This window comes from Stegodyphus dumicola, chromosome 7, assembly GCF_044657685.1.
Source record: "Stegodyphus dumicola isolate Sdum_Otavi_A_Nest chromosome 7, ASM4465768v1".
In the NCBI taxonomy this organism is placed as follows: Eukaryota; Metazoa; Arthropoda; class Arachnida; order Araneae; family Eresidae; genus Stegodyphus; species Stegodyphus dumicola.
In genome coordinates this window covers 116,588,682-116,731,418 of record NC_140774.1, presented here as the reverse complement: position 1 = coordinate 116,731,418, position 142,737 = coordinate 116,588,682, and the positions used below count along the sequence as shown (strand labels likewise).

The 142,737-nt window shown below is 33.3% G+C and overlaps 1 protein-coding gene across 1 annotated transcript; it reads left to right on the top strand.

Annotated features, from left to right (window-relative positions):
- The first annotated feature begins 22,851 nt into the window (after positions 1-22,851).
- LOC118186222 (uncharacterized) lies at positions 22,852-126,766 on the top strand. The gene is made up of 3 exons (XM_035356297.2): positions 22,852-22,985; positions 83,860-83,975; positions 115,031-126,766. The coding sequence occupies exons 2-3, from the start codon at positions 83,903-83,905 to the stop codon at positions 116,605-116,607; spliced, it is 1,650 nt and encodes a 549-aa protein (XP_035212188.2). The 5' UTR covers positions 22,852-22,985; positions 83,860-83,902; the 3' UTR covers positions 116,608-126,766.
- The last annotated feature ends 15,971 nt before the right edge of the window (positions 126,767-142,737 follow it).

Here is a 142,737-nt window from a genome sequence, read left to right as displayed (position 1 = left end):
TTATGGTTTTCTTTCACGGTCATATTTTTTATCCGAGTGTATACTTTGCAAAAGATTTGGATCATTTATTAAAATATCGTGGAATTTCACACATGAATTAATTGGTCAAATTATATTTTACGCTTAATACATATTTTTAAGTTTTAATGTTCAACTGCGTTTTTTCAATTGTCAAATTTTATTGACACTAAAAAGAACACAAAAACATTCCTGCAGTTGTTCTATTGCTGCATTTGTTCCTGGAAAGGAGAGCGCATGTCCAATATTTTCATAAGGAATATTATTCTGTTTAAAATGAAGGAATAACTCCGTCCATTTTTTTGTCTGTTTCCACATTTGCAGACAACTAACATTTAAATTTTTTCTTCAGTAACGTATATTTTTAAAAATGACACCTCATCAAAAAGATCATTTTCGCAAATATTATTTTTCGGAAAATGGTTACTAATATAGTATTAAAAAGATTTTTCCACATATTCCCATAAAATCTCCTTTTCTAATATCACCCAATGAAAATTTTTAATATCCTCGAATTGAACTGTTCGTTGTTCAAGATATTCCAAGCAGTTATAAAAATTTCTGACTTCTTTCAGAAAATCAGGTCGTTTAATTGGACCTTGTTCTTCCAACCTAGTGATGTCCTTTAAAATAACTAAACGAACGTAATCGTTATCAATTCTTTCTCGCAGTTTTGTTTTTAAATTATTGATTTCATTTGAGACTTCCGTAATTGAAATTTTGTACACTTCAATAATTTTCACAGCATTGTGAAATAATGTAGCTTGGTTGTGGATGAACTGATGCCAAATTTGTGATGTGTCAATAAAGAACTGCAATATTCTTGGACATTTATCTTGTGATAAAAAGTATGATTTTAATGGTTCGTTTATTTTAAAAATATTTTCTACAGCTGGTAAAAGAGCTAGCCATCGTGGTTTGCTGAGTAATTCTTTTATATTCGATTTCTGCGCTTTCACAAAAATCCTTCAAACTTTCAACATATATATGTAAAAATACGAATATATACGAATATAATGTAAAAATACACATATATGTAAAAATACGAATAAATTTTTGCATTAATACTTTCAACATCAACTGGAAGTAAGTCAGATGCTGTTTGAATAGTATTGTGTAGAATATGCGCTGCACAACCTACCCCAATAATTTATTGGTTCAAATGTTCGTTAAGTTTCGTAAAAACGTTATTGATGCCTCTTCTAGCTTTTCCACCAAAATTTGCGTTAGTGTTATGCTCACAAATAGGCAATAATTTTATTGTTAAAATTATTCTTTTTTAAAATAGTACTTATTGAATAAAAATTATTTGTGAAGTTTCACCCGGCAATGAAACAAAATCTATTATTCTAATTTTAATTCCTATTTCTGGATCTATTTCTGGATAAAGTCTAACAATTGTGGGAAATAATATTAAATCTTTGTGGTTGGAAGCATTCAAATATATGGATATAAATGTGCATTTATCTAATTCTTTCTGCAATTGTGAAAACGAATATAGTGAAAAAAAAAATTACAAATAATTGCTTCGGTTTTTGTCCTTGCACATGCAAATTTTTTGTCGCACAATGTTTTGATCATTTGTGACGTACAATCTGAACTTTGATTGTGGTTTGTGGTGTGGAAAGCAAATAGCCTTTTAGCAAATGTTCCTCCGTTAACAATACATATTCCTTGACAAGAAGTAACGTTAATGATTGAACATCACCGAGTAAATCTAACTCGTTACATCGCCTAATTTAGTTTACTGTGCATGCATTTTATATGCTTTTATGTATGTATTTTTAATTTCTTTATATTTACTATAATAATTAATAAATAATAGGTAATATATTTTTAGAGTACATTTAAAATAAGAAATGCAGATGTTTTCTAATAGCGGGACATTTTTAAAAATCGGCGGAACGCGGGACAGTCCTCCAAAAAGCGGGACTGTTGTCACTTTATACAAGAGTCACTGCAGAGTTTCTGTTGCATTTAAAATCTAGAATTTATAAGCTGGAATGATTGGTTAAATTAGTGAAATCAGACAGCATTATTTTTTGGTTTTATTAAATGTCGTTATCTATTTTTATGAAATTTCTCTAGCAAGGCTCATTAAAAGCATTGTATAGTTTTTCTAGTAGGTTGAAACACGTAGGAATTAATAATTATATTACTTATTTCACTGAAATTTTGATCAATATATTCCCAATAAAATCTTAACATTCCTATAATTAATTCAACACGTTCTTCATCTTTACAGCAAAATGTGGAACCTCTTCAGCAACCACATGTCATCATATTTACCATAAATTATTTGAGTGCATAGGCGGAAGAAGATCCATCACTTGATGAATGTTGTCGAGATAAGTAGATGACATAAATTTTGTACTTTCAAGCTGTCAGTCTTTGAAAATATATTACATTCTCTTTTTTTTATGCGAGAGTCAGATGTAAAGAGGAATTTTCTTGCTCTGTCCTTATAAAAAAGAAGCTTCACCAGGCAGATAGATATTTTTGAATTTATATAATGTTAGGACTCTATATGCTGTGTTCCGTATGCGACGCTATCTGACTTGGCCATCGACCGTAAACATCTTAGACCGATTGCACATTAATGGACTGTTGTTTGATCCTTTGGGCGAGGTGTTCTCACACCTTTAAATTAAACTCACTACCGCGAATGCCCTTGCAAGGCAAATGCAGTGGTTAAAATTCTAAGAAATTGACACCAGCAGTGAAAAAGAGGTTTAGGTTTCAAGCAAATATTTTATACACGTTTGAACTCGTCAATAGTAGTAACGGATTCTAGGTCCATCATTCTGTTTGTATGTGATCAATATGTTATGTTAGAACAGCGTTTCTTAAACTGTGGGTAGTGACCCCAAAATTACCAAATATTTTTACATAATTATATCTGAAAACAGATAAAGATAAGACAATACAGAGAAATCAAAAACGAAAACGTTTTGACGAATTATTTTATAATAGAAACGTTCATTTTACTTTAAAAATTAAAGTTGAAGACTTAAAACTGCAATAATATATTACATTACAAGTGAAGAAACTGATAGCTTCACCCACGCGTGTGTCACGTGGTAGCTGCGAAATGCTTATGGGGTTCCCACAAAATTTTCGTAAGTATTATGGTGTCACAACCCCAAAAAGTTTAAGAAACCCTGTGTTAGAGTAGGAGGCTTGCAACAACTTACGCTGTAGATCAGAGATTTTAACTATTGTTATTCCATCTAGATTTATTCTAGACTAAAAAATCTGTTTGGAGTTAAGTGTCTCTCTTAACCTTCAACTCATGTAAAGAATTTATAAAAGCGTAAATTCAAGTGCAGTGAGCGGGTTGTTAACACTATCTAAAAATGGATCAACATATCAACAGCCAATAGAACGTTTTTCTGAAATTAAAAACTTTCTTGGCGTTTGAACGAGTGCATTGCAACGGTATGCGACTACTTAGAAAAATAGTGTATTTAATTTAATTCACATAAAAAGTTTTAGCTGTTAAAATTCTTGTTTATTCTTTAACGTCCCTCGTATTTAATTATCTTATGAGAGAAAACAGTTTAAGGCTCTATATAACAGCGATTTTCAACCGACTGCCGGGAGAATTAACTGTCTGTTTCGTAGAAAGAGTTTATCTTTGCTCTAGCACTTTCGACATGCTAAGCGATTAATAAAGTTGGCCTCCATATTGATTAACATATTAATAATTCAAATATTAATACAGTGCAACCTTCAATTACAAACACTTTACCTGAATAAAAGATGTCTCGGATGACGACCGGTGTCTCGAGATGCTGACACTAAAGTTAACAGCAGATGATTTTTAAACGGATTTTGAGGTAATCTCTGTTACAGAATTAACACTCAGGGAGTTTTAGAAAATCAGTTTAATGTTTCCGTTGCTTAACTCTCATTAACAAAACATTACAACAAGTAACTTCCAGGAACACGATTTCGGCCTGGAGAAAATTGTGACCAGTTTGAACTCCAGTCATAGATTTCGAGGACTTTGAGGATGTTTTTATTATTTAAGATATTGTATTTATAGACAAAATCATGGGCTTTATAATTCACGATGAGGACGTGGAGGAGTTACTAGAGGATTATAAAATCGAGTTCAACGAGAAAGAATAAAAACGAGTTCAACAAAGAAAATCTCTTTCAGGAGCAGCAATAAAAGGCAACTGTAGAGGGAATGGCTTTAGAGAAACAAGGTCGAAGAGAAGATAAACTTAGTTCTTTAAAGAGCGAAATTTGTGCAAAATGGTGTAAGGAGCAAAGTTTCATATAATGATATCACCCTTATAAAACGGTTGTATAGCAATTTAAGTGTCAATGACATGTCTTTCTTTAGAAATTTTAAACCGTGGATAACAATAAATAGTATTAGACAAATTTTGATCGAAGCAGAAGATCAGTTTGTCTGAATAATAGGGGCTGTGAGAGAAAGAGCAAAGATGACAGAAGAGGCCTCAGAAAGACTATTTGATGATTTCATGATAGGAGACTTTTCATGCGGACAATATTTTCCCTTCCCAATCACTTTAATTTATGCCATCAATTCTCCGTTAAGCATATACGCTGAGATTAAATTAAATTTTCATATATTTTATTTGTTTAATTTTTTTATCTTAGATTTAAAGCTTTTCATTACATTTTTAAGTTATGAACTTATACAGAGAGTACTGCTGCAAGTTTTAAATAAATGATCCTTTGTGATATAGGAATGGATTAATCCATTTTATATTAATTGCCATGGGAAAAAATAGTTTTTGTTTACTAGCAATTCGAATTACGAACAGCTTTCAGAAACAAATTAAATTCGTGAACCGTGTACGTTTATTAGGGTCTAGGATATTTGGCCGTCGCTATTTTACCGTCATCGTTTCGCCGACAGGAAAAACCTACTTGTAATCATTACTTATAACCAAATACAAATACATTAAAGATCATCTGAAAGGCATAAATAGCAATTTCTTTCGGAAAACAAGTATCAGTGACTTTTCAGCTTTCTTCAAGTCTCTAACTATGAGATCCTTCAGGAGTATTCCTCAAACCATTTGGAACACATCAAATCAGGAACTATAATTTACTCTAAATTAATTCCTTGTTAAACATTAATAGCTACCCAGCTTTAGTTAACAAGATGCAATAATCCTAAAGTTTTATGACCTTCCTTTGCTATTCGACACTAATTTTAAGAATTTCTCATGATGCTTACTAAATAGCATTTCTTGCCTCTTGGATTTGACCCTGCATTTACATAACCTCGACGCATTTCGAAGCCACATCTCCAATATCAGAAGAAAGACTCGAAACCATTCCCTTCATTTTGGATGTCGCCTCAAACAGCGTTCACTTACTATTAATATGAATTCTTCTCAGCTACTCCGAACATACCCTAATTTAGACTCTCGGAAGATATTCAGCCAGGAAACTTTCATTTCAATCTTCTACTTGGGATTATTTCACCACGGTTACATGAAAAATCTGCATGCTAGTGCGTCTGAGTGCCTGTATACAAACGAATAGCCGAATACACTGAGGGAGTTGGAGTACACTGGGAGTAACTGCTTTGAAACAGATAATAAGTTAGTGATATCACTCTCAAACATTTCTGATCGAGAAGAGCAAACTTTGCCAGGAAGTATCATCCTTGAAAAGGAATGAAACGTCAAGTAAAATCGAATCTAAGAAAATCAACAATAGTTGGTGTAGATCTTATTTTAGAAGAAGCCCTTTCAGACAATCGAACCCCATCTCCTTGTTTAATCTTGTAGGATTCCCCACTGTGTAATTCTAAGTTACTGTTGAATGTGAAGAATCTTAAGAACTAGTAAGCGAATCATCGCTTGAGTTCGTGAGGTAGAAAACAACAAGTGAGAAGGTGAAATTTTTTTATTATTCTAGCAACAGAACTCCGTCTTTGGAGTTTTACAATAAAGACGACACTCGGGCTTGAACTTAGGAAACTAAGAATTAAAACTTAACTAATATTAACTAAAAAGATATAGTCGAAGTTATCAAGATTCTAACGGAGTTGGCCCCTTAACGCTAATTGACTGCGAAGCTATCAAGGGCCGAAAGTACGGCCGAGCGTAATGATAGCTTAAGAGAGAGTAACCTAAAAAAGCGGACACGTGCTAACCAGAATCTCTGGTTCTTTCTGACTAAGAACGTTGCGGTTAAATACCGTTCTTCCTTAATTTAATTCAGACGTGATTCTTAAACTACGTTCTGGCCGGAAGTGGTAAGTTGAAATTCAGAAGCGATAGGAAGTTTAACTCAAAATGTAACTGTTAATAAAATTAACATAATCCTTACAATCTTTCAGACTGAAACTGATAAATAGTCACTCAGAGAGCTTTTAGTTTATTGCCGCGGGATATCTACACTCGATAGTTTAAAGTAAATATCCCATTTTCTATTCCTTATGATGATACACAGTTTCAGCCTTTGATTGTAATAATGATGATTTACTTTAAGGTATCTCAGGGAATGCCACCAAACAGTTCAGTTTTGAATTTGTAATACTCAAATCCTTCTCTTTCGTGACATCTTAGTCCTACGAAACAATTTTAGTTTGGATACCACAGTATATCAAAATATTTTCTGAATTGTCACCCACCTACTTGCCAAATCCTGTCATTCTGCTAACCAAAAGTTTGTTTCTTTCTATACTTTTCTCACGATTGCTTTTGAGTCAGCTCTAGATTTAAAACAATTAACAATATAAGAGCCATTGCAATGGATAGTTATTTCTTGTGTCAGATTACTGAGAAAACAAGCTAAGCATTTTCCAGCCTAATGAGAAAAATCATTTTCCTGTCCAAATCAAAAATATTAACTTATTTGTTATTCAGTTATTCCCATATTTGTGCTTTTTCAGGCAACTTATCCTAGTGTGAAAATCTCTGTTTTACAGATCTGCATGAGCACACTCCGAAGTTATTTGTTTGGGTGGTCTAGAATTAATAACTGCAAGCACGGCTGCAACACTCACAAGTCTTTTCAGGGTTGCTGCTTCAAAGACAGCAGGTGTTATTATAGCTGTAGAACTAATTAAGATCTTTCAGTAGCTTTGTTATTTAAAATATTACAGAATTGGAATCTAATTTTAACAGAGTAAATAGAATCTGACTATGATCTATTTACTCTGTTAACAATACAATATATTAAGACTGCTGTCTTACAGGAGAGAACCATTATATTAATATCGTATTTGTACACGGCATTAGAAGAGGTGCTGGGTCATTAAGAGAGATGGCATTAGAAGAGGTTTCAATTATGTTTTGTTATTGCTTGGATCAAACATTGAATCATTCATATTAATAGTATAAAAATATTATGGGAATTCTTCCAATAAGAATAAAAATCAAACGGGTTTTAAATGCTTTCTACTTTCGCGATAACTGAAACTAATGTGAGAAAGAGAGTAAATGCTAAAATAGATGGAGTTCCCAAAAAACCTTTCAGCAATAATTTACGGGATTTATACAAGCAGAAATATCTTTATTTGAGAAAAACTCCAATCAAACGCTCCTTGAAGCCAAATTAGAGTCTTGGAGAATTTTTCTTTGGGATAGAAATAATGAGAACATGGGAAAAGTATATAGTTTCGGTATTAAAGAAATTTCATGCGGAAGATTGAGATCTCAGGCCACGACTTCCAAGTCCAAGTACCCAGCATCCACGAGCAAATCAGTAAGACGAAAATGACCACTACGTGTATGAATTTATTTTAAAATTCAGAGAAGCTTTCTTTCTGAACGTCTTGCGAAAGGAGAAAATTACGTGAATATTTTAAAATATTTCAGAACTTTGGGCTAAAACGTTAAAGGAAAAAATACGCGAGCTCATTTTAAGGTATGGCCGTCTACTGGAAGTTTTTGCCCTGAGAAGTTTTATTATATGCATATAAGTAGTAGTAAATAAACCGAAATTTAAGATAGTTTATAAAATGAATATACATGAACTTATATCAGTGCGAAACAAATACTTATGAATATTAACACATTATGAATATTAACACACCTTATGATAATGTAGATATATACATATATACATATGTACACGTTTATTTTAAATAAAACAGTTATAAATGCAAAATGAGCATTATCATTGCATCAATAATTATAACAAATAAACAGAAATTTAAGATGGTATTAAAATGAATATACATAAACTTATATAAGTGCAAAACAAAATGTACGTTTATTTCGATTATTTTTCATCACTAATAATAAATGTATAAAAATAAAACGATTGCTTGCTTCTTTTTATTTTTATACATTTGAAAATATATTAAATGTCATAAAGATCTAAATGAAAAATGGAATCATTATAACAGGTTATATTTTAATTTTAGTTACTTAAGATGAGAATTTATGTTTAGCTCAAATAAACAAATAGCTTCGCAAAAAGCTTTAAACGAATGTAATTTAAATAAATTAGTATTTTTCGTGCTCTATCTTCTAAAATGTATATTATGAGCAAATCTATTTAGAAGATTATTACTAATAATTCTTCAAATTTTGAGACCCTATATTTTCGAAATTATGAAACCCGACATGTTCCTGATATTCGCGTAACAGAAGATATATCTTAAATTTTAAGTTCGCTTCTACAAAGACTTTTTGCGATACCTCATGTGACCGCATAAGCACTTTTTCCAAAATACGGCATTTACTGCAAAAAGCTATCTTTTTTGGGGGGGCGTGTGTTTGTGTGTGTATATATACATATATTGGAAGATGCAAAGTTTATACATATCTTTGGGGAAAAATAACTTTATTTAGTTCAATTGTAAGCAAATTAAGAAGTTGAAAGCAACAGTTAGCACAAGTAAGCAAAACTTTATCCCTGACTACAGTTTCATTAAATTTGAATCCAACTTAATCAAAGCGTTGCTCTAAAGATGATGGACGCTGACTGTTCCTTAGATCATAACATCAATCCTTTAATAAAATTGGACTGAGGTGCAACTATGTGATAAATTTTTGCTTACTTGGTTGTAGTCATTACATTGAACTTATTCATCTGTTTACTGCTTATCCATTAGTATTATGCAGAGTGCGTCTCGGCGATCTATGTCCTCAAGTCACGAAAACGTTCAAAGATCTTATTGAATATTTAAGAACATTGATTGCTTACTCAAAAACCAAGGTCCGCGCTGGTTTTCCTCGTATTTAATGCCAATACTAGCTGTTGCCCTTAGAAAATCATCAAAGAAAACAAGCTTCTCTTATTTTAGGCAGACGATCCTAGCGCCGTTTATGATAATCAAATAATTCATTTACAATTGTTTTTAATGAGAAAATGTAGCACGCGTGTGAGCAGAATTCGAACAACGTTTGAAAAATGAGTCGTATAACAAGAGAAGCACACATCAAACATTTATGCTCTGTTTAAACACTATTTAAAACCTTGTTCTACACATTATGTTTAAAACACTGTTAACCAAAATTTGAGAGATATTTTTCTTCATTTCATGGGGAATATACTTTTGTTATTTATAACACATATAAGAAATACAGCATTTTGTATCACAATTAATAATTTCTAAAAATCTTGCATAATGCACAATTCAAACGCTTACTTACGTATAAAACAATAACGTAAGAACGTGATCTGAAATCCACAGAGAGAAATAAAATACAATATCTGTTTCCTCGGGAATACAATGATGTGACATTCTTGAAAGAAGCAAAAAAGGAAAAGAGGAAGGACATTAAAACATAAAGAGAAGGAGATATTTTGGAAGCTCAATAGAGTTTAGCAGAAAATATTGGTATCAATGTAGTTGCATCTATCATGAAGAAAATGTGCAACTCTTGTTTTAAAATATAAAAGCACATTGTTTTTTAGTAAGAAGGGTGAACCTGATGTGATTATATGAGATTATTTACGTCCTATACTCTATGTTGAGTAACATTCGAAAGTCTCTACTATGAGCACTAATTCCTTGTAGGAATTTTTTAATTCTTTTTTTTTAAATTTGTTTCCTGCAGAGGCTCATAGCTGCACTAAATCCATTATCTACTAGGTAAGAAAATACGGCAAAGCATTCAACAGCTTCATTATAGTGACCCAAAAAACAGGATATCAAATTCATCTTGAATATTCTTCTGTTTTGTCTGTTTCGTCTTGAACAGATGAATCATCTTGATATGAAATTCATCTGTTTTATATCTTGAATTTGTGGTATCCTTGTTCCAAATATTGGTTTCAGCACCTTATTTCTAGACAATTCAATAAATTCCGCGGCTATTTGTATGGATTCATTTGAGTTTGTGGGACTTCTTGCAAAAGTGTCCAACACCCAATTAAACATAACCAAGTGAGGAATATCTTCACATCTTTGGCTAAGATCAGAATGATGAGCCGGTAAGTACCGAGAAAAAGAAAGTAAATCTTCATCTCGTTTTTGCAATTTTACAAGATCCAGAACCTGAGAGCATTCTCATCTTCCGAAGTTTTGTTTGTATAGAAACAAATAAGTATAATACCTATGTTTTGCAATAAAACATAGGTACTATACTTTTAGTTTTGACTAAATTTAATTAATACAATTTACTTTAAATGGGTTTCGTTGAATTTGGAAAATAAGTTTGTCATATAAGCTGTGTCATTTTTTAAATTAATTAAACTGTGCCTTAAGTCATAGTCTTTAATTTCTAGGAATTCCCTCACTTAATCAAAGAGGGCATAAAATAGATCCAAAGATACACTTTTAGATAACCAAACGAACTCCTGTGTTAAGTATTGAACGATTGTAGTCTTCATCATTTTCCAAATAAATTTGAATAAATAATTCTCGTTTAAGGCATTCCTTTTTTATTAATTTTAATTACATACGAGTTTTAGAATTTTTTGATTATCTCATAATATATTTTTTAACGAAAATCTATTCAGGGCTGTAAAGTATCACTTCCAGTTTATCAGTTTAAGCCAAAATTTAAAAGTTTTAAAAATTACAACTGGAAAGTTTTGAATTATATTTAAATATAGTGTTTCATTAAATATTATTATGGACTTCAAGTAAAATACCTCTTTCGAGTGACCATTAAAAACAGTTTTACTCTTCATGTAAAATACGTTCCCTGCTGTTCACATTTCACCAAAATCTAGTTAACTTTTTATATGAATTCAAAATGCTTCAATACCCAAAATGTAAATTTTTGGAGATTTCATATAAGAGTTATTGACACAAAGCAAACTCTTTACACACAGCAGAGAGATATTTTTTTTTCATTGTAAAAATAGTTAAAGTGAGTTACGGAGAGCCTAATTAGTGCTTATTCACCAAAATATCATCATCAAATTTTAGATTCGAAGCATTACTTCCCTTACCAACGCATCTAGATTGGCAGGAGGTGAAACATAATCCCCGATATGCAACAAATAAGGTAACAAAACTATGAGTGAATAATATTACTATGTGCGGTGGAAAGGCCAATTTGATTCAGTTAGAATTCCTGGAAGCCCTGAGATTGAACAAGAATTCAACGGGAAACCGATAAACGCATGCTGGTTCTCGATCAATAATTTGCTCAACTCTACTCGTTACTTCTGCAGTAAAACACAATCTGACTCGCTGTTACCCTTGTTAGGAAGTCTGAATACACCACTAAATTAGAAGGATAAAGGATTTTCTGATGCGAAAGAGCTGTTCTAGAATATCTAGAACTTGATGAGATTTCTGCAAATGTATCCTACTTCGAACACCTTTGGGAAATCTCTAATTTAGCGAATTTTCGGCAAAACCTCTAAGCATTGTAACTCCTAATCTAATCCGGATATATGCGATTAACTGAAAGAAGAACTGTTAACTACGTAAGCGAATATATTGAATAAGCTTATTGGATTATCATTTATACCATTTTTCCTCGAGTCCAAAATGGCAATGATCAGGGAGGCGAAATGTTGTTCCCATACGATCCCCTGAAAATACCTTTTGATTCAAAGAAAATAAATTAAGTAAAATTTCGAAATACAAATTTAATAGGTTAATAGGTTAAGTTATTCGAATATGGTCAAGACTTAGGGCTATCTGCCTTAGGGAAGAGATGGTTTCATAGAGAACATTTTAAAAGAAACTGCTTGTATTCACTTTACACATGGGGGAAGTACACGAAGACCAACCATGCAACAAATTCGTTTGTCTGGAATGGAACCTAAGCCAAATTCCCTGTATTAAGCGGTCTTAATCACTTCGCTATTGGTGTGAGATTTTAGTATATAAATTTATATATTTAATATGTATCCTCTTGGAGTGACTGCATCCCGTAAGTATTCTGAGAAAATAAATATAAGCATTATTGAGAATCGAAATCTGAAATCATGATTGGTCGTTGTAATGCTACATTTTTTACATAAATCTGCAAATAAATTTGTCACAAAAATGCAGTATATTTACAATATATTTTGGCTGAAGAAGCTCACACATTTCATTATTGAAGTTGTAAGATTCTCACTACTGTATTTCTCAGTTATTGTAGAAAGTGCCGAATCTTAAGAACTAGTTAGCGAATAATCGATTAAGTTCGTGTAACAAGAAACAACAAGATGGAAGAGTAACTAACCCTTTATTATTCCAATAAGATTTAACAAACTTCGTCTTGGAGTGCACAATCAAAGCCGACATCTGGGCTTGAACTTAAGAGACTAAAAATTAAACTAAAACTAATATTCACTAAAGAAATATAGCCAAAGCTATCAAAATTCTAATCGAGTTGTCCCCTTAACTCTATTTGACTACGAAGCTTATCAAGGGCCTGAGTACGGCCTAGCGTAATAACAGCTTTGAGAGAGAGAGTAGCCAAAAGGCAGACGCGCGCAAATCAGAAACTCTGATTCTCTCTAACTCTGCAAGTAACTTCGCGGTTTAAATAACGCTCCTCCTCATTAAGTATTCAGAATGATTCCAAAACTACGTTCTGGCCGGAAGTAGTAAGTTGAAGTTAAGAATTTGACAGAAAAGGAACTTTAACTTAAAATTTAACTGTTAATAAAATTAACATAATCCTTACAAAGTTATTTCGATTTTTCAAAGAATGCGTTAGCGCTCTTTCAGAAAAAGGCTCATGAGATGGCAAATTGTTCGTTTTAGATATTTTTAATTTAAAGTGTAAATCCAGTTCTCTTTTAAAATTGAAACTCGGTTTATTTGAATAATTTAAGGAATAACAAGGAATTTATCGTTAGCTTGTAGAGTTCTCCACTTTGTAAATGCTAAGTTACTGTTGAACGTGAAGAATCTTAAGAACTGATAAGCGAATAATCGCTTGAGTTCGTGTGAAAAGAAACAACAAGATGGAAGGGTAAATAACCCTTTATTATTCAGATAACATTTAACAGAACTCCGTCTTGAAGTGTAAAATAAAAGCCGACGCTTGGGCTTGAACTTAAAAGGCTAAGAAGTAAACTAAAACTAATCTAAACTAAAGAGATATATCCGAGGCTATCAAAGTTTTAATGGAGTTGGCCCCTTAAACACGAGATGACTGCGAAGTTATCAAGGGCATGAGTACGGCCGAGTGTACTAACAGCTTTGAGAGAGAGTAGCCAAAAAAGCGGACGCACGCTAATCAGAAATTCTGATTCTCTCTAACTTAGCATGTAGAACTTCGCGGTTAAATACCGCTCCTCCTCACTATGTATTCAGACGTGATTATAAAACTACGTTCTGGTCGGAAGAAGTAAGTTGAAGTTAAGAATTTGACAGGAAAGAAGTTTAATTAAAAATTTAATTGTTAATAAAATTAACATAATCCTTACAAACTGTCATTAGCTTTTCAGATATTACGTTCCAATTTAAATTTACATCATATTTAGTTAGTGCATATTCTCCGCAAAGAGCTAGCTTGTAAAATATGGGGCAAAGGAAATAGATAGATTCTTAATAAAATACAATTATAAATCATTTTTCAAAAAATAAGCTCAAATGGACGTGATAGTTGATAGACTAACAGGAGAAATGTAGTTTATCATAGAGTTTAAGGAGCGTAATAAATCAAATAACTCTATTTAAAAAATTCATCTACACTTTTATATCGCAAATAATAAAACTGTAGGGCTTCCCATGATAAATTAAAAAAGTTAAGGGGATTATACATTGTTACGAAATGCATAGCTGAAATAGCTTCCCCGCAAAGCGGATTTAGGGTTACCAGAAAGTAGCAAGGAAAGACAAGTTTGCCATATTTGGCACAAAATTGCTCATTTGGAGAACATTTGGCGAAAAATTGGAGATATGTCATAAACGGAGCAAAAACATTTTAAAACTAATTCTTACCGGCTTTCCTGACATTGTTCTCGAAGGCAGGTCAAGAGCTATATATCCCTGCCTGTACGCGGAGTTGAGTATCTTGAGTAGTAGTAGAGTAGGTTGAGTTCGGTAGGAGTGTCTTGAGTTCACAGATTAGTTCGAAAGCGATCGACCGAGTCGGGAGCTGTACTTCGGTGCTTTGCCGTGAAACTGTCTTCGCCGTTAGAACTTGCTAGCCTGAAGGCTGTGTTGCTGATTGTTTCATCATGTTTATCGTAGTTTTTCGGCGACTGTAACGCACCTTTGGAACTGTTCTGTGTAATACTGATGATTAAATTGTGTTTTGCTTCTTCATCAAGTGTTGTCATCAATCACTCGAAATCCACAAACCCGTGGAGCGCAACAATATTTTACAATGCAATTAAATTAATACAAAATTGAAAAAGATAATTGTTTATTACATCTTATAATGCAATTAAATTAACAGGTTTCGCTACTTATGCGCCCCACGCTTTTATTATTTGCAATATAAAATTTTGGATAAATTCCGCAAAAAAATGGATAAATAATTTATAATCCACAATTTATCCATTATCCGCAAATAATGGATAAATTCAGCTCATTATTTCGATTGGACAGTATGATAAATTATTTTTCTTCTTATAGTGCATTAACTACCATATCCATTTTCTTAAAAAAATTAATCTTATATTAAAAAACCTATTTTTAAATGTATTTTATTTCTTCCTTTTCAATCACAACTACACATTATTAATGATAAAATCTTTAAAATCCTTATTAAAAATAGGCGAGTTTCAGATATGCATGCCATCTTTATACTTTTCTGCAATCTCCTTTTTCACCTCCATGGTGATCTTCACAATTTTCTTCTTTGGATGACTCTTCTCGTTAGCTTTCCTACAACTCGTTGTAAATGCATCTACAAAATCTTTGGGCAAAAGAAACCAAAATTACTTGAAAACTTCAAGTAATATATTATGTATTACTCGCAAGCTCTACTGCGAGTTATTTGCTGAACAGTAATTAGTTTTAAAAGAGGTGGACAAGCGTAGTTCGTGCAGTACCGACTCGTTAAATTCGAGTAGTCATATACTAAAGAAAAGAAAGAAAGTCATACACCAAACAAAGTCCAAAGAAATTTCGTATACCAAACAAAAATTTGAGTCCAAAGAGAACGCATACCAAGTTGGACATATTTCAGAACGGTCATACACCGAAGTAATGCTGTATATTCAGTTGAATAAAAATGAAACCTAAGATGTAATTGTTTTTATATTCTTCTTTTTCAATGGTCAGACAGCTCAGTATAGGCCCTTGCCTTTCGCATAATCCAAGATGTTATTCCAAGCTGTCCTATTCCTGGTCCTGGACATGCAATTGGTTATTTCTAAAATTCATAAGTCTGTTTCCAAACAGTCGAGCCACTAAGTTTAGGTCTCCCTCTTTTTCGAGTGCCGAATGGTCTGGCCGAGAAGATCTTTTTAGTTACACGATTTTCATCCGTTCTGCACAGGTGCCCTGCCCATTTAATTCTCTGAATCATTATATATTTTACTATATCTATGTCTTTAAAAGTTTTAGAGTTAAGAGTTAGTTTTTCTTCTCAGATATTGTTACATTTTATGCCACCAAAAATACTTCTCAAAATTTTTCTTTCAAAGACAGAAAGGATACTTTTAGCTTTTTCTGTCATTGCCCAGGTCTCAGCAGAGTATGTAAGAATGGGTCTGATTAAACTTTTATAAATTAAAATCTTCGTTTTTCTGCTAGCGAAGTTAGACTTCAAGTATTTTTTGAGACCGAAAAAACATCGGTTAGCATCTGTGACTCTACTACGGATCTCGGGCATTAAATCATTGAGAGTATTAACTTCTGATCCTAAATATTTAAATTTGCTAACAGTTTCAAATTTGTAATTCCCAATTTCAAAATAGGGACTGCTGTTATTACCACATGGCATGTATTTAGTTTTATTTTGGTTGATTGCTAGATGCATTTTGCTGGCTGCAGCCTCTATAGATGTAAAAGCCTCTCTAAGTGAATCGAGAGTGCTTGCGACTATGTCAGTATCGTCAAAGGTTTTTATATTACCTATATGAAAAAGAAAAAAAAAATACTGAACTGTGGACTGGAACCAGTCTTGCATATTTTCATAGACACTATTATGCTTACATGGAATTTTTTGCGATTTCTGTTTTAAATGTATCTACTACACAAAGTTAACCTTGAGTGCATTTGATAAAGAGAGTTTGGGGCAAGAATACCTGAAAATATTTTAAATGGAATAATGAAATGTGTATTAAGAAAGAACATTTTTATTCAAGTTATACCTTTACAGTTTATTATACGCCATTATAGTAATAATGGGCAAAATAAAAATTACGCCAATATTAAGTTATGAAAATGACTCCTTATAAATACCATCCTTCTCGGTCCATCTATCAAAAAACGAAATTTTCTTAAGCTTCATTAATATTTTCTTAACTTGTAGTGAGTGAGCTGCAGTGTGGAGTGGAATTTCAACGTTTCGGATGATCGGCTTTGAATTTCTTTGAATAAGATTATCAGACAGTAACGGTGAATGCAGAACAATACAGTCAATTACTCCAGAACTTCGCAGATAGTGCCTAAAACGAAGTGATCTAAGATTTCAGCAAGATGGAGTAAGCATCCACATGCTAGGGATCAGATTTAAACGTATCTACTATCTTGAGGAGGATATTACAGAAAAGTTTGATTTCCTAACTTGGACATATTGCGCAGCTATTTCATTTACTTGATTTTTACCTTTCAACTTATTCCTATGAGGTAATTTAAAATCGAGAGTTAAGTAACCAAATTTAGATTTGATGAGCAACGGTGATGATTTACGAGTTGTAACTTGATTTCTAGAATAAAATGTATGAGAATGAAAAAGGGTTATCATCTATTAAAAAAAGGTATCTGATCGAGTATTTTATGTCTTATCTCACCAGCTGCTCTTCAGAATCTGGTCTATTGTTTATTTGTGGAACATCTAGCTCAGGCATCAATTCCTTGTAAGTTTCTGCCTGAATATAAATTATGATTCATAATTTCATTAAATCATTCATTAAATATCTATTAGAGATAGGCTATGCATTCGCAAACTCATCGAAAGAGCCTATTAATTTGAATGAGCAAGCGAATCGTGATTCGAAAAAGAAGAGCGGTAGCTCTTTTAGAGTCATTTAACGGCAGCTCTTGTTGGAAGCATTCCAGGAAAGTTCGACTCCTTTTTAGGGGAGAAAGGAGTATTTCTTTTCTCGTGTCAAAAATGTGTTTAATTTTTATCATTTCCTAACTTTCTGAACATTTTTTATTCCAGAATTTTATGGTTAGTTCTATGGAGAAAGAACATTTTAAGGAATTTCAAAATTACAGTTGAAAGAAATCAGTCCGGGCAATTAGTCGGGTCCCCTCGATTCCAGTATTCATTTGTTTCTTTACGCTGTTCGTTCCATTCTTGCATATCGCTTTTGAATGAACTCCTCATTCTGGGTGGTGAGTCAGAACGGATTCAGTTCAATAAACAAACGATTCTGATCTTATTTCGAGGAAAAAAAAAAGGTTTTGACAAAATCTCATACATATTATGAGACACATATTTTATCACTTAATTCCGTATTTATCCAGAAAATCAACCAATAAACTATTTATAAGCGGTTTTATTTCCTTCATGGCCGTCGCCTTACAAAATATATTAAATTGCTAGCAATTGTTTGCTTTAGCAGTTTTTAATTAAAATGCTATGTTTCAAACAAAACATATTTCAGTAATTTAAAATACATATTTTAATTACTAGTTAAGATTCACATGATACATTAAAAAATGAAACATATATTTTGCGAAATCCTTATGTATTCTTTTTATACCGTTCTTCTCACTATGTTTGCAGCATCGATTTTCTCTTTAAAATCATCGTAGAACTGCACAAACTCGTCATCTCGCCTCCCCCCAGCTGTATACCAATTGCAAGTCATCAAGGTTCCTTTTAGCGATTCTGCGGCAAAATACTGTACAACTACAGAAATGTTACCGCAGGTTCTTACATTGCTGATATATTTCTCAAGTGCATATTTTAAAATTGATTTAAAGCAAAAAAATATCCTCATTTTTGTATAAAAACCGTTGGAACTGGGAATAAAGCAAAAAGAACGCACACGAAAATCGCCACGTTGGCTTGACTGAAGAATGTTTATGACCACGGTTGCTTAAGGAACGGTTATGCGCATGGCTGTCAGAGTTTGTCACATTTTGAAAATCTGGCGACTGCTACTAAGATGGTTGCGATAATACGCAAGTATAGAAAATTCTCACCAGCATATATTTTAAAATTGAGTTTAACACAAAAAATATCACACTTTGTCTATAAAAAGAAATCAGAACTTGGACTATAACAAAAAAAATTCATGTAAGAATGCGATGTTGTTCATTAAACCTGAAGATTTGTTGTGGGCATGGTTACTACAGTTCGGCGCATTTTGAAATTCGTGAGAAAACAAAAATTATATAGAAAATATTTTGAGGTTGCGATATACATAAGAATAAAAAAGAAGCTAAGCTTTTTTTGCTTTTTTTTAACAGTGTGACATGATTTGACATAGGGGGAAACCAAATAGAAAAACCTTTGGTTAAAAAGCAATGCTGCTGAAATCAAACAATAAACTAAAGCTGCTATTTCCCCTATTTTAATTTTTAGTTAATTTGATCGTGCCGAATTAAAACCTAGCAATGGCGAATTATTATGCCATGTTTAGTTGAGGAATGAAAACTTTTCGTTATTTTGAAATGCAAAACTTTTACTGAAATATTGTTTTATTTTATTTACATATTACTATATTTATATAATTATTTATGTATCACTCTTAAAAAATTAATTATATAATTTCAAAATCAACAGTTTAACTGACAAACGCCCAAGATCTCATCCAACTGTATCGTTTTCAAACGCATTAATGTACTATGCTTTAGTTACATAGAATGCTCATCGTGACAGTTTTCTAAATTAATTTTACAAGAACTTACAATATCAAACCTCTATTCTTTACTTTCAATTTATGACAAAAGCTCAGGCTAACATATTGGCTCTGGCATTTGATAAAAAATGGACTTTTTTAATTAATTTTAAGCGAGGAATTTAATCAATTATCTGAAAACGCAATAAAAGCACTAGATATTTTTAATAAACGCGAAATATTCTTCCTCACATAACGCTGGCACGACTACTTTAAAGCTGCTTTTGTTTGCAGAGGGGGAAAAGTTATTTTAATGCTCTTAGAGCCTCAAATTTCATGAGAACGATCTAGATTTCGGTTTGAAGATTATATTATTTTAGCTGAAGATTTTCTACTCTTATGGAGGCAAATTCAAGATATTAATATCTTAGACAATAAAGAAATTATATTAGACTTTTTCTTAGTGAAAGAGTAAAGTACAAAATTCTCTTTCAAGATTTAACTAAGAGAATTTTTATAGAACGCATTATTTACATTAAGGATACTCATTTCTTTTATTGGTGATAGTTAATTCGTTAAATATCCCAGTGATTAACTTATCTTCTTCTTTTAAAACTGTGAAAAGATCGACGCATTAGGTCGATATTTTTCCACGTAAGAGAAGGTATGCTCACATCCGGAACCATCAAATAGAAATTATTGAAAGTTAGCTATAAGATACAAGACGCTATGGTAGTTGACCTGATTTCTGTAAAGAGATGTTGGACTCGAATCCCAGTGTAGGCCTAGCTGTATAGTTTGGTTTAATTATCACTTTATTTCTCCTATTAAAGATTTTCTACTGTTTTGTCACACAGAGATGAGAAAATCGTGTGTTCGGTCACCGCAAATCACTGTTTAAAAGCTTTTACGATGTGCCAGGGGACACAGTCCGCCATCGCAGAAGCAATAATTTGTTCCAAATATAACAAATCAGAGGATGTGAAATACTATTGAAAAGTTAAGGAGGCGTAGCTAATTCAGACTGCAGTTAGTTTCCATCGGAACAACACGCCAGACTGCTCTTGCCCTCTCGACTAGAGATACCCTCGTTAGCAGGTTCCTCACGTCACGAGAACTATACTTCACTACATTAATTATTCTATACTATCCATGAATTATATATATATGTGTGATGTACCAGCTTTAGTCGTAGCTTAAATTATCAGACGATAAGTTTAAAAAAACATGATCCATTTATTATTATTCAGTAGAAATAGCAGTTACAAAATCAGATCTGGAGTAAATAAAAAGAATTACTAATAACTTTTTGTATGAAGTTTACTGCATCGTGACCTTTAAGGAAAAGCCCCCGATATTCTTTTGCGAGTCCTTTTATAGCCTCTGGAAAGGCGGAGCTTCCAAGAAATGACGTCAGCCAATCCAGTTCGCTTTAAATATTTCCAGAATATTCTATAACTGTACGCGTAGAAAAAGGCCGGAAAAACAACTTGACTACGGGGCTGTGGATTTAATTCCACGTACTTTCAAATAAGAGAACGTCGCCATTAAAAAATGAAAAGAACATGCAGTTAGAATTTTAATTGCATTCTTGACTATGGAATTTTATTATTACATATATATATGCAAAGAGCTTCTCGTAATAGTAATAAATACGTTTTTGAGTTCAGAAATGCAGGAAGTATTATGCAACCTCACAAGTCATGGAGTCAGAAGCGCTACTTGCCACCGGTACCCGCATGTCTACTAAACCAGAAAATGCAGTTTAAATGAGTTGAAATACCGAATCTAAAGAGAGAGAACTTTGACAACCTCAGAATACGTCTCAGAATATATCTGCTGGTTTCAGAGTAGTATGCTTACTTGAAGGGAATTAATTTTGCACTTGTAGTTACAGGTACAAGTAGTAGCTAAGCCAGCACTTCTATAGTACCGTACGTAATTAAGGTATTGTTAACTAACTGTTAAACTCCTGCTCCGGTTTGAAATTCCGAGACGCTTTTATCATATTTTTACTTGATATAAAATTTACATGTTTTATTTAAAATGAAATTTTAATATTAAGCAAACACTAACTCTTAATTAAATAAAGTTAAAATTTAGGGTAGAGCAGTCACTCTTTCTTTAATAGGAAACCTCCTTCTTTAATGTTTATATTTTGGAAAATTTCAATATTTATCAAACTCGGTATAAAAACTAAAATGCTGGCAAAACTGACGTTCAAAACACATCAGAGAGACTTGTCAGCTCAGGGTCTATTTAAATAACTTAAATAGAATATCAAGTCCGAAATTTAAAAAAACTCTCAGTGACTCCAAATCCAAGTAGTGGGAATCGAAGGATCTGCTAAATTTTAATTGTTGAATTTCAACTTCCTGTTTATCTTAAAAGCATATTTTGACGGAAACTTCTTGAAGAAATATGTTTAATTTGATCTTGGAGATTTATAATCAAATAATCAAATTAATTCTAATGAAACATAAATGCATGCATTTAAATTGTAAAAATCGGTTTGTCCTTTTATCAATATCTGTCCTGCGTCTCCAGAAAGGAAATAATTTTGACCCTATTATAAATATATTTTGATAAACGTGAATAATTTATGGTGTGTGGTGGTGTGGTGTATTTTAATTATGGCAAAGCACACTAGGGCTATCTGCCTAAGGGGAGGGAAGCCTTTGTGAAGGACTTTCTAAGGGAAACTGGCTCGTATACACGTTACACATGGGGAAAACCACGAAAACACCCATGTTCGCGGGATTCGAACCTCGGATCGAACTACCAATGTTCAGCGACTTTACCGCTCGGCCGCTGGTGGGCCGTGAATAATTTATGAAAGAAAGCTTAAAATCTTCAAAAAAATTTTGATATATTTCTTCTTTTCTATACATTTTATACTTTACTTGAAAAACATTTCTACGAAATATTCACTTTTCAAAGTCCGATGATTAGAATTATATAGAAAATAATATCTGTAAAAGCACATTTTTTTTGTCGGTAATTTTAAGGAATTGGTAGAATAAGTTTGCATCAGTGTAGAAAACCATAAATATATAGATATGCCTAGGATAAATAACTTACTTATATATAGTTTATAATATTAAAATGTATCATTGCGAATGCGAATGATAGAATCTTATTTAATAAATTATTATTATTTAACTCTGAATCGATGTTTATGAATTATGTTTATGTTAAGAATAATATAATATATTATTTTATTAAACGCATTTTATATTTCACTTTAAAAACACAATTAAATTCCTTTTTTTATGACTTATCAATTTTAAAATTTGAAGAATTATTAAAGAAAAAATCCGTAGTTCTAAGGCGAAGCTTCTTTGAAATCATATAAGCATGAAAACAACCACTATTATATGTCGCGGATTTACTTTTCTATATTAAGATCATCATTCACTCATTCATGGATATTTCAAGATGTCGCCACCACTGAAGAACAACAGAGGAGGGGGGAATATCCCACGCAACGTAACCACCAACTTTTCCAGCAGATGGCGCGGATCGCAATGAATCGAAGCGGTGGTAGTAGTAACGCCGGTGCGGCGTGGGATGTGCTAGCGGTACGGCCAAGCACACGCTCTTCTCAATGCAGATCATCCCCAACAACCGACCACGTCCATTTTGAGACCCGCAGAAATGGTTTACGGCTCTCTCGTAAATCACTACCTGTCCCATTTCGGGTAAGTTAAGATTTCACAATAGTCATTGTCCGTCGCCTCTTTTTCTTATATGCTATTGTAAATAATGATATCTGTAAAACAATGGGATGGAAAAGTAGTATTAAAAGTTTCATCTGCGTGTTCTTTTGGGATGTCTTGTTGCTATGGTTACAGTCCATGCGGGGGAGTTTCTGAATCAATAATTGTGACATTTAAAAGAGGAAATTTTCGTATATTTGTGTATGAAAACTACAAGATATTTTATACCATATTTATTCCTTTAACAGATCATCCCAGAGAATATTATTTTTACCCAAGATGGCCTTTTACAATATATTTGAAATTTCATTAAATCATGAAGATGAGCCGACTTTGCCACAGTTGTCTTTCGAAAAAGCCAGACTACGATATGTAAAATATTTTAATAAATTAAATTTGTTTCAGTTATTTCATAAATGTGAATTAATTTTAGGAAAATAAAAGTTTCAGTTGTTTAATAAATATGAATTAATTTTAGGAAATTAAAATACAGTTTTCTTCTATGTCTTTTCCAAAATTAAATTTTAATCTTGGGAACAGCATTAGCTAAATAGCGAATGACTGTTTTTCAAGATTTCAAGATATCATAACAGGTTATATATAGAAAAGAAAAGAAAAGAAAAGAAAACTAAAACTTAGACAGCTTGGGAAATGTTAGACGGCTATATAGACGACAGATTAATTTGATGAAAAAAGTATGTCATATATATAAAATGTATTGCAAATCTACAGAGAGTTTAAAGAAGACTCGAGTGCGCTGGCTTCATGGGCGTTTTCGTGGTTTTCCCCATGTATAATAACGTGTATACGAGCCAGTTTTCCTTAAAAGGTCCTCCACGAAGGCATCCCTCCCTTAAGGCAGATAGCCCTCGAGTGCTTTGCCGTAATCTAATAAACCGAAACCAAGAATTGGAAAAATGTAAATTTAAAGGATTTGTAACATCTTTGTTCATACTCACCTAAACAGAATACAACTGAGTAGTTACAAAAGGCGGTTTAGAATTTTCCAATTAATGCGTTACTCAGAACATTTAACAACAGAGTAAAAGTAAAAGTTTTCATTCTTTTGCCAGTTTTCAAAAAGTTTGAAATCTTTATATTGAAATAAGTATTGGCAATATTTTTTTAAGGTTAGATCACATTTACTTTCTAAGTACCTTTGATTACAAGCATTACTCTACAGTACGTTCTACATTTCCTTAATAAAATAATACGGAGTATTCCAGAATTTTGTTCTTGTAATGGTCATAAGTAATCCCAATGATGTCGCGAGTAAGTAATACAGTCATGTGCTAACAGACATACTGTTTCATTGCTAATATAAATAATGGTCTTTGATTCTTTAACCATATCATGACATCTATGGTTAGAACTTTCAAAAGAATCAGTAAAATTATAACGATATAATAGCAGGAAACTGAGAAACAGAAAGTCTTCTGTTAATGAAATAATTGACTCTGAGGTGCACTTTCCTTATTTTAGATCCGCTGTTAATTTAAGTTTAAAACACGTTATTTAAGAAATTGGTTTTGTGCTTCATGTAAGTCCCAGTTCGGAGAAAAAGGTTATTATATTAAACAATCAATACTCAAAGGACGATAAATCTTTTATTACGTTAAATTAGTTTTAATTTTTGCTTTATTTTTGAATAATATATAAATGTGTTATTCTTTACGTTGTCAGTGTTATACGAAAATAAAGTCCCAGTGGGCAATCTATTTATTAATACTGTATTACTGTGTTTGACAGAGATTACAGATACTTCTATGTTAAGTTTTTCATCTGTTCATTTTTAACTAAATATAAATTAATCTAACAGCATTTCTCTAAGACACAATTTCAGGCATATAAATGTGAATCATTTTAATGCACAAATTGAAAATTAGAATTTGCAAGAATGAAAAATACATTTTAAGAAATGTATAACAAAACAATGTACTTCTCTTTAAAATAACACAAGAATACTTTTGAGGATTATGTTAAATTATGAGGGTACATTCATGAATTTTTAATTTCCTTTTTAAATTTATATTCAGTTTAATTTCAGCTCAAAAAACAATAAGAAATTGTAGTCAAAATTTTAAAAAATGTCAAACTGAATACTTTTAATTTTTAAATTTTAAATAATTTGAAATTATTTTCTTTATTATCTTGTAATGTTAAAAACTTGTGCAGTACGTTTTTACAGGTAACTATCATTAAAGCATTTATCCATAACTTATCATTATTTTGAATTTAATTCTAATTCACAACATTTTACGCTTTCTTTTTTTATTATTACTAAATTCATATCGCGTTTTATACGTTTTGAAGTAGTCTAAAATTTGCAAAATATTTCTATAATTCTGCAACAAATAATGATTTTAACGTTTATTACAAATACCTAACACAACAAATTTTAACGTATATCATAAATTACTTGTTAACTTATGCATGTGAAGTGGTTAATAATTTAAAACTATGAAAAATGCAAAATATGTATCTTAATTATAACACCGAAAAGGGATTGACAGAACACATTGTTAACATAAAAACAACATGATCATGTTATGAAAATTATTGAAACTTTGTTTTGAATGCTTAAAGAATTAATTTTATTGTTATTCAAAAGTGATGTTAAATTAAGCTATTTAAAGTAAATATGCAGCACCAAACCATATGGATATTATGCGTTGCTACTTTAATTTCTTTTTCAGATAGAAATTCTTTTGTCATTCTTGAAATATTTCTGTGTGTTACTTAATATAGTTTTCAGAATGAAAAGACCTTTTTTCTTCAAAATGCTTTAAACTTTTATGTCCGAGGACATTACCTGCCTGGAGAAATTTCTCTCTTTTCTCTCAACAGCAGGGCTAAAGTCGGAGGAGAAAAATCTTCCGCATCAAGTATTCAAAGCAATAAAAAAGAATCGTTCTCAGAAATGTTATGAAAAAAATCGCTACTTTATGAATAAAATCATAAAAAAGATAATACCAGTGTTTTTCAGCATAATTAATTAACTTCTGTGCTATTAATTAATAATCTTAGCTTGATGAGGAATCGATTGATTCGGGATGCGTTATAACTCCTCAAATCACAAAAGTTCATAAAAAAATCCTAAAAATAAAATACAGGAATCTCTTGATTTTTATTTATATTCTACCCATAAAATCACTAATTATGCAGAACTGCCATAGTGATGAATACGAAGTCACAAACTTCTTTGCCCTAATTTATTGTTCTGATCTCTTAATATATCATTTTTTTGTCTGTTTTCAGAAGAAATCTAACGGTTTTCGTATAAGATAGCCTGATTTACGTTAGCGTGGAAATATTGAAAATATTATTCAAGAAGGATGATTAAATAATCTGAATAATCGCACCTTGAGGAAAAACTTTCTCTTCATTAATCGACTTAATGTTTCTCCTTTATATTTTCTTTTAACTTAAAAGTTAAACGTAACTGATAAATTACATTGGCATTAATAATCTGACCACAATAAAATAAGGTTTGAAAATTTTAAGCTTGCATATATTCGGGGAACAAAAGTGTGTTTTAAAAGAATTGATAATTTATTTAAATTAACAATTAATAATTAACTTAATTAAGATTTCTCTTTATCTCATACTCAGTTTAAAATGGGAATTTATTTTACAAGTGATAACTGATAACTCTAAAATTCACGTTTATCGTTTCAAAGTTATAGGTTTGTGATGAGTGATATGTTTTGCTTTTTAAGTAACAGTTTGTAGAAAAAAAAAAAAACAAATACTTAGAAGACTAAATTTCGTTCCATGTAGGTCTGTCGCTTCAGTTCATTTATCATTGCGTCTTTATCAAGCAACTATGATCAGGACAAGGTTTAAACAAACAGTTTTCGTAAAACGTACAAAATGCACAGGTCGTATGTACAAACTTCTCTGCTTGTGAGGTTTAGACTAACATAAAAGTATTAAAGTTGTAGGATTCTGCTATATCTGGAAGCTTGTATCAATATCCTGGAAACTCTTCTAGATTGGAAACAGGTTATCGCTTAAGACCGAAACAAATTATTAAGTCATAAGAAGGTTAAACTAACCTTTTTATTTAACTCTTACATGAATAGAAGGCACTAACACTTGTGCGACAGATGAAGCTCCCCTACTTGCGGGTATCTAAATTAATATGAGAAGCTGTTAAATTGAAATATTGTTAAGGTAGTCTGAGACTACACATAGAATAGACTACTTAAGCTGGCTCAAGATAATTTTCTGAGCGTATTTAAACTCGGCTAGAAAATTGCTAAAGGCAGAATAACTTTGGCATAGTTGATGTAGTACGTAGCTGCAATGCGAGGCTGCCAGGAACTCTAGCATATTGTTATGTTTTTTTTTTTTTTCCTGACACCAGTTGCTACGTTATTTATCTGACATCAGTTGTTACGTTATTTATCTGACACCAGTTGTTACGTTATTTATCTGACACCAGTTGTTACGTTATTTATCTGACACCAGCTATTGCGTTTTCTTCTGTTACCAGTTGTTACGTTATTTTCTTCCTTCCCGTTCGTACGGGGTTTTTAGATTTGGAGTGAATAACGACGACGACACTTGATGATAAAGTATCGAAACACACTTTATTTACCAATATTAATCAGGACAGCCAAAATCATTTTTACAGTCGTCGAACTGTTGTAAAAAAACGCTGACACATTCAGCGACACCCTTTACACTGTCAGGCAATAACGGTGGAGACAGCTTCACTGCAAAGCACAGAATATAGCTCCCGACTCTGCTCGGTCGTTCTCGGAACTCCACGTACTCTCAACATTCTCCACGCTACAATTCGCGATGCACTCGACGATACACAGAGCACAGATCCCGACTCTTCGGTTCAGTCGTTCTCGGAGCTCAACGCACGCTCTCGACGATGCACTAACCGCGATACACTAAGAGACTCTTCGATGCACTCGACGAGCCACTCGGCACTCTCTGCCGCCTGTCAACTCGATCGTTTCCGCACGGACTACCTAGATGAGACACACTCTAGACGAGGCACTCTGACTCGCCCTCTCGACGAGGCACACTCTCTGACTGCGGACCAGCAGGGTTTATGTAGCTTTCGGCTGGTGTTCGAGAACATTCGGGCCAAACCGGTAAGAATTCGCTCCAGAAGGTTCTCCATGCGTCCATCGCGTACCGCCAATTTTGTCGCCAAACGGGCGATTTCTCGCTAAATGTGGCAACCCTGCCTTATCTTACCATTTTATGGCAACCCTCAAACTGCTTTGCGGGGAAGCCATATTACCGCGCCTGTACATTTCGTAACAATATTAAAACCATCTGCTTAAGTACGCAACAACTAATCTGCATTTTAGTGAGAACTACGGAAGGAAGACGTTAAAGTAAAGTTCAAAGTTCAAATCATAATAATTGGTTAATTAACATAAATCCTACAAAGTATAGGAATTTAACTCGTGCAACTGACAAGGCAAATTCCTCTCAGTCTTCAGATCAGTATTCTAAATGTGCGAGCAACACGGCTAACAGAACGTTTAAGTCTAAATAAGTTATCCAAACAGCTGAGCGATAAAATATCATAAAAGTCTGCTTCGTTGGCACAAGCTTTCACATTCACTTCAAGAATTCCATAGATACGTTAATTAATTTGCAGTCGAGTGGAAGCCAACGAAAATGACATTGCAAAGAAAATATTGAGATAATGGGTTAATTAATATAAAATCTTGCACGTTTTCTCATGCCTACTTAATTGTTAATTTTCTATGCTATATACAGGGTGTCCACAAAGTTCCTGAACAAATTTTAACACCTTGTTATGTGGGTATGGAACAACTTATACCTTTCCTAATAGTCATGCAAAAAAAGGTTCAAAATTTTTGTAACTAGGAGAACAAATTATATAACCTAGAGATGCGACAAAATGACCTCTGGTAGACCCTATAAGGTATTTCTCCTGCCTTCATAGTGTTGTGGTCAGCACAGTGGGTGCGTATTCCAGAAGTCCGTGGTTCGATTCCCAGCGAAGGCGCTGCTCGTTTTTCATCTCTGCTGCTTTCAAAACTATCCTAATGACTCTACTGTGACGCCCGAACTAAAAGACTGGTGGATGATGATTCTCCACACCCGGGATTTGGCGATTGGGTCCCCTAAACCCCAGTCGCCCTTTAAAAGGGGGAGTATATAAGGTATTTCATTCGCCTTCTTAGCATGCCTTCGTAGTGTAGTGGTCAGCACGCTGGGCGCGTATTCTAGAAGTCTGGTTCGATTCCCGGCGAAGGCGTTGCTCATTTTTCATCTTTCATGCTTCAAATAAAATCCTAATGTCTCTACAGCTCTTCTCCAAATGTTGGAAAATTTAGTGAATCAGTGCATCGATATAAACTTCGGCTGCTATTGTGTCTTCATGAAAAAAAATTGTAATATCTTGTCATGCGGCATTATAAATGTATTATTTCCGCTTAGCTCATATATTATTATTTCTTAAGTTTTAATTTTTTACTCATCAAACTGTGCAAGTAAACAATAGCTTCTCAATATGAGAATAATTCGACTCCGTAAACTTTAAAATCAGAAGAATACTGAACGATTTGCAAATGAAATTTCAAATTATGGCACTCTATTTCAATGGTTTATGATCTAATGGGACTTATTCAGATTAATGGAATGAAGATTGATTGTGAGTAATCAACAGCTTTCTTGTCATATATCCTTGTGGTATAGGGGTTAATACGTCCAGCTAGTTTTCTTCTAGTTGGTGCGACACCGCTGCACCCGGTCAGAAAAACCAATCCCCTTCGAAGAATGAATGCTGTCTGCGGAGTTGGTATCAATTCCGAAGTTAAGTTCCTGAACCAATTATCAGGATACATAAAATATCATACTTGAACTGTTTATCTCCTTTCCGCAAGGTAGATCTAAAATAGCTCCGCTAAAAACGAGCTTTTTGCTTTAGATCAGGTAACCTGCGGAATTCAGATACATCAGATGCATACATCAGAGGAAGAACGAAGATAATTAAAGCACAAACCCAATTTATAAATATGAACATCGAAGGTATAAATATGAACTATGAAGAAACCAGAAAATAAGCTAGTAAACCGGATATGCATGGTTTGGTTTCTGGCGAGGGCCGACGGCACAAGAGATTTTTCATGCTTAATTCTCTCAAATTCGAACAGTCTCTATAAAGGCGAAGCAACTAAGATGTAATAGACTTATCATCACTCAGATTTGACTGATTAAGGTTTCGTTCCTTTTCCCCTTTGCTCAAAGGGATTCAAATTAATTAAAAGCATTTCGTCTGTGGGTCTTTGACGTGTAAAGTTAAGCACAATTACATGGCTGTTAGAAACTTACTGGTGCTTCAAAATTCAATTAGAATACAGTTCACTTTTCATGTTTGCACGGCTTCCCCCCCCCCGAAAAAAAAGGAGAAAGAAAGAAGGAAAAAAAGAAAATTGCAAAATCTGAAAGACTTCAAATTTTAACGGTCGCCCAAAAGGGATTGTTAAGGATTTTTTTCGCTTTCGCTGAGCTCGCAGTCTAGTAGTCTGCTGTTGCATTTACTCCTGCTACCCCACTTCTTTTTCTATTCCTTTTAGCTTTATTATTAAGCATCATTTTCTTCGCTCTTATGCATATACAATTCAACAATAGAACTGGAAAAATTTTAAAAGTAGAATAGCAGCATATGTTTAGAATTATGTTCTTAGAGTTATGGCTTACAAAACTCTTTTTTGCTTTTTTATTATTAACTTTTTGTTTGTTTACTTTATTAGTCCTAAAAGGGTGTCCGTATAGGATATAAGTTCCGAAATAGCATTTTGCTTTGAATCACTATGAACGGCTTATAATGTTTCAAATTTTTGCCACCAAACATTACTGCCTTGTATTATATTTAAAGAAATTAAAAAGTAAAGAATCTGCATGAATGCATGCATGTTTCTCGCATTGTGGGAAAACGACAATACCTATAGCCATCAAATTTTGAATAATGTAGTCGCACCCGAAGATAGGCATCTGAAAACCCGAATTTTGAAATTGCGTTATTATTTATTTCATACTTTGTAAAACTTTAACGAATTTTTTATTAACAAACTCAATGATTTGAAGGCGAGCAATGATAACACCGTACGGAATAAAACATTTTTATCTCCAGCGAGCTGGACTGTTCATCGGAAATTTTTAACGTTATGCTGTTTTTAAATATTTTAGGATTTTCCTTTTTAATCGAATTTTATGTATCGTAAGCTCTCAGTGCTCCGTCTCGAATTAAAATTCAAGGTTTTCTTAACATGTAATTTTTCTTCTTTTTCAAAGCCTTTCAAAATTTCTATTTTTACATTTAACGAAAGAAAATATTCCGTGATGGATACTTTAAAAAAAATATCTTCTGTCATAATAATTCAAAACTGCAGTTTAATTAAGAAAAAAATGAAAAGCATCTTCACTAAAAGGCTCATTAATATTTAATATATAATGTTAAAAAATGTTTAACAATTAGAAAGTGAAAATTTCGATGAATATTGAAATGTGTAGCTTGTTTCGCGCCGAGCGAAGATTCTCCCCAGATTCGATGTTACAGAAAGTAACTCTAATTTCCTAGACGAAAACCTATTTTTTTAGACGAACGAAACCGCGTTTTAAGCGTGTACTGCTATACGAAAAATTTCTGTGTTTAGTGACGTATGCTATATTTAATTATAAAACACAAGAAACATCATTTTATCCGGACGAAGTCTAAAATGGCTCGTGCATAAAAGTATACATAGAAAAATATAAGCACATTAAATTACGGTTTTACATAGTAAATAGTCTGTCCTCCATCTCACAAAAAAGAAACAAGCTGATACTAAAACCTAGCAGGAAATTTTTAAAAACTTTAAAATTTTGTATGTGCACCAAGCTCTCCCAATCTATTTATTGTTTTTTCGTGCAATTAATGCTGTTCATCGGCTTTTATGAAATCTTCGTTTTCTAAATTTATACCACTCTGCTTTGTCCTTTTGCGGCAGTCGGATGTCATACGTAAAAAGAAACTTGCTTTTGTTAAACGTCAATAATTCCTGTTGCGCCGCTTTCCCTCTGCCCTGCAATGGATGCGGCGAAATGATTACGAGCTGAGAATGTTTGCTCATCAATTATTTGTACACACCATATGTTAGGCCGTGTAATGGAGCTCTTTACATTTTCAAGTCTCGAGGAATGTCTTTATTTGTATAAATGTCTTATGTTGCTTCAGTGGAGTGAAGAGCGGAGAAATCTAAATTATGAAGTAATGTTGCAGTAAATTCTCATTCGTCGTGGGGGTGATACGACGACGCGTTTGAAGGAGGAGTGTACTAGGCGAATCTAATATGGTAGGGGGCTTCATGTGAGGACGATGTAATCCCCTGCTCTCGTTAAGCACTCCGATTTACCGTCGTAGTTCAATCTATCTTTATTCACTAGGGCTGTCACGTTATAAACTTGTAGTTTGATTTGTCTTTAGTATTTAGACTCCGATTTTCGAAAACGGGCGGTTGTACTTGAATAATAAAGATTTTCACTAAAAATACAAGACAAAAACGTCAAAATCATACTACTTAAAAATATCTGGACAATAGAAAAATCTGGTAAAATTAAGTACAAAAGAATTCTGTGAATTTTTTTTAAACTATTTTAAAATAATAAATGCATACAGAATACTTATTATTAACAGAATTTTTTTTATAAATTGAGGAAAGAGTGCGATTTCAGCAACCGACTTACTCAATCGTATTTGTATGATTTAATTAAGAACAAATAAATAAAATCTAAAAACTTTCAGATTCTATATTATATTTTTTAACTTTTTGTGTGTTACCTTCATTTATTAAATACCATGTTCTTCCCACTTAAAACACATAAAATTCAATTCAACAACAATATCACAAAATATTTAAAAACAGCAAATCTTTAGTATTTTCTATACACAGTCTCGCGCGCTTTAGATAGAAATTGTTATTTTCCGTAAAGTGTGGCAACTGCTGGCTTTGAAATCGTTGAGTTTGTTAATCTCAAAGTTTGTTGTTGAGTTTGTTAATTCTTCAAAGTTTTACAAAATATGAAATAAGTAATAAAACAAATTAGGGTGTCCATGTGCCCTTGTTCGGATGGAGGATTACGTTATTCAAAATCTGATGGCTCTAGGTACCGTCGTTTTTTCACAATGCGAGAAACATTTATGCCTATTCTTCCTCATTTAACTTCTTTAAATGTAATACAAGCGATAATACTTTGTGGCAACAATTTAAAAAGCGAAACGGGCATTTATAGTGAAAGAACACAAAATATCGTTTTGAAACTAATAGCCTTTCTGGGTTACCGTTCTTTTGGGCTAATAATATCATTGTAAAAGGCGGTTGAGATGGACTCTTTTAAAAAAAAACGAAAGCTGGCAAAAGACTACACCTCAATTAAATAATTCATTTGCAAAATTAAAATTATGTTTTTAACTGCCGTATACATTTAGAGCAGTAATAAACTTTATCGCTTTCTAATAAACTTCCAGAGTGTTTAAGCTCTCATATTGTGTATATGTTACCGTGAAAGACCGAAATTCGACTTTCACCGGAGAATGTCAACATTCACCAAATACGTCGGTGAAAGATCGAATATTTCTTTACATTCTTGCACATTCGGACCCTCACCGGTGTATGTCGACAATCACAGATATGCTCTGGTGTAGGTCGAAAAGAGAGGAGTATATTTACACGCTGCCATTCCGAAAGGAAGTGTTCCACAAATAAATGCAGTTGTAAAAGCAAGGGCCTCATGTGCAATTCAAAGTGTCGTAATAGTTTAAGTTGTTGCAATAAATAAGATTTGAATCACATAATTTGGTAAGTTTATAACTTCTATTATTTTAATATTCTTATATGTTCAACATTCACCATTAGTACATGGTGAATGTCGACATTCACCGGTGTAAGTCAGAAATAAGAGTATTTGGAAAATATTTCGGACATACACCAATCGACTATGTGAATGTTGACATTCACCGGTGAAAGTCAACATTCTCCAGATTTCGGTGTTTCACTGTAACATATACAAGGCACTGAATCGCATTTTGAAGCTAGATTTCGTCGCACAGGAAACTAAATTTGATTACAATTTTTAATTGCACGATTTTTTAAAGTAATACATTACGGCTAATGATATAATATGTAATTTACCGCTTTTAAAAATATCCTTAAATCTAAGCGTTACTTGTAAAATGCTTTCAAAATAGTTTTACAGTGAACTTTTAATTTATTTTAAATGGTTCAAACACTCTTTTCGGAACATTAGGCATTTTTATCTTTCGCCAACCTATATATATCAGGAAGGTAACGCTTTCAGTTAAAATATTCGGTAGTGAGTTTTCACTTAACAAGCCCGAATTAGAACTCTCACAAAAAGTTTTTACCATTTTTATAATGATGTTTGCTTGTCTGTATGTGTCTGAAGATTTTTTAAAATAACTTTTTTATAAAACTTCCGAAATTTTCCATTTTCCGTATTTAAGCTTTCTACATTCATACAAAGAGTTATTTAGATTTGAATAAAATTGGACAACCAGAAGTGTAACTATACGTGAGGTCCATAACAATCTTTAATGGATATTTGGAAGTGGTTATTTACTTGAAGCCCTTAATATTAAAATATAATCCAAAACTTTTCCATTTGAGTATTTACGGCTTTCATATCAATGAAACAAATTAAATTTTGTCTAAAACTGATAAACCGAAAGTGATACTTTACTACAAGATCCGAACATACTTTCGTAAAAAAGTTATGAGATTATCTCAAATTTGGTATTTAAAATAGATATGTGATTGCGAACAATATATTACATTTAAAAGGATTAAATGTGCTCTTGTGAATTATGCTAAATGCAACGAGAAAAGGCTCATTATGAAAAGGAGCTTTGGTTATGAAACAATTAATTGTATTAGCCTCAATCCTGAGTTTTGCTACCACCAAATTTTAGTTCTGTGCGTTATTTTACAAGAAATAATACAAATACAAATAATATAGAGTATATAAAAATAATGTATGGAAGCAATTAACACTATGTTGGGAATTCTAAAAATATGCTGATTTTAAAAATTATTAGTCCAAAGGACGTTAGCTTAAAAGGGCTATTAGTTTCGTTTTGGCATTTTGCGTTGAAACCTTTAAATATTCTTTCACGTTTATTATTCAAGTGTTGCCACCAAATATTACAGCCCTGTATTATATTTAAAGAAGTTAAATAATGAAGAATCTGCATAAATGCATGTATGTTTCTCGCATTGTGATAACACAACATTATCTAGAACCATCAAAATTTGAATAACGTAATCATCCATAGAATATGGATATGTGGAAGCCCAAATTTGGAATTAGGAATTCGTTTTATCTATTCCATATTTTGTATAACTTTAACGAAATTTTAATTAACAAACTCAGCGATTTCAAAGCGAGCAATGGCAACACTGTACGGAGGAAAGAAAAACATTTTTATATCTCCAGCGCACGAGACTATATGTACCGGAAAATCTTAAGATATGCTCATTTTCAAATTATTTTGCGATATTGCTGTTGAACTCAATTTTTTGGTTTAAGTGCGTAGAACGCGATATTTAATTAAAAAAAAGGTAACCCACAAAACGTTAAAAAAACGACTCTTTTGAAGTACTGTAAAATCTGAACTTTTTTTGTTTGTTTTTTGTAGTTGTTGTTGAATTTTATAGGGTGTAAGTGCAGGGAAACTGATGTTCGATAAAATAGAAAGCTAAAATGACAAATAAATAAATTGGCCATCTTATTAACAGAAACTGAACTGGTATCATAAACTGAGAAAAGACTGAAAGAAATGTAAAAATGTTTGGGAACTGTTAACAGTCTGCTGGGAGTTCTAAACGTACGCTGTTGTCAAAATTTTTGTGTCTGTGAAGTCATTGATTTGCGAAACCGAAATACTATATAATCAGAGGATTATTTTACTGATCAATGCGATATTTTCAAATAAAAGCATGAGAATGCATGTGTTATCGTTGTCCATTGTATAAGAGAACAGAGTAATAAAAATTTAGCCCTGTTTATAATTAACACTGAGCTATAAAGTTTATAAATAAATTAAATTTTACTTTCGAATGGTCCACCGAAAATGATAGTTTATTTAAAATTCGTTGCTATTCCGCGGGAGATAGTGAGCTGGCCATGTTAGATTTTTTTTTTTAATAGTATTCGTCATAAATGAACCTAAATCCAGTCTCTTTTGGTTGTTCATACTAAGTTAATAAATGTTATGGCTAAATGATTATTCAAGGTAATTAAATTTAAAATCATTAAATTATAAAAATTAATTTTAACTACATTTTTAAAAGATTTTAAAATGATCTCTCAGGTCTCTATAGCTTTTAGGTCTCGAACAATTTCTAAAATATGCTTTTATTTTCTCCTCTGGATTTCTTGCGAGATTTTTGAGAAATTTTAGGTAAAATTAGCAACAGTGATGGTTTTATATTTGCATAATTTTAAATAGACACTGTCTAACAAGCAAAAAAGGATAAAAAGTTGCATTTCCATATTTGCAGTTAAAGTAAATTTAATGAAACAATAATGCAAGATTAACTATTTAAAAAAAAGCATAAGTAATTTTAAAGAAACTGTCTTTTCTATTTTCGTTAATAACTTAAATAATGACAATGCCAGTGTGTAAGGATTATGTTTATTAACCCTTTATCTTATTTATTTTTATCTCTTCTATCACTTTGCCGGCTCCCACCAGAATGCAAATTAGCTAGCATATATATTTAAGAACAGGGCTCTTGAAGTTAAGAAGTTCTAAGCTTTTGGCAGCGACCCTGACCTTCGTACTGTTCCTCACGCAGTTCTTAGAATTCTCTAAGTTTGGTTTAGACTTTTGGTAACCGCGTTACTCACATATTGAGCCTCAGCGTCAGCCGGAGCGAATTAAGGCTTTGCTCTGTGAATTCCAACGTTACTTACTTTAATCTTTTATACTAGCTGAAAACGCTCAAGCAGTGGTGATTAATTTTCTAAGACCCGAACTGTGTGTTTGTTAAGCTATAGCAAAAAAGTTTAGTTTAAACCATCATTTCAGTTGTAGTTGGTTTTTTCGTATATTAAAACGGAACGATAAGTCGCCTGATGGTCTTTATGGAATCCGATTTTAGTTGTGTAATCCCTAGGTTTCGTACATATATTTATCACTAATGTTAATTCTTAGTTTTCTAATGAGCCGCGCTGCCGGTATAGTGGTTAGTGAAGCTGACTCCTGTAGCATTGCGCTCGGGTTCGAATCCCACAGAAGGCATGGTTGTAACTGGCCCCCTTCATAGGAAGCAACGATGGCCACTTATTACGTGCTTCCATATTGAAATGGTCAGTATTTCCGGCATTTGTAGTGGGGTAAGGCTAATGGCTATTAAGTAAAGAGTCTGAGCATTAAAAATTTTATTTTAATGAATACCACGATAGCCGCAAATATCTCTTTCTTCTTAAACGTAGATTACTGGAGCAAGTTAAGGAAAAAAATATTGTGCGGATAATTTTGGAAGCTCTATCCCCGTTCCTGTCTCAAATAACGAAAAGTTATTTTTTTCAAAAATATGCCCAATCTGCGTTATGTATTTTGAAGAAATGATTAACTAAATGTTTGCCTTAAAATACCACTTGCGAGAAGTCGGCCAGAATCATTAATCTCAGAGTTCCTCAAGTGCTATCTTTAAATAAAAATTATTTTTATGGTGTGAAATTAACTAAAGTTGAATATTCAATGTAACTGCTAATTGCAGTTGACGAGATATTGCTCCTAACAACTAATTGGCTCTCAACACAAATCATAAGTAAATTCACAGTTCAGATAGAAATTTCTTAGCCACTAAGGTGTTGGTGTGGTGTATTTAATTATGGCAAAGCACACGAGGGCTATCTGCCTAAAGGGAGGGATGCCTTTCGTGGAGGACTTTCTAAGGGAAACTGGCTCGTATACACGTTACACATGGGGAAAACCACGAAAACGCCCATGCAGCCAGCCCGTTCGCGGGATTCGAACCTCAGACCGAACTACCAGTGTTCAGCGTCTTTACCGCTCGGCCGCTGGTGGGCCCTAGCCACTAAGGATGGGTTATGACTGAAATACAAAAGCAAACTGAAACGAGAACTTATCATATAAACAATATTACAAGAAAAGGCTACTTACACTATCGCTAAATCTGAGTCTGAGTGACTTATAAACAAGGTTCTAAATTCAAAAGTAAAAGAACTGGTCGTTTGTACTACTATTAACTTTGTAAAGCACTTATCAACGCGACTAATTAAGGTCCCTTTACGGAATGAGCAGGAATTGGTTCTTGGCAGATCGGCGACTGCTGAAACACTATTCGAACTTTTAGTTAAGATTAATCTTCTACTTTTAATTTATGCGGCAAGCTCTTAAATTTGCATACTTTTTAATCTGAGTGAGTAGTGTGACATGATCCAAGAAGGGCAGGAAGAGTTTAATTGAAATCCAAGTATTGGTAAAACTTAAAAATAATTGTCCCGTGCTTTATCATCGTTTACTATTTGCAGTGAGCAAGCAATGAATGAAGTTTTGTCGGCATTAAGAAGGCTGATCAGTACTTTCTTAGAAAGTTCAAAATGCACATATTCATTAATGTTAGCTAACTAATAGTCAAATTAGAATTACCATAATTTTCGCCTTTATTTAAACACTGAAAGTAATAAACACATACTCCTTTACTTCACGCAGATTCCCGTCCGTGGATTGTGATGAGAGTAAAACTGGTACATGGCCTTGTAATAACTGAATTATAGGAAATTTTTCTACACCCCAATTTGAAGTAATGGGAAATGAAAATTCTCCAAGGAATATAAAAGCAGTAAAACAAATTTCATTTCATGGGAAACGAGACCCAGGGGGAAAAATTAGTTTAATCAAGTTTACCATCTAGTACCTCTTTAGGAGTAAAATACAGAAGAACGAAAATCCCACTGGTTTGGTATATGAATATGGCAAAGCTCACTAAAGCTATCTGCCTAAAGAAAGGGATGCCTTCGTGGAAAACGTTCTTAGGAAAACTGGCTGGTATATACCTTAAACATGGGGAAAACCAAGAAGAAGCCCATGCAGCCGGCCCGTTCGCCTGAAATCGAGCCCAGGTCGGAACTACCAGCGTTCAGCGATTTTACCGCTCTGCCGCTGATGGACTGGATATCATACTGACTGATACAACTACTCTGTCTGTATCAAATCATGACATTAGTTATTACGTTGTCTACACAAAATATTTAGCTTAAAATGGTAGGAAAAGAAAACGGGAGAGTTATTGATATACATTCAGTTTTTAATGTAGCTTTCAAATTAAAGGAAAACATTTCTTGAAATAAATTCGTGAAATTTCTTGAAATAAATAATATAAATAAATTTTCTTTCTTATGATTTAAAACAGACATTAAAATTTACCTGCAGTCTCTTAAGCGAAATAAAATGCTTTTCTTAATTTACTTTTTATTAAAACTGAGAATATCGTTTGAAAATTAAAATTATTATTTAAAATTATTTCCCTTCCATTTACCAAAATCAAAAAGTCTTGAGCACCTCCCTTTGAATAAAAGCTTATTAAAACAAATTTTGATTTTATTCCTGCGCTTCGGGGAAATTCATACAATACATTTAAAGAAGCATGCATTTTTTTAATTTTAATCATGTCAAAAGAAGGATAATTTGGAAAACAATAATATAAGCCCTAATGAGGATTCTTAAGAGATCTTTATTTGATTTCTACCCGAAACTGGATTCTTCTTTAAACATCTTTGTTTTCTTATGAAACGTTAAGAAATAATCCTGTCGTGTTGAGATTAAATACATGTGAATTATTATCTAGAAGAAAACTTCACGTCATCTATTGACCCATTCTTCACGCACACCTCAGGCACGTATTTTACCTCTTCGAAAGATTGTCAGAATGATAAGTTGCGGGAAATATTTAAATTAATCCTAGTATTCATTTGTGGCACCAGATCTTTCCTTTGCGTTAGGTTTTCAAAATCTAAATGAATCCCTCAATGTTTTGTTTGACTAAATTAATATTAAAATTTTGCGGTAAAAACTGATATAGATTTTGTAACTAATTAAAGTTTTTCTAATTTCTGTACAGCCGTATTTTTTTATTTCATTTTACAGTAAGTTATATGGACTCATAATATAATCAAAAATGTTTTCTTTTCTCGATGTAATTTTAGAAGTTACATAAGATAAAGTTATATTCTTTCAACACTGATTTTTTTCTTTTTGTCTTAAGGTTACTTTCACGAATTTTATACTTTTTTTTCCTTTAACAGTTAAAATATTATCTTTCTTGGAATACAATAGGATATTTTTTAGTATGCAATAGAAACATGAAAACCCACAAAGTAACTAAACGTGATATGAAGATACACGATGAAACATCTGCTTTGCATAACGACTAAAAATATAATTCGTGGTCATAAATGATTTCCTTATTGGTATTTTGTGGTCATAAATTATCCTTCTTTCCTTATATCGGCTACTATGGTATACATGCATAGTAGATTTCACCTTCTATTCGAAAATACAACGCTCTTGTGAAGCCTTTCCTTCACCCAAAGAGTGTAAAGCGAAGAACAATATGCCAGTGTATTATTATGTGAAAAATTCTTTAACTTTCTCAAACCTCGGGTATATGCCAAATCATGCGATGTAACATATAAAGCATGCAATATCACTATTGGAACAAAAGATGGAATAACGTGTTTATAGCATATGTATAAATCAATAATGAGATACGGCAATGTGATTTCACTTTCTGCATTCAAAAGGACAAGATATAAAATGTCATCAGAGGTGGTAAAAGTGAAGATGGTATAATAGATTACTTAGGCCTTAATAAGCAGACAAGGTTATACTTTTTCAAAGTCAAGCCTTTCTTTTTCTAATGCCCTAGAAAGTGATGCTTCTCATCCATCTGCTCAGATTTAGGAATCAAAGTTGTCGACGTCTCTATGATCTTGGTCGAGAAGAGCAAACCTTGTAATATAATAATCTTGGATCAACTGGATATCTGGATACAGAACTGTGCAAGAGACTATAGCTTAGAAGCGAGAAAAAAAGAACGATCTGCTTACATTTCATTGCCCCTTTAAATCCATCAAAGCGGCCAGACCGCGGCCAACTTCTTATAGTTGCGCATCTGCTTGCCTCACTGTCGAAAATCCAAATGTATCATCTGCCAAGCTTGATATCGAATATTTAAAATATGCCAGTATACATCACTACTTAGACGCATAAAATACAGGTACTTATAATTTATCTAATACTGTTGCATTTTGTACGGTTTGTGGATGTGGGGCCCACCAGCGGCCGAGCGGTAAAGTCGCTGAACACTGGTAGTTCGGTCCGAGGTTCGAATCCCGCGAACGGGTTGGCTGCATGGGTGTTTTCGTGGTTTTCCCCATGTGTAACGTGTATATGAGTGTTGTAATATATATTAGTGGTACATGTAGTAAAAAAATTAGATATGTAGTAAAAATATTCTGGAGAATAGATATGCAGTATAAAATAATTATGGCACCATATGTGGTGAAAATATTTGTATGTAGTAAAAATATTTATATTTTTTTATTTCTTATGTAATTATCAGCGAAGAAATTATAACAATGATTAAGAGTACATCACGTTGTTTCCGCAATAACCCGAATGACAGGGATAAAATATGTGACCCACAGAGGACAGCAAAATAAAGTACTTACCCCAAAGTATGACAACTGTATGTTACCAAATCAATTATATTTTATTCTTCATCTTTGATATTGAATTAAGTATTAATATAAATAAAGACGAATAAATTTGAACATCAAGCACGAGTGATGCGCATCACTAGAGTTAACACTGCACGGAGAATAAAGTCAATCTATCTGGATCCGCTCGAAACAAAGTCTTGGTGTAAAAGGAACAATCAAAATTTGTTGGCAGTCATTAAGCATACTTGATCAATCCTGGTATTTCTGCATTTTCTTCTTTAAATCAGGAAATTTGAAATCTCACAAACACGTGCGCGCGAAGAGTTCTGGAAAGGAGGAAGAAGCTCAAAAAAATTATTTTCTGCAATGATGTACAGGAAACAGGAGTAATTATTTTCTTGAATCTTCATGTAAAAATCTCACTAAAAGGATTTTCATCTATGGCAGACAGCATTGAAGGAGCAGCAAAAAGCAGCAGGAAAAAAATGGCACATCATATTTCGGCCGGAGAGGACAGACCGAAGCCCGTCCTACACCCTCGAACGCCAGCAGCCGAAGAGGAAAAAAACCGGTCCAACAACTGCCACCAAAGGCTTGGACGATACGATGACAATTCTTGAAGCGATATCGTCTGATGGTAGATGCCGGCTTGCTAGCACATTCCCTCCGGCCAAAGAAAAAGCACAGATCACTGCATGAACACTGCACTTCACTGATGCTGAGCACTGTATGATAAATTTCACCGAAACACAGTTCATTGCACGATAAATTTACTGACGCACAACACTCATTACAAGTATGATCTGGTATAATAGTTAAATCAAATGAAAAATAGTCAAAAATTATTTTATCATAATTTCACTGTCTGGGATAAGTGCTACACATATGAAGTACAATCAAAAATTAATAACTAATACATATCATACAAGTTACTCATATAATTACAGCAAACACTTTCATTACAATTTGTAGTCAAGTTACAATTTTCTCTTTGTAAATGGAAATTGTAAGCTAATGCCTATTTTTACATTCATACATTTTCACTGTTAAACACAACTCTGCATTAATGATCATTTTCTTGACAAGTTTCTAATTATACAGATTCTATAAATTCTTCTGGATGACATCAATTTGCCCTTGAAATTACTAAATTCATCTAGACCAATTACTCTACAATTTCATTTTTTTAACACGTTAATTTTCTTCTTCCTCTTTTTATTATTGTTATATATGTATATATATTTTACTACTCAAGCTTGTTTTAGTAGCACAATTTTCATGTCTAGCTCGTTACTTGTAATGATCACTAAGTGTACTGCACACTTTTTTTTTTTTTTTTTTTTTTTTTTGTAAATTCCATGACATTAGTCAACCCGGACCAGCCTGCAGCCAACCAAACGTGTGAGTGAAGGTGGCCAACCGACACCCACACTGATCAAGAATTCTCAAAAAAAATTCTTTTGTTGGAAATAAATCCACTAATTTCCTAACACTTACAAATGTGTGTATGTTTTCTATTTATTTATTTTTTCTAACTTAGTGAACAAGAAACACAAGCTCGATGAAATAAATGTTTTTAATTAATCAAATTGAACCTTGGATCAACTCTTTTAAATAATTTGCTACAATGAATTTTTGTAGTTTTGTTGTCTTCGATGTTTTGAATTAAGTAGTTTTTATTTCGAAAAATTTTTATTATTTTGAAAGGTCCATTGAATTTTGGCTGAAAAGCATGAGGTGGTTGTAAAGCCTTTAAAAATACCTCATCTCCAATATTAAATTTTGGTGGTTCTCTGCCTTTAACGACTTTATTTTGAGACTGAAAATATTTTTCTTCGTTTTGTTTCACTAATTCTCTAGTTGCTTTAATGTGTTCTCTCTGACGTAACAAGTATTGTGAAGGATTATCTACCGTTGCCGGTTCATTATTTGTATCTAGAGGTGTATTGAGTTCTCGCCCAAAAAATAACTGTGCGGGAGTAAAACCTGTCACTATGTGTTTAGAATTGTTGTAATATAATTTGAAAAAAGCTAATCTATCTGACCATTCGATTACCTTATTGGATAAAGAAGCTATGCTTTCTTTCATAGTTCGATGAACTCTTTCTATGATTCCATTAGACTGTGGATAATAAATGGAGCTTTTTCGGTGTTCAATATTGAGATCTTTTAGAAATTTTTCAAATTCAGCTGAACAAAAATTTGAAGCATTATCAGATAAAATTACTTTTGGAATACCAAATTTTGAAAAATAAAGATTCATACACCTTATTATTGTAGCAGATGTAATATTTGACAGAGGAATAGCTTCTAAATATCTCGAATAATGATCAATAATAGTTAGAATGAAAAATTTCCCATCATGTGATCTGGGCAATTTACCTACAATGTCAATTGCTAACATTTCTCCAGGTGCTAAATCAGATTTTTTTATATTGCTTGTAATTGTTTTACATGACCTTGGTTTATTCTCCAAACACTGTTGACATTTTTCACAAAAGTTTTTTGTATCTAAAAACATGCCCTTCCAGAAATACTTTTTCTTAATGAATTCATAAGTTTTACTAGTACCAAAATGCGGAGCATGAGCAATCTCTAAACAAGGTTTTACTAAAGAATTTGGAAGTAGAATTTTATTTTCTAAATGCCTTGTCTTTAAATGATGCGCTCTCGGTCTTAATTTTATCATTACTACACCATTTTTTTTATCAATAAAATATTTTCCACAAATATCAGCTTTATTATTGTTAATTTGGCTTAAGATATCCTTAATATTTTTGTCATTTCTTTGGTGATTAACTATATTTTGGATGCTTAACTGAGTATTATCTGAATGAAATAAGTTGATATTGTTTACACTATGAGATGCTTCAGGAACTCTAGAAAGAAAATCTGCAGGATTGGAAAAACCAGGTATATGTTTTAGAGAGTAATCAAAATCTTGTAAATACAACAACCATCTGGCAACAATGTCAGGCTGCTTATCCAGCTGCATATGAAAAGTGAGGGGTCTAGCATCAGTTAAAATAGTAAATTTTTTGCCATATAAATGTTCATAAAAATGCTTGACAGAAGAAAAAATAGCATAAAGCTCACGCCTGATCGATGGGTATCTAGACTCAGCAGGAGTGAGAAGTTTCGAATAAAATTCTACAGGAAAGAATTTATCATCAATCTTTTGTAACAGAATACCACACATAGCTACTTTAGAAGCATCAGTGATCAAAAATATCTCATGATTATCATCAATGTTCCTTATAGTTGGTTTGTCCAACATTATTGATTGTAATTTATCAAAAGCATCTTGGCAATCTTGATTCCAAACAAAGGGAACATGTCTTTTGGTTAAGTGTACTATTGGCTGAGTGATCTCAGCAAAATTATGGATTAAATGTCTAAAATAGTTCATCATGCCAAGAAAAGCCTGAACTTGTTTTACATCCTTTGGAATAGGAAATCTTGTAACCTTTGAAATATTTTCTTCAGAAGGAGAAAAACCTGCTTGTGAAATATTGAAACCCAAATAAGTTATTTCAGATTTACAGAGCTGCACTTTAGCTGGATCTAGAGTTAAATTAAATGATTTTAATCTGTCAAACACTTTTTGAAGAATTATTTTTAACTCACTCATACTATCAGCTGCAATAATAATGTCATCTAGAAAAAATTGAACATTACTACCTTTAATGTCGTTTAAACATTTTGAAATTAATGTATGGAAATAAGAAGTGCTATTGCGAGCTCCAAAGGGAAGTCTACAAGGATGAAAATTACCCAGTTCGGTGCAAAATGCCAACTTTTCTTTATCAGAGGCCTGCAAATTGATCTGGAAAAAGGCTGATTTCAAATCCAATACACAATACAATTTCCTACCAGCAATGTTATGCAAAATCTCAGATATTTTTGGTAAACAAATTTTGTATGATTCTGTGATACAGTTTAATAGACGATAATCTACAACCATACGAAATTTTGGTGCATTTTTATCTTCACCAGGTAAATTCTTTTTCCTAACAAATATTACAGGAAAACTATAACTTGAAGAAGAGGGTTCTATTATGCCTGCTTCTAATAATTTTGCAATTTCTTGTTGAGCATACTGTTTTGCAATTTTAGGAATAGGGTAAGGTCTAGTTTGAATTGGGAAATTGTGAAGAAGTTTAAATTCTGGTACAACTTTATCAGTAGATCCTAAAGTATTATATGATTTTGAAAACACAGCATAGTTATTCATTAGCAATTCTATCATTTCATTTTTTTTCTTGTTCATTTAAATGATCTAGTTTAAAGTCTGATACATTTAATTCCTCTTTTCTAAGTTTAATTACTTCTTGCAGATTTAGTGTGTTGATTTGTAAAGTCTCATGATTTTTGGGACTAACAATCTCCTCAAAGTGAAATGGCACAGCAGTTCCAATAACAGAATTCTTCCTAAGAATCAATTTCTCATTGGTGTTGTTTTCAACAATAGTTTGAATGTGGTTGTGACAATCAACTATATGTAAAGATTCATTGATATGGAACTTATTTTTTGATGGCTTTGGAGAAAGCAAAATTTCTTTAAATTGTTTTAAAGCTTCAGGAACAGCTAAAGAAATGATTTGAGATTGACCTGGCTGGACAGTTATATTAGAAACCATTCTTAATGAGTTTAAATTACAATTTTTTCTTCTTGCATTAACTGAGTTGCTTAATTTTTTATTGGGATAATTTTCTTCAAAGTCCAAATGAGTATTATCTACTATGAGTTTCTTATTTATGGAATCTAACAAAATTTTGTTACTTTGAATGAAGTCATAACCTAGGATTATCTGATAAGTAGAATTCCAATTGTTTTGGGTGACATAAAATAAATTAGTGAACCATTTACTTTGAATTTTGAATTTTAAATTAACTGCAGACATGTAAGGGATGCATGAATCTTCAATAGTTTTTATTCTTACCATCCGAGAAACAAATTCAACTTTAGTGAATTGTTTAATTTCCTCAATAACATCTGGTTGGACTAAAGATAAATTAGCACCAGTATCAAGAAGAGCTTCATAAGTCTGAGAACCAATTTTAAGTTTGATTATTGGCAGATAATTAGAATTTTCTGAGTTACAAGACATCAACAATTTGATTGAGTTTCTATTATTACATCTTTTATTTTTTGCAAACTTGTATTGGACATTATTGCTGTTACTTTGGATCTTTCTTGGATTATGATATCTATACGGGTGTTCTTTATAACCCCAGTCTCTGCGGATTCTTGCAAGGGGTCTAAAATTTTTGTTGTAATATATCTGGCAAGAATCCTTAGCTAGTTTAAATGCTTATTCTGACCTTTTTTGTATTAACTATTATTTCTGTAAGGATGATAGTCCCTCCGCCAAGTGTTTCAAAATTGTCTGTGTCCCCTGAATGTGTTGTTTCTAAAATTATGCTGGTCTTGCCTAGGAAAATACCAACAATCTGTTGTTAAGTGTCTTTTGCTACATATATGACAAGATACACTATTAAAGTTGCTAGAATTTTGAGATGTAGAAGCATTATGATTTATTCCTGTATAAGATGTGTTTATAGGCTTATTTTGAGAAAGTTGATTTACTTTATCTGTTAGCTCCTGAATAATTTTATTCTGTTCAAGTCTTTCTTTGAGAAGGTTAGTAATCTCTAAATTTTGCTCAACATTTATACTGTTCAAATATGTTTTCTCATCATTCAATGCATTTTCTATATTACTTGCCAATTCTACAGCCTTATCAAAGGAAGATGGACCCAATTTCTTAACTTCAATCCTAATGTCTGTTCTGAGGGCCTCAAGAAATTTAGTGAGCTTCATTTTCTCTTTTAATTTATGTAAACTAGAATCCTCAACCGAATCTTCATTTATGTATTTTGTCGCTATTGTAGTAATCTCGTCAGCTAATTCCCTAACAGATTGGTTACACTTTTGAGAAATGTTTGAGAATTGCTGTAGAATGTCCTGAAAGGATTCAACTCGTGCAAATTTATTCTTTAATAATTTTTCTAAATTTTCAAATTTATTTTCCTTAGCCACTCTTGGATCATTAATTAGGAAATCTAGAGCTTTATCCCTACAGTTTATTTTCAGAATGATTATTTTGTTTTCATCTGACCATTTTTCTAATTTAGCAACACTATTTATTTGATCAAGAAAGAAATTTACATTTTCAGATAAGTTGCCACTAAATGTGGGCAGAGCAGAAGCTAGAGAAGTTGCCATACCAATGTTAGATTTACCTTTAAGTTTTGACATGAATGAAGAAATATAGTTACTTATGTTGCATTACCTTACAATCTGCTATTTCTATTTTAATGTTATTGAGATCTACATTATTTTACACAAACACTTAGCACTCTCTCTGATAATTTACATATACATTTACCAAACATGCATATAAGAGTAGATAGCAAAGTTAAGGTAATTTTTTTTTCTTTTTTTAGTAATTAATTAGGATCTCCTGTAACTTTAACCATGCATATATCAAATTAGTGATGCAATATAAGTACATTGATCATTAACACTTCTGGATTCTAATACTGCTGAACATTATTTTATCATTACATACCACAATCCAATGAAATTACTGAAATCAGCTTTTGATTCAAATATCTTAAAACTTTCTTTAAATATGCACATATATATAACAATACATATGAAATTGAATTTTTGAATTATCCAAAATAGAATTACTCTTTCATGGCATATAACCTATCATTTATCATAAATTTTCAACAATATAAATCATATGTGTAGCAAATATACTATAGGTCACACATTTTATTTGAATTCTCAACCTGAACTAAATGATTTTAAGTTATTTCTTTTGTCACGGCACCATATGTAGTAAAAATATTATTAATATATGTAGTAAAAAATAATTATTGGGGCACCCTATATGTTGTAAAAAATATTATTGAGAATAGATATGCAGTAAAAAATAATTATGGCACCATATGTGGTGAAAATATTTGTATGTAGTAAAAATATTTATATTTTTTTATTTCTTATGTAATTATCAGCGAAGAAATTATAACAATGATTAAGAGTACATCACGTTGTTTCCGCAATAACCCGAATGACAGGGATAAAATATGTGACCCACAGAGGACAGCAAAATAAAGTACTTACCCCAAAGTATGACAACTGTATGTTACCAAATCAATTATATTTTATTCTTCATCTTTGATATTGAATTAAGTATTAATATAAATAAAGACGAATAAATTTGAACATCAAGCACGAGTGATGCGCATCACTAGAGTTAACACTGCACGGAGAATAAAGTCAATCTATCTGGATCCGCTCGAAACAAAGTCTTGGTGTAAAAGGAACAATCAAAATTTGTTGGCAGTCATTAAGCATACTTGATCAATCCTGGTATTTCTGCATTTTCTTCTTTAAATCAGGAAATTTGAAATCTCACAAACACGTGCGCGCGAAGAGTTCTGGAAAGGAGGAAGAAGCTCAAAAAAATTATTTTCTGCAATGATGTACAGGAAACAGGAGTAATTATTTTCTTGAATCTTCATGTAAAAATCTCACTAAAAGGATTTTCATCTATGGCAGACAGCATTGAAGGAGCAGCAAAAAGCAGCAGGAAAAAAATGGCACATCATATTTCGGCCAGGGAGAGGACAGACCGAAGCCCGTCCTACACCCTCGAACGCCAGCAGCCGAAGAGGAAAAAACCGGTCCAACAACTGCCACCAAAGGCTTGGACGATACGATGACAATTCTTGAAGCGATATCGTCTGATGGTAGATGCCGGGTTGCTAGCACATTCAGCCAGTTTCCCTTAGAAAGTCCTCCACGAAGGCATCCCTCCCCTTAGGCAGATAGCCCTAGTGTGCTTTGCCATAATTAAATACACCACCTTTGTGGATGTGGAGCGATTGACGACAACACTTGTGAAAGAATCAAAACAAAATTTATTCGCCAGTATTATACAGGAGAGTTCTAAATTCACGTTTACATTCGTCGAGAAACTACGATGAAGACACTGGAACAATCAGCAACACAGTCTCCTGGCTACAACGGTGAAGAGCACTAAAATACAGCTCCCGAAATTGGTTCGGTCGCTTCCGGGACTCAAGATGTTACTACTAAACTCGGCGTACTCTGCGTACTCTTACGATGAGCTCAAGATACGCTCGACGACACACTCGATACACTCAACGATGCACACTCTCGATGCACCAACTCGCGAATGACTCGATAGCCTCAACGATGCACACTCTCGAAGAAACCAACTTGCGATACAGTCGACGACCAACTCGACGCTAGACTGGACTCCTCGTACAGACAGAGTTTATAAAGCTTTTGGCCTGTCTTCGAGAACATTCTGGGCCAAACTGGCAAGAATTCGTTCTAGAAGGTTCTCCATCCGTCTATAGCATATCGCCAATTTTGACGCCAAATAGGCGATTTCGCGCCAAATCTGGCAACACTGACTCTTTTTGCCATTTTATGGCATTTCTGCTGTAAACAGCGAAGCAAACTTTGACTTCTAATTCTGTGTTTTGCTTTCTTTCACAAAAGCGAGATACTCTTCAGACTTTTTTTTCTGTAAGTGAAACCAAATAATAAAATATCTCTTCTAAACCTATTTTTTAAATTGTCTGCGATGAATTGACAGATTGTAGAGGATTTACAGAACCTAACTACATAAAAATAAAATTCTGGCTTCTTCCAGATAGCCAAACGACTTGGTAAACCGTCCAGTGAAATAACAGAAATTAGGGAGAAGATTCAAGCGAGCCTTTTTATTTGAACTTCAGCTTAACAGCTTTACGCAACTCGTGTAATTACAGAACGATAACCCACTTCTTGCGGAACTTAAAAAACGCAAATATTAAAGCAAAGCTTAAGTAACTTGAGCATGAAATTCACAACTCAATTCCGCCTATAAGGTTTTCATCTATTCCAAACACGGCTAGCAAAGGCTAAAGCCAGTTCAATTAAACTCAGAGCTGGACGAAAATAGTACTAAGACGACTAAACCGCATCCTGGCGACAGCCAATGAAAGTAACTGCAAAGGAAAAATAATACATTAATAAACATAAAACCTTACAAGAAAAGGATAACTACAGTTACCTTCTTTATTCAGAAGACGAAAAGTGAGGTCATGTCAATTCGTCATTGCAGAAGTATCAAGCGAAAAATATAATTAGAAAAGAACTTCGTAATAAAAATAAAGACGAAGTACGAACAGAATATTCAACAATTTTAACCTCGTACTCCAGATATTTAGAATACACAAACAATACATTTTAGGATACACAATTCAGTTTACACGAATGAAATAAATTAATAGAAACATGCAAATAACCAGTAAGCGTTGAAGCAAGACAACATATCACTCTGACCATTTTGATGATCAGTGCGAAGCCACAGGTCAAGAAACCTGAAGAAAATGCAAGTACATAGGCTGAGAGAAATTTGAAATAGTTTAAGTAGAAATATCGGTGGAAAACTAAAGCGAGCAAAGAAAAACACATTTAGTTATATAATGAAGAAATTCCCCCTGGAGGGCTGAAAAACTGTGCGAAATTTACAGTAGGCTCTGGTTAATGTGATCACGTTTGTCCACTGTTGTTTGGACAACCTTAACCGATTGATAACATTAAAAGACGAGATAAAATATTCTTCAAAACAGCGATGGAATTTAAATTAATTTAACATCACTAGAAAATATAAATAGGTACTTTCGAAATATTTGAATTAAGAAACTGCAAAAGTTTGTTAATGAATCGTTTACGATGCCTTTACTGCAAAAATTTTAGTTACGAATAGTTTATAACGTTTTGGGAATAATTTGACCGTTGCTGTACTGCTAATTTTAATATTTTTAATACTTGAAGGGTAACGCTCATTGGAAGAGAACATGCCAATGGAAAATTTAAAATTAGTCGAAAATACAATCTTAGTTTGGCATAGATGCTTTCAGGAAATTTTTGTTTTTCAGAAAATCAGAAAAAAGGACGCCAATATTTTTTTATTGCTATTTCTGAAAAAGAATGACCAGTCGTTAAAAATCGACAGAGTTATTCAAAATCTATATAAAAAAAGGGGGCCGCTCAAATGGTGTAGTGGTTAGGGTAGCCGACTACGATACAAAAAGGCCCGGGTTCGAATGCCGGAGAAGGCATAGAAGGCAAAGGTGGCCCACATGTTACGTGTCCCAAAAATGAAAAAGTGACCACTTTTGGCCTTAGTTGTGGCCACGTAGTGAGAAACTATGAGCCATTTTAGATTAAAACTTAATAACATTTTATGTACCCGCTCCTGGTGAAACACAGTTAAAACATAGGATTAGTTAGATTATGGCAAAGGACTCGAGAGCCATCTACATGAAATTAGGAAGGTTTTCATCCAGGACATCTTAAGGGAAACTGGCTCGATTTCATGTTTACAGTTGAAGATAACCACACAAGCTCACCCGTAACCAGCCTGTTTGTCGGGGATTCGAAACCCAAGTCCAACTACTAGTATTTAGCGGTTTTAACCCTCGGGCACTGGTGGACCCCCTACAAAACTGAAAATAAACAAAACACGGTCGATATCCTTTCGACGTTGATTTATAAAATGAGATAGGTTTGCTGTGTTGGAGATAATAATATACCAAATCAGATTAGGGGTTAAGTCTCGCCCATCTGGTTGTTTAACTCCAATCAAGCACTTGAAGTTACTTTACAACTCGCAGATCAAGCCGAAATATTAAGGCAATACAACTGGAGCTAAGCTTTTCGGACGTAGCACGCGAGTCTCTGTGGGGTTGTTTCTGGAAGTTGGAGCTTTTTAAAATCGCTTTCGCGTATTCTTAACGCGGCGTTATTTGCGCAGGGAATGAGATACCAACCACTTCGAATTTTTTAATACTTTTTCCTAATCACCTTTGGGAAATGGATGTGTCCTCGTAAAGCTGACTGTAATGTCATAACCTTGGAAAGGAGGAACCTGTTGCCGAATTCTAAAAATAGTTCTTTGGATATCGGCCTGCGCGAAAATCTATGTTATAGTTCTGAATACACGAATATGCTGCACTGAGAATTTTAAACATATGCTGCCGTTAAAATGTTTGTGATTTTGCTATTTAATTGTATATATCGTAGGTGTGAAGAAAATGTTGCTTAATGATAAAACTAAAACGATAAAAAAGCGACAGTATAAGAAACCTTAACAAACCCTTTTGGGCGACAGTTAAAATCTGAAACCTTTCAGATTTTTTTAAGAGTTCATAGAAACGCTAAACACTGACATTTTCGAAATCCATCTAATACTGATAACGTAAAAATGCCACTGAATATACAACTATTGAATTCTTTTTTAGTGAACGCTTCTATTGGAGGAAAACGTAACTAATTTTTCCAAACAGTGTAGTAGCTAGACGGGGAGGTACGCCTTCGACGGAGTATATTTGGGAGAGGCATTTTCTGCGTAAAATTTATTTTACAGGGATTAATTGTGTGGAACGGCGAACAGGTGAACAATAACAAGATTCTGAATTGCCATACGGAATTGAATTTGAAAGCATAATTATATTTACTTGGAGTAGTCAAAGAAAGCAGTACAAGATTTCAACAACATATTCTTAGCAAATGAAAAGTTTTTATGTGTAAATACGAATCAACTAAATTATGATCGCTTTGACATTGGTAAGAAGGAATTCCTCGTTACGACAGAAATATATCGAAATTTCTTTTCAGTTAAGAAAATGAAACAGGGACGAACATGGAAGGAAGCGCCTTTTGGATTTTTTGCAGTCTTTTCTAATATAGTCTCAAAAACAAAGTTCCAAATATTATAATATTACCAGGAATTTTCCTCATAACTGCCAGTTGTGAGAAGATTTTTTCTGAATTAAAGTCATTATCACTTTCTGCTTAACAGCATGTAGAGCCAATCATGTAGTTCCTCTATATTCGATGGATACTATCATCGATGGATTAACGAAAAATAATATCAACAATACTGTAATTTTAAATTTTGGAATTAAAAATTTTACTTCAAAAATAAACTTTTAAATTTCACCTTATTTCCCTATGCGTCATTCTGTCTTTTAATGTTGTTTGTTATTTCTAATCGACTCTACACCCCATGAGAACAGGAGGCCTGCTATTACGCTTAAGCTGTTATTTCGCTTCCTATGGAGTAAAATGAATTAAAAAAAAAAAAAAAACTGCTATTGGTGTACGAGGACTAAGGGCCAGGAGGTCATTCCTTGAGTACTTAGAGGCAGCACACCGGACGGGAAAAGCTCTAACAATTGCCAATCCAAAGCTTTGGGTGAAAATGTTAGTTTGTAGGTTAGTATTCGAAATATCTGAATGATGAAAAACACGGATTCGAGATTTCGAACTTCGACCGTTTTTCAGTACTCATAAAATTCGCGGATTTTCACACTTTAAAGGAGTCTTTTGTGTCATTTTTATCTGCCACATTTATTTATTTATTAAATTTTTAAAAACTGAGGTGCCAAGACGCAGAATCCAATATATTAATAAAAACCAATTCAAGAGTTATTTTTATTAATTCATTTCAGCGTGGACATATAAAAATATCTTTAAAAATAATCGCTTTTAAACCACGTCCTACAATTGAATAAGGTTAGGTTATACGAAGACATTGCGATGAGTACAAATAAACCAGAAGGCTAAAAATCATTTTATAAAATGATTTGTTGCTAAGCAGACAGAAATATAAAGTGTAACAAATAAATACATGCACAATTTTTTTATGATCTCCACCCTCCCGTTTCTTTTTAAACTTAATTTACTATTCCTAAAATACACTTCAAAGTAAAAACATCATTCGAATATAAAAGCTCCAAATTCTTTTTGTACAGTCTATGCTTTCAGCTGTCTGGTTTTGAAGTGACAACATCACTCAAGAAATTGACGACTGTCTGGTTTTGAAATGGCTTTACTGAAGAAAAAAACTACCACTCGAACCCGAAAAAATATAAAGAGTACTTCTGTCATCGTAAAGAGAAAAGCTATTTGCTGTAAGTAATGCGGTTCTTATTGTATTGAGTTGTCTGGGTCTATCTTTACTGCGATATCTATAAAAATAAGGAATGTTGACTTGGGAGTTAATATTACTGTAAATTCGAATTAGTGCGAGCTGGTTCGAGGTTACTGCAATAAAATAAATATCGTAACAAAACCAGCTGCCTAAGAATTTTACTTCCTTGCTGCATCGTAATATATATGTACATATACACACTGCAACCGATGAAGTGCTAAGATATTTTCGTTTCCATTTGACTGTTCACAATCAGCTAAAACATTTGTAATATCTCCTGTGGATACAGGTAATTTAACTAGCTTAAATTTCAATAACAATAAGATGCTATATGAATTTCAAAGAGGATTATCGGTACAAGAATTTCTAACACTAGACACGGAAGTAAAATCACTTTAAATTTATTCTACCTCACCACTTGTGAGGAGTTAAATTAAACTATACAAACATAAAGTTGTCAGCTAACTGGACCTGTTTAAAATACAAAGCTTCCTTTAACAAACATTTAACAGTTTAAATCTAACTTGATGAGAGGCTACGAGCTTGCTTAGCCCGCGACAGAAACTCTCACGTACCACTTGCCAAAAATACTTGTTCAATCTTGTACCAATGTTCAATCTTGTACTTGTTCAATCTTGTACCAATGTTCAATCTTGTACTTGTTCAATCTTGTACCAATGTTCAATCTTGTACTTGTTCAATCTTGTACCAATGTTCAATCTTGTACTTGTTCAATCTTGTACCTTGCCAAAAATACTTGTTCAATCTATAATATTCTAATCAAGACGAGCATTGGAGTCGCCAACAAAGCTTACTTTAATTGGCAAGACAGCAATGGATCGCAATCCAAAATTTTTACGCAATTATTCGTATTTCTTCTCAAATGCATAGCAAAAGCACTTACAACTCAAAACTACATAAATTTTGAAATGAGCGAAACTCGCGACGAAAAGAGGCAGAAAGGTAGGAAGTGTAATTAAATAGCATTTTATCTGTAAAACTTAATACATAAATATCAGACACTGACGTAAGAAGCCTAGGTCCACGAGCAGCCTAGGCAATAAAACACTAAACGCTAGCAGATGTACTTGGGTCTCAAACACAGCAAACCAGTTGGCAATATATAGGCGTTTTTATCGTTTTTCCTATAAGTAATATGAGCCGGTTTTCTTTAAAAGTCCCCCACGAAAACACCCCTTCATTTCGTTTAGCGGAAAAATTTGAAATACTACGTAAATAAACATTTTATTTATTAAAATTACGCATAGAACTGTTATAATGCTCTGGTGAGTAAAGAAATAGACAAAATTAAATGTCTTTTGAAGACTATAATAATGTCATAGAGTTTGCTCCGAGCAGGTAGAAGCACCATAAGATTATTATTTGGTTTAATTTCTATTCATAGCAATAAAAATTTGCGAACTTCTTATAAAATTGCGAATGCTACCTAAAGACAAGAAGAAATAAAATATAGTCTGCAAACTAAAGTTCAAAGAATAGACAAAAGAGCAGTATTTTTACAACCTCCGATTTGAGAGAAAGCGGAATATTTGCGAAACGCAGTAAAACGTGGCATACTTGTGCAACGAAATAGCAGTTGCTTCTTACAATATAGCAAAGCTAACTGCCATAGTGTTACATCAAGAAAAAGTATGGGCATTAAGGGAATACTGTCTTTATGTCAGTGAGATAATTCAAATTGGTCGAACCTAAATTCCTCAGGAGAATTTTGTTGTAGAAGGAGAAAGATACTCATATTTCATCTCTTGGGAGTTTTGACTCAAACTGGGATAGTACTAGTAAAATCATTTTAGCATCCCACGTACCCGAAGTCTTTGCCAATAATACGCTCATAGATACGGCATCTATTATGAGCACTTACATACTGGCCGGAATACCTGGCCAGAAGTCGCCAGATTTTCGGAATAAGGCAAAATATCCCAACTATAATGCACAACGGTTTTTCAGTTTCGACAGCTTCGTCATTTTTTATACGTGTTCTTTTTGTGGTGTTCGAACGGTTTTTATAGCTGTATATATATATACGTCCAGTTGCTGTATTTGAATGATTTTCATAGCCGTATATATATTCTAAAATATTTAACATGAAACATTTAAATACACAGATAAGGCTCCTGAAATGGATCGAAACAAAGCTAATATAAATTTTGCGAGATCAAGATTCAAGGTATAATGTAGGAAAGTACTTTTGGAATTAACTCGTAGTGTTTGTTTGAGAAATTTAAAGTTAGGTATTCAAGCACTTGATCGCTACGAGGTTAATAAAAGCGGGGTAATTCTTTGTCTTAAAACTCAGTTTTAAAATGTGAGGCTTTGGGATTTGCCAGCAGTGGAAGAAAGCGTTGCGAAATTTCTTCAGAAACACGGTATATTCCTACACAATGATTAAAGGGAACAATCGCTTTGAATCTATTCTTAGAGAACTTTTTTCCGGAACAAAAGGAAAAAATTTCGTCTAAATACATTTAATGACCTATTTTTGAGATAAATACCTAATTAAAATGTATAATGTGCATACATATAATCATTATTTTTTTATTCTATAAAAAATCGCCTAACTGCGCCAAGTTTGTTCCAGTAATACGTAAGTGGCCATTATTCCAGAGTCCATTCTGATGATAACACTTTCGAACTTGAAGATAAACAACTCAAAAGAAACAGAACGGTATGTGCGTCATGATGTTTTATCCATGTGTAACGGGAATGCAAGCCAGTTTCCCTTAGAATTTTCTCAGCGTAGACATCACTACCCTTAGGCAGATAGCCCCGGTGTGCTACGCTTCGTTCAGTTAACCTTGTGTACTATGCTTCGTTCAGTTAACCTCGTGTGCTATGCTTCGTTCAGTTAACCTCGTGTACTGTGCTGTATGTATATTCAGATAAGATAGCTCCTGTGTGCTATGTTAACCGATCATAAATTATTCCAATAAGAACATAGTTTTTTGGTTTCCTTAATTAGTATTTCACCTCTCAGTTTAGCTTAATCTATGAAAATAATTAAACTGTCTCTACAGATGATTATTTTTTCCTCAGTAAGCTGAAATCCGAGATTGGATGATGGCGCACTAATCCTAAAATTTTTTAAATGAAGACATCCCTTCTGGATATCATTGTTTTCCATTGATTTTATACCAACCACCTACGCCTGCCTACGCGGACAAATCTCTGCTAATGCAGGAAAATGGGGCCATTGGCTTATCTGACTACTGCAACTCCCACACGGTCCCCAAGCGGCGCATGTGCTCCCTGAATGACGCATTTCTATCTTGAAGGGAAAAAATACACTGGAATCTAATGGATCTAAAATCCGAAACCAATTATTAAATCCGGCTCAGATTTGATAACATACTACTAATGGCATTTGTAAATCTAAGGAATAGAAATAAATCCCATTTAATGCCAATGGTAATTTTCTTGAAATTCTCCATAAACGGAAGTGGGTGTTTCGAAAAATGGAATATTTTGTTACTTATTTGTACTATTTTTAGACTTATAAGTCTTTTGACAGTTTTTCTTTATTGGTTAAATTAAAGTTTTATATCATTCTGACGATTCTTTTAAAATTCAGCCCGTATTTCTCGATTTCGAAATGCATTACCAAAAAGGAATTAGGTCTTCAATAAGCAAACTGTATGTATGTACAATGTAAGATATCTATAATAAACAAATTGTATGTGTCTGCAATATAAAATATCAGTAAAATATTTATTTAAATCTATTGAGATGAAAAATATAATCCAAACTTCACTATTTTTCTTTGAATGTTTCAAATAAACTTTTAGAAATCAAATTATTTATCGCAAATATTTCTTTTAATAAAGGGATTTTTTTTATCTTTACATGTAAGGATCAGATTTTATTCCTGCGATGAAAATAGTTACATAAAAGTAAAGAAAATTATATTAATAATAAAAAAATTATTATATCTCTGATGAACGTTTTTTCGAACGGTAATCTTGTTTCTTGAGTGAAATATTTATGGCAAAACGCGCATGTGTCATCTCTAAATTTTCATATTATTAAGAATATTAGTATAGTTTTCAGTGTTGCTACTACACTGAAAACATGTCTGAGCTACATGAATACTCATATGTAGAGACATGTTTCCTATCGGTAGTCATGTAATGATTTTAATTTTTACTATATTTTATTTTAAAATTTTGCTATCATCTCTTATTTTCCGTTTTCGGTCAGAATAAGCATGAGAAGGAATTCCAAACTGTAATATGTATTTAAGAAGAGGCTTTTAACCAATAGAAGAGAGAACCTTCTTGATGCTCTGCCACGCGTGTGCTTTTCAGTCAATTTATGTCTGCCTTTAAGGCCAGAACTTAGTTTCTGCTGATAATTTTGAAGACGTATTGTAGTATTTGCATTTGCTCACTACATACTTAGTGTCAGAAGGCCAATCGTCTCGTTAATAGTCTCTGTAAAGCATTTACGTTTAGTTCTTATTAAGTTAGTTTATTTCTTATTTTCTACGTTTTACATCAAAATTGCTGGTCTCTGTATCCCGAAGTGCGGGAGCGGCTGTACGCTATGAGAAATAAAGGGTAAAGTTAACTCTTCCTACTGGTGTTGTTCGTCCTACACATACATGAGCATAGTTTGAGTAAGCTTTCTGATCCCATTCAGGATTACTAAATGTTCCCAAATGCAATTAGAAGGAATAGCAGTCCTGCTAGTCAAAGACCCTAGGTTCCTTCTTACTCTACCAACAACCCATCGAAAGGGTTTTCGGATGGACATATTTTAAGTGCATTCATTCCACAAGCACGCAAACATTCACATTCACGCAAACGTTCACGCATTTATAAAGTTCTCGAAACTCATCCCGGCTCTTTGTCAGCCACGTTTGCTAGGTATTCAACACCACATTGACTGATTCGATAGCTTTCAATATAATTAATACCTTGGCTCCTGTTTATCTTAACTTTTTGTTCAAATGCAGAATGCTTTTAATGAAATATTGCAATAAATAGCAAAATTCGTGGAGTTCTAGAGGGTATGTTAGTTTCCTTGTGAAATAATAATTTACACTGTCGTAAAAAGTGTTTTTGAGATGTTACATGAACTTAAATAAAAATGAATAGTCTTTGTGCTTCAGCATATACAATTATTATTTTTTTAAATATCCGAAAGTGCCGGTTTATATATAACAATGCAATAAATATTAGCTCAAATGTTACAAAGTTGTTAAAAACGATTTAGGACTGATGTTGTAAAAAGTTGCTTTGAGTTTACCATAGCCCTGGCCTTGTCACCATAGTCCCCTCGTCTATCGCTGAATAGCTGCCAGAATTTCTAGAAGTTTCAGAAGCAAGCAAGGAAATTATCTCCTGAGATGCTTCTCAGCATATCTGTCATATCTTTCTAATTCGTTGCCTACATGTCACTTCCCTGTCAATGACGCCCGTGCAAATAAAAAGACATCGCATGGCAACAGATGGCAGAATGTGGTGGTCATGGAAGAGTAAGAATGCAATGTTTATCTAAATATTTTTTTATCCGTACAAAATCAGTCATTTTCCGGATGCCCATAAATCAAATCAGCAGATTCTAATTGCCTGATACAAAGGTTTACATATCAGTGTAAATGCTGTGGTCCATAGTCAGTCTTTGAAGTGGAAATTTATGGCTCATCGTTCTATAAATCAACGTTTCCTTTCTTTTCTGTAGTTGATGTTTCAGATTCATTAATTTTTAAAGGCAGGTAAATCATGCTCTTATTCAGTATTTGACTGGTTCATTTGAGGATCATAACAGTAACTGTCATTGCAGTAATGTTGAACAAGAATTGGAATATTTATGACCTTTTCCAACAGTTCGACGCCAGTTGTTTTTCTAGTTACTTTAATTCATCTTGAATTTATGCGAGATACGAGTTTTGCTGTTGTAAGCTTGAAATCTGGTGACAAACATTCCTGTTCGAATTTAGTATACCTGATATGATAAGAACATGAATACGATCATCTTTCCGGAGAACGTTTCTCATACCTTCTTCATTTTCAGCTAGTGCAGTTGAAGACAAATATGATCCACTCGCATGCCTGATTTTCAATAAAATCCTGCTCTTCCGAAATCTATTGTATCATACTTCTCGATCATGTCTGGTTAGCAAAGGCTTGCGATATCATGTTCCATGTTCGTGTAGATAATTTTTATTAGATTAATGCGGAATATAATTCTGTACTTCAGTTCTGCATCCATCATGCCAGTGTAGCTCCAAATAAATTTGCGAACATATGATCAGCAGTATGTTGTTGGGCTGAACCTTGCTATCTGGTGAGTGTAAGTGGAACCACTTCCAAAACCATATATATTTACCATGCATATCAGTTGACTAAATAACATTCTTTTTCCCATGTTTCGGTATCATAATTTGAAAATTAAGAGAGTGATATTGAAACTTTTCTTATAAAGATTATATTTATCCAAATTATATCTTATGTGTGATGATGTAATTCTAATCAGCAAATCTTCTCCTCATATATATATTAAGCGTCATTACACTGGACTTCAAACATAATTATATACTTTAGACAAGTATTTGTTTCAGTTAAAAAAACATTGCTTCTCAGTAGAAGAGTTGCTAATATAGATTTTTCTTAATATATAGCTCAACGTGCAGATAGTTGTCAATGCCATTCAAAAGAAAGTGCGTTGAATCATGTAATTATCATATTTAATGAAGCGGAAGCTCAAAATGTAGTATTTCTAGTCTGGCATGTGAAATTATAACCGATGGCTTTGGAATAGATATACTACATTGTAGGGGAAGGGTAGAAAAGTGGTAAACAGAAAAACCATATTTAATGTTTTCTTAAAATGTGAGAACTTGAAAGATCAGGAAGCAAAACAATATTTCAAATGACATAAAGCTTACTAAATAAGGATAGAAAGTCATATCAAAATTCTTCGCAGATGATGGTGAATTGTGAGAAACTACATAAAACTTTCGACTGTCTGGGGGGGAGGGGAATTTCGCATTGCTAAGCGCATTCAAAAGCAGCGTAATACTAAAGTCAATTTTCAAGGTTTAATTTACGAAACGACGCACGCATTGGCCAAACCGTATTTATAATTACTTACTCATCATTTTGCAACCATTTGTCAACTGATTCAAAACAACGATCAAGTGATAATTACCCTTTAGCTATGATTGAACGCCTAACGACTTCTTTATACGTATATGATTGTGTCGAATTGCGGAGCATTTGCACAGATCCATTTCGAGCCATATGATTATCTCAAGTAAGAGTATCACCACTAGTTCTATACGCAACACAAACACAATCATTAAAAAGAATCCAAACGTTTAGTTGTTTATTGTAATATAGAGTTGATAGCTTGGAAATATTTCCATTATCTTGGATATCAGGATAAATTTTACACATCTGGATAAACCATATATTTTTTATTTTATAATTTTGCTACAATTATTTTCGTGTCTACTCACAGTAAAGCTTTAAGCTGCACAGTGTCCTGTCTGTTTTTTCTTATCATTATATTCATTATTCCCTCAGACATTATTCATTATTATTCATTACATTATTCCCTCAGACAAGAAGATTATGCAAATTTACGTCACGCGCAACTGTATTAAAGCAGTGTAATAGTTAGAGCTTTTGCCGCTTTCTCAACGCGCACCAAAAAAATCAATCAGAAGTCAAATCTATAAGGCGTCAAAACAGCATACAGGAAGAAAAATTAAAGCACTGTGTTAATTTTTTTAACTTCTATTATGCTTGCTTATCTAATAGCAAAATTGGTCTATAATAATATTCAAGAACTTTGTTTTATTATTATTCCATTTGCTTCTCTAGATAGGATAGCACGTATTAAATACAAGATACTCACTTAGGTTCTTCTTAAACGATTTGTATTTAAAAGGATTCCGCTCACAACACGTAATAGTTACAGCAAATGTGGGGGAAATTCGAAACAGAATTAAAATATTCGAAATTTCGTTTTGAAACTTATTTTAGAATAAGTTGTAAAAGTTCAAAGTGACTGCCCTTTCATACTTTGGTTTCGTATTCCCACGCAGTAACATAAATAACACTCTGAAATATTCCTCTTCTCGGTGAGAAATTTTTCTTTCTTGTTTATGTCACTAAAATCATAATTTAACTCTCATTCGTATTTTCCATTCGAAATGACTAACTTCTATAATGGGAGTGGCCATAGTACAGCGTACGAGCCTCGTGCAACTCTCGCAGACGAGTGATACGGCTTTTATGGGAATAAAATACATTTATGAAATATTGTAAAATAAAAACTATTCAATATCCGAAAAAAAGCAGTTAGTTTATTTCAGTCCTATTTTAGATAGTTCACTTAAACTGATCAATGTCCAAACATAGTTGTTTAATTTACATCTTGTTAGTTAAGAAACTGAATAATGTCATTCAAAATGATCAAAATAAATTAAAAAAATAAAAATAGAAAAACAAAAATAAAAAAATAAATTAAAAAAATCTGAAAGGTTTCAGATTTTAAATTACGTCCGAATGGGCGTTTTTTAAATATTTTGTGTGTTGCCTTTTTCATGTTTTTCGCACTTAAACCATAAAATTCAGTTCAAGAGCAATATCGAAAAATAATTTTAAAATGAGCATATCTTTAGAATTTCCGATACACAGTCTCGTGCGCTGGAGGTAAAAATGCTTTTTTTTTCGTACAGTGTTGCCATTGCTCGCTTTGAAATCGTTGATTTTGGTAATCAAAATTCTTTAATGTTTGACAAAATATGAAATAGGTAATAAAACAAATTCCAAAGTCCAAATTTGGGCTTCTAGATGTCCATATTCGAATGGAGGACTATGTTATTCAAAATTTGATGTTTCTAGGTATCGTAGTTTTTTCAGAATTTCAGTTTTAAATTTAGAATCGCTGTGGCCCAGATTTAAGAAGAATCCGAAGTTTCATAAGCATTGCAAAGCTGTGGTAAATCAACATTTACAAGATGGTATCGCGGGTGAATCGGAGTATTTAAAAATTAGGAAAGATTTACTTTTCACTGCAACAAACTGTAATTACGGAAAGCAAAGACACTACAAAACTTAGCGTTGTCTTCGAGACATCAATACCTGTTGAAGGCAAATTGTCATTGAATGATTTTGCTTAGAATGAGACATTTCTTCAAATTTAAAATTTATTTCACTATGTTTAAAGTGATGTAAATATGGACCTTGTAGCCTTCGGAAATCTAGTTGCGGCTGTCGAACTTTTCTGAATTCCAGCATGCGACTCTTACTGACATGCGGGAGGACCTCCCCCTTCAGCTATACTACTGAATTAAATAGAGAATGTTTTCTTTGAAGTTTGTTCCTCTATGGAACAGAAACTCTCGGCGTCCATGCCTAATGCACTTAGTTACTAGGTAAACTTTATTGAAATGCTCTGGATTTGTGAGCTTCTTATTGAGATGCTGAGCTAACATACAAGTGGTAACTGACAGAGTGTCGATAATTTAATCACTGGATAATAAAATTAAACCGAAACGTAGTTTTTCGAAGTAACCGGAAATTAATTTATATCGATATAACCTTTAGTTCAAGAAGTTTCATTTATTCTATCTTTTGTGAAGGACAACAGGAAACTTGTTTGTGTACACACAAAATGGTATCGTTCAGTGAAAAAGCATTGTCCCTTTTCTGGTTATGGGAAATGAAATCTATGAAAACAGTTCAGAGACGATTCGGACGTGAAAGTAATAAATCTCCACCAATAGAGCAATCAATTAAAAGATGGCTATAACAGTTTCGAGAGACCAACTGACGGTTGAAACTGACTGCATATGCATTGCAGATTTGTCAACAGATCAAACCTAATGATCGAGTCCTTTGTAAAGCATTTTCTGTAGACATTCTTGACCATATATGTAATAATGATCAATTTCTTCAGAAAACTGTACCCCTGTCATTGGGATGCATATGTGTATGACGTCCTTGATGAAACATTCCAGATCTTTGGGTTGGTAGGTCTTCATGGCCACCCCATTCGCCGAACGTCACACCACTCGACTTCTCTTTCTGAGGACACTTGAAGAATCACGTTCATGCTACAGAAACAGCTACAATGATTCTACCAATGCTTAACATTCGGAGGGACGTCGAGAACAAATTTGATGTTCTCCGAGCAATTAATGGTGCTCGTGTTGAAGTGTATTAATATAAAATTCTTTGAAGTGCTAAATAGAATTCAATTAATTTTTTCCATACCCCTTATTCTGTAGTGTTTCAAACATATGTTTATCTCGTGAATAAATTACCGATACCCTGTATTCTATAGCCGTTTATACTAGATGGCGGTTCAAATCTCCAAATTTGATTTCATAAACTTTGGAGCCTAAATGTAAATTCAGTGTCGCCAGGAATAGGCTTGTAATTTTTTCAGTGCATTTTAAATTCTATATTAGAAGTTGCTACTGAATAAAATGTAAGCTTGTTGTTAAGTTGCCTGTTGTTTACCAGAAGTCTTGAGCCTGTTCAGAACGATAACCGTTCGACATAGTTTGGTTTCTTATCCACCAGATACTAGCACAGAAATTCAATGAAGTCCAACAAGGAGCTACAATTCCATTAGATAATTTCGCAATCAAAAAAAAAAATAAATAAATAAAATAAAATTGCTTTTTGTTAATTCTGTCCGATTTTAATTATTTGATTTCGCATACCAAAATACGTATTTCAGTCTAAAATCAAACTGAATATAAATTAGATGATGATGCTTATTTGAAAAACTTTTTTATTTGATTTCATTTGTATTTCTCAGTTATTTACAGTAAGAAAAATAATAAAAAACTAGCCGTTGCTAAGGAATTTTTATTCACTATTTCAGAATATTTTCAGTTCGATTATTATAATATTCGATTATTCTGAACGGAATGTGCAGATGCTGTTTTCAAAATTCACCCAAAAAATTAATATGCAAGGCTAGACAATATTAGGAAAGGGATGTAGCTATAAAAAATACTGCATCTGAAAAAATGATGCTATTTGTTTTTTTTTAAAAACGGGAGAAAAAAAGAAACTTTTCAACAAGAGTTTAAAAGGTTTATTCTAAAAAAATGAGCACTGAAAAGCAACCTCCTTTCTTATCGTCATAAATAGAATACTATGAAGCTTTCATTCTTCATGATATCATTTCTTGTTTTGAGAGAATAAAATAAAAATAAATACTATAAAAGAAATAGAAAGATGTGTTGAGAAAAAGAATTTTTTGCCTGAGTGTCAAAGCAAAATAAAATTACAGTTTTCAGACATTGTTGGTTCATTCGTTTGATGATAAATTCTTTCAAAATTTTGCCCTACATAACCAAAATTTATTTAGCATCATATATTTAGATAGAAATATAATTCATATTTATCTAGCATCAATTATTATACGTTAATTCAGTACATTATGTGGCACGTTTTAAAATATTTTACTTCAATTCATGTTTTCCCTGTTCGCACCTTGGAAAAGAATTTTTCACCTTTCAAACAATAATTGTTTTGTTTTTTAATAGAAAAGAATTGTGATTGCACGTTTTTTTTTACACCTTTCTCACTCGAAAAGAAGAAAAGAATGATCTGGATAACGGGAAAGTTCCGTTTCATATTTGTTTTCCATGTACTCTATATGTACTCTATGTGTACAAAATTTAAAGGCAGTACAGGTTTTTCAATGTAACATCGTGCAATAATCATTCAAATTGGTAGAAAGAATACTATAAAGTCGTCGAGATGTAAGACTATGGTAAAGGGGAAGTACACTGGCCAAGAAAGGAATTCAAAGGAAACAAAGGGTCTGCGTCTAAAAGTGGACTACGAGTACAGCAGGACAGAAGACAAAAATTTCCATTTAATAAGTTATAGGCAGAAAAGTTGCAATCCTTAGTAAGGAATATAATCGCCCGAACTGCGGGATGTGCCCCATCTCTTCATACTCAGTACATAGTCTAAACAAGCTCTTGAGGCACTATTTTCAATTCCCCTTATTCCCAAGATCAAGTGCAATATCGTTGCTTACGACTGGCAATCTGCTGCTCCGTGCGTAATATGCTTACCCAAACTAGAATCATACCATCTCCTAATTGGTTTCTTCGACGCTGTTAGATTGGTGACTGTGTATGCTCCACTCTCTCCAGACATCGCTATTGAGACTAAATTCGTTCAACTCATAAAGAGCAGTAAAGTCTATTGTTGAGTTCCTCAGGCCTAGTATCAATGGCACCAGAGAAAATGTTGTGTTCGATGGAATCATCAATGGCACACATCGAACTGGTCGTCGAATCAACAAATCGTCTGTGCACAATCTCTTAGCAACCTTAACACGCGATATCAGTTATTGAATAGTGCGTATGTCTTCCGATTTCAAACCGTTGTTTGCTATCAGCCTGTTCCGCGCGTGTGAGATGAGCTACCGAGCCAGTATAGTCCTAGTTGCACGTGAGTGACACTGCTACACTTCTTCACAGCATTTCTTCTCGTACGAAATGCTATCCAAATTCATGAACTGATACTGTTTCCGATCTCGGCTAAGTTGTTTCCAGTTTCCTAACGATTCAACATCGGGTCAAATAGTTCAGATGTTATCTGCAGGACCAACAATTAGATTTATCAGACTAAAACAGCAAATTCATGGGCACCGTTCAATAGCTTCTGGTAAAATTCTGAGCGGATATGTTAAGGATTTGCAAGCCTATGGCTTTGGGATGTCCCTCATTTAACAAATATTGCCTTAATAGGTTTTAACTTCGAAGTTCTATCAGATAAATGTTTCACAAAAAGTATAGAAGGTGAAAGAAAATTAAAGACCTTTATCCCTATTCAACGAGGAATTTGAGAGATACTGTGGAATATGCACCATCCCGTACATAACATCCGACTCACAAGCTGTATTTTACCACATCCCAGGCAATCTCCTGACCAGTCTTCTAGTATGGTCAGCTTCTGGGCATTGCTCATTCCGTCGATTAACCCTTTCCGGCACGCTACCTTTTAAAACCGGAGTTTTCATAAAAAAAAGGTAGGCAGTCTAATTAGGCCTAGAGGAGTACACAAGCAAAATTTTGTGAAGATAGCAGTTATCGTTTTAATTCTGTGGGTGTGCCCAAAGTGGGCACACTGATTGAATAGAGCTTCGAAACGAGTGCTGAAACGAGCATGATGAACTGACCGATAAGATGCGGAGAAACAAAGAATATAGATAGTACAAATCCTTTCCTTATTTCAATATAATGGATATTGAATCTTGTAGGAAGAACAAAGCTAAATTTTGAACAAAATACTTCAGAATACAGAATGAACAAAATACTTTTATTTGAATTTTAAAACAGAACCCCCCCCAAAAAAAATACTGCAGCTCTTAACTATCAAAATTTTAAACTCTTAACTACTACAGTTAAAACTCTTACAACTATTAAAATATTAAAATCTTAAACTCTCTAAACAAAATATATAAAAATCTTCCGAATCCTCTTCTTGTTGCCACACCGTAAAATGCAAGTTCTTGTCCTATTATTTATATTTCACGTTCTCTTTAAGTCACGATCTTTACAAGTAATGATCTTTACAAGTCACGATCTTTACGAGTCATGATCTTTACAAGTCACGATCTTTATAAGTCTCCCCACAAGAAGCACATTCGTCACCGTAGAGACAATGCTGCTCAGAGTTCATTGAGAGAGAAAGAGTTAACTGCTAACCTTGACAAAGCATCAGCATTCCCATGTGAACTTCCCTTGCGGTATGTCACAGTCATGTTATACCGTTGTAACGCTAAGGCCCAACGAGACAGTTTAGCACCATGAGGGGCGCTTTGGGTGAAGTAGGTGAGGGGATTGTGATCAGACACAATCTGCACTTTGGCACCGAAAATCCATGTATCAAATTTTTTCAAGGCTTCGATGACACAAAATGCTTCTCGTTCGATGGTTGACCATCGTTGCTGACAGGGCGTTAGTTTCTTGCTGAAAAATGCTATGGGCATTTCTTTTGTAAATGGCTTATCTTCATTATCATTCTCACCTATGGCAGGCAATCCTAGTAGCTGTTGTTCCTTATCATCTTTCTTCTCTTCTATCTTTTCAATGGCTTTGTCAAGTAGCTCATACCATTCATCAATTGTTTCAGCTTTATCAATTTCTTCAAATATGGGATTTCCGTGCTTGGTGAAAGTCCTATAAACTGAAAAAAACCTCAGCAATTTTTTCTTCTGCCTTTTTCTAATAATTCTTCATCAACATGATGTAGATTGTCTACCTCGGGCTCGGGCTCTTCTATTAATTCAGCAATTCCTTCCGTTTCTTTCTCGTCTTCCAGTTCTTCGCTGTCATCCGAATAACTTTCTGTTCAATCTTCCATGTGTTCACCCTTGAACTTGAAAGGTTTCTGTGGTTTTCAGTTTCATTGTGGCTGACATTTTCCTTTTCAGATTCAACTTTTGTTGTATAATCCACACTTTCTTTTTCATCCTCCAGTTCAACAGTATCTATGCTGTCCTTATTGTACTTTTTGTTTGTATTATTACCCAGAATTTCTTTTTCAGTAAATTGTAATAGTTCACTGTTATCTGCAAGTTTATTTTCAGCAATATATTCTTTCTCTTCTATGTTCTCATCATCAAGATTTACTTGAGTTTTATTGTCATCTGCAATTATTTCTTTTTCAGCTGCAGTTTCAGCATCATCTGTATTTTCTGTTTTGGTTACTGGCTTCACTTTTTCACTTTCATTCACAGTTTCTTTTTCAACTGGGATTTCAGTCTCACCCATAAATTCGTTTTTACTTTCAGGTGGAATAATTTCTACATCTGTTATTTTGCTGTTAATTAACTTTTCCTCTTTGAGTTCATCTTCTGTTTCAGCCCTCTTAGTTTCTTCAGTTATAATTTCTTCCTTCTGTGCTTCCTGTTCAACAATTTTATCTTCTATCATTTCTGTTTTCTCTATTTCTGTAAAGGGCAGTTCTTTATAACTTTCACAGAAATTTTTAACATCTTGCTTAATAGTAGGCCAAAAGAATGAGTACTTGATTCGTTGAATTGTCTTTTTCTCACCGAGGTGGCCGGCAAGAGGGATTTCATGTGACATTCTTAGGACTTGCCTTCTTTTTTCTAAAGGTAACATACTTGGATCTACTTGAATTTCTAATTCAGCAGCTAAAACCAGCAAATCCTCTTTTTTCCCACGTCCCACAAAAGCCATTTCTCGATTTTATTCAGTCAATAGACTCTCAGTTTTATAAAAAGCAATTCTCTTTTCTTTTTCTATTTAAATATAATTCACAATGAATTTAATTTTATGCGGCACGAAAATCAATCAGTGAAATCAATACTTAATGTGTTGTTCACCTACTCTGGCGAGTCAAACGAAATTACATTTGAACACTGGCGTATTCATTACTTTGACAAGTAAATAAACTAAGATTCCATGACGGAAACAATAATTAATTATTTTACGTTTACAAGGTAAATTGAGCTCTCACCTGAGTTATTTTGGTTCGTAATTATATGCGGGGAAACCCCGATCCTGTCGACTGCGCCAGTAAAAATCCTTTCCTTATTTCAATATAATGGATATTGAATCTTGTAGGAAGAATAAAGCTAAATTTTCAGAATGAACAAAATACTTTTATTTGAATTTTAAAACAGAACCAAAAAAAAAAAAATAATAATAATAAATACTGCAGCTCTTAACTATCAAAATTTTAAATTCTTAACTACTACAGTTAAAACTCTTACAACTATTAAAATATTAAAATCTTAAACTCTCTAAATAAAATATATAAAAATCTTCCGAATCCTCTTCTTGTTGCCACACCGTAAAATGCAAGTTCTTGTCCTATTATTTATATTTCACGTTCTCTTTAAGTCACGATCTTTACAAGTAATGATCTTTACAAGTCACGATCTTTACAAGTAATGATCTTTACAAGTCACGATCTTTACGAGTCATGATCTTTACAAGTAACGATCTTTACACAGACTCTCAGTTGTCCTAGATTATCGGTGAGCCCGGTCTGGGCACACCTAGGGTTTGCCGTTTGATTTTAGGCAAGGATAAGGAGACTAATATAAAATAAGGAGATTAGCATACAGCCAAAAAAAAAGCATAAAAATTTCTTTTCAAACAATTCCTTTTATACCCTAAAAAAATCTGGAAGATTTCTTTGAAAAATGAGGGTGTTAAAAACTAAACATGGCTAAAATATATAGACTGGTTTGAGCTGCCATCTACTATAAATAAAGAAGGTTCAGAGTAGCCTATACTAACCTATAAATCCTTTTTCATTGAATTTTTTCTGTGCATGCAGAAGGAAATTTTTAGGTGTGTCCAGACCAGACACAGTGTGCCGCAAAGAATTAAACGACACTAAGAGTTTTCTCGCCCTGTCGATTTAGGCACAGGGGTTCAACCCCGGCCCTGGCACCTTGAAGAGACAAGATGAACATCGTTTTCGCGACATTGGTCGTTATGATTTGTTACGCGCAAGTCACACGGGCTGCCTGTCGCCCAATGTCATTACCCAAGAAAAGCCAGGGCGCCACCCCCAGGCAGTACTCGGGATGCCACCTCGGGCGACTAGAGCTTTGAGCTCTAGTCTCAGACCACCGCGTCAACCAATAAGTGATCTTTGAGAGGCCTTTAGAACCACTATGTTCATGATTTGTATACCCCATGGCCGACACTACCTAAGTACAGATCCTAGCCAGTAACTTCGCAGAGTTCTCTACCATCGGGGGGGGGGTAGTGTGGTCAGCAATTTTGATGGTTTGTTACATTTATTTCCTCATTTCGCTTTTCATTTATATACATTAAAGTGTTCTTCCGATTACTGAGTTCTAAATAAGGTAGAGAAATTTATGTGAACAGTTTAATTAATAATTGTAGAACAATCGTGTAAATGTAAAATTTAATTTTTACGTAGCCTGTGTGGAGCAAGAAATTCTGACAAAATGTTTATTGCGTACTAATAATTTACATGAAAAACATGTCAGGAATAAAATATTACAGTTACCAAAAAACGAATGTATGAAAGATGGTATCACAATCATGTTTATGCTTTAAAAAATTATGATGAATCATAAAAATTCATCCTCACCATCACAGCAGCCGAGTGGCAAAGTCTCTGAACACTAGTAATTCGGTCCGAGGCTAAAATCCCGCCAATGGGCTGGCTGCATGGACGTTTTCGTCATTTTCCCATAAGTGATGCGTTACGAGACAGTTTCCCTTAGAAAGTCCTCCATGAAGACATCCCTTCCTTCCGTGCAGTGTCTAAGGGTGGAGCACGTAAATAAATAAATAAATAATCATAACAATTCGTTCTGCTTTTGGGGAACGCATTTCGAATTTTCAGTGTTTTCAAAGCTAAAAACATGAACTGCAAGTAATTTTTTTAATTAATTACTTTAAGAGTGTAGGGGTATCATTCATTATACAATTTGCCATTAATGTTCATTTGGGATTTTTTACAATTATTGAAAAGTTCAAGTACCCATTTTTGCATTAGCTTATGTAAGGAAATGTACGACATTAATTATGCTCAGAGTATTGGACATTTTAAATTTTTTTTAAATTTTCATTTTAATCGCTATTCTAAAAAGAATCATAAAAAATAATTTCGCAATAATCGCGACGAATAATGTTTTATTACTGTATTATCCCATTCTGCTTCCGAAGCTACGCATCTCGAAAATTGATTTGTCTTAATTGTGGGCATACATCAAAAGAATGAAAGAAATAATTCTGAACAAGCACGCAAAGATTACGCACATGCTGCTGCCATGGTAACACAATGTATAAAAATAGCAATCATTCAGAGCATAAAAGGTTTTTAGCAGCTCTTTTTAAAGAATGAATTATTTCTAAAAATAGACGTCTTCGTCTTGTTAGGGATTGAAATCTCAAATAAAAGGATTTTTAACCGCACGGGTCACAGATTCTCTTTGTTGGAAAGGAAAGCTTATTATTGGTTTTAAGTACATTATAAATGTCGCTAACATCAAATACAAATCGGAATACGTTTCATGAAAGTTGATTATTTTCTCTTTGCTTTTCGGCTTTTATAATTTTATTTTAGCTTTGGAAAAATATAGCGATACTAAGCCTCTTGTTAAAACATATATATAGATAAATTTAATCCGTTTAGTTTATTTTGTTTTGAACATTTTAATTAAAAGCATTACGTTACCAAAATGTTCTTAATCTCAATGCCTTTCTTAGTTTATTTCTTGAACTTCGAATAGATACATTTCAAAGATGCTCACAAGCTTAAAAACCTAAGTATATGACACCCTTTAAAACTTTGATATATTTAAAAAAATCATACAAAATCAACAAATTGCCGAATCAGAGTGCTGTTTGTATCTAAAGATTTATTACAGAAGCAGATTGTTTCCTTCGACAGAAGGTTTATTTTAATTCAAAATTTGAGTGATAAATGGTATTGTACCGCTCACATCACAAACTTTGCAAATTTAATTGTTTTAAAAAATAAAACATGCAGCTGAATGCTCATGGGGAATTTGTATACTGTTAATAGTATAATAACATGCTCCCAAGTGTAAAGAATAAATGTCATGCAAAATTTTAATTTTTCTCATTCAAATATTTTAATGCGGTAGAAATTTTCAAGTGATAGTGTACATAATGACAAGAGAAAACAATTCGACTCTAATACGACAATTCATTCATATTATGCGATTTTTAAATGAAGTCAAAACTGATGGAACATCCTGTATATTGTAGTGAAGTAATGAATTTAAACGTTATATACGTACTGTATCATTTTTCTTTGTAGAGCACTGTGAACCTATCTGCGCTTATTAGTTTCGCGATGCACTTTGTTGCTATAGGTAACAAAAATGTTTTAATCGTTCTCCGCAAAATCAGGCATTACAACGACCGGTCTCATCTGTATATATCCTCCACATTAGACATTAACACCACGAGTGGAGCATCCATTCCCTGGTTTGCTTCTATGAGCTGCCTTACATGCTAATAGTTCTCCACACTCAGAGCCTGTACGGAGTGGCTCCACAACCACCGATCAGCCCGTGGGGACTTCTCATGTTCATAGCCACCATCCATCAACCAGGACTGAGCGGAGACCCAAGGAATCGAAGCTGTCAAGACACATGTCCAGGCAGTAATCTGGAAGAACCCCGGGTGTCCTCCTAAAAATGATCGGTTCTTACCAGTCGATCCCAAGGGATGGTTTATCCAGCATCATTAGCCTATGCCAGCCAAGGCCGAAACCCCAGCTGACATAGTTACCAGCGGGCAGCACGAGGATGCTGATGCTGAACTGAGGGAGACGAGAGCAGGTTTTCCCATCTCCATTCGCTCAACCCCGGCCCTTCGGTCGAACACCAGGTCTCCTGCCTTCCCTTCCCCCGCACGGGCAGTTCCAGCCGGTTTCGGACATTAAACCTCCAGGTCAGGTGTCGACGTCCGCTCTTACGATCAAATGCTAGGTCTCCTCCCGCAAGCCGTCGATTCTGGACATTTTTCCTCGGGGTGCGAACGCCACCCGCCACTCCACATTAGACAGAAAGTAGGTTGCCAGTCAGAAATTCTCAGGGAAGGTGAAGTATGCCAATCCTGCCGCAAGCCAAAGGTCCCAGTCCGAGACGGCGGTCTTTAAGTAAGTTTCACTGACCAGTCGGTGTTACCGCTGCTGGCTGCCAGAGTTCACGGTGGCGGGAACAGAAGACCGTGGAGATATCACTGGTCGTCAGTTTGCTACTCATCAGTGCTATGCGTGCTACCCGAGAGCTTGCACACTTAACACAGGAATTACGCCCTCACCCCCAGACTGGGCTAGTGAACTTTCGACTCAAGGTAACTCCCAGCTGGACATGTGAAAATTTTAGAATCTTGTTTTTATCCCCCGATGCCGAGACTGCGAGATCCCTGCCAGTACAATAAATGAATGCCGAGGAGGGGGGATTGAGTAGGTAAGGTGAACGCGAAAAAGTGCAAATTTTTGACCAAAAAAATTGGCACAATATTTCTTCACGTAACAAAATAATTTAATAGAAATCGGTGCTTGTCTTCAGTAGCGGCCTTAGCGAGATGGTGCATTTAGCGCGTTTCTGAATTGGCAACAAACGGGTACCGATCTACGCAAGTGCGAGAAACAAAAGTTACCGAGCTGCAGATGTGCAACAAACAATCGATTAATGACCTAACTGTTTTTGTAATTGCATTGTATCAACATAACGGTTTTTCATTGTATTTTTATTGTGTTTGCATTGTATCAATATAATTTTTCTTCAAATAAATTATTAACAAATTTGTATTAGATGAAATAATTTATAAGATTTTGGGACATGTTTATATATATTGTTATTTAAACTATATTGCTCACATAATTGTATTAAATACGATAATGAATGAATATATTAAATAAAGTCTTCTTAAATATAGTTGTTATTTCGAATTAACTGCAGACAAAATAGTATTAAATACTATCATAATTACAAATTTATATTTAATTCCTTTTATATGTATATATTAAATAACTGTTGTATAGATATTGAATGAATAGTCTATTTATCGTTTACTGTAGTCAATTTCGTTTTCTTGGATGTTTATAACATTTGGCTACAAACTGCTTTGACTGAATTGCACTAACTCCGCTTTCTTTCGTCAAGACTACTGCAGAAGACAAATACCCAGGAACTTGCTTCTTGATGAGACTAAGACTAAATGGACAACTAATTTAACATAATGTTAAATGGTTGGCAGTCATTGTAATACTAGCCGTGCTAATGTCATTCGACTGAAAACTACTTGACAAAATGTACCAGGCTGAAGACATAAGAATTGACGTGCGAGAGATTTTTATTTTGCTGTGCAACTAAATATTAATCCTGTTCTGCGAACGTGATCAAACGCATAAGATGTGTTTTTTATGCTTACTGTACGAACATGAAATGGCAGAAATCACATTGCAGTAATAAATGCTTATGAAATATTATCCATTTTGAATATGAATAAATATGATCTTTGCGGATGTCTGATGGCTGGGAATAAGACCACTGGGTTAATGACAAAGAAAATATTTATCTTTTTCCAAATAATGTGGACGGACAAGTGATGTGATAATCACGGTAAGTGGATGGAAACTGTGGTGTGACGTTCAGACATATGCACCCCTCGAACTTCCAGGTGCTTAATGAGAGATATCTGTTTGTCAGAGACAGAATGGACAGCAGACCTTTGGAAGAAAGGTGCAGCGGAAACGCCCCTGGTGTGGTTTCTGGATATGAGGGACTAATTAAGTTTCTTTCCCAAGTTGTAACAAAAACGAAGAGAGGGCTTTGTGTAAAAGTTTTTGATGCTGTAAACGAGTGAAAACAGACGCATCTCAGCGTCGTCGTCGCCTCAGCGGCCTTTGTATGTATTATGGCTGAAATGATTTGATTATTTTTAATAACTAATCAAGAATTTCTTATTAAGTTTTTAAAATAAATATTTTAAAAGACAACCGGTCTTTTCTTTCACCCACCACGGGTGTTCTGATGTTACAGTGGTAAATTTAATTTCTCGAAACAGTGTACTTTCAATAGATAACAATTTGCTTATTTATAAAACTGTATTGCGTCCCATACTATGTTATGCCTGCCCGGTTTGGGCATATTCATTCAAATCATACAAGAAAAAGTTACAGCAGGCCCAAAATTGTGTCCTAAGCCAGATCACCAACTCGCCCTGGTACGTTCGAAATCAAAAACTTCATGATGAATTAGGCATTGAAGAGCTGAAATATTTTTATTGGCGGTTTACCCGGAATTTTTATGCTAACCTCGCAAGTATCAACAACCCTGCTATAAGGGTCTACGATTATGACGTAAATGACCCAAATAATTGTAAACATCCTATGGCCATACTTAGTACTCATATTGTTTGACTTACTTTACCTGTACATTATGACTTATGCTGTGATTTAAGTACACCAGTTGACTCACTATCTGTATTGTATGTATGTATTATATATATCTCTAGACTCAGGTTAAAGCTAACTCTTTTCCCCTTTCCTCAGCTCTCCCAGATGGCATTTTTAGGTCTTTATTGGAATTCGGCGCACGCTTTATTTCTGCTAGAATATCTTATTATCCCATTACTCAAAAATATGATCAACTTTAAATATATATATATATTATTATTATATCTTATTTTAGTTACTCATAACAGCATTCGAAACAACCTACATGTTCGACAAGGGGTAGGGTCCTTGACCCACGCACCCTGGTGTTACACCGCTTCTAAGTGCGATCTTTATGGCAAATTCAAGAATATCTTCTATCGATGTACCAAATATCCAGACGACGTTTTTAAAACATATTGTATTTTAAACTGAATGCATTCAATGAAATTATTGTCTTGAAAAGGATACTCATTCTGTGCATAAGAAGTTATCAATTAACTTGAAAGATAATTCATTGTTTAGGCTGTTTTATAATTACTGTTGTAGAATCAGTCTGTATGTTCAACTGATGTGCGCTGTTTCGTAAAATAACCTGCATATAATGCTGAAGATCCATTTCAGTTTCAATATTTTACTGATTAGAAACGTTCCAAATTTCTTATTCTCAAACATAGCCAATGGTTAATGAAAAAACTCTAATATGTTGTTACTAAACTGCGAGGTTAGACTTCTTTCAAATAGTAAAACTGTAGTAAAATGTAAAAAATTTTGTGAAAATGCAACTGGAGTCGATATGCAGTTAAGGAAACTGCTTTGTACTTTTAACTTTTCAAAATATTATAAAATTGTCCGGTAACTGTGTATTTAGATTTAACTGTTTTATTTCTTTTCTTAATGGTTTGCAGTAACTGGTCTTTTGTTAGTGTATAATACTCTGTGTTAAACGAAACTAAAGGAAACTTTGTGTTACTGTCTATTATTTTATTCTCTCTATTAGAAAATAACAGAAATTGCTTCAACCATTCAACGGTCTAGTGTATGGAACTCTCGAAACTATTTCGTATTTCACCTATACATGGAAGAATGTGTAACTGAAATACGAACTAATTTCATTTAGAAAATTTTTCCTGTCAGGACACTCTTTTTCTCCTAAGATCTAGTTGTCATTTCCTTTGCTATCTTTGCATAACCAAGCGAACCTTTTCCTTTCGTCAAGAGTTCTAAAATACAATTCATATGAGAAGTTTATGTAACTATCAGGACTAGAAATATTTGAGCATCATGCTTTCATATAAAATAGAAAATGTATCTAATGAAATGTTTTCAAAATATTTTAAATTAAATTAAATATTGCAGTAACTATGCAAATGAAAATGATATTTCTTGTACTCTGAAATCAATATTATTTGTGGCTACTCTTCAACAGTACATGATTTTATTTCTTATTGAACATCTAAATGAATATCTAAACATACTTATCATTCACATTATAGTTAGCGAAGTAGTTCATTCCAAAATTACTGTTTGGACATTTGAAGAGGGGAAAAAAAGGTACGTTGTCTGGAAAGTAATGCTGAAATTACTGAAACGAACTTCTGCCTTCATTGTTATTTTAACTGTAACGTAATATTCACATCAGATACAAAGTTTTCAAAATTTTCATAATTGCTGCATTACCTTTTCCTGCAGGAAGTATGAAGTTCTTGAATGACAGAAAAGGAAAGAAAATTACTAATGAAGCAAATATTGAAATTCCTTGCACAAATGATGTTACTGAATCGGATCCCAGATGGAATAACAATTATTTAAAATTTCTTTCACGTTTATGGGCCCTCATTTTACTAGGTCTGATTTATGACCATCAGTTTAGAGTCTCTAAATTTAAACTCCAAATGTTGAGTTCGTAGTTTGCAACAGGAAGTTAACAACATAACATCAAATGCGTGCAAACTAATCCCGAACGCCTTTGGACTCGCTGATGAATCATAACGGCGTGGCTGGCGTATCGAATTTGCGTCCGCCAACGAAGTACGTATAATATGGATTTCCATTTGACCTTTGGCTTTCTTAATCCCCGTGCAGTTTATTCCTGCACGCACGTGCTTTTCAAATGCAGTTCCAGACGTCTTTTCGGTTTGACTGATATCCTTTGAGAAGGGGATGTCAGAATTGCTTTTAATTATGCAGCTTTACACGTTTGTTATTTTGTTAGAATGTTAAGTGACTGGAGTGTTTTAAAACAATGGCTATCGAATTTTTAAGTTACTTATATATTTGTGACAAATGTTGAAACCGGAATGGGTCGTAAATACATCACAGCAATATATTTTCCTTTCCACTTTAGGTTTGTCAGTTGCCTTGAAACTGAACTGAAAAAAAGATGTAATAAGTTATTCTAAAATTTAAAGCCTGACGACTTGACACGAAAGAAATAACAGCATTAGTGAATTACTGTAAAAATTTTCGTAATCGACAGTATGGCCTCGTAACGGCACTTTTGTAGATCAAAATTTAAATCCGAAATTTAGGTTTATGAGATAAAAATGTACGTAATGAGCTAGCAACATGAGACTTAAATGTGGACGAGTTTTATGTTTTATTTTCCGCCGCCTAATATAACAAAGCCATCATCCAGAATATAAAGATGAACTCTTTTTATACGTCCGTTGATGTGTGAACTTTGAAGAAAGCCTTCATGACCTTTCAAAAGCAATTCGTATTCAGCTTCGTATTGCTATCTTTACTTTAGCTCTCGCCTGGAAAAATATAAAAAACATTACTTTGCTATTGAAGTAAATTGTGGCCTATTATTATATTCGTAGATGACGAGTCGAGTGACAAAATTACGTTTAAGGCAAAAAATATAACGATTTGTGTATAAAAACTGTATAAAAATCTAAAATATACAACAAGAAGAAGGCAAACAAAAATGGCGATGTTGTTTAAGAATTGTTATTGAAGTAACTTTCCTATCGCTCTTGCTTTGAATTCACACTTTCTTGCCAGAATGTAAATTATCTAACGCGTGTGTATTCAAATGAGTTAGAAAGAACTTAAAATTTAAGAGAAGGTTTTGGAAGGTGAATTCAGAGCGGGTTCTGCCTGCCTGAAGGCCGCTTTACTATGATTACTTTATTATGATTTTACTTTGATTTTCTAGAGCTCTATGACGTTGAGCTATTCTTACCACAACTTGTTTATGCCGACTTCCAAGTCACAGCCTGCCTGCATGATAGTTAACCTGTGAAGCTGTTGGGCTAAACTTTTATTTAATTTTAAGTTAGACATTACCTTTTGAGTTAAGCCATAAGTGTGGCTTTTGTAGCACGAGTTGGTGCCATCTATGAACTTGAGTTAATAAAGTGTTCTTTACATCCTTCTCCCGAGTTGTCGTATCTTAAGACCTTAGCGAGTGTTCCCTAAACAGTCTTCGAACGTGGAGCTTGGTTTATGATAGCAAAGCGCACAAGACGTTATAATAAAATCGGGAAGATACTTTTAGCTTATCATGAATTTTGGCCATATGGAAAGTAGGACACTATGAAGCGAAATTAATTGCCCATTTCAGATATTTTTATTATTATTTAAAATTAAAGAACGGATTAGCATCTTAAGAAAAATGGCTGCAGATGCTTCTGGAAAATGAAAAGTGACCTAACAAAGCAAAGTACACTGCAGGTTATTAAGAATAACAAATGATTTCTGAATTCCAAAATCCAAGTCTTTCAGATTAGAATTTATATTCATAAGTTTCATAAACTCTCTTTTCAAGCTAACAGTTTCAGGCCCATCACAGGCACTCTGGTATAATTATAACTACATAATAAAGCTTGCTTCTTTACTTACTCGGACGGAATATGAAAAGCAGTGACCCACATTTCGATCGAAACCTGTACTTGAGCCTATTGTGACTCCACAATTTTAATTAACAGACCGAAGAACAGAGATGCATACTCAGAATTCCAGAGCACTTTCAGCTGGGTCGCTTAATTGCCGTTTCACGTATTTAATCATGCTCTTGACTGCCTGAATCCCCAATTCTAACTTGATTGTTGTCCCCGTCGGAATTCGGTTTGCTGACGAAGAGAAATAATCATATTTTACAGCTCACTGCTCATATTCAAAGACTGCGAATTCCTCAGCCTCAGACCGTATGTATTTTTTTAATTAGAAGGTGGCGAGAAAGATAGGTATTCAAAATGGCTGGAAAGAAAAAATAGAGTTTAAAACTCGGTTTCTGAAATGCTAAGCACTTTGATTTGAATTCTAAAATCCTCAAAAATATAATAAACAATTTACAATCTTATTTAAACGAAACAGGAGTTCTTGGTGACAAAGAGGAAAACACAAATTAAAAGTACAATGGTATTTTGGTACACGTTATTAATCCATTCAGGATCCTTGTACGAATACCAAATGAACATTTACAGTAAGAGAAGTAAAGGGAAAATAATTAATCTCTTCTTATAAAAAAATCCTACTATAATCACTATATCGCTGATTAATACTAAAATTCAAATACAGTGGGTGGAATATATGTTGTACATAAATGAAGCAATTTTACATGATGATACTGTACATAAATGTTTTTGTGCCATCTTGATCAACAATTTTCTGCGTTGCTTCTCATAATTTTCCTAAAACTCGATGATGAATTTATAAAAAAATTAAGTGAAAAAAATGGAAAATGACTTGAAAATTCAGAGTTATAATTCGGCTTGTTTACGAAATAGCAGCAACAAGATACTGACGTTTACTGACAGTCTTACCGAAAGAGGTAAACAGGTGTAGCGTGTGCGCTCGTGATTCATCGAACTCGAGTCATATTTCAAACAAATATCGTATAGCAGAAAAAAATTTTCTCTTCCAAATAGAACGTATTTCAAAGCAGACGTATACAGTTGTACCTCTATAACTATTCTATAACTGCTTTGCGCATGATTAGTAAATACCTAAATTTTTAAATTAAACATAAATGGTTATAATTCTGAGAGCAGTCATTGCTGTCTGGTTCAAAATAAGAAGAAAAGAATATTTTGTTATCCTTTCATAATTGTATCAAAACAGGCCTTTTTCATCAAAATCCTCTTACTTAAAACAAATTAAAAAGAACCAAGAGTTATTTAACTTAATCTTTAGTTGGTATGTTTAAACTTATATTCTATTTAAAATGTCCCATAAATAAAATTACTCTTTTTTGTGGACACATTTCAAATATATCACGCTTTATTCATATAAATTATTAATAATTTCACCTAAATATTATATATATTTGGCATCTTTGAAAATTAAAGCAACCGCGCGCACATTTCCAAACGAAACAAACTTTTGAGTGAAATATGATGCACAGAACTCTGTTAGTCTTTCCCCAACCAGTGGTCGAATGGTTAAAAAAGAATGCATACTAGTAGTTCGACCTGGTTTGGGTTCGAACCCAGGCTAGTGGTTTGGCTGCATGGTTTCCGTGGATTTTTCCAAGTGTAACACGAATACGAGCTAGTTTTCCCCAGAACGTCCTGTTGTGACTTATCTTACTTGTCTGACAGTAACTTCAGAATAAGCCCACGAAATTCATTGTCGCAAGGACACCAAGATTGCGCATGTCGTCTTGAGCACCATACAGGTGGCAGTATGACTCTCCTCAGTTCCCAATTTTGATGGAAACCCTGGGGAGACGGGTCCAAGGGTTTTCCATCTTTCTCTTCCCATACCAACAACCTCTCGAGAGGACTTTCGGCTCTCTGTGTATTAAGAGTGCCGCCATACCACACCGATAATATACATTTACAAACTTCAATGCCTTCACCTGGCTTCGAACCAGGCCGGTATCGCAGTAGGCTCCTTTAACCACTATTCTATTTGAGCCGCTCAGAAAGTCCTCCGCAGGTACGCCTTCTCTTAGATAGATAGCTTTAGTGGCTTTGCCATATTCGTAGTAATTTAGCGTAACTTCTATGAGCCGTACTACACAAACTGAAGGTTAAATCCACTTCAAAATTTTATTATTCCCTTTCTTTTAGCCTTATGAGATAGTATGAAAATTAAAGCAGAAGCCTTTTTTGAACTTTTCCTAGTTGAGTCATTTTTATTTCTATTTGTCCATATTCCGATTTAATAGTTAACCCTTAAACGCTGTTAAAATGTTATGTAACCCTTAAACACGGAAACGCAACCGAAGTCTTAACCTGGGTATTTTTATATCTAGCGAATTAATCATGTTATTACTATACCCAGCAAATTAAAATGGGTTAACTTTTGAACATTTTACATATTTTCTTAACTTGCCTTATGCCAGTTTTTCACTTAGTTCTTCTTTCGAAATGAGAAGCTTGCACAGATTTATCTTCACTCTGTCAAATCTTGTTAAAGCATAACATAATCCTAATGCCATACGTTCGTCAGCATTACGTATTTAAGGAAAAGTGTATAGTCCCCGAACAGGAATTTTTCGAAGGAAAAATATAAATAACTTTCGCTGTTATGTGTTTCTCCAAAACTGCATAAATTCCGAAATTGTTTTGAGATCATTTTGTAAACAGGAAATGAATAAAAATGACAGCGTGTGGGCATTAAAGACATTGCCAACTATGATATAATTACAAAACAATAGAAACGAAAGAAACCTGCGTAAAATGGGTTATAATAATTCGAACATTTTCTTCCGATTCATAAGTAGATGTTTAAATTCTACCTATTAAAATCTAATTTGGATCTTCAATGAAGCATTCAGTGTTAGATTTGGCAGTAGTCGGAGAGAAAAGATGTTTAGTAATCTGAAAAACAGCGTATATTGTTGCCATTTTGTAGAACAACTGAATATCTTACTGAATAGCTGCTCCATTTTATCCGCAGCCCCATATATAAAATATGCGTTGATGTGTAGTGATTTCTACCCCCCTTCCCGAAGGCGTCATTTCTGCCCCCGTGCCCCATTATAAAATCTACTTAGTTCGATCTCCTCTATCTAATTGCCTCTATAGTTTTCCCAAATATATTTTAATCAAAGAATTCTCAAGTATGTTTCCTGAAATCCTTTTTAAAAATATATCATATGTTGTAAAGTTATTAAATGAATCATAATATTTATTTAGTTTCTGTATTGTTTTATTTTTTTAGGTTCAATATTTCGCCCAAAATGTGAAGATCCTGATCCCACAAAATGTTGTTTTTTGTCTTCTGGCAGAACATTTACGGAGCAGTTGCATTTTTCTGCTCTTTGCATTTCGTTCAAGGTATTGTTCATTTATTTCCCTTCCATATGTTCATTTATAATGCTTTATAATTATCCAATCTAATAGCGAGAAACTTATTGTGCTCAATCATAGGAGTTCTTTCTATTTGGGAAATTTCATCTCTATCTTGTACCACACAAATGTTTTTAAAGGGTACTTAAGTATTAACCAACGCAACAAGTTGGCGAGGTAAAAGTTACTTATAGGGGGCAAGTTGGTGGTTTTAGGGAATATTTTTTAGAAATCTGTTTTTATTTGAAAATGTATTAGGAAACTGCAGAGACTTGACATTGCGCAACACCGGTTATCTAACCAAACGCAGCTCTTTTTTGTTCCTTTAGAGATTTTGTAGCAAAATTCTCTATTCCTGCAAAAGTTTTATCGCGTGCTCTTCCTTTGCTGGTAAATTCCGCAAGCGCATATTTTAAAATTAAATTTAAAGCAAAAAATTTGATGTGTACACCACATGACTTCCTTGTATGTAATATTAAATTATATGCATTTTTCCTTCATTTCATTAAACTTATTGAATTGAATTAAATCTACTTCGTCGATAGTGCATAAACCACTATAGTATAAATGCACTCTTAAAATTCGTTACACTTATTTATCGTTATATCCTATGAATCGTTTCAGAGCTGCAATACTTGCCTGAGCACTAAAATCACTAACAAGTTCTAAATGGACGGCTTTCGTTGCAAAGCATACAAACACACACACGTACATTCTCAGTGGTTTGACTCCTCTACCACGTCTAGGGCTGATCAAGAATGGTTCTGAAAAGTCAGTTCCTGATCTAAGAAATGGTCTTCCGGGATTCACTCTCGCAGAAGGTAAATCAGCCATCATTTGTTTCGAAACCTCAGAGCAAAATCTGGCACTGATAACGCACTTTCTTATTCCTCTGCGTATTGCAGTTTTTGCTCCTATAATCCAATACTTTTGTTTCATCGCAAAAATAACTAATTGTACTCCTCCGTGCATATAATTAAGGTGATAAAATGTCACTAACAATTTTGTAACAGGATGATTCTTAGGCAATATTATTTGATGTTTCACAGAGTCTGGTAAGCTGGCATTTCTTAAACTTCCTCCTACACGTAGTATGCCACTGTTGTCTAAGACCGGATTTAGAGAAATTAAAGAACTTTTCTTTAACACTCTCGCTTTCTCTAAAGTAGCTATTTCCTTTGTATACACAGTTCTTTGGACTAGTTTGATTATAATATCATGCGCTTCTTTTAGTTCACTTATTTCTAAGAAAGGAGTCAAAATCCTATTCCCCCTCACATTTCTTATAAACCTTAAACACCAAGCAACAACTCTCTGCAACTTACTCCAAACTGAAAATTTGTTCCAAAGCTGCTCAACTAATTCCAACTGAACTACAAAACATTTGACAAAATTTTTTCTTTGCTCTTTTAGTATTTCCTCATTGTCTACATTTGGTAACCCACTGTTTAGTCCAACGCTCAAAACTTTTTCGAAGCCAAATTGGACCTGACCACCATTTTTCATTAAGTACCAACTTCTCAGCCGAGATTCCTCTAGTAAGCAAATCTGCGGGGACGATGATCCCAATCACTTGGACTCGATCTTTCCTGAATTTCCACAACCCGGTTGGCAAAGAACTGTTTCCATCTCTTCGCACTTTCCTTCACCCAATGCAACGCAATACAAGAATCACCCCAAAACACTATTCTTCCAATTTTATCCTTGGAAACACTACTAATTAATAAATAATTTCCCACTCTAGCACCTACTACCATGGCGGCCATTAGCACCAACAGTGCGTTAGTTTCTTTAACGGTGATACTCTACATTATAAAAGATACTCTGTAATTCCCGTTATTCTCACAATATCTAAAATAAACAACAGTTCCGTAAGCAGTTGGTGAAGCATCGCAAAACACATATACTTCCGATTGCTCATTCTCACAATCCAGAAAACAATATCTCGGAATAGTAACGTCTATTAATTTTTCAATTTCGTTACACCACGTTATCCGCTTTTCCTACAAGTCCTCCGGCAACTCTCATCCCAATCACACGCTCTCTCCCAAATTTCCTGTAACAATAACTTTTTACGTATCACAAACGGCGCAATCAAACCAATGGGATCAAAGATTCTTTCAGCTGTCTGTAAAACACATCTTTTAGTTCGTCGCAACGTTTTCCACGAATCCACCAAACTCTTCACCTCCAGCGACAACTCATCTCTATCAGGATTCCAATTCACCCTTAGGACTTTCAGCTGCTGAATTCCCTTTATCTCACTGTCACTAAGTCCATTTTCTATCCACAATTTTTCTTATTCTTTACTGTTCTAACTCAATTTCCTCAAATTAAATCCACAACTCTTTAATATTGATACAGCATCCGACGACAACTGAAATGATTCTCTCACACTGTCTCCACCATAATATAAATCGTCTACGTAAAGTGATGAATTTAGCATTTCAAATGACTTCGGTTTACTTTTTATATGATATTTTTATATGATGCTTTATCGTAGCACTCAAAACGAAAGGGGAACTTTTACATCCAAAGGGTAGTCTTTTCGTTCTCATAATTTTATATTCTTCACTAGAGTTATCTGAATACTAAAAAAACTTTAAACATTTTCTATCTCTTTCAGAAATTTTTATCATTAAGAAAGCCTTCTCTATATCACCATTAAACGCTATTTTGTAATTACGAAATTTTAGAATCACATCAAGAATATTTGGGCCAATTTCCAAACAATCGTTTAAAGAAAGATTACCTTTAGATTTTGAACTACAGTTAAAGACTATACGAACTTTGGTTGTTTCATTATCTTCCCTAACAACTGCTCTATGAGGCATAAAATACTCATGCTCATCTCTCTTACATTCCTCAATAACTCCATTTTGTTTTTGGTCATTTATTATATTCCTATACTCATTAGCAACCCAATCATTTTTAGAAAAATCCTGTCCTAACTCATCAAACCTCTTTTTAGCTAAAAAATAATTATTTCCTAATTCATCGTAACTAAACTTCCATACTAAATCAGTTTCATATTTCTCATTCACGAATTTTAAATTTTTCTCAAATTCATCTATCAGCGCTTTATCAACTACATTTAACTCTTCTTTTTCTTTAATTCCTAAAGCATCAAGTTCCCACAATATCTGAACATCTGAAGCGGCTACACAAAAATTTGCTGAAACTGCTGTCTTAACATTTGGTTTGACTTCCCTGTAAAGCAAACTCGAAAATCGTTGGCACGCAAGTAATTTCCCGGTTTATTTTTTCGAAAGCTGAGGCTTCAATAATCTGCCAAAGCACATCTGCTCCAATTTATATCACTGTCATAGCAGTCGGCTAAGACTAGTACCCGGGACTGCATAATATTTTGTACTTCTTCATTTGGAACAGAAACACATGCCGCTGTAATAGTATCGGCCACTAGCACTTCAATTTGAATACACTGATTAGGGTTGTATCTGCTAGATAATTTTAATTGTACTACTTCGTATAATTTCTCAGTAGGCTTTGCTAATTGATTTTAATTTTAAGCAATAGGCAAAGGACTTCCTACACCAGCTTTGTTCAGAGCCATTACCGCATAAAATTCGCGTCATTTTATTGAATTTTGTTTTATCAATAGAGCTAACATATACACTGCAAGTGAGTAATAGCACAAATGATTTTTGTATTGACCTTGACACTGAAGCATTGCACTGAGTTTGTTCGGCGCCACGGTTCTCTAGTTTAGAAAGAGCTTTATTTTGTTTATAGAAATGAATCATAGAATGATTAGCTTTCCCAAAGAAAACGTTTAAAATAAAGGTTATTTTGCTTAATAATTTCAACATGCTCATTTATTGAAAGCCTTTTAAAATTAGGAGAATTTTGTATCGAGTGGTTTGGAATAATTTTACACAAAATACATGTTAGATCTCTTACTCCAGATACATATACATTAGAAATATTTTTGTAATTAAAATTACGAAGTTTATTAACATTATTTCCGTCGCCTCTTTTATTATCGTTACCTGTAAATGATTTTGCGAAAAGGGATTCTTGTTGTTGTTTATCTTTTGATGATAAATAAATATCGCATTCACGACCTAAAGTTTGGGTTTCGAACCATGTCTCTCCCTGTTTAACTGCTATATGGGTCTTTAATTCACGATCAAGTTAACTAAATATTTTATCCGAAACCATAAGATCACATAATGATTTAAAATCTTTTAAATTTCTCAACTGACAATAATATTCAAAATTTGCACTTAACCTTGATGCAAATTGTACAAAATTCTCAGATGACAATTTTTGCGTGGAACGAAAATGATTTAAGCACTCTTGAGGGGTTGGTTGAAATTCCTTTAAAATCATGGACTTTATTTTATCGTAATTATTAATATCTTCTTCCTTCACATGTACCATTAAATGAGTGACCTTCTCTCCCAAAATATTTAATAGGATTTCTGCTTTTAAATCTTCAGATACTTGTTTTGTCCTAAATGCCCTTTCAATTGATTGCAAAAAGAAATTAAAGGATTCTGCTTTAGTAGGTACAGAAAGTGTTAATGTTTTTACACTTTTAATTAAATTTTCCATATTTCGATTTGAGTTGTCCGTTTCAAACATTTGGATTTTGTATCAAGTCTTTCCTTGTGTTAGCTAAAGCTAATTCCGCCTCTAACTGAGAAAGTTTTATTTCCTCTAACTCTAATCTAATTTCATTTTCCGATTTTTGTTTTTCAATTTGTATTTTCTGTAACTCTAAACTAATTTCGTTTTCTGATTTTTTTTTCTCGTTTTGCATTTCTTTTCCTCTAGAGTATCATCAATAACATTTTGCACAAATTCAGCGTCATTTGCATAAACTTCTGAACTTTCTATTAAAGTTTTCAAAGTAACAGTTTTCGCCCCGCTCGGAATTACTAATCCCAACTTCTCCACCACGAGCATCAACTCGTCTTTTTTAACGACTTAAGCAACTTTAGACTCATCTTAATTCAAAGAAAAATGCAACAACCCTGAATTGACAACTAGAACACAATAAGCACAAAAACGAACAGAACAAACTCAACACAGACACTATTAACTCAAATTATCAAGTAGGAACACCTCAATACACAACACTAATAAACATAACTTAACACTAAACATTATTACAACAAACCAAAATAACTACTCACCATAATCTATTCAAGGGAACCATCATCTTCACTGTTGATTCCCGCGCAACACATATTCCCATATCACCACATTATTTTTTCTCACAAAATTTGATGATACACATTATTACTACTACATTTTCACTTTATCTTACTTCTGACACCAAAAAAATTAAGTTCACCTCTTTGTGGAATGGGCTGGAAATCAAAACTTTACACAATAAATATCATAAATATTTTACTCTCTTGCTCCAACGTACAAACTGGAAACCCAACTCCCTTATATATTTAGAACACAATTACAATAAAAATGTCATATCTCTGAAACACAATCACAGAAAACTTCATTCATTTAAAAGTAGAAATAAATTATTTTTATTATTTTTAGCTTTATACGAATAGCAGAAGCACGCTCTTTCGGCGAGCAATGGATGGCATAACAAGTATGCGTTTGGAATTTCCACATTTCTTGAAAGTTCTATATGTGCGATTTTTTCAAGCACCCGGTAATTTTGAAGAAATAAAGTGTACGAAAATTCAGAATATTTCGAAAGACTGTACAGACTTTAACGGTTGAAAGAAAGCACTAAAACAAAACATTTTCGTTAATGAATCTGATGCCTGCAGATATCTTCCTCTTAATACTAGAGTTCGTGATTGGACTACTTGTTTTTCGTTGCCGTCTTTTCTAACGCTAAGATATTAATATGGGATATTCCATGAATTCTAATTTATGAGACAAATATGCATCTAGTTTATGGAGCTGCTAATGAAACAGAAGAGCTATTGTTAATATTGCGCGCTAGAGAGATAAATGTCGTGTATCAAGTCGCCTAATATTTCGTATCCCTGCAACTGTGCGACATTTATTGTAAACAGACAACTGCTCTAAAACTACTGCAATTAAAAAAATATTCACATTTCATTTATCTATCAATAACGTTAACTAGTATCTAGGAGTGACGCGTGTAGATATGAATTTATTAGCAGTAAAAAAAAGGAAAAAGAAAAGAAAATTCCGTGTTGGTCCCCTATCTTCCAATAACACTTCCATTAGACTATTCAAATGATGCTATATATTCCTTTTAAATAATGTTTACAAAATAAATGTGGTAAAAAGATTTTACCCGTGCATTTGAACAAAATATCTCAAACTGACTTTATATGTATACAATCGATGAAAGGAAGGTAACTCATTAGTTTCGAAATATGTATATAAGTAAGTTGCTTATGCAAACAGAATATAGCAATTTTTTTAAACTATTTTTGCCCTGAAATGAATAAAATGAAGTACGAAAGAAGAACAGCCTAGGTTGATGAGTTACTTAATTTTGCATAGTTATTTCACACTATGACTAAAAGTATTGTTACGAAATGTACAGGCGCGGTAAGAGAGCTTCCCCGCAAAGCAGTTTTAGGGTTGCCATAAAATGGCAAAGGAAGGCAGGGTTCCCACATTTGGCGACGAAACTGGCGATATCCCATGGACGAATGGAGAACCTTCTGGAACGAGTTCTTACTGGTTTAGCCCAGAATGTTCTCGAACTCAAGCCGAAAGCTATATAAACCCTGCTGGTCCGCAGTCAGGGTGTGCGTCTCTCATCGAGTGAGTGTGTCTCGTCTAGCGAGTCAATCCCTGCGGGGTCGATCGAGTTGACAGCCGGGCAGCGAGTGCCGAGTGGCTCGTCGAGTGCGTCGAAAGAGTCTCGTAGTGTATCGCGGTTAGTGCATCGTCGAGAGAGCGTGTTGAGCTCCGGGAACGACTGAACCGAAGAGTCAGAAGCTGTGCTCTGTGTGTCGTCGAGTGCATCGCGAGTTGTAGCGTGGAGAATCTCAAGAGTATGTGGAGTTCCGAGAACGACTAAGCAGAGTCGCGAGCTGTGCTTTGCCGTGAAGCCGTCTCCACCGTGATAGCCTGATAACCTGGAGGCTGTCTCGCTGATTGTGTCAGCGTGTTTATAGTAGATCTTCGGCGACTGTAAAAAATGACTTTGGGGCTGTCCTCATCAGTATTGGCTAAATAAAGTGTGTTATTCGATACTTCATCAAGTGTCGTCGTTATTCACTCCAAATCCTTACGAACCCCGTACGAACGTGTAGGAAGAAAATAACGTAAGAACTGGTGTCAGAAGAATAGAAAAAACGTAACAACTGGTGTCAGAAGTGGGATTAAAAAAGAACGTAACAATTGGTGCCAGAAGTGGGATTTGAGGGTGAATGCCAGTGACAAGAGCAATGGAAGAACTAGTAACACAGCTCGTGACTGCCTTTGCTGTATTCCAAAAAAAGATGGAAGCCGGATATGATGAGATAAAAGCTAGATATAAAGAGATGGCAGCTGAGATCAAAGCCGGACTGAAAGAGATGAAAGTGGGACTGGAAGCTAAGAAAGCCGGGGGAGAAGAAATAAATGTCGGCCGAGAAAAGATGCGAGAGCAACTCCAACAGCTGAAAGGGGAGCTTTCAGAAGAATGTGGAGGCATAAAAGAAAGATGTGAAAATGACAGTAGTGGCATCTGGAGAATCGAAGGATGAAGAAATGAAAGTAGTAGCTAGCGAAATGCCTGAGGGAGAAAGATCCAGGAATGAAAGATGAAACAACTAACGGGATTAAAGATAAAGAACGAAAACATGAAGAAATAAGAGACGGGAAAGTAGATTTTGATTCTCAAGTGCCTGAAGTGGAAGAAAGTGAAATGCGATTGTTAAGTTCGTCAAAACTGATAGTGAAATTATGAAGTCGCAGTTCGCGAGTATTGAACCATCTGAAAATCCATGTGATGCAGAGATGACAGAAGTTGATGTGCAGCTTAAGCAGTGTGCTCCAGTATTGCAAGAATATTCACCCACTTTGCAAACTAAGTGTGTGCCTCATAGTGCTGGTTTTGCAGACAAGGACTTGATTCCAAACTCGGATACTTCTGCTTGTAAAGGATCGGATTCTATTCATGACCCTGGTGCAAACATCGGAACTGGTTTTCAGGAAATAGAGATAAATAAGCATGTACCATCTTGATGTACAATGATACGAGGTGAACTATACGCATGCTGCGAATGATCTACAGAGTGGTGTACGATTGTTTTAGATTTTCATGTTGATGAAAAGTCTGAAAGGACTGAATCTTCATACGGTGATATGCAAAACAGAAATACATCTGAGAACTGCGGTGGAAAAGTGTTTGACCCGGGTATATTCTAAATAGACTGAGATTGCAATTCATTCTGAACTTTAATGTATATAATCTAAAATTCTTATGTATCTAATTTGTGTATATAACTTGTATATAGTGTAAATATTTGCCTCTTAGTTATGTTATTTATTTGTTTTAGAACCTTTTGTTTGTATCGAATTATGCTTCTGACCAAGGGTTGTACTTCCCGGGACGTGCAGTCCTTGGGATGGGGCAGTGTTACGAAATGTACAGGCGCGGTAAGATAGCTTCCCCGCAAAGCAGTTTTAGGGTTGCCATAAAATGGCAAAGGAAGGCAGGGTTGCCACATTTGGCGATATTTGGCAACAAAACTGGCGATATCCCATGGACGATGGAGAACCTTCTGGAACGAATTCTTACCGGTTTAGCCCAGAATGTTCTCGAACTCAAGCCGAAAGCTATATAAACCCTGCTGGTCCGCAGTCAGGGTGTGCGTCTCTCATCGAGTGAGTGTGTCTCGTCTAGCGAGTCAATCCCTGCGGGGTCGATCGAGTTGACAGCTTGGCAGCGAGTGCCGAGTGGGTCGTCGAGTGCATCGAAAGAGTCTCGTAGTGTATCGCGGTTAGTGCATCGTCGAGAGAGCGTGTTGAGCTCTGGGAAGGACTGAACCGAAACAATAGCAATAACGTTTTGTTTTTGTAGTTTAAACTCAGATTTAATGGTGCTTTAAGCAAATTTATTAGTGGTTTTTTTTTAAGTTTCAATACTTAATGCTTAAAAAAAACGTAACAATTGGTGCCAGAAGTGGAGGTGAATGATAATATAATACTTGTTCAATAGTTGTATTTATATAATACTTGTTCAATAGTTGTATTTATATAATACTTGTTCAATAGTTGTATTTATATAATACTTGTTCAACAGTTGTATTTATATAATACTTGTTCAATAGTTGTATTTTTTTTTAAATCATAATATTCTATTCATCTCATTCTATGAGAAACCAGGTTTTTCTGAATTTCAAAAGCCACGCATAAAACAAATATATCCTCAATGAATTTATCTCATAATGGGAAACACGGGTATACTCTCCAGACAGAACCAAATTTATTGGTAGACCTTGTTAGCTCAACCTTATGTTCCAAGACTTGTAGAATAAGAAGAATTATGCTACAGTAAAAGATCTTAAGTACATCATGACCTGAAATTAGTGCTATATATTGAGTGTATTTTAAAAGATGAATAAACATATCCTGTCGTTTATTTTACATGTAAATCCACTCAACAATTGCCACAAATTAATTGACTAAACGTTTGTCAAGTAAAAAATTCGTAATGCAGCCAAGTTGACTAACTATTTGCTAAATATAATAAAACGACAATTACAGGCAGTAATCTTGGCTTGAATATTTCACACGTATTATAAATCATTCAGCATATTGTACGGATCAATGGAAATAACACTATACCTGTGAATTGTTCAAAATTAACGTTCTGCTTTTCAAATTAATCTTATTTGATTGTCATTTGCTTGCAAAATTCCCCTGTCAGTCAGATGTAAATGCGATCCAGTTTCCCTCAGGAGATTTTCTACGAGGACATTTCTTACTATAAGCAAATAGCCTCACATATTATTCCAGAATTAACCAAGGCACGAAAATTTTCCATACAAATCCTCTTGCTTTTTTCCGTAATTAAATACTCATATATTTGAGACGAACTCCACCTTCTTTCTAATCCAGGTCTAAAACCGAATCCTAAATGATTTTCGAATTCATGTACGAAATGATATTCTGTAGTTATTTTCAGTTCCGAAACTTGATTTTTTGTTCAGTTCAGTAGAATAACAATCAGAATAAACTTACAGATAACAGAAATTTTCAGGATTAGGATTCGAGAAATTTTAGGATTTTTCCCAACTTTAATTTATATTTATATTATTAAAGATTAATATTTAAAGCTTTCCATAAAATACTCCTATAAATTCTTCCTCAGGTTCGCGAAGTAGTGATAAATTATTGCATATCTCTGGCTTTGACAGAACGTTAGTTTTTCCCGTTGGTTTAAATCGCGAAGATTTCGAATGCTAAATTATTCTCGAATCCTTTATACCAAAATTCATTCTATTTGTAAAATTATTTCCAGAGGCAAAATTTAATATTGTATTCATCTAAACATAACGAATTAATGGGAATAATTTGCCTCTTAAAAAGTATCTTGAATTAGAATCCGAAAAGCTGAGCTGTAGACTGATTAGCGCTGATAAGAAGCTGTGGCTGAATTGATCAACTAGTAGAGAAATAGAGTCATGCGAGCGATGCAGCTTTGTATATCACGGTATTAATATTTAGAAACGTCCAGAACCTATTAAAAGTAGGTTATCTATGTTCAGAACTATCAAAATTATTCGAGAACTAGTTTCGAAAATATTTCAGGAACTACAGCGAAGCGATCACTAGGAAATCCAGAAAGTCATTAACATACTACGCTAGTGTAGTATTAAACCGGTTGAGGTGATACAGGTCATCCAAGTGCCGCTGTAACTGCAACAGTTGCATTCTTTATTTAATGATATTGGGTGTCGATAAAACTAATCCTTCCAAAACTTTGAGTTAAAGCATTTAATGTTTATATTGATTTTAGAATTCAAAAAATTCCAACAATGAGAAATACGTGAAAATTCGAGTTTTTAAATCTCGCATCGTATTTTAAGACTGGTTGGATTCGAGGTTTCGAATGTTACATCCGTACAAATCAGCTTTCAGATTGGATCTTCAATTTCCAATTTCCAGTGGCACTAACGAGGTATTAATTTCTTTGTAGTGTATTAGATAGGAATAATCCTTTACTGCATGCGAAATGTCGTTTCTCCCATTTTATCCTACACCGTGATCAGTGTCGAGAAAAAGGAAATACATTGAAACCTTTGTTCGTTAATTTAGTTCGTTCCTAAGACCTTCGTCATCTAAAATGTTCGCAAACCAAAATTATTATTCTCAGAAGAATTAATATAAAATAAAACAATCCATTTGTAGACCACCGATCGTTACTCATATGAATTTTTCAACAATACTTTATGTACAAGTTCAAATACAGTATATTAAACAACCATACCTGTATGAAATAGAGAATATGTTATAGAAAGTTATCAGAAATAAAAAAGATGTTATTATTTGAGTGAGGAATTCCATTTCTCAACAACATCAAGTACTTGTCTTTTTGTGGCATCTTCTTTCTTTTCTTTTTCTTTTTTTTTTATTTTAGTGCCACTCTACTGTGTTTGAGGCACACTAGGTCTCTAGTTCAAAATCTGTTCAGTGTGTTTTGTGGTTTTCTGAGTTTTAAAGTTTTGTTAAAGTAGCTTAGTCTTGCCTAATTTGGTCTTGTGTAACTTTCAAAGCATTGATATTGAAACTGCCATAATATGGCCACACTTTCCTCCTGGCTAATTCGCGGTCTTGTAAATCGCTTGTCGCCAAACCCTTATCTTTAGAAATCTTTAGCAATCTTGCTTTCAAGCAAGAAGAAAGGAGATGAGGACTTTGGCGAACGCCGTTTCCTCCAGACCGTGAGGCAAACCTTTATTAATGAGAGACAAGAACGGAGACGATTAAAGTGATGTTTCCAGAAGCTTTTGAAAATTAATTCTGTGTCAGAGATTACCTGAAATACTATGTTTAATTAATTACAATGTTTGCAAATGATTTCTTGCCTACCTGAGTAATTCGAAACACCTTTCTTTACCTGAGACATCTGCTCATCAGATAATTTTTATGAACCGAAATGTTCGTGATCCGTAGCTCCACTGCATACTGTCCCAGAACAAACCCTTTTGCATGCATATGAAGTGCTCAAGCCGAACTGTTGACTCCTAGAAAAGTTGACCTAAAGAAACTATTTCGAGCAGGTCTTTGAACTGTACCTTGTGCTGTGGAATTCATACACATACATTTAAGACAGTCATAGAGTTCACATACATCTAATAGAGCTGTAATAATGTCTTGTTCTTTTTTTTAGTGGAGGAGATGTATTGATTAATGTATATTTAAAAACTGAATATTAGTGATAAATATCAGAATTTACAGGAGCATGTTAAAACTTAGCTGTTAAATTTGCTGTTTCACTAAAACAAAATTTTTAATTATTTGAGCTGAATTGTATACATTGATTGAAGTGAGTAAATTACAATATTAATACAAAAAATTACAAACTGTGCGAGTAAATTTTAATCTGAACTGCTCAAATTTAGTGTTTTCTTTAATGAACAAGTATTAATTCAATTACTTCTCTAACTTATTCATTGACTTATTTCAACATAATTGTTCCTATATGTTAAATCAAACTGCTATGAGTAAGCAATGTTTCCAGATGTCAATTATCTTAATTGTTAGGTTTCTTATCGCTCATATTCGATAGATGATACGTGTAAATTCCAGCCTTCAGAAAGTGAGTCACGTCTTTAAGGGATCGTTTTAAATTTGATTATTAGTTGCAAAATTCGTGGAATATTCAACTACTTTTAAATCACGCTTTTTCTAATAATGAATGAGTTTGTGATAAGTAAGAATAAAATTCTAAGAGAAAGAAACTCATTACCGGAAGTCAACGTCGCAAACGAGCAGTGAAGGAAATTTAAATAATAATAAGCATTAAATAATCTGAAATCCTACTTAAAATTTGGTTGTCTGTTTAAATTATTTCATCTAATATAACTCACTTTTATTAGTAACATTCAAATTTAAATAAGATTTGATATCTTAGTAAACCGGGTTTCCTACAGAAACTACATTTTTTGCATCTTTTCATTTGAAATTATTTTCCTTTTTTCTCTTTCTCTCCGAAAATATAACAGTTTTAATTTCTTTTTTCTTTTAATTTCGCAGAGAATAACCTTTTTAAAGAATCTGTACGTTGTGAGACCTGTAGAATTAAGAAAACATTGAAAAGAAAGAGTATTTTTTGTAATTAACTTGCGCATATAGTTTAACACTTTACTAATTTAAATATCGATATTTCAAGAAAAGGGAAGACCTTAATAAAATCTAATTAAGTTTGATTAAAATCTCTTTTAATTAGCCACTTCTTATGAGTAGTTATTGCGAAGAACTGATTTATACAAAATGTAATTTATGCTTCAAAGGTAACTGTATAGACCAGAGGTGGCCAACGTGCGGCTCTTTGAAGGATTATTTGTTACTCTCGATAAATGTACCCGAGTTCCCTTTTCATTTTTGTGTTATTATATTTTTAAAAATTATTATCGTTCCGTATGTATTTCAAAATGTCTTTTAAATTACAGACAGCAAATATGAAAGACTAAATGTAACGTTGTAACAAATTTCATTTTCGTCCATCGTCTCTTGATTTTTTTTCTGAATCCATTTGAAATTAACATAATTTAAGGTGAGTTTTCCATTTCCAATATAATTATGACCCAAAAAGCATCTGGAGAATTAGAATTAATAGAGATGCAAGAAGATCAAGCTCTATAATTAAAATATAAATCGACGCCGATTACTGAATTTTGGAAATTTGAACCAGAATCGAAGTATCCTGAATTAAAAAAGGCTGCTTCTCGAATTATTTCAATAGTTGGAAAAACGTGCTTATGTGAATCATTTTATTCCACTTTAAAATTCGTGAAATCCAAACAACGATCAGTATTAACTAACCAAAATCGCAAAGAATTACTGAGAAGTGCTGTCACCAATTATTCACCATATTTTAAGGAATTTTCAAGAGAAGTAAAATAGATGGGTTTAACTTTTAATATTTAAATTCAATGCAAATATTTTGTACTTTTATTTATATGTTTTCAATAAATATAATTTCTGTAAAAAAAATTTTTTAATACTTTCTTCCATACCTTTTAAATACGTATTTAATTGCGGCTCGCGAAAAATTTAAAATTTTGAAAAATGGCTCAGACTTTCAAGGAGCTTGGTCACTCCTGGAATAGACTATGATGTTATGCAAACGAAACGAAACGGCTTTATAAGTCCCTATATCTTAATAAATGTCATAATTCAGATTACCCACAAAATATATATTAGTGTCCAAAATTTTCTTTTTGCATGTGAAAATTACTGGTTTCTCAAAAACAGCTGAACCAAATGAATTTATTATGTGCGAGGCATGGAATTCTAACACAAAAATACAAACCTAAATTTTGGATACCGTTTTTTATCTGATGCAAATTTAAATATTTATAAATGTTTAGAATTGTTTATAATAATTAAAAACACATTTAAAAATGTGAGATTAATTAATATCCGCTACAATCTGCAGGTTAAAATGAAATAAGATTTGCTACAGCTGTATCAGCTACAATCTGCTACAATCAATTTAATTTATTTTATGCCTGATTAAAAACAAATGACTAACTTCAGTTTCATCATAGGTAATGAACAGAATAGTTTTAAATAAAAAAGGGTAAAGTTTATTACAATTTTGAGTCATTCAAGAACTAATTACTAATACAACTTTTTTGAAATAATTTCAGAAGCTCAATGAAAGATCAAGAGAACATTTAACAATAGTGATATGCTAGATAGTATTGTGTAGATGTATGCATATTTGTTTGTTCATTTTCCACTTAACCGTATATCTGGTATTTTTGAAATACTAACATTTGACATGAAAATAAACTGCCTTTCATGTTAAATTTAATGGAGAGGCTTAACATACTACTTAAGTTTTCATAATTTCTTTAAGTTTTAACTTTAAAATAAATTGCTTCCCTGACAGCAGGAATTTAATATAGAGAATCTGCATCACCCTTGGTTATATATCTAGCAATAGTTTCTGTACATTGCGTAGCTAAACTACATATAGGGGTTTCGGGGAAATTTTTTTTGGCTGATCTGTTGGCTGAATCTCTTATCTTTTAGTTATACTGGCTTAGCTAGGTTTTTAGTGACCCACAGCTAAAAGAAAGACACTCAAGACCCCCTAGCATGAATATTAAAATAATGCCCATTTAGGACATATTGTGACAAAATTACATTACTTTTCTGTGTTTGAGTTAAATATTCATTCAGACTTGGTTAAATAAAGTCATTTCAGACTTTACGAAAAATCTCTTTTTACGGATTAATTTCCTTTCTTGACAGCCACACACATTTGATTTTCATAGAATACAAATTGTTCTTGGTGTTTCCGTACTTTATTTCCATTCTAAAAATGCTAATTAGAATTAGAACAATGAACATTCAATTGTGATGAATCAAAACTAATATAAAAAAGAACCATATGAATATTAAAAAATTATTACATGTCTTTCTTAAAATTTATGCAAAATTTTGTTATAGAATATGCAACATTTATAGTAAAATTTGTAGTAATAGAAGAAACAATGTAACACTTAGATCTTGCAGCTTTCGAGTATCTGAAATTTACAGAACAAAGTCTTTTCCGTTAAACACGTTTTAACATGTTTAATAGTTTATTTCAAAGCAAGAAATATATTTTTAAATTTCGCTAAAAATTTTACTTGGAAGTACAATAATAGTAATATATAAGCACTGACTAATACATTTTACCTGAAAACGTAAAATAGTAAATTATAAGCACTGGCTACTTCTAATCATTTAAGACAAAAAAAATCGTATTCTATAACTATCGGATGTAGTAGTATAAATAAATACTTTTACCGTGATATAAAAAATTACTAATAATAGAAGGAAGAATCAGAGAAAGAAATTTAATACAGTAGACGCCACTTCATGTAACCGCCGTTAATTTATCAATCGGATACTGTTATCAAACTGGCAAAGTTCCGTCCGTTTTTATACACGAATACATGAAAATTACATCACTTATTGTAATCAACGACTCCATTAATATAGTTAAGTACTATGGAATAGTTTCTTTAACTTAAGTAAAGTCGTCAAATAAGGTCAAATTAGACTATGAAAAATTGCCAAGCATCAAACACCTGTCGCCAGACAGCTTGCTTTTGATTTTGAATAACTCAGCCGATTTTGAGGTTGGGCAGACACAGGTTCCTCTTCTTCAGGAGCGAAAAACAAAAGCTCCCAGAATTTTTTTTCTCCTGTTCTTTGGGCGAGAAAAAAACCCAAAAATATCTATTTAAACTAAGATTGCTTTTTTGACTAATTTTAAATTTACATGTTCTCTTTTAGAAAATGAAGGGTGCTCTCCGAGTATTAAGATTAGGGATACGACATTCGGTGTTAAAGACATTATGAATAGTTCATAAACAATTTTTTGCATTTTCCTAATTAAAATTCTGTGAAACATATTTATGTTTCTTGTTGTATTTATGTTAAATTAATTTATTTCTATTGCTTTTTTGAAGAATATTTTTTTCTTGTCATTTAATATAATCATTCGATTAATTTTATCAAAACAGCAGCAATGGACAAATGTGGTCACATTAACTGGCGCCTACTGAAGGATAATAAAAATACAGAAAATATATAGTGGAAAATATATTATGGACTATGGTTCTAGATATTTTATGCTGTCTGGCTTGAGGCCTAATACCTCAAGCCTACCTTATAATAAAACAACCAAACTGTCTTTCCATTCGAAGAGATACGAAGAGAAGTATCTAAATGAAACTGAGAAATTAGTGTACGTTGATCAGAGAGGGAAGAAACAGTACTACGAGTGCTTGCTTATCGTCTCATATGTGTATGCACGAAACTTCCTAAGTGGCGACCACTGATAAAATTTCTGCGCAAATAATTGAAATAGAGCGCTTCAATCAGGAGAGACTATTTCCTAACGGTATCCAGTAATTTTACCTGTTAATTAGCCTTTACTTTTATTGAACATGATGTTAAAAAAAATAAAGTATTCTAAAAGCATGTAAAAAAGTATAAAAACTATAAAGTATTGTTTGATAAGAGTTCTAATAACAATAATATTACTCTAATAAACTAAAAAGAGTTCTAATAAGAATAAATAATACATTTATTCTTTCATTATATCTGTTAATATAAGTACCGTATTTCCTCCAATATTTTTCCCCTTAGCATTTAGCGATATGTTCTGAAAATTTAAAAAATATTCGCATGATTTTCCCCTTCCTGCGTTGTACATAATGTTTAGATGGTTTTTCGTAATTCCCTTTGGTAATACCCTTCATTATTTTTGTTTTTATTCAGTATATTTAGTTTGTATTTGTATTTTTCCGTTAACATTTCATTCATCTTATTTTTCTTTGCACTTACAGAGACTATTCGCACATTTTTAGACGATTTTCATTCTATTTACAGAAATGCTTCACTAATTTATGCTTTAAATTTATATAGTAATTTCCAAGACAATAAAGCCTTTTGTAGAATCGGAAGCGGTATTTTATCCCATTCCTCTTAAACAGCTTTCCAAAGTCCAAGGTAGGTTGTAGGTCGACGTTTGGACAATTATCTTTTTAAAAGTCCAGAACCACAAAAATGCAAGAGAGATACATCAGAAGATTTAGTAGGTTGTGAATGAAGGGTATGGCCTTGATACCTGTTTCTTGTTCCATTTTTTCCAGAAAATTAAGTGTGGGTTTTGCTTGCTTTATCTTTATGTAATTCTACTGAATGATGGAACTGTGGGTAAAGAGAAAATGTTTCATATTTGAAAAATTGGGTATAAAATATGTTCTTGTTAATATGTATCGGCAATCTTAATATTTTTCTCCACTCTGTTTATTTTTAATTTGCCGTTATATGAAGAACCAGCAACAATCATAAATACCCTTGAAAAACTCTCTTTAGATTCTTTGAACCATGTTCTAAGATTTTTTCTCCTCTTTGATGATAACAAATGGAGATCTTTTAATTGGAGTTACTTAAATACACCCAAGATTCTTCTGTTGCGACAAAACGTTTCCATTTTTGTCTGGATAAATGTTTCTCATAAAGAATTATGCAGCCAGTTCAGCGTTCGGCTATATGTCTGAGAGAAAGACGATGCACACTTTGTTTTCTAGACATTTTGAGATTCAAATCAGCACTAATTTGAAGCAGCATTAATTCAAATCAGCATAATTCAAGTCAGGATTAATTCAAAATCAGCACTAATTCAAATCAGCATAAATTTTTAAGATTCAAATCAGCATTAATCAGTGCATTGTTTACAATTGGCACTGAGCATTTTAATGGTTCTGCAATTGTTCTTCGTCTTGCCCGAAAAACCATGGCTTTTACCGCGTTTTTTAATGACTAAATACGAATAATTTTCTTCGGAAAGAGCACAAACAAAACCTTCCACCCAGTGCTTCTTTAAAAGCGCCATTTTGCATGAAAACAAAACTGTCAAGTAGCAGACGATAATTTATACTTTCGAAAATATAGTTGCAGTTAAAAACAATTTCCATGCAGACGATTTTTTTCATTGCAAAGCAAAATCGTTAAACATTTTGCCGACAAACTCTGTATGATTTGAAATGCATTTTATGCGGATTCTTTTTTAAGCTACCCGGCCATAGCATGCGAACTCACACTTGAGAAATTTTCGAAACATGTGATTTCCCCTTACTTCTATTATTTACCTTCCAGCTCATTTTGTTCGCTTGTTTCTATTTTGCTCCTTAGATATTCCTCTTGAAACTGCGTTCAAGGCTCATTCATGTGAGTAACCTCGGGCTTTGACAATATTATTGAGCCGGACATATCGCCTCCTTTACCGTCAGATACTGACTGAATATTTGTCAGATATTGCAACGCTAACGTTATTATGTAGTCTTTTGGAATGCAAGATTGTTTAAAGAAATAATATTGTGATAGTTACCAGTAGTTTACGCATGACATTTGTTGTGTTTTTAATGTAACCGCGGTTTTCGGAAATTAAATTACTCGCATAATTTTCCCCTCCTGATTTTCAGACGATAAATCTTTTTAATAAAAGGGAGAAAATACTCGAAGAAATACGGTATTACAGGTGAGGTAATTCCTCAACAAGTAAGTGATGAACAAGACTAGAATAGACTAGAAGAGAAACATGCTAATGTGACAATCAAAATCGTAAAAACAACCTTGTATTTAGCGTAAGTATATTGAAACACTCAATCGATTTCGAGGGCAGCTAAAGGTCCCTCTTCATCAGGAGAAAGAAATACCTAGAAAGAAGAAAAATAAAGGGGAAGGAGTCTCAGAAACACGTGGTCCTTATCAGCACTGCACGTGGTTATAACCGGATTTTTAATTAGAGTTGCACTGGCCGCCTACTTTTACTGAGCCAGGCTATCTGATCAAACATACAACCCAAAGGACAAGAAAAATTAGCGAAGTTAAAATAGGGAGCGAGGGGCAACTGCACCTTCACGCTCAAAATCTGAACTTTGAATAATGGAAAGCAACCACTGAAAGGATTTTCATACCCTCTGGCAGTACCAAATGCGAGGAGGTAACTCCATCTATCGGCAAACTGAATAAAAGTAAATCAAAAATAACTGAATTAAGATAGTAGAATTTTAAAGGCATTAGGAAGGACTGGATTGGACTTCAAATCATTAACTAAACATGCTAAATCTTTGTGAATATGAAAAGCCTCAAGAAAATCCAATTCACCTATGGAAGAAGCCTTTTGGATAATTTTTGTAGACCCAAAGTCAAAATTATGGTTAAATGTCCAACTATGATACGCTATTGAAGACTTGTTAATTTCGCCTTTTCTGACATAAGATTCGTGTTCCTTGATACGAAACTTCAACGCTCTTTTTGTTTGGCTAATATATTTTAAACCACACTGACACGATATACTATAAATTCCCCAAGAATTCAAGACAGAAACGCAATCTTTTAAAATCGAAGGGCGAATTTCATTAATAGGGGAGAAACCGACCTGAAAATTGAATTTCTGGAGAATCCGTGCAATTTTATAGCTAACAGAGGGATAAAATGGAAGCACGACAAGGTCATTAATATTATTTCTAACAGTGGAGTGTCTCCTTTGATGGGAATCTGAAAATTTTTTAACGGCTTTATCAATAATCACGGGAGAAAATCCACGCTCAATCGCAACTGCTCTCAAATAATTAAGTTCATTGATAAGAAAAGATTCAGAGGAACAAACTTTAAGCGCGCGGAATACATAATAGTAAAAAGAAGCCATTTTCTGCTTAACAGGGTGGCATGACTTGGCATGGGGTGGTAAACAAACTGCAAAAGGTTTACGGTACACAGTAGTGCTAAAATCAGTTTCATTGCGGATTATAAGAATATCAAGGAAGGGGAGGGAATTGTTGGATTCAATTTCAAGAGTGAATTGGATGGCTGGATCAATTGAATTCATAATAGATAGAATCTCGGATAAATCCTCTTTATAACCGTCAAAAAGTGCGAAAGTGTCATCAGCATACCGAATCCAAAGACGAAAATATAGTTTATCAAATAATTTCATCTCAAAATGGTGCATATAAATGTCAGCAAGTACCGGACTGAGAGGATTACTCATAGCCAATCCTTCAACTTGACGAAAATATGCATTTTGGAAAACAAAGTGAGTTTGACTTAGAGAGACTTTAGTAAGCGAAACCAACTTATTAATTTCAGTATGTGCGAAGTGAAATTCCCGAAATCTAGTTTCAAGACAGTTTAGTGCTCCTTCGACCGGAACATTAGTAAACAGTGATTTGACATCAAATGAAACCATAATGGAAAGAAGTGGAGAAATATTTTTAAGTTTATCAATGACTTCAACAGAATTTTTTACAGTGTGAATATTGTTAGCAAGTAGAGGAGAAAATCTGGAAACTAAATATTTGGCCAAAGGATATGAAGCAGTACCTATATTGGAAACAATTGGTCGAAAAGGAATACCGGTTTTGTGGACTTTTGCAAGAGCATAAAGCCTAGCGCAATTAGTAATAGGTGGAATAAGTGATTTCAACTGCGTTGGCAGAATATGAGAAGATTTGATAGCACTTTTAACTTTCGTGAGGTCCGAAGTTGAAGGATCTTTAGGGATCGAGCAGTATGGGCCTTCATTTATCAGTTTGGAGACTCCAGTAATATATGTGTGTTTGTCCATAACAACGATCTGTCCGCCCTTATCAGCTTTAGAGATAATGATATTAGTATCAGAATGAATTTCACGTAAGATCTCATTTTCCTTTTTGCTAAGATTCGAACCCAAAGATTTGTTGTTAAAATTAACGTTATGAGTAATTAGGTGGCGGATTGTATCATTCTGCGTTTCAACATTTAGGTTTGGTTGCGAACATTTTGGTTTGGTTCACTTAAATCCATTTTGCAGATTACTTAAAATAGGAAATGATTTGACAATGAAATCATTCTACATTTGCCATGGCCTGCTAGATCAGCGGATCATAATCTATAGGGCATATGTGAGACATAGCCTAACAGATTGGAGTGTATCGCCAGGCACCATCCACTAGCTCCGGCATGCATTACTGCAGGAATGAGCACCACTTCCACAACAAGCGATCAACTACACTACTGTCAACTTACTTCGGCGTTGTCAAGCTTGCATTTCTCCAGAATGTATGATACCTATTATTATCATGATGTTTCTATTTTATATTCTTCCGACTCATTTGATCCTTCATGATGTGGTGGTCATAATACGTATGTTTTTGTATATCTTGATCTTTATCGTTTACTATGTGGTATAGTAATGCTACACCAATCTCTTGGATCAATATCGCGTATATCCATTAAATAGTTTTTGTTTTATTTCTTTTTTTGCTTTTGTTGCTTATCTTTTGAGCTAGAGTGTTTTAGAATTCTAAAAGCATTTATATGAACATTTTATCTGATACAACAGAAGGTACAGAAAAAGCAATAAAAAGATAATCTAAAAATAGAAATTATTTTTATTAATTACAATTGACGAATCGTAATACAAACATTTCTTATAAAAATTACACATTTAGAAAAACTACAAAAAATTAGAAAAAACTGGATTAGAATTATTTTCATTAATTGAAGAAAATAAAATTTATGAATGTGAAAAGCTTCGAGGAAATCTAATTCACCAATTGAAGAAGCTTTATGAATAATTTTCACGGAATCAAATACGAAATTGTGAATAAGTGTCCAACTGTGATAGCTATAAAAGATTTGTTTATTTCATTTTTTCCAACTTAAAATTCGTGCTTCTTGACGTACAGTTTTAACACATTTTTAGTTCTGGAGAAGGCGACTCAAGCAGATTTGAATAGTTTTTAGAGTGTAATTAAAATTTCACAAATTAATACACTAAGAAAGTTTATACTTGAAAAAATAGCATGTGTTTCATACTACCGAAAGGAACAGCCATAGAAAAGTTCTATCAATGCATTTTAAAACGCATTTATTTAGCAAGATTTGAGGGAAATATTAGGCTAAAGTTGGAAAGTTCTAAAATATTCTTCAATAGGAGCATTGTTTCTTGCTCCGTAAAGTATTTTATTTGTGCTTAACGAAAGTTACTACAGTTATTTATTGTTGCACGTGAATATTCGCAAATTATTACGTTGACAGCGTTTCTTTCTTCCTTAACATATAGCAGAGGTCACAAAATCATAGTCTCGTTGTTACGTGACATGTCAAAATATTTCTGAGTCATCCTCCTTCTATTTGTTAATCAGACCTTTTTTTTTTTTTTTTTTTTTTTTTTTTGTGTGTGTGTGTATGTGTATTTTAAATTCTTGTGCTATATATTTTTGAGAATTTAATCTTTCGTTTTCAAGATAAAAAAAAAAGGAATGTGCATCATTAAAACAACGTGTATGACAGAATAACATTCTATATTTATTAAATTAGTTTTTATAAATATTAATTCTGTATACGCTTATTTCCTCACTTAATTTTTAATCTTGAACTGTTAAACAAAAAAGATGCCTTCTAAATAGGGTTATTTCTCTGTAACTTTAACAAGCAATTTTTAAAATGCATTTTAACTTATTTTGCGACTTCATTTCAAACTAAGAATTTTATTTTGTAATATTTTATCAAATTAAATGAATTGTTGATTACAGTAAGCGATATATTTTCAATGTTTTCGTATACAAAAGGAACAGAACTTCGACAATTCGATAACAATATGCGAATGATAGCACTAACCGCCATCACATTATTAAGCGGCGTTCACTGAAAAATAAATCATATCAAAATATGAATTCTAATATAATTGACACTAGCTGGCAAGTTTTAAATGTTCTGAAATGAAATGCTTTATTCATTTCCTAAGTTAACATTATTTAATAGTAACGCTTGAAAGCAAGAACATCGTTTTGAAGTGTGAAATAAGGTAAATCGTTTTGAAGTCGTACGCAATGTGTAATTAACTTCGAAGTGATAATTGTAAATAAGATTAGCATAAAATGTATGCGTTAAAATGAAGGCAGGGTATGATATCTAGTCATTTCAGAATAGTAATGAAATGCTATTAAAAATACTTCGCTACACTTAAACGAAAGATTGCTGTGTTCTGAATTAAAAAATGCAAAAATGATTTATCAATAAAAACATCCATAAGTAAATTTCTGTAAGTTTTAATCTAAATACATTAATTATAAGGCTTGGCAATAGACAGGAAAAACTTGATTATCAAATGTCCTTCATAAGAGATTTCTTTGTGAGCACTCAAAAAAACCTTAAATTCGAAACTGTAAAACTTTCAGAGCTTTGTTATTTAAAACCCATTTCGAAACGCGAATGGCTCATAGAATGCGAATTTATCGTGCACGCTTTATCAATGCTTAAATTAACAAATCGTGATACACTTTGCGTGAGTTGGAGATCGTGAGCTTGGCTTTCGTGTTTTACATGATTCTTTTATGTTGGGACAAAACATGATGTGCATCATAAAGAACTTTTTTTTCCTCTTTATAATGTAAATTATGGTAAGTGGAGTTACTTTATGCATACTGGTTTGATGAAGATATGAACGCTAACCTAGCTCGCAAGAAACAGAACGATTATATTTTCATTAGATCTTTAAAATATTATGAATATCCAGTCCTCTTAATAAATTTCTTTTTTGATGAAATTTAACGAGTGCTCGTCTTCTATAGCGGCCTTAGAGACAGAACATGGCTTTGGCGCAGTTCGGGCCAAAGAAAATGAGATTTTTTTACCAAACATTTTAAACATCCACGAAAACGAAATTGACTGCGATAAACGATAAATCGGCAATTTGTTCAGTATCTATACAAGACAAGTTATTTAATGTAGTGTATATATATAGAGAGAAGGAATTTAATATAAATTTTTATTTGCGATAGTATTTAATACGATTTCGTCAGCAATATATTTAAAATAATAACATAATTCAACAGAACGTATTTAATACATACATTAATTACAGTATTTAATCTAATAGAACAACATATGTATATAAACAGGCCTAAAAATTCTAATTATCATTTAATATACTGAAAAATTATGTTGATTATTTTATTTAATACACTTTTGATAGCAATTTATTAAAAGAAACAATAGCGTAAACATAGCGGAAGATTAATTTCTTACAGACTCCTAGTAGCCATAGTTCAATAACTGCTAATAATCCTTGAAGCATCAACTGTAGGTAACTATTCCCATTCATGGAAGATTGACTAAATAAAGAGCATAACGTGTATTTTACAATGAAGTTTCGCTATATTGACACAATACCGTTGCAAAAATCTTAATTCTGCCTTGAATATTTTCTCGCGATAACTTTATTATTTGCACTCCCATTTTATGCCACATGCCAATGAGCCTATTAATCGTAAAATCTTTCCTATCCACTTTATGCTTTTGTGTTATATCATGTGTATAAAAAAATATAAAACTATAAAAATTCAAAATTCAAAAAATGATTAAAAATCTAAAATGTTACAAAAAAATTATGTATTCTTAAGTTTTATAAATTCTCGCTATCCCTAACCTTTCTCGAGCCATGCGGCACCCTCTAGTGAGCATCAATTTTACTACTTATGCAATTTTCGTATTTCTGCTCGCTTTGTAATTCTGATGAGGAGGTACATGGTTCTGAACCATAGGCACTCCGTAATTTTTAATCATTGGCATTGGCAGCTGCATACATGCGCAGAACGGTAACCGTTTGTTTCTCGCCAATGCAGAAATATGTCAAATATACTTTCTCGCCAAGGCCGCTGCAGAAAAAAGTAACATGTAGCAATTTAAGAGACTGCTAGAACAGGTTGTCTTTTTGTGATCGTCCTCTTGAGATTTTCGTGGTAGAGAACCTCACCCTCGGGGTGCTGTCGCTCAAAACGGGGACTAGCAAGGCGCGGAGATACCAGATATACGAGTATTGCACAGATGACGGCCTTGCTTGAAACCTGTACCTCTTTTATCTGCTATGCCCTGAAATAAATTATTAAGCAGCGTAATACAGTTTCTCTCCCATCCTTTGTCTTGCAGATTTTCTGTATTAGTTGACGTTCCTTGATTAGATACCTGCTGAATATTTCTGCATTGTAGCTCAGGAACTTAATGTGTAGCTTTTATGCTGCTGGTAGATTGTTAAGAATGGTTACTGTATACTTTGCTCGTCATATATGCAAAGATCAGCATTTGAAATTCCAAACCTGTAGAAATACGTTTGGAAAGGTCCGCGTTCGTTGATGTTATGTCTTAATTGTAAAATGAAAATCTGCTGGTGTATGTTTGCTTTTAGGATGTAGTTAATATGTAAGTTTGCCTTTTTCTACGCTGTTTCATTCTTCTTGCCATTCTTCCTGTTGACTTGATGATTGAGATAAGAACGTGGTAGTGGAATATTTTGAATATCGGCGTTGTTATTACTGGCAACCTCTTCGCGAATTCATCGGCGATTTCATTTGAAATGCCACCTACATATACCTTTGCCCAATGTATATTAATAAATGAATCGTTTTGATTCCAAGGGTTAACAAGCAATTTTGTCCCATTTTTAGCTTTAAAATCTAAAATCGTGCCTAGCGTATATCATACACAATAATTTTTCAAGTTGTAGAGTTTCCAACGGCGTTATGTAATAAGCTCCTAATAAATAGGAATACACCAACTAAGAAAATAATTCTGAGAATGACAAGTGAAATTATATTAGTTGCTTTTGTACAGTGCACTTTTATACATGTCAAGATAGCTATAAAACAGAGATGTATACATTCTGCACTCACAACAAGTTTTTTTATTAAAGTTGTAACATAATGAATGATCTCAGATATACAATATTCACGCTGAAAGATTCTAAGATCCTTTCTCCATTAAATTTAAACAAGAGAAAACATTTTTATTTTAAAAGGAGTCAGGTAGCTTATTTTTAAAATTTATTTTGAGTAAAGACAAATTAATTAAATTTAAAATATTTGTTTTTTAAATTCAATGCTGAAATGATTTGCTCACAAAGTATAAGAGAATTCACGTTTCGAGATTTCTGTATTTTATATTTAACAATATTTCTTCCTTTCAATCTGAATTACGTAGGACGAAATCCTTCAATATTATTGACAATCTAGAACTAATTCGGAAACCAATGGCAGTTTTATTAATTTAAACTGTTATTTGTTGTTTCCATCTTTTATAATTTACTTTCTTCTAATCTGTTATGTCCTAAGAGAATCCTTTAATTACGTCTAAATCAGCATGTTCATCAAGGAAAAACTACTCAAAAGTTTGTAGTTTTCTGTTCATCAAGTATACACAAAACATGAGAATAAATGAATGTATTACAGTATTAATTTAGTAAGTATTAATTTAGTAAGTAAATGAATGTATTACAGTATTAATTTAGTAAGTATTAATTTATTACAGTATTAATTTAGTAAGTAAAACAACAAAAATCAGCGTTATATTTGCAAATTTCCACAGGGGCAGTTTAGATGGTTTTACCGAACCATCATCCTCAGCTGCAAAAGCGCAAATGAACGAGATAAGTTATAGTAATTAGATAAAATAAGATAAGAAAGACTGAACAGGAGTTAAGCCACTGGTACCAGCTGTTGAAGAAACGAAAACTAAAGCATAATTTCCTTAAAGGCTGAAGGCAAAGATGAATTTGAATCAGGATCGTTAACTAGAACAGAAAGATTTTTTGAATGTGAAATGCCTTTAGAAAATCTAATTCACCGATATAAATGTTTTTTGAATAATTTTGGCTGCGGAAAAATTGAAAGTGTGATTTTCGGACCAACAATGATGCGCAACAGAAGACTTCTGTGTTTTCTTTTTCCGAAGATATGTCTCATGTTCCTTAACGCGAAATTTTAAGGTTCTCTAAGTTTGACCAATGTAAATTAAACCACACTGGCAAGGAATTCTGTAAATACCTCAGGAATTCATATTCGGAATGTGGTCCTTGAGGTGAACTCGGAATTTTATTGACAGGAGAATAGACGACCCGAAAGTTAACTTTCTGTAAAATAAGTGCAATTTTATAGTTAATTGATGGAAAGAAAGGAATGAAGGAATTCCTTTCTTTCAATCAATTCAATCTTTCCATCACAGGAAAGAAAGGAATTTTTATAATCCCCTAAAACAAAAGTGTGCCTTTTGGTGTGTTGAGTTAAAAAATTAACATACCAAAAGATAATAATGTTGGCTGAAAAGCTTGATTAATAATGTTGGCTGAAAAGCCCCTGCCAATAGCTACTGCTTTTAAATAATTAAATTCTTGATCAAGAGCCAGTTTGGAGGAGCAAACTCAAAGTGCAATGAAAACAAAGTAAACAATAAAATGAAGCCAATTTTTTTATGTCGAATGATATGATTTGAAGGTTTACGGTAAACCATAATATTGAAGTTGGATGTGTTACGTGTGACCAAAATGTCGAGGAACGGAAGAGAAATCTTGTCTCAAGTTGAAAAGTGAACTGAATAGCAGGATCAATGGAATTCATTGTTGAAAGAACTTTACTTAGATCATCTTTATTACCGACAAACAGGGTAAAAGTATTGTCTACGTGAACCATACCGGGAAGTTTAGTGTTTCAGATAATTTTGATTCATAATAATGCATGTAGATATCAGCTAGGATAGGACTGAGGGGGCTTCCCATGGCTAATCCCTCAGTTTGCTTGTAATACTTATTTCGGAAAACAAAATAGATTTGTTTTAAACAGAGTGGAAGAAATGAAATTCACAAAGTCTGGTTTCTAGACATCTTAATATGCATCCTGCACTGGAAGTTTGGCGAACAATGATTTTACATCAAAATAAACCATGAATAAATTTCTAAGAGAAATGCTTTTAACTTTTTTACAATAGCTATTGAATTTTTTATGGTGTAAATGTTATTATCTAATAGAGTTGAAATTTTAGAAACTAAATACTTATCTAACGGGTACGAGGCAGTGCCTAAATTTGATAGACTAGGGCGGAAAGAAATACCACTTTTATGAATTTTGGGAAGAGCGTACAATCTAGCACAATTCGCTGCAGATGGGATAAGCGACTATTTTAATTTGGTCGAAAGGATTTGAGAAGATTTGATAGCAGTTTTTATTTTTGAGAGGTCGAAGGTGAAGTCTTTAGCTACCGGATTATATGGTCCTTCGTTTAAGAGTTTAGTGACACCATTGATGTAAGTGTTCTTGTCCATGACGACTATCTGGCCACCTTTCTCGGCCTTTGAAATGATAATGTGCGAGTTAGAATGAATATCGCGCATTGTAGCTCTTTCTCTCGTGTTTAGATTTGGTTTCAAATTTCAGACATTTTTCATTTTTAATGTTGCGTAAAATGATGCATAAAAACTAAGTAAATGAAACGTAATAAATCCATAGAATCTAGTAACTTTAAAACAATAAAGCGCCACTAAAAACACTTCAGAGCACTAATCAGAAAAATTGCAAGAAATGCATTCTGCACATAAATCGTTTCCAACGTAAGCCATCTGGTATCAGGCTGTGTTACTAAATTCATTTTTGGCATGATTTAAACAATTTTGTTTGTGTTATCTCTTTACATTTCTTATAATAATGTTTTTAATTCTGTTAAATACGTAAAAGTAAACAATGTTTCGTTACTTTCTAAACTGAGTTTCATAATTTTTCGCTGAACACTTTTATGATTATTTACGGAACACCAGTGCGTCTTGGAACACAATTTGGGGAGCGCTGCTCTGAGCAGCTTTCCTTAATAGGGTTTCCATGCACTTTAGAATAAAATTGACAGTGTAACCAATCCTTTAAAATAAACTCTGCTGCTAATATAAACTGTTGGACTAACTGTAGCAACGAGGGTGCCCTCTGGTGAGTAGCCAGAGAAATACTTCAGTAAAAGCCAAGTGATGAACCTGATAGGTTGTATCAGATTTTCGCTCTGTAATTTTCTTTAAATTATATATAATATTCGTGTGTAATGTTTCTGACAACTCTTGCATAAAACTCGTAAAATGAAAAGGGTCGACAGGCCTCGAAGGCAGCTTTTGCCCTTTTACTCTATGCGAGGTTTGTGTCCTCGTTGAGCTCGCCTTAGGACACCTACGTTACCTTTCAACAGATACTATACCGCCTCAGTCAAATTCCCCGCCTGACACTGTCCTCAGAGCGGATCCTGCGGGGCTCTGAGTCCCCACACCTTTAGTAACCAATCCTTTAATATAAACTCTGCTGATAATATAAACTGTTGGACTAACTGTAGCAACGAGGTTGCCCTCTGGCTACTCACCAAAAGAATCCTTCGTTGCTGCTAATATGAACAGTTATTCCAATAGTTTATATTAAAGAATTGGTTACAACAGTAAAATATATTTGATATTGATATAAAAAGTGTTGACACTTTAATGTAGTAATTATGCTGAATTTCGTTCTTGATGATACAGCTTAAGAAGTGAATATTCTAATAATTGAACTGTAGCAGTTACTTTAGTAAATGACTGGACTTTACTTAGTTACTTTTAGTTACTTTAGTAAATGAATGATATTTCATAATCTTCATTGTCTCTATTTCCGTTAACGAAGGAAGACTTTCCTTTGCATCACAGAATAAAATTTTACCATCGGGAGAAAAAATGAGTGCTTTAAATATACTGAATAATTTATTTTATTTTCCTTTTTATTAGTGTGATTCTGTATTTATCCCAGAATTTACAAAATATTCAAAAATGCAAATAACGCCAGTAAGTAAAAGGAAAGGACATGTAGAATTTTTACTACTCTCAATGTACGAGTATTTCTGATTCTTAATTTAAACGGTTATTTATTGGATCATCCCCATAACTAATGCTTTTTTTTCAATTGAGGGCGCTGGGGAACGGCATAAATTACCTGCCTAAACCTGCTATAAAAGCAGATAGTAATTTTATTTTGTTTCTATTCGTAAAGCAAGTTTTGAAGAGAGAAGTTGAAGTTTAACTTATTAAAGCTAAGCGGAAATGACAAAGGAACACGCTTAGTGTATTTTTCTTTAAGAATTCAACTTAAAAAAATTATTAACAGGAGAATTATTATTGTACATAAGAATCACACAATAAGCGTAAATCAGCGTCAACGATGGTTTCAGAAATTCTGAGGCGGAAACTACAGCTTAGAAGAGGAGGCTTTGCCTGGAAGATAATTAAACCTCGAAGAGAACAACCTGTTCTGGAGACCCTGATGAAATAAAACGATGTCGAGAACTAGTACAGGATGCATAATATTATAGTTTACATTAAAATGAACTTGTTTATCTTAATTTTAGAAAATAAAACAAGAATAACAAACCTCATTATTTATGGGATGATCCAATGAGTATAATAGCACTCCTTTTTAGCTATAATTTTGTATATTTTTTACATCATTTCTACTTTTATGTAATTTCCCGTAGAATTTTGGCATTTATATTTCATATTAAATGTCTTTTCTCTTCTTCAGGTGCAAAGATCACCATTCTTCAATCGAGTTCTACGTGGGAAGAAGATGACAAGCAATATGAATCAAGATCAAGTTTTATACCAAAAGATACTATTTTTATACCGACATCAGTCTTAGAAACAGAAATTAGAGAAAATATATTACCTACAGATTCCATGCCAGGAATTGAAGCTACTCAAACTCATTTTTCACACATTCCCCATTCAACACTTCCACATGATATTTTAACTAGCTCTCCTGAAAACATTCCATTACAGTCACTGCCAGAAAATCATAATGATTTGTATACATTGTCAGGTGAAACATTAACTTTCAAAAAGAGTAGTATTTTATCTGAAAATACATTACCTTCTAAATTTTATGAGGAGTATATTACACCTACCCCGCTTCTAGTTACTGAAGAAAATCTTGTTTTCTTTACAGAAAAAATTTCGCCTAACAGTTCTTTGATGTCTTCCTCAAACCTTAAGGCTTCACCTCTAATCGCGGAGACCACCACTTACAGCCATTTTCACACTCCACTAATGTCTTTATTCGTTGCTCCCACCAGTGTTCTCAAGATTCCTCGCGAAACATTCCACCCAAAATTTGCTTTTAACTCTTTATTTCCACAACTTTTGACAAACAGTCCTTTCGACAACGAATCCGCGAAGTCAGAATTTTCAGCTGTGCCTACAGAGCAAGAACATAAGAAGCTCTTGATGCTTGTTTTGAGGGCGGAAGACTGTTCGAAGTTCTCTAAAAGTGATTTTGAAAAAATGTTAAGTAAATTAATGGTAAAGTTTGGTTTTGGAAATGTTGTTCCTGAGGTCTCGAATACAAAATGTTATTCCCACCTAAATATCAATGTTACAGTAGGAGGTTCAACACCAACACTCCGCTTCTTACCAAATATTGACAAGAAAAATAATTTTACAGTTGATGTCCTTAACAGAACCTTCAGGATTGTGAAACTGGAAAAAGTAGATCTGAAATTTGAGAAATCCAAGTCGTCCAATTCTTCGTCCAGCGTCATCGCTGCTGTCGCTAGGCATGAATCTGTTGCCTATATTGCCGTTGGTGTGTCTTTTGGTCTTGTTTTGGTCATTTGTATTTCAGTATGCTGCATTAAATGTTGCTGCTTGCGTAAGCCACAGAAAAGGTTTAATGCCCCTAAAGGTACTCATGTGAGACTCAGACCTGAAGATTATACTTTGACGCCAATACCTCGCCCCACATCTTTGTATGTCGATTATTATAGAGGTTCTGTTACTGCTGATATTTATTCAACCACTTCTGCTGGTTCTATTGCTAGCACGACTCCTACCGTTGAGCAAGGAGTTGTTCAACCTTTTGATACGAGTATTGTACCTCTTGAGGATTCTTCAGCTCTGCACTTGGACAGTTCTCGTGATCCTTCGGTAGACTCCGTGCCTGTTCATTCCGACCTCAAAACTTTCAATATCAGCAGCATTTCTGGCAAAACACTGCGCATTGCAGCTACAGATTCCAAAGAACAACTAAATCCGAAGCAACATTCCAGGAAAGTCGAAACCAAGAATAGTGGAGTAGCAAATCCTACATTCCAGCGCTATTAAATTTTGTGATACCAGTTTTTAGGAAAGTCGTCGATTGATAAAGATTACAATTTCTAACAGAAATTGGCTGTTGATGTGAAACTTGAATGTAAGTTACTCTGAAATGGAACTAAACATTAACAGAACAGGAAGTGCCAAATCCCTTTTCAGCGTTTCTTAATTAGGAAATGCAAATTGTGATTATTATATCACTCGCACATAAATATGTATATGTATATACTGCAGCAAAATGCTTGTCCATTTAGAGGAAGTACCGTATTTCTCTGTTACGTTTCTATTACATGTGCATGGTTTCTGAACAAAAGTGTGCAAAATTTTAGTTTTAAAAATGCTTTGAATTTTGAATATAGTGCTGATGTGTTGAGAAATATAAACAATACTGAACATTCTAAAACGTTATTCATAAACAAGCTAAAACTGAATCAACAGAGATTCCATTTAAGAAAAAAAGAGCAAAAGCACTATGTTCGTTTGTCGAATGAAAATGAGACCATAATTGAATTACTCATTATATTTAAATGAGTACTCACTTAGAAAAAAATCTTTTGTTCAATAAATAATACTTTTATTTACTAGCTTCGGAAATATTTCCTGCAATAATTTCCTATTGAAAACCGCATTGTAAATTTTTTTTATTTGCATTTTAAGGCGCGTTTTAATTTACAATTTTTTTAAATTAAAAGCAACTTTCGAAATAAAACAATTTTTTAAACTAAAAGTTCATTTCTTCCCAATCAGGATTAATCCTATTTCAAAAAGCAAGATATAATTTTATTTCAAAACTTTATATATGCAACTAAATATATGCAATTCAAAGCTTAATACATGCAAACACTGTTCAAAGCTAAATTTAGGCAATCACAAAACTGAATGTATTTATTAATTACATGTATATTTCAAAACTAAATGTGCAACTAAATATTTTTTTTAAATGCGATCAATTATTTTATATTATTTATTAATACCTGAAAACTTGTTATTTGAAACAACTGGTCGTCAGAAATATAAATCGATATTTTTTAAAGTAATTTTAATCGATATTTAACATATATTATTTCCATGTATAATCGTTAAAATATTCTCCGAATATTTGTGTTCTCTTTTTAGGCAAAAGATAATACCAAATTTTGCTGTCTATTAATGCATCGTCTTTATCGTTTAATTGAATTAAAAATTTAAAATGTATGCTACCAATTGCAGCCTTGTGTATTGCCACGAGATTTTATTAATATTATTAGTTTTACCTTTAATGCAAATGGTAGTGCACAAGTGAGGGATTTAGTCTGTCGCCAATGTTAAATATTACATGGCTTTATAAACGTCTTTTGTTAATTATACTATCAGTATAAATATTAATAAATGCAGTGTAATCTGTCTATCTCGAACATCGTGGGAACTTGAAAAAAAATCGAGGAGAGAAATTTCGAAATAAAAGGTTCCTCAGCAAATTAGGAACATTTGGTACTTTTCCGTTTCGCCGGCGCAAATCTCGCCAAGCAGACTTTATTGGCGTCAACATACAGTATACACATAAAAAATATTTAAAAAAATGTTAGTTTTAAGAATTCTTTTTTTAAAGGCATAAACATTTTAATATCGCTTAAAATTTTATAAAAAACCGATAAATAAAGACAATAAATTTGTAAAAAGACATTAATTTAAGAATTTGCTACGCTTTCATGGTTCATATCACGTGACCCGAAGCGATCTCTTCTCACGTAAACTACTCTCTACAAAAATCTAATGCTCTCAGTAATTATCTACATTAATTTCAAGTTAAATCTTAATTTGGAACACAAGTTTAAATGCAAGAAATATTTCAATTCGTACGAATAGCTTACTCAGAAATTTTGTAAAACTGCAGTACTTTACTTCGCTAATGCATTCTCATTAGAATTGATGAATTTAACTCTTGACTTTACCTTTTCTATATTTTCGGCTTCGGGTAAGCGCTGAGATTGCATCCTAATTGACTTAATTACCGAAAATGGCCTTGGAGATAAAACTGAACTATCTGATAAAAATTCTATGTAATTATATGTCAGTATTGAAAGAAACAATCATTCTGATAAGAAAAAGCTGCGACTTGTTTTGAAAATGAGGCGTAAAAGGTTACCAGCGAGAATATTCCGTTTGGCATCGGCTGCACCATTATTAGCGACTTTATCGCTTGCGCCGGTAAAACGGAAAAGTACCGAACATTTTTATATGTATTTTATTAACATATATATGAACATATTTGCTTATATATGCATATAAATATCCTTTCGATCTATCAGTTATCTCTTAATATTTTCTAATGCTTGACTGGACAATTTTTTCAAAGTTAAATCACATAATCATCGAGAGATTTAATGAAAGTTCTCAACTACTTTCAATGACTTTCTCCATTTCTTTTGTTGTAATTTTACATGATTCTTTTCACTCCTGATTTTATCATACCTTCTTCAAATATTCACCATGCTAACTATTACAGCCGCAACTATCAGTATTCTGCACGTAAGATTACTCAAGTGGAAAAGTTATTTTCGTTGATTTTATATAAAATTTTACTTATTTCAAAGGTGACTAGCATAAGTCTCCCTGTTATAGGTAAGAAAACATCTCGCATTTTTTGCTCCTGAATAAAGATCGTCCAAATCATTCGTCCTTGAAATCAGCAGTGTTTTATATAAAAACGACATTAATCTAAGGTTGTTTCTTAGCTTAATCTTGCATTTTGCTTTAGTGTGTTTATTTTTCTAATAAATTCTGCATGTAGCTAAGGAATCGCACTCTATCTTAAACTATGAATGAAAATCTGTTTTTGATCATCCCTCCCTTAGAAATTACTTGAGTCTTTGCATTTCACGTGCTACTTCAAAATCGTTCTATTAGCCCAGGAGAGCTATTAATTTCGTTTTGGTATTTTGCGTCGAAAACGTTAAAAGTCTGAATCACTTTTTTAATTGTTGCCACGAAATATTATCGCACTGTATTATATTTAATAAAATTAAATAATGGAGAATCTGCGTATGTATGTTTCTCACATTGTGATATGAATGTACGTATGTTTCTCACATTGTGATAAAATAACAGTACCTAGATCCATCAAATTTTGAATAGCGTAGATCTCTACCCGAATATGGGCATCAGGAAACCCAAATCTGGAATTTGTTTTATTATCTATTTCATATTTTGTAAAGCATTTATGAGTTTTTGATTAAGAAACTCAACGATTTCAAAGCGAGCAATGGCAATAGTGTATGGAAAAAAAGACATTTTTATCTTCAACGCGCGAGACTATGTATCGGAAAGGCTAAATATATGCTCTTTTTAATTTATTTTGCGATATTGCTGTTGAACTGAATTTTATGTTTTAGGTGCGAAGAATATGATATTTAATAAGCAAAGGTAACACATAAAGCGTTAAAAAAATTCCTTTGGGTGTAATATAAAATTTGAACGCTTTCAGGTTTTTTTTTTTTTTTTTTTTTTTTTTCTTTTACAATCTTTTATTTTAAACATTTAGAAAATAATTGTATCTTAAATTTCTTTTAAATCCTCCCTCGTTTTAAGTGAATATTCTTGATCATTATCTCTGTAAATTAAATAAAAATAGAGTATAGGCATAATTTGTTATCTTTAGTGCATCCAAAGCATGGACAATGGGAGGTATTTGTCTTCGTTAACGACGTCTGCAGGATTTCGAACGAATTCTGATTTGCTATTCCACTCAAGCTGTTATTGAAACTTTGATACAGGGAGCGCAGTTAATATGTAATGTTTCGAGGCAGAAACTTTAGAGTTAACACCTTTTAGAGCAGGAATATTAAAATAAACTTTGTATTTATATATGAAAAGAAGGGGTAGAATTTTCGTCGTAAAGTTTCCTGAAAATGATGATGTATCTTCTTTTAAAATTCTCGATCCGTCCATTACTATCGTTAAATTCACTGCTAAAATCAAGTTCTTCAGCAAACTCCCCATTATTCAGTAACATCATTCCTCTTATAGAAGTTTTGCTGACGCGACATTGCACAAATCATTGCCATACTCAATTTATATTCAAAAAAGAATATTTTTCGAAATTTTTCCTTTTTCTCTTGTTTTTAAAGCTTCTGTTTACCGAATCTTTGTTTCATATGACCGTCGATAGAGCACTGATTGGAAATCAAACCTGTTCTTTACTTTTTCCTTTTATCACAGAATTTTCATACAAAAATTTTAGGTTTTTTTTTTTTCTTTACACTTCATTCTGTACACCCTCCACTTTGAGTCTTTTAAACTGCAGTTATGAATTCTGTTAACTTTTTCGGCTCTTTTGAATTTGGTAAGCGAAAAAGGAGGATAAAACTAGCCAATTACTTAACCATTCACTTCTCCTCTAGCATTCTCTGTCTTGAGTTCCCAGTCTCACTAAAAACGTGAACGGGAACTATGATCCGTTTACCTTTCAAATAAAAAATCACAAATTGTAGTTGTTTTATTTCCCACAGAGCTCTGCAAGGGATTCTTCTAAGCTGCAGAGATTTTGCTGCTGAAGATTGGGGGTCACGTCTCAGAATTTTTAACTGAATCGTTGCTTGTAATTAATGAAACAAAGATTAAGTAGAGACTTGTTCGAGATGAGTATAGAAAGTACACTGCAAAATGCAGAGATTAAAAATGAACGGAAGTGAAATAGTTGCGAGAAATAAGATTTAGAGTTAGGCAGATTCTGCTGTAATTAACTTTCAGAAATTGTCAACAGTCTGTTTGCAAATAATAATGCAGAATGGAAAAACGCTTTTCAAATAAGATATTTTGCCAGTAATTTTGATGTTACTGAAATGCATGAAAATTTTGCTTACAAATATCTGTTATTTTTTAAATGACAAGCTTTGCTTCCTAATAAACGATTTGCTATTACAATCTGAAAAGTAATGAAGTGTCTTTGATAATGCGTGGATTGGCAATAACTCCTTGGCACTTCAGTTTTAACTATTAATGGAAAATGTTTATAAAGCTATAATATGTGTATTTTGATATATTTAGCGTGTTATTTACTAATCAAAAGAATTATAAAAATTAATTAGGTTTTAATTAAGTATTTTATATTAAAAAATAATTTTTCATTGAAAATATTTCTGTTAATTTCTTAATGTGCAGATGTTTTCTTTTCTTAAATGAAATCTGTATTTTTTTAAACTTAGAGTAATAAAATTTAGAAGCAATTTAAATTAAAAGAAATATTTTTTGTAAATAATTGATGTGATTGTACTTATTAAATACAGTGACTGTACTTATGCTGATAACTGTAGTGAGTGTATTTATGGATTTCATTATAGTTAAGTCATAAATGTTAATGACAAAATCAGGAATGTTTTTATCATTTCTGAGCATGGTACTTTGAGTAATATTTTTAATTTATATTTCGTAAGATACGGATTCTTTTAAATACATATTGCATGCACACATTTACCAATATTACTATTTCTGTATTTATAACTGGATAAATTTACTATTTGTTAAAATAAATGTCTCGTCAGATTATTGCATTATTTCTTTCGAAGTGAATTTCCTCGAAATAATTTAAATTAAATTCAGAAATAAATGCATAAATTATATTGATGTTTTAATTTGACTGATAGAAACCACTGTAATTTAGATATTTTTAAAAATTTAATAATTTCATTTTCTGATATATTAATTTATAAAAAAACAGCATGCTTTATTGTTAACTATATTCATTTATAAAAGACGGTATGCTTTAATATTAAATATATTCATGTATAAAAGACGGCATGCTTTATTGTTAAATATATTCGTTTATAAAAGACGCCATGTTTTATTGTATTGTTAACGTTTTTAGTATTTTAAACTGAGTAGCTTTAATATACTATTTTTTGTTCACTTCTTATTAAAACCTTTCAATTTAAGTTGTGTTCAATACTTAAATTATTAAATTAAACTATTGTCTTTTTCTTAGAAAATAATTTGGCTTCTCAAGTGAGTTAAAATATGCATAATCATAGATTAAATTCCTGAAGCGAGCAAAAGAATAACACTTCATTTTCTGAAATTGAGTAAAATTCTTACAAAAATATTAGAGCAAAAGTCTATTTTGTACTTAAAGTATTAACACAAAATCTTTAGCGCAATATGACGATTCTTTAGAGATGAAAACATAATAGTTATTTATCAAGTGCAATTTGATGGTTATCACGAATTTTGTTTGAAAGTTTTCCAGCCTATCGATATTTATTTTCAGTCGGCAGACGTTATCAACATATGAAAAGAAAACAAACTTTAGTAATTTAAAATACAAATTTAAATTATTAAGTATTGATTATACTAAAAAAAAAACGCTAACATTCTTCTCTAAATCTTTTTGTAATTTTTTTCCGTTATTCCTTTCGCCAAGTACACAGCGATCTACTTTCGCTTTAAAACACATCAGAGATTGCAAATGCTGTGCTACTTGTCAGTCTGTTTGGTTATTTAAGAAATTTTAGTTAATCTTTGTCAATTTTGCAGGAACTTGACAAAAGCTGTTAGTATACGGCAGTTGAGGATTTTCATGTAAAAATACGGTTTTATATTTGTTATTATTTACATCTCCTTCTTTGTTACAGAGCAGCATTTGGAAAATTGGCGTGTTTAAGAAAATTACCTAAGGTGTTTGTAACTTTTAATTTTGCCGTATTTCTGACAGTTTTCAATTATTTATTTACAAGTCTATTTTGAGGAAGTGCGATAAATAAATTTGATATGATAATAGCCTATAAGTGATGTATACGGTATGACTTCATTATTTAAGTAATGTTAAGTAATTTACATGTGAAGTGAGCTTAATATTCGACAATAAAAATGAAATGTTATTCTTGCTTTTTAAATCAAAGACGACGACCTTTTTTGTTTATGAAGAATTAGTTACCCCCCTTTTTTTTTACTTTTATTCATTCTAGTCAAATCTGTTTGACATTTACGTATATTAAACTACATCAAGGTAATTTTAAAGGAAGTAACTAGTACTTGCGTATTAACGCAACCACTTTGGCGAAATCTGTCGATTTTTTACAGATGAAATGGTAAAAGATACTTACCGCCTGCCAAACTGGTGGTTTTAACTTCCCCCCCTGCCCTTTTTTTGAAAGACTCCCAAACTATTCGATGTATATCCTACGTCGATAAACAGTATATTGTATATTGATACGAAAAGAAAACGTTTAGCAATTTGAATTATTAAATAAGGATTACGTGATATATTAAAAACATAAAACACTTATATTCTTCTTCAAATCTTTCTGTAATTTTGTTTTTCACCATTCTTTTCCCGAAGTACACAGCGATCTGTTTTCGCTTTTAAAAAAATATCGGATAATTGCGGAGACTCAGTTTCGTGCAAAACTCGACAACAGTGCCTATCTAGGGTGTGGTGTGGTGTATTTAATTATGGCAAAGCCACAAGGGCCATCTGCCTAATGGGAGGGATGCCTTCGTGGAGGACTTTCTAAGGGAAACTGGCTCGTATCCACGTTACACATTGGGAAAACCACGAAAACGCCCATGCAGCCAGCCCGTTCGTGGGATTCGAACCTCGGACCGAAGCCTATCTAGGGAATGCATTTTCTCATTGTCCCCTTTAGGAAAGTTTCAGCAAAATTATGTATTCCTGCAGGAATTTTACCGAAGTTTCTTCTATTGCTAGCAATTTCTGCAAGCTCTATTTTTAAAACTAAGGCAAAATATATCACGATTTGTTTACAAAAACCGTTGGAAATTAAACTACAACAAAAAAAAAAAGCATACGAACATCACGCCGTTGCTTGACTGAAGGTTTGTTATGAGCATGGTTGCCGGAAGAGAGTTAGGCTCATGGTTGCCAGAATTCGGCACATTCTGATAATTTGGCAATTTTTACTAAGGTGGTTGCGTTAATACGTAAATACAGTAACTTCTCTAAGTTTTCAGATTATCTTTCCGTTATCCTTTGGCCACCCTTTTTGGTATGCGCAAGTCATTCTTCACAACTAAAGACGAAGTAAAAGTTTCTTGAATAAAACAATTTTTATTTACCAAATATTGATCATAGTTTTCATGTCATTCAATATTCTGGTATTAGAAAGAAGGGTTTATACCTTTTTATGTTTGACTTATGTGTACCATTAAAATATCAATCTGTGAAACATTCTAGAGTAATGTGTCATTTTGAAATGAAGTGATACTTTAATACAACTTTAGCAACATGTGTCTTCTTCATAAATGCTTAATATTGATCACTATTGATGTACAGTTAGTTGGCCATGTTTTAATCTTCAAATGATGTATAGCAACGATATTTTTCTTCCAGTTTTTAGGGGCCAAATTTAAGAACAATTTTCGGTGTGCCATTATAATTGTTTAGTGTTTGGTGTGTATTAATAGAGAGCAGTGGTTCAAACCACGGCTAACAGTAATAATCTATGCACGAGAAGCAATCCATGAATGGCCATTCAAGGTGAATAACTGTGTAATATTACCCTTGATGCACCAATACTGCTGTGAACAATTTTAGGTTAACCTTGCTACGAATTTCAAAATAGCGGTATTAGTTATATTATCTCCTCGACCGTGAACTTTGGCTAACATTAAAACGTAAAAGTCGAAGAGATTCTGCTAAAGTCGCGCTAATCGTTCTAGCGAAATTCAGAAGGAAATGATAACTCTCTAATAAACAATCAGTACTCGATCCACTTCGCTAAAAGGCTTTCGTCGGTTGCTACTATTCTGTTAAGCCTTACAATTTAACTAAAAACTATCTATGATCAAACTTTTCCCAGGTAATTGTTTCAGTCTGTTATTGTTTTATCAGTCATATTAAGCTGACCATATTGTGTCCATTGCCATATATGTTTTTTCGATGGTAGGATCCTATGACTTTGATAATAATCTAGTGCTTGCTGTTCTGTAGAAGGCGGGTCCCAAATTTTAGTCATTTGTTTTTCAAAATGTAGCAAAAGATACAGTAATAACAATTAATTTACATCCTTTTTCATAAAAAGAGTCTACTTTACTGGGAATTTGCTGGGGTTACAACATACGATGGCAGAAATGATATGAACAGGTTGTTACGTCACGCTTTTCCGTAAATCAAACTAAATCGCGCTGTTTGGCGATAGTTTCATGTTCGACGGGATAATACTTAAATACCGAAACACGCGTGTTATTTTTATGCTTCTACATATTTCTCTTTCTTGCTTTCACCTTTTGCATGTTTTAATATAAATGGAAATGTATTTCATTTCCAATTCATTAATCGCACATAGAAAATACACTGAGCACGTTAAAATACAAACTACAATCAAAAAGAAGAAAAAAGTACAAAATAAAATTAAAATATGTGTTTAAAACCAATAAAATTGGCTGAAGAATCCCTTTCGTATTTAATTTTCTTATTTCTCAGCGCATGGCTTATAAATCGTGTTATTGCAACTGACCGATAGCTAATTTTGTTATGTATTCCATGTTATCTTAAACTGCGGTAGTAAAATGATATTCAAGGTGTTCATACAGGTTAAATATTTTTAAAACTCACATCCAGTATAGAAGTAGAAACATTATTACTTCAACTGCTTAAAAACTTTCTTTAGTCAAAGATTCTTTTAAATTTTAGCATTTCTTTTGTTAAACTGATTTTACTCAGATGCGAATACATAAAATATGGTATTTTCTTATATCTTTGTTGTATGTGTTTTAAATGTAAATATTCGATAGAGAGCCAGGTTGACATAAATTGTTTCACAACTGTAAATATGCATTAAAAATTATGTTTGGTATTGGTGAATCCTTGAGTGACACAGTTAATAGCATGTGATATTTCATGAGATTATTGCAGATATAGTACATACTTAATAGAATAATGTATTTTACAAATGTAAACCAAAGGTTACACTTTATTCAATATACATTAAAATTTTATCGTCAATGCTCTCTTTCTAGACATTTTCTCTGAGCATTTTTTGGAGTGTCTTAGATTCAAGAAGTCATTTTGCACTCTGGGTGGATGTGAGTGTGATCATGTGATCTTCCAGGATCCTTGTGTTTGAAATTGTATTTTCACGTTTTATTCCTATTTGTATACGATAAAAGGAATTTTGTTGTTACTATTGTATTTCAGATGTAATTTTATGAATAATAAATTGCACCAAAAGTAAAATTTTGTTTCTGTGTTTCTTAGTAACTAAAAGTAGACCAAAAGTTTTTAAGTTTCGTGAAGAGAGTGGAGAAACTGCTCACTTCTAAACGCATTCATTGAAATGTCTCTAAGTATTTTAATTCTTTCATGAAATATCATTTAGGCATGATAAAGTACATATTTTATGCGTAATGTTTTGGCGACTCATAAAGCTTACAAATTAATAAAATACAATTAAAAAACGTTTTTATGAAATAAGCTTTTATTTAAAATATATATTATAATTAATACGCTGGAAAGACAAAAATTATTTATCATATAGTTTAACAATAATATATTAAAACATTCTATTAACAGAATTCATCTACAATTTTATATTGCGAATAAAAAAAGTGCGAAGCGTTTAAATAAAGAAATGTATTAATTTAATTGTATTGTAAACTGTATAAGCTACTATCCTTTTTAATTTATCATTAGCTTCCAACGCTTTTATTGTTCTATCTCCTTTTAGTGCATTAATTATCATATCTATTTTACATAAAAGCTTATTGCATGAAAATCTTTTTTACTGTATTTTACTTTCTCTTTTTTAGTCTCAGTTACATATTAACAGGGATAAAATTTTTAGTCATTGTTAAAGCATTAGCACTAAATTACACCAAAAATTGTGAAATAGAGAAAAATAAAAAATAACTTAGTCATTCAGAGATATAATAAGTCATTCAGAGAATGAAGAAATCACTATGAATATTCAGTTTCTGAATTTTGACATAATAACATTATCGATGGAATAACATTGCTACAGCAAATTTTTTACTTATGGCAACAAAGAAAAAAAAAGTATGGCCAATTCGTTATGAAGTGCTGCGAATCAATGACCGAGAAGTAAAATCGCTGAACACTGATAATTCGGTCCGGGTCGAACCCGACGAACGGTATGGATGCATGGATGTTTCCGTGGTGATGAGTAAAGTGTATTCGAGCCAGTTTTCCATATAAAGTCCTTCACGAAGGCATCCCTCTCCTTAGGCAAATAGCCCTTGAGTGCTTGCGCAATTAAATAAACCAAACCGTCATTAAGTTATCCAAGACGGCAAACTTCTTCCTTAAGTGGCCCCACCGGTGGCCAAGTGATTAGAGGCTGGCTGCATGATAGTTTTCATGACTTTCACCGTGCGTAATGCAATTACGAGCCAGTTTCCCATACAAAGTCCTCCATGAAGGCATCTCTCCTCTTACGTAGAGGTCATGATGCTAAACTCAAAAGCTTTTTTCTGCATGACAGCTTCTCGTCTGCTTCAGATTGCGACAGATTGATTTTTAAAATAACATAGAAAATCGCACAATTAAATATTTTTTTATAATTTTGTTTTAAAAGAGGGCAAAAAGTTTGTTTTAAACCTGTGAAAATTCCAAACATTTATATCCGATACATTGTTAGATGCTAAAATTTTTAAAATCATAAAATTATAATATATTTAGTTTGTATTTTAAGCGAAGATATGTACGAAATATCGTTTAACATTAATATATATATCTCGAATTCTGAAAACTCCACTTCACCACATTGCATTCTTATCGACAAACAGTGTGTATACAAAATTTAAACTGAAAAAGTAGGTAGCTGATCAGGAAGTACGTTAAAATTCAATGAAAAATTTCTATTCCCAGTGAACACTATGAGAGAATTAAATAAGGCATTATGAAAATAGAGCTAAAATAAGTAAAAAATAGAACTAAAGGGAAAATCTTATACATTATCTGATTTTCACTTTAGTATTCATGACCAAAATTATATTTCTATAAATTCATGACCAAAATTGACTTCATTCCGCGAGTTACTGTTTTCAAGTTGAGACATAAATATAATATACTCTTCACTCATAAACATATAAATTCTTGTACAGGATTATATTTTAAATATAAACTGAGTATATAAGTCGTCTAAGAAAATGGTCGTAAGTTTACTTTTATAATTTGATTTTACTCTTGCACTTTCAGTCAGAAAAATGCTTAAAAATTTTATGGCTCAGTACTGTGAGTGGAAAAAGCTGTATGAAAGAAATTCTTACTTTTTATATAGTTTCAATAAAATAATTCTTGACAGTTATAAAATAATCACTATGTCCTAATGAATAAATATTTTTATATTTTATGTGTAATATATTTTGAGTAAAATATTTTCCTCAAAAGAAAAAATATTACTAAATATTTATATGTAAATAGGTGTAAAAAGGTGAAATCATTAATCTCATTTTCAGTCCAAATGAAGAGACTTTTTTTTTTTAACTTATGTAATAATCTTGTTCTTAAACGTCTTGAAATGGCTAACAGATATAGAAAAATTGTTCTCGAACATCTTCACGTATTTACAGGAACAGGTATGAAACTCAAAATGTAAAAAAAAAAAAAAATGTTTTTGATTAGAATTCATAACTTATTTAATTAACCGTATTACCTGCAGAGTTTAACTCGTTTTATAAGCTTTTACTTTTTTTCAGTACTACCGATGTAATACGTAAACTTGAAATAGGTTTTTAGTAGAGTTAAACTAGAATATAAATTTAAAATTAATGAAGAGGTTTTGGCCCTATAGAAAGGTGAAATTAGAAATGACTCTATATTTCGAAAACAATTTCTAGTCACAACCACTACAATTTGAGTGTGCTAAAAAATTAGCAAATGCTATGGTAATTTTTACAATGGATTAAGCCCTCCCTCATAGTTATTAAGAGTACGCTATTTTACAAACTATAGTTAAAGTATTAAATTGTTTTATCTCTTTTCATTTATGTGCAGTTATCTCAATAATGAAATAGTAATTACTCAAGGATTTATATGCATTTCTCTACAGAACCTATCTCTATTCAGGTGCGTAGTCCTTATACAGATTTATCAAACCTTGACTAAATTCCTTCGAGTAGATTTATTTTCAGGCTCTGAAAATCCATTACATCTTCCACTATACTTTCAAAAATTCCATTACCGCAACTTCAGCGGCACCATTTGTATAAAATTCTACCCATCTAAATGGATGAACCACGTTGTAAAAGAAATTTTTTTCGCTTGATAGTTGATGTAAGATTCAGTAAAGTAGAAAACGTAGAAAAACTTTTACATGAGAGTTCCAAAAGGATTGCTGCTCATGCGAATTTTACTATTCTAGATAAAACACCCTAAATAAACCGCTTTTGAATTTATACCGTTCAGAAATATAAATGACCAGAACAGAATATATTTTAGAGCTTTTTGTTTGATTCATTTTGCTACAAACAAAATTTAAGTATATTTATTTAACGCAGATGAAAGCATAATTTTCAAATAGTATATATTTACTTAGTATTACGAGAAACTGAATAGATAAAATTAGTAGAACGAAAGACAAACCATAGAATTTTATAAAGTAATGAACTAAAAAAATTTTTAAAAAATGAGTTTGTGGAATCATGCAGAAAGTTACGGCCGGCATATAAAAAACATATTAGTTTATTTTTTACTATTACTATTCCTCCCTATAACACTCAACAGCCAAGGTAGCAAAACAAAAGTGATGCCTGCAAAATGTGATCCGCATGGCCATTTAACCATACATTTACAAAATTTGTATTTCTGCGAATCTGCAGTGTTTGTTACAGTACTTAATATAGATAGGAGTAAAACAGCTGTTCAAAGACTTTTATGCAAATTGTTAGTTACAATTATATCCAATAGATGGCGCTGTAATTGAAGGTTTCCAAGACCAAAGAGGACGTAAAGCTGAATGTTTTGGAGATGAATTATCATAAGCAAAATGCGGTTCGAATTTAAAGAATTTTCCTTTAAGTTGACGAGTCATTGTAAAGAACTTACATTGCCAACTGTTATATAAACTTAACTGTGCTAGCTGAAATAATATAATTATAAAACTGAGGTAATTCCTTTTTGAATGAAGTCCAGGTACTGCTGCTGAAATTGCAGAACAACAGGCACATAAAATTACGGAATTTTTTAAAAAATAAGGTTCACAATTTTTACAGTTTATAAAATATGATATTGATATGTGTGAAAAAATATTAAATAGGTCTGAAATAAATTCTAATAATTTTAAAAGTACTTTGTAAAGTCCTAATAATTCACGTTTCGAATAATTGTTTCTCACTACCCGCAAATTACCTTACGCAAATGGCAAATTAAAGAGGTTAATCTCATCATTTATCTACACCATAATCTACTGATGAGTTTAGTTTTTAAAAATAATTAAGCATTAATTTTAAAAAATAATGTTAATTTGTTGAAAAAACACATTTCACGATGTGACACTAAAACACACCATAGTTTTAGGCTATTTTTAATTATTGCCTTTATATTTCTGCGTGTTATAAGTCTGAGTCTGTATTTTAAGGATTTTTTATAGATATCAAGCGCGTAAATCTTAAAAACAGTGTTTGAGGGGAAAAAAAAAAGAAAACATTTAAAATTTCACTTTTGAGAAAAACATTTCTGTTCTATAATAATAAAATCACTCTCTCTGAGATAATTTGACACATAAAAATAATATTTAATAGTATTTAGGATGGTAAATGTAAACTAATTTGTAAAGTGATGCAAAAGGTACTACCAAGCAACAAAAATTATTAATTGTTATACTGAGATATTTAGTGCTCATCATTACAGTAGTAATAAGAATAATGGAAATCACTTATCATATTGTAAAACTTAACTGCGCATAAAGTTTGTGATAAAATTCTTAAATAAATTATTAATATTTTATATCCTATAAAAATCTCTGTACACATTTCTATAAAAAATTAATAGATACATTGTAAGGATTATGTTAATTTTATAAGCAGTTAAATTTTGAGTTAAACTTCTTTCCTGTCAAATTCTTAACTTCAACTTACTACTTCCGGCCAGAATGTAGTTTTAGAATCACGTCTGAATACATAATGAGGAGGAGCGGTATTTAACCGCGAAGTTCTGCTTGCTGAGTTAGAGAGAATCAGAGTTTCTGATTAGCGCGCGTCCGCCTTTTATTTTTGGCTACTCTCTCTCAAAGCTGTTATTACGCTCGGCCGTACTCAGGCCCTTGATAGCTTCGCAGTCATCTCGTGTTTAAGGGACCAACTCCATTAAAACTTTGATAGCTTCGGCTATATCTCTTTAGTTAGATTAGTTTTAGTTTACGTCTTAGCTTCTTAAGTTCAAGCCCAAGTGTCGGCTTTTATTGTAAGACGGAGTTCTGTTCAATCTTATTTGAATAATAAAAGGTTATTTTCCCTTCCATCTTGTTGTTTCTTGTCACACGAACTCAAGCAATTATTCGCTTAACAGTTCTTAAGATTCTTCACGTTCAACAGCAACTTGGACTTTACAAAGTGGAGAACACTACAACGTAATTATTTTTTATACAATTAAAAATTTTTCACTTTCATACACGCTGTCCTATTGTTTTTTTACTGTTTCTAATTTTGATGTATTACGTACATGTCTGCTTTTTCGGATAGCAAAAATTAAGTTATGTAAAATTTTTTCAGCTTCGATTACTCGTTGTAAATTACATTATTTTATTAATTCTGAAAAACCAAAATTTTGTATCATTTGCAATCTGCCCTTTCTTTCTTCATTAATTGCAATAATTACTCCGTTTGAAGCTATATCAACAATTCTGCTTAAGCTACTTGTTTTGAGACAAAATTTCCATACATCAGAATTAAAGAATTCGTTAAGATTTTGAAATCTACAACAAAAGTAACGACTATATACACTGGTGGCCACCCAAATTTGCAACACCAAGAAAGACAAGAGATATCACAACAAAATTTATTTAGTAGATAACATGTTGACTAAGTGTCAAATGATTAAATTTATAGACTTCTGTGAAGTGTGGTTTCTTCCAGAATCAGTAGCCACATTAGCCGCCATTGTTGGAGATCACCGCTGCCACACGCCTCGGCATTGATTCAAAGAGACTTTGGATGTGTCCTTGGGTACAGCAGACCAAGCAGCTTCCAAATGTTGCCAAAGTTGATCTGGTGTGGCAGCTTGGGATGTAATCTGGGTCAATCGCTCAGCAACCACTGACCATGTGTTTTCTATCGGCGAAAGATCCGGAAAGCAAGCCGGCCAGGGAAGCAATTCAAGCTGACGATTGACGAAGAACCCTTGGACAATGCGTGCCACGTGTGATCGCGCATTATTCTGTTGAAATATGGCTGTGGGCAAGCTCTGAAGGTAAGGAAGGGCAACTGGCTCCAACACCTCAGAGATGTAGCGCTGGCTGTTTAAAGTACCAGCAATGCGTATAAGAGGAGTGCGAGAGTGATATTCAATACCGTCCCATACCATAATACCAGGTGCAGGACCAGTGTGGCGGTGCATAACGCAGCTGTTCAGTATCCTCTCTCCACGGTGTCTCCAGACTTGAATTCGACCATCGCGGTGTTGCAGACAAAAGTGTGACTCGTCAGAAAGACAATTTCATTCCATTCTGCAGTCCACCTCCTTCTTTCATCGCACCATTGGCGGCGGAGACGTCTGTGGTTCTGCGTCAAGGGTAGACGAAGCAATGGACGTCTTGCGGACAGACCACTCTGCTGTAAACGGCGTCGAATGGTACGCGTAAGACACTGGAGGATGCGTCACAGACTAAATGTGCTGTTCTATGGTTCGTGATGTGACTGAGCGATCCGTCACTGCCATGCGCACAATGTGCCTGTTATCACGTGAAGTGGTGCACTGAGGTGGATGCGATCGAAAACGTCGGTCCGTACCCTCCTGCATCCAACGGTTACATATCCGCATTACAGTTGTTTGGTTTCGTCCAACGCGACTACCGATTTCCCTGAAAGATAATCCACACTCTTGGTAAGCCACTATCTTTCCTCTGTCGAATTCCGATACTTGATCAAACGATGATCGCTGTTTACTACGAGGCATAATTGATCGTTTAAAAAAAAAAAAACAATTGCCGAGCTTGAAATCGTGGAAAACTTCAAGCCTTAAATAACGCTTTGAAGTGGCGCCACAGGTGCGCGTGATGTGCGTCTTCGCTGAAATTTTAATCATTTGCATATCTCACCTCCGCTAATGCATGTAGTAAATTTCATGTTACTTGCATGCTTCCTTCAGGGTGTTGCATTTACGGTGGGCAGTAGTGTAAATTGCTTTCTGGCAAGTCTAATCTTTTTAAATTAGGTTAGCTGAAGTACCCGTTCTACGTCCGAAGGAAAGATTTGTTTTTAAGCATTTTTATACGCTTTAAGACTAACCATATACCACAGATCTCTACTTGTTAGGGCAGGGATTCCTAAACTTTTCCTTGCATCGACCCCTTTAAAAGAATTTGTTTGCTATATAGACCACCGTGCATTTTTCTCTACAATATAATAGTAATATAAATAATTACTCATAACTAACTTAAAGGTAGCATTTAGGCTAAGAATATGAACAAAAGTTTTGAAAAATTGCTTATTAGATTTATATTTTGCTATTTTTTGTATTTTTATAATTTTTAATTTTACAAATATAAAGGAGTTTTAAAAAACAAAATTACAGACTCTAATTGAATCAAAATCCGATTTTAAATAATGAGATTGTTGCGCTTGTTGTGTAGATGCAATTTTTTTAATGTTTGCTATAAAACTGCTTAATTTAATTCTTAAAATCACTGCGTTCCAAAATATTCAACCTGTTTTTTTGTTTTTCCAGTAAATTATCTATTTGATTAAAACCTGCTTTCACCGATAAGAAGACGAAAATGTTGGTCATGTCAATAATGTTGGTTAAGTAACAACTTGTATTTCGGGATATTTCTCTCCGATGACCTTTAAATTTAAAAAAAAAAAAAAAAAACTTAGCGTTCCCATGTTTTTGAATAAGACTTTGTATGGTATAGCTTTACATCAAAAAACAATTCATTTTCATTTTTATTTATTTGTTTTGTTTATTTATTAATTATTTTTTTTAATCAATAGAATCTTGATTATGCCAATCAATGGTCGGCGCATATTTGACTATTGACTCCCAATTGACTCCTTGCCCATTACTCATCCCCTTTAAAGGTTATTCAACCCTCAGTTTGTCAATACCGACCCCGTTGGGGTCGAGCAACAGGGAAAACTAAAACAACAGAGGTTGGAGGTAATCCCTGTGTTAGGGTTATGTTCCACATTGATAGTCTAAACACGTGGTCTACCCCATAGGTATATACTGCTATTCAGGACCCTGGAAGACAAGGTCTGGGAGAATGAAAGAATTGACAAAATTCTGTGTTTAGCACTCCTTGATATAGATGCCCACCTAAGGCCACTTGAAAATGTAAAATCCTGCATGGCACACGTCCCATGCTTCCCCAAGAACACTTATGAATTTAAAAAAGTAAATAACAATATTCAGAGGCTTATTCTCAAAGCAAGGGTTAACATAAACGCATGAAGTGACTAGGCATACTCGTGTTTCTAGTTGCCACCAACCACTTCGTTACTTCTGGGCAGCGAGCATTTACTGGCTTTTCCTTGAACGCGTTCCACCACCACCTCTTCCCTCTCAGTCCTTCTTCTCCTTCATCCCTGCAACGCCCTATACCGTTATGGCGTATTTTATCTACCGCGTTATATTATAGATTAAGAAAAATAAGCTTTTACACACAGCTCAATAAGTTATAAATTGATGAATAAAGCATGATTTTAAAGTACAAACAATCTATTATGGCAGCTAACATTTAAATCAGAGTATAAATCAGAAACCATGGCATGACGTTTGCCCTTTTTTCTAACTTAATAAATATTTGTTGAAAACCTAAAAGAATGATATCAGTTTATTCAAAATAAAATGCTCTATCCAACAAAACAAAATTATAAAAATAAATTTTGAAAAGTACACTAGAAATTCTGTTCTTCGAATAGTTTTTCATAAGTCCAAACAAGATATTTGAATAGTTTTTCATTCTCCTACTTGCCACTGCTGTTGAAGGAGAATGGTCTCTCGTGATATCATCAATGCATCAACGCATGAGTTCTTGGAAGTGCCTAGAGAACATCAAAATTAGTTCGGTACAGTACAGTTTAAAAACGCAGCCTATTTACCAACCTATTGTTGCTTTCTATCCTGTTATAAAGATGTCTAAAAAAGTAGCCTATTTAAAAACGCAGCCTATTTACCAACCTATTGTTGCTTTCTATCCTGTAATAAAGATGTCTCAAAAAGTAGTTCCCAAAAGTAACATACTGCTCTGTCATACCCTGACAAACAAGATTTACACAGGAACCTGTGTCCGAAAATGTGAGCCGTTACTGCTCGAAGGCAATGTTCGAAAACGTAGAGGGAAGAGAGGATGTCGAAAAAGGCGTTAATATAACTTTTATTAAAGAACCTAGTTAAATCATAGAAGTTTTTCAGAGTTCCTTCTATTCACCACAATGCATGCCTTACAACGTCGACGCATGGATTCACGCATCAAAATGGGCAGGTGTATCACGGACACGTGCCGCCGCTTCCAAGATTCTGGGGTCGAGATTCATGTCCGATGTTACGGTCGTCTCGTACACCATGAACTTCATGTATCCCCACAGGTAGAAATCCAGGAATGTCAAATCGGGGGATCGCGATGGCCATGCCACTGGTCCAACTCTGCAATTCAGCGATAAAGCTATGTCTATCGAGGTATTCTCGCACAGTGCTGCTAAAATGTGCAGGGGCTCCATAATGCTGAAATCATATGTTTCGGAGTGTAGCTGCTGGGACGTCAACCAGGTGGTGACAGGCGACGGAGGACGGGGACGCCTGATGTTTAACAGAGGTAAACAGGCATATGTTCCGCTCCCTTCCCTATCTAGTGGCAGCAGCTCCCAGAAGCCTCATGAGGCCACCTCGGGAGTTTATTAAAGACTTTTACGTAATTGTACATGGCCATACAGGGTCGTCTTAAGAATACATTAGTTTTGATCAATAGGCGCATGATTTGTTACATCTTGGTTTGTTAAACACTAATTACAGCACATACAAACACATACACTTACACTTGCACATATAAAGACACATACAAAATAGTTGTAAAACACATATAAAAGCACATATATAACACATATAAAACATGTAAGCACATTATAGAATAATAGAAATTAGATACTAGATTGCACACACTTATCTATTAACACATACTTATAATGAAACATGATTAAGCTCATATATAGTATACACTTACACTAAAGACACATATAGATCACATGTAAAATGCGCATATATACATAAAGCATGAAGACACACTGCAGAATATTAAATTTTGATATCAGATTGTAGTAATTACAGATGAAACTTTACGCTGTAGAATACATTATGCAATACATTATATCAGGTACACAATACTTATTTAATTTGAATAGATATGCAGCGCTTTTTATATACATAATGCTTACAGAATTGATACACAATGTAAAAACAGATACACTATGCTTGTAAAGCATTAGATATTAGAAATTATACTGCGCACAATTGTACAAACGAAATAAGACACTATACTACTATATACAACACAGTTATGGTGTACAATTATGCAAACACAATTATACTAACGTGCTAAAACGCAGAATAAAACACTATACTACCATATACAACACAATTGTGCGCAATTATATAAACACAATTATACTAACAGATTAAAAAACTATACTATTATATACACACAATTATATTACGCAGCACCATGCATGCTATGTTGTGTGATGTTTCCAAGCTATATATTTCTATGCGAAGCTATGAGATTATACAGGTAATGCAGATACAATATTGATAGATACAGATGAATTATACATTATGCGTATCTCAGATACAGTGCAGATATAATACAGATAGAGTAATACAGATATGATGTGCTGGCAATAACTGTAGTGAAGACATTATGTTATAGAATGCACGGCGCTTATTTGATATTATATTAGATGTACAGTGCTTATTGGATTAAAGTAGGTACACAATACTTTTTATATGCAAGTTGCTCACAGAACAAATACACAGTCAAAGGTCCGGCAACACTCTTTCCACAAATTGTCCGTAAAGAACTGAGTTAGTAAACCAATCCATTCTTCTCCTGCAATGTCCTCGCATGAAATGATCACCCTCTTTCATAAGCCTGCGAACATATTCCTTTATCGCATTTTCGGACACAATTTCCATGTAAATTTTATTTGTCATGACCAGCACGTCAAGTTTTGCCAACGCCCTTTTGAGACCTTATAGATTAAGAACTGTGGGAATATAATTGCTTTGATATTTTAGAACAGTGCTCTCAAACTGCATGAAGGCCAAATGCATGATCTTAAAGCAGATGACAGACCAGAATATTTTTCAACGAAATTTAAAAACATTCTTAACCCCGCTTAAAAACTTAAATATTTAATATGTAAAATTTAAAATTAACAGAACATGCATAAACAATTACAGTTACAACTCAAAGGGTTCAAGTTTATATTTATTTCCTATCTGAAGTCTATAGGTTGTAACCTGTAAGAAACTTCTGTTGCTTATAACTTTGTAATTAAAACTCGTTGACATTTAAATATTAAATTCTAGACTAACATTTACTTCAGTAATTTCAATATGTTGATAACTACTAAAATAACTTAACGTTTAACATAAGCCAGAAAACTGGAAATACCAGAATATTGAAGAACCACTAGCTGTCTTTTGGCAAATTAAATTTACTGATTGTATCAAGGTGATAAATTCTCCCACCTTACCTTGAACATAAGATCTGGCATAGAAGCATACACTGTCAAAGCAAAGTGCACGAACTTATTCGACTGGTCTTTTTTCTTCAACAGCAATCACGCACAAAAGCTCAATCCACATCACGATCTCTCTAATGCTATAAATACCATACTTGGAATACACTCTTTTGCAAACAAAAATCGAAGCACCAAGAAGGACTTTTGCGTTCTGACGAAATTTGGCATACAAAAACATCTTGATCGAACATTTATTTTTCAATGGCAGATTGTGAACAATTACAAATGTAACCCACTCCATTAATCTATACAAGGCCGGATGTGGTGGTCTCTTTATTATGGAGGCACCTAAATAGGTGGGCCACCATCGCCTTTCCTATGAAGGAACGGACAATTACAACCATGCCTTCTCCGGGATTCGAACCCAGGCCCTTCGGCATCGCAGTCAGCTTCTCTGACCACTACACCGACTGGGCGGCTCTTGAGCGAACATTCAAATGATCAAAGTTTTAAGGCAAATGAACAGGAATCGCTATCATAGCGCGCATTTCTAGTGCGCAATTCGCAAAGTATAAAACCAGTAAAAGTGGCGAACAATTTATGGGTTTTTTTTTTTTTTTTTTTTTTTTTTTTTTTTTTTTTTTGTTGCTGCCATTGTAATTCCGTAAAGAAGCAACTAAAGATGCCATTATGACGATATCGAAGACCTTACAGACAACTAAACGACTTCAAATGTGGTCGCATTGTAGGGTTACGTGAGGTTTGGTGGTCATACCGAGCAAAAGGCCGCCACCTGCAGCATACAGACACTGCTGTGCAAAGATGTTGGCAGCAATGGTTGCTACAAGGAAATTGCCGACGAAATGAAGGCTCTGGAAGGCCAAGGATCACAAATGCGAGGCAAGATAGGATGATTGTTCGCCAAGCCCGAACCGCCCCAAAGGTATCGACCATTCAATGCGCTACATTCACGTCTATACCTCCCGTGGTAGCGCCATCTCACGGCGCTTGTCTGTGGTGGGGTTACGCTCACAGAGGGCGGAGTTGTCTGGAGTGGTTTTGCAACCGATCATCATGGCTGCCATCAGACTGGCATCGATCGTATAGTGTCCAGCGATGAATCCCGCTTCACTCTTGAAGCAGATGATCACCATGTTCGTGTCTGGAGAGGACGGGGCCAGCGGTCCCAATAAGCCTTTGTTTTACAAAGGCATACAGTCATAACCCCTGCTGTGATGGTGTGGGGAGCTATTTCTTATGACAGCAGGTCATCTTTAGTCATCCTCCGTACATCTTTAACAGCTCAACGATATGCTGATACGATCCTGCAGCCGGATGCATTACTCTTCATAGCACATCATCCTGGGGCCATTTTCTAACAAGATAATGCCAGGCCACATACCGCTCACATACCTCTGCACTGTCTCCGCGCGGTTGATACTCTTCCTTGGCCAGCAAGGTCTCCAAACATTTCACTAATCAAGCATGTCTGGACATGGTAGGCCGCCAGATTCGGGCACCACAAAATATCTAATATATATATAAATATAAAAAATATATATATAAATATAATATAAATATAAAAAAGATCTGGAGCGACAACTGATGAACGCCTGGCAGAATGTGTCGCAGGATGACATTAGGAACCTCTGCCACTCCTTACCTAGATAATTTAAGCATGCATTGCCGCCAGAGGCGTTTCGACCAGCTACTAATTTGAACGTGGGTGATTGTGAGCCGTGAACAGGTGATTGTGAGCCGTGGTCATAGTAGTACTATGACCTTGATTTTTTAATCATTTTATTATCTGTGTATGAGCTATACACATGTTCAATTTCATCAAAAACAACCATTTCCTTCATGGTACTTCGATTATTTTTGCAAAAGAGTGTATATTCGTGGGTCGCATAAAATTATTTTAAGGACCGCACGTCGGCCGCGAGTTTAATATTACTATCTTAGGGTACACTGTAAGTTCAGAGAATTTTTACTTATTTATTTTTAACGATTACAGACTTTGAAATGAACTAGTTCTTAGTATACACAGACTAGCAAGCAATTATATATTTAAAAACAGAATTAATTTACGTTTCTTAAAATCTACATAAGAGCATATTAATAGGAGCATATTCTTAGGAAAAGCGAAGGGAAAGAAACTTTGTAAGAAAGTTAAATGATATGGTACCATACTGTGCTGAATTTAAGACGACTTCGCATGCAAGCCGACTATGCATTTTGAGAGATTTGATTTTTTTCACATAAAAAAAAAAGTGATACTTCTTCAGTTTCTTTCTTCTCTGCAATGAACTAAAGGATTAGATCCAATAATTATGAATTTGCTACAAGTTAATGACGTACGGGTTAAGATACTGAGTTTAATGGTGTGGTGTGGTGTATTTAATTATGGCAAAGCACACGAGGGCTATCTGCCTAAGGGGAGGGATGCCTTCGTGGAGGACTTTCTAAGGGAAACTGGCTCGTATACACGTTACACATGGGGAAAACCACGAAAACGCCCATGCAGCCAGCCCGTTCACGGGATTCGAACCTCGGACCGAACTACCAGTGTTCAGCGACTTTACCGCTCGGCCGCTGGTGGGCCTACTGAGTTTAATATATTTACCATTAGTTTATCTTCCGAATTTGGAGTTTAATACAGTTACCATTAGTTTGTCTTTCGAGTTTAGAGTGTAAAAATCATTTCCTTCTTATGAGTTCATCTCTTTTTTTTCCCCTGTTACTGCATGAATGCTACAATTATGGTTGATGCTTCGTCGGAGGACCATTGAAGCAGCATCACAGGCACCGCCACCTTGGGAAATTTCGGGAATTACTGATAGCCCATTCCGCTTCTGTCAATAATAATGAATTTTGTGTTGTATTGTAAAATCTGAAATTTTACTACAAATTCTTGTAATATAAATAGTCTTGGCACTAAAACCTCATTCTATCAGGAAATGTTAGAGACAGAATACTGAAGTTATGCAATGCACAAACCGGATCTTTATCTTCGGGCTAGGTTAGGTTATTTAATTACGGCAAAGCCTCGAGGGCTATCTGGCTAAGGGGAGGGATGCCTTCATGGAGGACTTTCTAAGGCAAACTGGCTCGTATACACATGGGGAAAACCACGAAACTGCCACTGCAGCCAGCCCGTTCGTGGGATTCGAACCTCGGACCGAACTACCAGTGTTCAGCGACGTTACCGCTCGGCCGCTGGTGGGCCCCTTTATCCTCGGGAAAATGCAGGAATGAGAACTTTGCCCGAGGAATAAACAGTACAACAGAGCTTTAAGTATAGAAGCAATGTTGCAGAGCTTGGAATATCTACAATATATTTATATTTGTACAACCCTCATTTTATCCCAATATTACGACTCATAAGAAAATCATATTCTTGCAATAATCTAATAAAAATATTCTCGCATTATAAAGGTTCCGATTGGGGAAAATTGCTTTATAAAGGCTTTTCCGAATAAGGTACAATAAAAGGTCTTTTCCTGAAAGCTAGCTCCTTTTCCTGAAATGAATATGAGAATGCACAGAGCTTTTACTTCCAAACAACTTTCGGAACATATCCCCTGAGTCTGAAAGCTTCTATTATCAAGGAAAGAGATATAATAGCATTGTTTGGGCTAATTACTTGCCATTATAACATTGCATTTTGATGAAAAAAACCTATTTATTTAATTTATGCAAAGAAGATCAAATTTAAATGCTGTTTGTATCATACGAAAACGTACCATGTTCAAAAAATAAGAAGCGAATATTAGGTCTGTGAGATTTAGATAAATGGTAGTCCTAATATAGCTTTAATCCAATTCTTGTTTAAAATACAAACTTACATATTTAAAAACAGGAACTATAAGAAATATTTTAGTGAATGTTTACGTGCACATTTAAAGTTCAGAAACTCGGAGAAATTTTAAAAAAATAAATCTAAAACATTTCCATTCTTAATGACCTTTTTTTTTTTTTTTTTTTTTTTTTTCATTAAATGTTTTATTTTTAGTTTCCCTCAAGCAACGAGGAAGTTTTAAAATACTTCTTTCCAAGAGAATGCTTCTGAAATTTGTATCCAAAATCTCTGATGACAGTAGTGTTAATTAAGGAAACTTATTTAATTAAAAAGTGTTCTATGCTATTAAAAAAATGAAATATTTTTTAAATGTTTCTTTTTTCTATATCTTTTTTTAAAGGAAGCTTCGACTAGTTTTTTAGATTACTCATGAATGAATTATGGATTATTACTAGTTTTTTTTCTTTGGTTAGCAGTAATGCAAAACAGGCATT

Excerpts from the sequence above, each read along its gene's own strand:
- LOC118186222 (XM_035356297.2), top strand. The coding sequence starts at position 83,903 with ATGTTGTTTTTTGTCTTCTGGCAGAACATTTACGGAGCAGTTGCATTT. Across the intron at positions 83,976-115,030 it reads CTCTTTGCATTTCGTTCAAG|GTGCAAAGATCACCATTCTT; the intron begins GTATTGTTCATT and ends TCTCTTCTTCAG.